The following is a 118,885-nucleotide window of genomic DNA, read 5'->3' as shown; positions in this document are numbered from 1 at the left end:
CTACCTGTGATTAGTGGGATCAGAATGCTCTCCCACCATGTTCACAGTGAATACATGTTTAACATATTGTTAAAAGTATTCACTCATCTGCCTTAAGGCAGGGTAGGGTTTAATATGACATTGGCCAACCTTTTCCAGCTATAACAGCTTCTGTTCTGGGAAGATTTTCCACAGGTTTTAGGAGTGTGTTAAATGGGAATGTTGACCTTCTTCTAGATGTGTATTTGTGAGGTCAGACACTGATGTTGGACGAGAAGGCCCGGCTCATAGACTCCGCTCTAATTGGTGTTTTATCAGGTTGAGGTGAAGACTCAGTGCAGGCCAGTCAAGTTTTTCCACACTAAACGTGCTTATTCACGTCTTTATGGTCCTTGCTTTGTGCACCGGTCATGTTGGAACAGGAAGGGGCCATCCCCAAACTGTTCCTACAAAGTTGGGAGAATTAAATAGCTTGGTATGCTGAAGCATTAAGAGTTCCTTTCACTGGAACTAAGGGGCCAAGCCCAACTCCTGAAAAACAACCCTACACCTAGAAACTTTACACTTGGCAACCGCCAAACCCTGATTCATCCGTCAGATTGTGAGACGGAGAAGGGTGATTCAGAGAATACATCTCCAGTCCTCTACAGTCCAGTCGTGGCGTGCTTTACACCACTGTAATATTGTGCTTAGTGATGTAGCCGCTCAATCATGGAAACCTATTCTGTGAAGCTCTCCAAGCACCGTTTGGAGCTCCTAAGAGCGACCCATTCTTTCACAAATGTTTATAGAGCCAGTCTTCATGCCCAGGTGCTTGATTTTATACACCTGAATCCTACAATTTGAATGGGTGACTGAATACTCTTGACAATATATTGCAGTCTGTTTGAATGACAGCACTGGAGGACCACAAGATGGATGTGTTCTTACTGAGGCCTGTTCAACACTGCAGTGCAGGCTGATTATCAGTAAATTAGGACTTCTTCTCCACTGACCGTAGGACGGTTTTCACTCATGCTCTTCCCATTGCGATCACATAATGAGCATAAACAGAGCAGGGAGTCAAAAATAATAGAGGCAGTTTTTGGTACACATTACTTACATCCCATTCAGCACCGTTGGTTTGTCAGTCCTTGCGACGCCCTATTAAGGTGCCAGCCTCATTAATCAGCCACATTTATGGGAGAAAGTGGAGCATCAGGACCAAGCGCCCTGCTCCCCCTCTCTTGACTCTTGCTGTGTAATTGCAGCCGTATCCATTCGGAAGACATCGAACACACGCTACGGCACAGAGGATCCAGTTTCTCGATTCAACATAACGAGAGTACCAGACACACAATGAAGCACAGCGGAGGCGGGTAAATTTTCAAAGATTTTTTTTTTTTGTTCAGTTTGGTTTCAAAATAAAGATCACACAATTGTTTAGAGACAATCTACAACAGGAGTTACAAAAAATAGTTGCCCAGGCAATAAGCATACACAGGTTCTGTTAACTATACACATATGGTTACAGGTGTGCTCGTAGTAAATATACACAAGGCTGCTCCAAATGTACACCGCGCTGTGGCGGGCGGCCTCTCTCTCACCCAAAAGGACATGGACAGTATGATACAGCACTTACAGCACTAGAGAAAATGCCAAAAAACACAAGAGTCTCCTCTGTACAATCCACGCGTTTACCCCTGAAAACAGTCATGGGTAACTGAGGAGTTTGGGGGGAGAAGGGGAAGGGGGGTTTAAATGAGTAAAAGTTATTTCCCCCACCCAGCCAGCGTACTCAAAACACATGACACATTTCATGGGGTAAAGCATTCCTATAAAAAGATCTTAAAAAAGGTCAAAAAGTCCCCCCCCCTCCCCACCAAAACAACAAACAAACAAAAAACATAAACCAGAAGACACCACTAATCTATCCGAACGTGTCCAATTGGGAGTCGGCGGGAGATCGACGTCTTTAAGTTAAGCAGTGACGAGATAAAGATAAAACCAAGCGTGGCGAATCTTTGTACAAGTACAACGCTGTATAGAAAGGGCTTTTCAAAACAAAATTTGATATTACAATTTACAATATACAACAACTCATATGTCACAACCAAGGAGGTGAGAATATACACTGAAATGCACAGTTTTTTTTTTCCTTTTTTTCGTCCCCCAGAGTGAGATTTTTTTTCTTTTTTTTCTTCTTCTCATACCAAAAAAGGGTGGTAAAGCACTTTTACATTACAAGGGTTTACAAATGTACAATTATACAGTCAGAAGTATGTGGTCACTACTAGGATACATTATAGATACAGATTCAACATCAAAAACCAGAAAAACTACAAAGTTTTATATATATATTTATATATATATGCAAAGGTCTACACCAAGTATACACGTTATATTTATAGAAGCAAGACCAGAAAACGAATCTCCCATGCTAAATGATCTGTCTGCTGGTTAGCTGATGGTGGCGCGCACGCATGTGTGTGTCTGTGTGTGTGTCTGTCTATGATTCGGGGGACGTCAGACAAATTAAATACTCGTTCCATCTCATAGTGGTAAATAGCTAGAATGAGAGGAGGAGGAGGGGGCTCTAGGATTGTGTATGCAGCAGTAGCAAAAAGTGAAAGATTTATTTATCTTTTGAGTTTATCAGAAGCAAAAAAGGGAAAAAGAAGAAGAAAAGGAGGAGTGGGGTGAGTAGAGTGGGTCTCACCTCTCCGTGTTCACCCCCACCCCCTCCTGCCACCGTCGCTGCCTTCCACTGCACCCAGTTTACAGACTGGAGTCCAGTGGGGGGAGGGGTGCCAAAAATCCAACCATAAAAAAAAGAAAAAAAAAACAAAACCCAACCCACCAACTAAGGCTGCCTGTAGCAACAGGCTCCTCCCGAAGGGTTGTCATGGAAACAGTGGTGGGAGGGGTACACGATGTCCTCTATGAGGATTCGGTGGGGTGAAGTGGGCATGATGCTTTCTGAAGGGTCAGACGAGGGAGTGGGTGGGGTAGACATGAAGGCATGAGGAAGGTGAGCTGAAGGGTGGGGAGGTGGTAGACATGATTTTGGGGTGGGGGAGGAGGAGGGGGAGGGGGTTCAGTTTACATGATGCCATTAGGAGGGCCGCAGAGAGGACCCAGGTCGACGCCGTTCTTCATGTAGTACTTCTCGAGCTTGGCGAGGATGTGTTTTCCATACGTGTACTTCCTCAGCGTGGAAATGTGAGGCCGGATCTGTGCACACACGCGCACACGCGCACACACACACACACACATTAGTCAAAAATTGATACAAATCTGCTCCCCTTACATGCATGCAGACCTCACATCAGTGACGAGGCTGACATTAACTGAGGTTGATAGATGCCATCTATCAACTGACTGAGCAAACATTACTAGAAGAGTTAATAAATAAAGGAATAAATAAAAGCTAGCTCTCTAAATTCGCCCTCTGATTTGCACTCACTTGACACTTTGTTAGACACATCTGTTCAAGTGCCAATCGCAAGGCTGAATAGATTTAGTCATGTAGACACAGCCAAGGCGAGCTGCTAAAGTTCAAAGTGAGCATCTAAATGGAGAATAAAAGTGATGTAAATGTTTGCTGGTGTTAGAAACTCATCTGCTGGCATCTCTAAAGTTTACAGAGAAAATATCCAGTGAGCAGCAGCTCTCTGCTGAAAGTGCCTTGTTGATGTCAGAGGTCAGAGGAGAATGGCCAGGCTGCTTTAAGCTGATAGGAAGGCAACAGTCACTCAAATAACCTCTTGTTACAACCAGGTATGCAGTAGAGCGCACTGTGTCAGTCCTGTCAAGTAAGAACAGGAAACTGAGGCTAGAGTTCGTACAAGCACATCAAAACTGGACAACAGAAGACTGGAAAAATGCCGCCTGGTCTGATGAGTCTCGATTTCATTCGGATGGTTGGGTCAGAATCTAGTGTAAACAACATGGAAGCACCAGCACTTGTTTATTCTACGCCACGAAGAATTAATGCAGCCCTGAAGGGGAAAAGGGGCCTAATATGGCACTCGTGAGATGTACCTAATGAAGTGTCCGGTGAGTGTACGCATTAATGCAAACTTCACTGAAATGTTCTTTCCCATTATGGATGGAGGTCAAGTTAACAGACATATTTGTACCTTAATAGCTTTAGAGGTAGTTGCTACTTGGACACAACAACAGAGTGCATTAGCTGGATGAGCTCTCATCAATCCAATCCGCCTGCACAGTTTTAGTGACGGCTGGTTTCATTATAGTTTTGTTCACATTAGTGATCCAATTTGCTTAAAAAAAAAATTCACACTGCTGAATTTAAGACTTTTTTTTTTTTAAGGATCCACTGAAAAGCTTCCCCAGGGTTTGACATCTCGAGCTGAAACAAATAGTCTCGGGTTTATAGGTTTTATAGCCGAGAACAGCTTCAATTTATTCACCTCTTATTCCTGTTCATGAGCTGAATTAAACCATCTTAAATCACTTTGAGCTTCGGGCTGTTTGGGGAATAAATGAATGTGCTGAACTTTACACCAACACCATAATAAAAATGACTATTTCCAACCTTTAAATCACAGATACTGCATTTGATTGCTCTAAAATTGAAATGTTCAATGATTATCCTTCAACTGTAACACAGACCATCGCTCTAAACGCCCGAAAACACCTCATCCAGAAAATGTCAAAGCTATACAACAACAACAACAACAACATGCACACGACTTCCCCATAAGTGACTGCAGTAAACATTGAACAAAAGAGGATTACAATCACATCTTTTATCCCAACATTTAGACGGGACACACGATGACCCCTCTGGCCCCTTTACCAACCTTATGCATTACGATTTTGCGCTGCGTTGGCTCGGCCACATCGATCATCTTCTGCACCACATAGTTGGCGTACTGGTCCTTCATCATGGTGTATAAGGCACTGTGGGGGCCCTCAGTCAGGCTGCACACTTCATCTATCAGTACGGCCCGTTCTGCCCGTGACGCATGGGTCACACACTTCTCAACCACATTGCTGGAGAAAGGAGGAGGAGGAAGGGGGGACAGTGTTAATAAAAGCCACAAGAATAGAGGAGTGAGAACACAAGCAAATGTTTTCCCACACCAACAAGCCTATCTCTGCATATGAAGTACCTGTAACCCAATTTGATCATTTCTGGCCTGAATTTTAAACAACAGCAGGTGACTTAAAGCTTAAAGAAGCTCCAAAATCACATTAGATCATCTACTCTGTAATGTGTGCCTATGGTGTAAATATAAAGGCTGTACCATGTTTGGTTCATGATCAAAGTGTCTGAGTAACAGATGTTATCATAAATATCGTAACATCCCCCAGGCACAGAAAAAGTTCCTTATCTGATTGCAGGTGTGAAGAAACCAAAGGAAAACCTCTCAAACAAAGATGGAGCTGACAACGTGCGCACGTGTGTGTGTGTGTGTGTGTGCGCGTGCGTGCGTTGGTGTTTACCTGGCAAACTTGTGCTGGCTGAGTCCCAGTACATTGCCTCTGATCTCAGCCACGATCTTACTCTTATCCTCGGCTCTGCCGTGCTCCAAAACGTGCTGGATCACGTAGTTGCCATATTGGTCCTAAATAAAACAAACCGCAGACACATTAACTAAAAACGTGAGAAGGACAGCTGGTGCCTCTGACGTCACATCAAACACAGCCAACTTCAGAAATCTGGAGGCTCCGAGAGGAGCTTTTTTTCCCCTCTTTGAGCAAACTTGAAGTGTCGTTATCCTGAAAAATATAAAGCTGCAGTCAAAGACTGACAGCGGTGAGTGCCTCACCTGCACTAGCTGCTCTGTGTGCTGATGGAGCTCCTCCAATATGGGCAGCGTCTGCTCGGGGAGGCAGTGTTCGAGAATGCGCTGGATCACTCGGCAGCCGTAAGGGTGAGTGGAGAGGGCGAAGACCTGAGAGACGCGTGTAGTTGCACATTTTTAGTCATTCCGCTCACAATCGCATATCAATTCAAGCTTAGTGAGGTGAGATGAACTCAAACTGTTTTCACTTATGGTGTACAAAGCGCCTGGAATTATCAGAGGCATACTTTCGCATACCCGGCCCACCCCTGCAGGGAAGGTGAAACACAGATTCCTGACATGCTTTCAGCTACACAAACAAATCTGAGCCACCGGGTACGAGACGTGCCGTTACACAACATGCAAATGCTCGAGAAGCAAAACACTCACACGGTGGTAACATTTACTGTCAGAGCGCCGAGTCGAGTCTCAAAACCGAGACCTTTCATGTGTAGACAACAAAAGGATGATGCACGAACACACACACAATCTTTATTTTAACACTTTATGCTAATGTAACATTTAGCTTGTAGGAAGGTAGAAGATGGCTGTCGCCACTGGGCTGAGGTTTCTGTTGCCAAGGCAACATACCCTGTCCCTGAGAAGAAAAAACAAAAAAAGGCCTGAGCATGTGTGTCTATGTGCTTTGGCGGTGACAATATGCTCGCTGCCTTCAGGCAGCAGCAGTGAGTGTGTGTGGATGTCAGCCATGCGCTGGCGTGCTACAGTGACTGAATGTGGAAATAATTTTTTGTGCAGACCGACCTGTCCCTTAAAGGCTTCGATGATGAAGTGCAGCGCGTGAGGCTGGACACATTCGATACACTTCTGCACCACATGGTTACCGTTCTGGTCCTTTACGCACTTCAGCACGTGGCCATCCAGCTCCCGCACCATCTCGCTCTGCAGAGACGAAGAAGAAGAAGAGAGGGATAGAGGGGAGGCGGAGTGAGGAGACGGACAGTAATTGTTTGTGAGAAATCAAATATTGCCTGATGGCATTTTTCAGCCTCTCCTTCATTTTTCATTGCGGCTCACAGCCAGACAAATAACACTGGGCTTTTAACAGATGCCCTGCAGGAATCTATTGGGGTCTATTAAGCAAAGATGGATAACTTACTTCCTCACATACACACAGAGAGACGCTATCCTAAAACACTGACTTCAAACTAAATTATTTCCTGTTGATATTTCTCTAGCTTTATCTGAATAGCACCAGTTTACATTTGCATATAAACTGTGGCGTCTTTAGCTTCATTCAACGCTGATGATAGAGTGCATACAAGGAGCCTGCTGTTTCACAAGGGAGCGCCAACATAAAAGCCCAGCGTACCTCTTCATCGATGCTGCATTCTGCTGTATAAATAGAAATGTGTTATCTATGAGCAATGTGCTCTCACTCACAGCTGAATTATCAGCACGTGGATAATAGATGTGCTAACAAATTGGGACACTAGGATATTTCCCCCTCCCCCCCCCTCTTCAGCAGAAATCCAAGCGCAGCAGAGTTGTGACAGGATAGATTTATTTAGGGTCATGTTTACACGCTCACAAGTGTACTTACAATAACCTGCTGATCCGAGGGGATGAACTCCAGAGCTTTCTGAATGACCCTGCAGCCGTACATCTGCAGGGCCAGAGACAGCACGTGACCTCGGATTCTCTCAGCGAGAGCCAGCTTCTGGTCCAGGCTGCCAAACTGAAACGCACAAACAAAATGAGCCTCTAATCCTTTTGACAATATGCAACACCACACATGTAAGCAAAATCAGACAGGCTACAAAAGCTATTAAAGCTAGGCGTGGTTCTGAAGAATAATCGACTGAGACTTTCCCATAAATTTAACGTTGGCGTTTCAAAGGCACACGCAGCACAGCATCAACTGCACACACACACCTCAAAGAACTTCTGGATGACGTAATTCCCAAAAACATCCACCATGAGCTGGTAGGCCGCCTGCAGGATCTCGCTGAAGACAAGCTGGCGCTCTGCTGAACTGGCTCGCTCCAATTTCAACTGGATAAACCTTTAAAAGAGAACGAGGATGAATAAAAGTATATCTTTTAAATTAAGTTCAACAAACATCTTTTGTTCTGTTCCCCCCCCCCTTTTTCTTTTTCCTGTCTGCAATGTATACAAGCCTCATGAGAAAATACAGACTCTTCTCATAAAATCAGCCAAGTGCATAAAGGGGATTTACAAAGTTTAGATGAAACTGGAGATGAAAACAAACACGTCAGAGCAATAAAGCGAGACAGATGTCCTGAGACAGAGAACTGAGAGAGAAGTGCTCCAGTTTCTTTAACCTGAGGGACAGTCGGAGTGGAGACGGTCCAAAGAGGGAGCTGAAGGAAGCGAGCAGCCTGTGAGGTGAAGAGATGGATGCCCGGCGAGGAGAGAGATAAAACAGACTGAGATGGTGGAAAGAAATTGTCTGGGACATGCAGATCGGGCATGTTGATATGTTCACAGATGACTTCGGCAGAAAAGTCTGCACATGTCTGGACTGCGTCACAGTGTCGGGCAGTGATGGTTCAGTGACAACACTTTTCTGTCAGTATCAATGTTTAATATAGAGGTTACTGCATGAAATTAAAGAGCTTAATCGCAAACCTGTCCAGATTTGCAAAGTTATTTCATTTCGCCTTGATTATTGTAATTCATGATTTCTTTGTATGAGCAAATCATCCCTGGATCGCCTACAAATGAATGCTACTATGAGATACAGTGGGGCAAAAAAGTATTTAGTCAGCCACCGATTGTGCAAGTTCCCCCACTTAAAATGATGACAGAGGTCAGTAATTTGCACCAGAGGTACACTTCAACTGTGAGAGACAGAATGTGAAAAAAAAATCCATGAATTCACATGGTAGGATTTGTAAAGAATTTATTCGTAAATCAGGGTGGAAAATAAGTATTTGGTCACCTCAAACAAGGAAAATCCCTGGCTCTCACAGACCTGTAACGTCTTCTGTAAGAAGCTTTTCTGTCCCCCACTCGTTGCCTGTATGAATGGCACCTGTTTGACCTCATCATCTGTATAAAAGACACCTGTCCACAGCCTCAACCAGTCAGACTCCAAACTCCGCCATGGCCAAGACCAAAGAGCTTTCGAAGGACACCAGGAAAAGAATTGTAGACTTGCACCAGACTGGGAAGAGTGAATCTACAATAGGCAAGCAGCTTGGTGTGAAAAAATCAACTGTGGGAGCAATCATCAGAAAATGGAAGACATACAAGACCACTGATAATCTCCCTCGATCTGGGGCTCCACGCAAGATCTCATCCCGTGGGGTCAAAATGATCATGAGAACGGTGAGCAAAGATCCCAGAACCACACGGGGGGACCTGGTGAATGACCTGCAGAGAGCTGGGACCAAAGTAACAAAGGTCACCATCAGTAACACACTACAACGGCAGGGAATCAAATCCCGCAGTGCCAGACGTGTTCTTCTGCTGAAGCCAGTGCATGTCCAGGCCCGTCTGAAGTTTGCCAGAGAGCACATGGATGATACAGCAGAGGATTGGGAGAATGTCATGTGGTCAGATGAAACCAAAGTAGAACTTTTTGGTATAAACTCAACTCGTCGTGTTTGGAGGAAGAAGAATACTGAGTTGCATCCCAAGAACACCATACCTACTGTGAAGCATGGGGGTGGAAACATCATGCTATGGGGCTGTTTTTCTGCCAAGGGGACAGGACGACTGATCCGTGTTAAGGACAGAATGAATGGGGCCAAGTATCGTGAGATTTTGAGCCAAAACCTCCTTCCATCAGTGAGAACTTTGAAGATGAAACGAGGCTGGGTCTTCCAACATGACAATGATCCAAAACACACCGCCCGGGCAACAAAGGAGTGGCTCCGTAAGAAGCATTTGAAAGTCCTGGAGTGGCCTAGCCAGTCTCCAGACCTCAACCCCATAGAAAATCTGTGGCGGGAGTTGAAAGTCCGTGTTGCTCGGCGACAGCCCCAAAACATCACTGCTCTTGAGAAGATCTGCATGGAGGAATGGGCCAAAATACCAGCTACTGTGTGTGCAAACCTGGTAAAGACCTATAGTAAACGTTTGACCTCTGTTATTGCCAACAAAGGTTATGTTACAAAGTATTGAGTTGTATTTTTGTTATTGACCAAATACTTATTTTCCACCCTGATTTACGAATAAATTCTTTACAAATCCTACCATGTGAATTCATGGATTTTTTTTTTTCCACATTCTGTCTCTCACAGTTGAAGTGTACCTCTGGTGCAAATTACTGACCTCTGTCATCATTTTAAGTGGGGGAACTTGCACAATCGGTGGCTGACTAAATACTTTTTTGCCCCACTGTATCTCACAGGGTCCTCTAAAAAGGCCCATGTTTTGTCTTCCTTACACTGGCTCCTCATAAAGTTTAGGGTTCAATTTAAAAATCTGGTGATCACTTCATAGCACAACACGTTCAAATGTCTCCATACATCAGTGAACCACTACAATCATGTTGGCTGTACATAGATCCAGTGACCTAAGTTGACACTGTTAATACCTTTACTTTAAAAGAAGCTTAGGATGCACCGTTTCAGACGTGGCTTTATTTATTTTAATCGATTTATACCATTTTAATTCTAATTACTCTGTATTGAAAAGCACTTTGTAAATTTTGCTCTTGAAAAGGACTCTTCAGTCACACATCAACTGTCAGTGATCAATATGTGAGAAATAAACCTGCCATGCAAGTACAATTATCGATGGGCACTGCTACAGCTCACCTGGCTGAGAAGGTGACCTCCCCCTGTGCTAAACCCACAACCTCGCCCCACTTCTCTCTCCACTCTTCATTGTCCTGTCTACTAGAAATTCTCTGTATAAGTTAATGTGTCTAAAGACAAATAGACTCAATCGCCTGATAAATTTGCAAGTTATTACTTGAAATTCAAGCACAAGCGATGATTTGGTGTGTTTAAACTGCTGGTAATACAAAATGAACAGTCTGGAGGCTTCAGAGTCTACAAACACCCACTGCGAACGATTAACTGCTAAAGCGGCTGGTATATTAATCGTACAGCACATCATTAGTCGCAGCCACAGACAGACTTTACTTGTTTCTACTTTTTCATTATAACTTAACTGGCACTAGTGGTACGCCTAAAAGTTGACGTTTCACAGTAACACACCCTGTCACATACTTGTCGTGCACAGTGTGGTATCCTATTAACCTGCAGTTATTGGGGCCTCCAACTGACTGCAATTACTCATGGGACAGACTTTCAGGGTACTTCAAAGGTGTTGTTTTATCCTGGAGGTAACTGCCCACACGTACCTGCTGCCGTGCTGATCCTGGCTGAACTCCATGATGTGGCCGGCGATGTCTCGGAGCTGCAGGTTGGGATAGCGGTTGTTCCTGAAGTCCTCGAGCAGGCGGCTCCGGCCTGATGGCATCACGTCCGACATGCCATAACGTAGCCGTGATGATGGGAAGAGCTGGCTGCTGGGGGAAAAGAGGGAGGAGCCAGAGCTGGCGGCGTTGCGGTACTTGGCCTCGGCTCCTGGAGCTGCGGAGATGAAACGCCCACTGCCATTGGTCAGGCCTCCTGAGGCGTCAGAGAGAAAGGGGACTGTCACAAAGTCAAATTAAGAGAATATGACACACAAATAAGTATCAATAGGTACTGCAACAGTAAAAGCAAGTTATACAATGAACATCATTCAGCCTGTCTGACACAGAATTAGCTGAAAATATATGGAATTAATCCTTAAAGTTGAGCAGTAGAGGATATTACTACTCAAAAACCCGTGTTCTTAGATAAACTCGTGTCTAGCTGAGCATGTCAGTGCACGCTTAAGTTTCCTTCCTTTGAAAAAAACAAAAAAGTCCTTTCTGATTGGTTGAATCTGTACAGAATGACAAATCTGATGCATGTGAATGAATATGCCACAGCTAGGTAATCCATCCGAGTCATAATGAAGCCTCGCCCTGGCTGTCAGTTTGTTTGATTATCATTTCATCAACACTGATTTGCATTAAAATTCACTCTGCCAACTGTCAATCACGCAAAACAAAACACTGCAACACAATTTATAATTAGTTCCTCAAAACATGGTGCCGTACAAATCTTTAGCTCCATTTGTTAGTTTGGAAAACTGAACGACAGCCGCTTCTCAATTAAGCCAGACACATCTTTTACTAGAATAAACTCTAAATGATGCATATTTGTTTACATTATTGTAAAGCTTTAAAAAAAAAAAAAGTTCTGGTAAGTTAAGTAAAGAAACCATCAACTGATAAAACATCATTATAAACCAGCAGCACTCCTAATTAACCCAACATCCAGAGAAAAGATGCTTACCAAGATTGAGGTTGGATGAGGAGCTGTGATTGGACAGGGAGGGTGGAGGTGTGAGGGAATGGGAAGGCCCCTGGTTGGGTAAAGGCATGCCCACAGGGCCAGGGGATGGACTGAAGCCCAGGGTGCCGTTGTAAAATCCTCCGTGACCAATCGGGGTGAGGCTGGAAGGTGTGCGTTTATACAAATCGCTGTTGCCTGTCAATGAGTCCCGTCTTGAGCCACTGCCACCACTCGAGTTGGCCACTAGAGGGAGACAAAGATATGAATTTAATCGGGTTATCTGTTTGTATTTATCAGTAACTGTTATTCAGTTTAACTACTCACAGCTACATTATACATTGGCAACAACGTTCCCTCTAATTTTTCATGTGTCTGAGCAAACACACAAACTCCCTGAGCGGTCCCTTGGACCACTGTGAGCAACAGCAGACGTGTGCACTGTGGTCACGCCAGCATCTAATCCATCCAAAGTTACATGGTTTATTAAAATAATCAAATTACAGCATTTACATTTATGTTAGATAGAGATGGGAATCACCATACATCCCACGATACGATATTATCACAATACTTAACGCACAATACGATATTATTGCAATTTTTAAAAATATTTTGCGATATTCAGATTCTGTACATAAAGGTAAACTTTATCAATATTCATTTTATCTAATATCAAAGTCTCACACTCAGTCTTTCTCTCATTTCAGTCAGTTTTATTGTTGACAAACTGAACGGTTTGTATTACAGTCTAGTCCAACTTAACTGAATGCAACCATCTGGTACAATTATAGCTATTCTGAACTATGAAATTTATAAAAACTATGCAGCCCATTCAGCAACTGAAGAATTTGAAAGTAAATTAAAACAAAATATAATTTTACATTAAATAAAAAAGTTTTAAACTTAACTAAAATAAAACATGTCTTAAATTAAAATAAGTAAACTGTCATGTTTATTGCTGCCAAAAAAAAGTTAAACACATTTGGACAGTGAAGGAATGTCAGGATTCTTGCTCAGAAAAAGGATCAACAAGCTCTGAAGTCAGAGCACAAAAACTTTTTTTGTAACAAAATATCGATTTCTGCTGTCCCTGTATTGATACATTATTAGCAAACAAAATATCACCATACTACACAGTATCGATTTTTTCCCCCACCCCTAAGGTTAGACTACTTTTAAATAACTGCTTTAGCCCACTTACAATGAAAATATAAAAAAATCTTGTTCATGACCTGTTAACTAGTCTTCCAATAGTGTTAACACATGTTAACACTATTGGAAGTAAAAATAACTTGAACTCCAGTTTTGAAAACCAAAACTTTCTCTCTCTCTCTTTTTTTTTTTTTTTTTTTTTTTTTTTAAATAAAGCTCTGACTTGTATTATGAGTATGAGCCTGCGGTCTGGGAGAGCGTCCTGTAACTCTCTGTCTGCAAAATACAGTCTATAATGACCAGTGTTGGGCAATTAATTATATAGTTACTTATTTAAAAAAGTAACTGAGTTACGCAAACAACAACGTTTTTTGCAGCTGTTTACCTAAAAATGCAGCCAAGGTGTTTTTTAAATAAACATTTCAAACTATTTAGGAGAACAATCAGGTGTTCTGCATCAAATTTGATGCCACACAAATTATTTGTGCCACTCCAAAAAATAATTTCTGTCCACTATAAAGGAGAACAACAGCCTGATACCTGCAGGCCTGACAACAGGAGATGTATCACTCCTGTAACACCTGTAACATTCAGCAGTCGCCTCATTGTTCTGACACACACAACAAAACTATTGACTACACTACACACTAACTACACAAGACAACACACTAACTTTAGACTCCAAACACGCTAAACGTCACAAATCTCTCACATCTCAAAACACCGCTGTCACTCCTAAAACTTCCCCCCTAAACAACTAAATGCCATGTTGCCATATTGTTTTTTGATTAATCGACATGCTACATTTTTCAACCAATAGGAAAGGGTGGGTTTTTTTGGTTTTGTTTTTGCTCACAGGCTTTCGAACATTTTCCTTATAAACACAGTTTTTACCATTTCTTCCCGCAGTAAATATAAACAACGATAGTATTCAGGAAGAAAACCAAACATTGCATATATTTTTATCATATTTCTGGTTTTACGTGGCCTATCAACATAATTTAAACACTGGTATAAAGTCCACTTTTTCCGTCAATTGTTCGTCTGTCCTGCTCACATCTCCAATGGTTGTACACGTTGTCATTAACGTGGCTTCACTCCACATCAGCCACGCTGCTTTGCTAGCTAAAACACCGGTGTCGGCACATAAGGACGCTGTCATAGCCTGTCAACGACGTTGATTAGCTGCGTATATATGAATGTGAATCGCATCATTGGCTGGACTATGGGATAAGGTGGCATCGTTCTAATCCCATACAGGAGCAGCCAGTCAATTACTGACTAACACTGCAAAACAGAATTGTTAAAAGTATTCATTTTAATTTCAATCCAGGTTAGATTTTTTTTCTATGCGCAACGCAGATTCTCTGTGCAATTGCGCACGCACGCAGCTTAGAGGGAACATTGATTGGCAAGTCACTTAGATTTATTTTAAAAGACCCAACGATATCTTTGGTTTAAAAGATAACCAAAGATATCGTGTGGAAAGAGTGCATTCCCACCTGCAGTGCCAAACCCTCCCAGCGTGGCCCCCAGAGTGGCACCGAGAGAGGATGAGGCTGGCTGGCTGAAGCCCAAGGAGGCAGACCCTGGTCCAGGCTGGGCAGAGCCTTGTGAGAACAGAGAGGAGCTCTGGGAAGAGGAGCTGAGGGACGAGGATCCGTAGAAGGAACTTCCTCCCAGAGCGCCACCGGGGCCACCCTGCTGCTGAGGCTGCTGGGATGTCATGGCACGGAAAGGACCGTTAGCCCCGCCACCAAGACCGCCATTGGCACCACCAGCAGAGGCTGCTGCAGCAGCAACTGGAGACGGGAAACAATCCAAGTCAATCATCTCATAAAGCAACAAAAAATTTATATTTTGTTAAGTAAACGCGTCGTTGAAGATAATCGTAAGATTGATTTCTTTTACTTCCCTAACAATGCTTTCAATCACCTCCATCAGTGACGTAAACCTTGGTTTTTAAAACTCAGTAACCCTCCCTCATGGGAACTCCTTGTGCAAATCTAAGTCCAGACTTGAAAGTACATAGTCACAATCCCATAATTGCGTGCTCTGGTTAGATGGGACATTTGGAACATGCTGTTAAAGGCCACAATCTGTAATCTGCTGTTTTGTGTGCATGACAGTCTCATTTATTGCAACAGAGGCAGGCCGGGCTTCTGACCACACGCTCCAAGTGAGCTGCCAGTTTACCTGCTTGTGCTGCAGAAGGCGATATGATGACGGAGGCGGGGGCCATGAGGCGGACGGGGCCACTCCTGGCTCCCGTGTTGACCACCAGGGCCCCTGTCTGATCATAGTAGGCTGCGGGCGCCAATACTGGATACCCTGAGAAAGAAGATTTTGACATGTGTCTTTCATGTAGATGACAGGCGGCAGTAACGCATAACTGAGCTGTTTATAGTTTTGCACTCACCGGGTACTCCTGCTGCTAACCCCTGCCCAAAGGCGAGGGCTGAGTTGACTGCTGCTGCTGCCACCAGCTGGTCATTCTGCTGACCCTGTTGCCCTTGGCTAGGGGTCAAAGGTCGCTGACTTCCTCCAGCACGCATCACCTTTAGAAAGTAAGAAAAGCAAAATTCTGAATTTGTTCCGTGTAGAATAAGAAACAAAGCTCAACAGCACAAATGGGAGAAGAACAAGTAGCAGTTCCCTGATTTGCTAATAATCATTTAATAATCAATGAAGAGGTCTTTGTCTAAATGCACTTTTTAACTGGCGTGAGAGACGAGCGCTCACAGAAATATTTTGAGCCGGTGGGAGCCCGTGTGTCAGTTTTTTGTCGGACAGCCAACTGACCTGCTGTTGGTTCTGCTGGCCCTGGCTTGCTGCTTGCTGATTGGCTGAACTGTTGGCTGCAGCAGCCTGCTGCTGGAAAAGGTTGGCTGGATAGACACCCCAGGGGGTCACACCGTAGTACTGGGGGGGCATCACTGCTGGACCTAGACACAAACAGATACACAAAGTAGCTTTGAGATATGGCAACAGTGTCCATATTTATGGATCAACATGGGAAAATTACATTTTTGTTTTGCATTTAACAGAAATCTAAATGGAGGTGACAGCGCGTCTAAAAAGAAGAACGTCTCACCGAGTGTAGCTGCTGCTGCTAGGCCCGCTGCGTATGGGTCTGTCCCTGGCGGCGCAGCACTGATGATGTAAGGATTGGGCACAAATGCTGGAGCCAGACCTGGAAAACACAAGGAGGGTAAAGGTGGACCAGGGCAAAAGGGCTTTACATAATACATGAAGGAAAATCACAGGACTTGTTGTGAAGCTATGGCATAACTACTTAAGAGACTCGCAAGGATGTCATATTTACTAATCAAATCTCAATCTTTAAGGCATTATTTTATTTTAAACTGAAAGACAAACAATAAAAGCAGCCAGCCTATACACCGAGCCAGGGGGTCAAGCTTTGCAAACATTAGTGGAAACCCTGTGCTACGAATACAAATATACCAGAAGAAGAAGCTGGCCAATCATCATGAAATGCACGTGACTGTTTGTTTTTGGGTAGTTTGGGAGCATCTGCAACACCAACACCATCAAAGATAATGCGTGCATGAAGCCATACAACCATCTGACATGCAGTTTAGACAGACACACTTACCAATGTGAGGCTGCTGTGCGGCTGCCAGTGCGTACTGCTGTTGCTGGGCTGCTGTTAACTGCTGCACTGCTAGGGCATTGTTTCTCTGAAACAGCTGCAAACAGCACGAAGAAAGGTGAACCATAGGTGAGCTGAGCGCTGTTGACGCACACTAAATAACTCCTCTGCCTGGTGATCTTACCTGCTGCTGGTTAGTGTAATCAAATAAGCCCACAGTGGGTGCAGAGTCCATGGGCATCTGAGAATTGTAGTCAAACTGAAGCGGCTCCATCACCGACTCCATGGGGTCCATGGTAACACCACCTTGTTCCACGCCAGAAAAGTCCTCAGGAGGTTTGGGACCTCCACCACCTCCCAGGGGTGTCAAACCCTCAGGCCCTACGCCCCCGGGACCGCCCAGCAGATCACCCTCTGGGCCGGGAGCCGGCATGTTGCCCGGGGGGCGACTGCATGGAGCAGAGGTTCGGTTAATATCTAAAGACTACCAATCATTTCTCTAAGGTGTGGGTGTGTGTCCTCTTGTGTCACGCAGATTCTTACCCAAACTCTTTGACGTCCACGTCGAGGCCGTTCTGTACAGGGAGCCCATTCGGGTTGATGACATCACTGATCACGTCAGATTCACCTTCCGTTAGCTCTTTTAGTTTCTCTCCCTCAAAGGTCGTCTTTGGCTTCTCCCTCTTTTCCTCCTCCACCTCTCCATCCCTCTGACCCTGTGTGATGGAGAGAAAATGATACAATGAGACCAGATGTACAGTGTTGCTCCTCTGCTGTACACACAGAGGAAGGCGCAGGAAGGACAAAGTGACACTGACAAAAACTACACGTTATCAGTGGGAGAAAATGACACAATGGGCGTGTGTGGCAGTTACAGTTAGCATGATCAAGGAAACAGAAGTGTTTGAGTAATGACACTTACATAGGGTCCTTTTCGAAGACAGGAATCCAGTTTGTCAGCCGGTGAGGAGGACAGAACGTACTCTACCATGCTAACCCCGAGCCCTCCACTCTCGGACCGTGGAGACATCACAGAGCCCACCCCGACTTCACCACCGCCATGGAAACCTTGCCCTGGCCGACGGGACACCATGATTGGCTGAGACACCGAGTGATCTGCCGTGAGAGGAACAGAGAACGACACGTTTACTCAGCAAACTGTGCAAGCAAAAAGTAGCAGCTTTCAAAACAGATTGCTTGAAGATTTTTCAATAGAAATGATCATCCGGAGCAGTAACAACATGTTCAGCTGTTACAGATGTGCTGGGCGGAATAACAAAGCTCCTGATGTATTGATAGCATTTCATAAGAAATTAGGATATCAGCAATATCAAATAATCTTAATCCACTTACACACAGCGCACAAAATCTGAGTAACTTAAACTCAACGTTGGGCCTGTGTAGGCACTATGGCTGATTTCAGTAACTTAATCAGTGCTGTTGGCAGCTTCTCACACACATACAGCAGAGCGCATGTAACCACATGCTGAAACAAGCACTGGCAAAGGGGAAGGTTCCAGTTTCATTACATACTGCACATCACTTTTATTTACCGTATTTTTCATTTTATTTATGTTCTGAGGAAGTTTTGGTGTTGCGAATAAATCTGATTCAGTCATTCCCACACGTGCACCAGAACTTTCCAAGACCTCTCTTAACATAAATGTACGGGGAAAATGTTCTGATGCTGTCACATCGGACATTACCGGCTCATCCAACAGCTACTAGCACCCTAAAACAAAGCCTGCATGACATCCATGCTGGATTGAGTAGATGTGTGAATAGCATGGCTAACAGTGAAGTACATTCACTGGTATAGCGTGCATAAATTCTGCCATGTGACATGTGAGAAAAATATCTGTAGAAATATTCCTGAGCTGATTCTACAGAAACTGAAGTGCATATGTGGAAAGGCTCAAAGTTTTAACTAATTTATCTCATTTCATTTACTCATCAGCTTTATCAAAAACATCAAATCAATGTGTTACAACTCAATTATTCATTGGATATTGTCTGAAAGCGTTTTCAGTTTTCACAGGACTCTACGCAGCCCTGTAAAAAGCTAAGCACACTATGATTAACAAGGTTGTAGCAGAAATCGCCCGAAGTCTCTCACACCGTTGTGGGAGGGGGGGGTTTCACCCACACTTCAGTTCATTGAGGTTTGTGGGCATTTGTTTGTACCGCTCTCCTGAGGTCCTGTCACAGCATTTCAATCAGGCTGAGGTCTGAACTTTGGGCCATTGCAACGCCTTCATTCCTTTCCCCCACCTCACTCATTCTGTTGTAGAGTTACCTTTGTAGTTGGGATTACTGTCCTGTTGTTGCATTTTGTTTTTGCTGAACAGGCACTGTGCATTACAGCCAAACATCTACACTTTGATCCAGAAGTCTTGTGGTTTGTTCAGATGCAAATTTGCAAAGCTTTAGAGAGACTTTCTCCTGGCAGCCCTTCCAAATCATGCCAAACTTTTTTTTTTACTTTCTTTGAGCATTGTTGTGGTGGTGGTGGTAAGTGGGGGTGGGGAATTTGCTAGGATTGTGCAAACACACACGTGAATCCTCCAGACAAGCAAACTGCCAAAACTTGTTACTGATCTGTTAAGTGCATTTGAATAGCAGCACCCAGCTGTTCCTGACACACTTAATTCTCATGGAAGGTCTGTTTAGTTGTTGTTTTTTCCACAAGACTGCAAAGAGTAATGTGAAAAGCATTTTTACATGACTGTAATTCATAAAAAATTAGAATACAAAAGGATTTTTTCCCGTTTTTTCATGAACCAGTGAGTATTTAACACTCTAGAAATGAGCTAACACGCGTCAGCATTTTTTCCTGGTCCAGACATGATGTACGAGCGGCGCCAGATGACTTGTAAAAAGCCGGAATATTTCTTTCGTCATCCCGTCTACAGAAATAACCACACTGTGTTAATTTGATACAACAAGAATCTCAGATCTCGACATGATCTGGGAGAACACAAGAGATCTCACTCTGACGTCAGCCTTTGAGTCTGGCGGGAAACTAAATATATATTTTACAAACACCTGACAGTGATTGTTTTGGTCGTTTTTGTGCTTAAGTGGGGGGAAAAAATGCATTCACTCCAACCTTCTCACTACAGCCATGGCACAAACAGATCCCAGGATGGCAAATACCTGAAGCCCCCCATGCACTGTCCCTCCACTGGTCCAGGAAGATCCCCTTTGGTCCATCCTTCCCAGAGTCATCTGTTTCCCAGAACTTCTTACCAGTTAGCAGCTGCTGCAGAGACACAAGACAATGAAGAAATGAAACAGGTGGCAAAAGAAATGATGAGGTTACACAGATATTGCTGGCAGATGGGAGAACAGGCAAACTAAAAATCAATCCATACAGAACAGGAAGTTTGTACAAGCAGAGCTCTGAGTAGATGGCAAAGACTACAAATGGGCGAACTTTTTTTCTTTTTGTTGTTGCTGCAAACAGTCTGTTCTTGTGTTTCCAGCAACATCTGTACTTCAACCCTTGACTGAACCCCCCCCCCCCCCCCCCCCCCCCCCCCCCCCCGAAAAAACAAACAAGAACAGGTCATTCTAACTGGATGAGTCAATCAAAAACATAAACTGCTTCTGCAGCAACAAAAACTAGCGTAGAGGAACAAACAGGAGCTCGGTGTTCCTGCTGGGAACAGCTTCATGCTTGGATTCAAAAGAAATTCTTGCACCTTATCAGCAGTTCAGTTGTTTATCTTCATCTCTCCTCGGTTTTTATTACACCCAGTGATAGTTTTCTTTTTTTCACAGTAAAAAAAACTTCTAAAACTAATCTGATGTGTATCTTCTGGCTAGAGGGGGCAAAAAAAATCCATTTATAGTTAAAAAACAAAGATTACAGAGTCATTTTTGTAAGCTTTTAATAGTCACTCTCACTACTGAACTATTACAGTGTATAGCAACAAAACGGTAATCAAGCAAGCCAAAACTAACTGCAGGCACTGGCCCAACATTAACAGACTTACTGAGAGCAAAATACAAAACAAATAACAGCCGGTCCAACGAGCTCGAATTAATAAGCATCTCTGCTCAATCTCTTCTCGGCTTTCAGAGCTTTTCAGTCTTGAAAAATACAACCCAACACCGCTTTTAGCTCATAAGCAACTGATCCATTTCTATTTTTTTTCCTCTTGGATTTCCTGCTATTCAAGTTTGACTCACTCCCGGTAATCCATCATGTTTCTATTCAGCCAAATGCCCAAGCTACAAAATACAGGGCAGGCGGGTTTAATGTCGCAGTGTTGATCCACGGCGTCTGCCCTCGTCAGAAGCACTCATTTTAACCTAAATTTAGAAGTGCAAACATGAGCAACCAGACTCAATGCTCCATTATTGGCTGAGGTCATCATCTTCTTCACAATAGGTGACCCTGATTCATCAACTCTTGTCTCACCTCTCCCATAGCGCGTCCCTCAAGAGCGAGAGCCTGGAAGTCATGGTTCAGTTCGTCCATGGAGCGCACCTGCAAACACAAAGCAAATGAGACTGTCCATTCAGCTAACACTTATCAAGGACTATCAGGACCATGTTAAGAAAATAGATATATATTAGTGATCATTTTGAGAAAACTGGAGATTAAATCTGTCATTTCAACTCAAAGAACTGCCACGGCTGCTAAACCCTCAACAAAACCCCATCGTGTAGATGAGTTAGTTACTTTAGAGTTTTAGTTACAAGGAAATTATTTCCCTTTTAGCACATATACTTATCACCACACCGTGTTTAAGGACCCTGAAGAGATGGTGCAGAGAGATGCATCGGGTGAAATGAAAAAACGCCCCGAAACTTTCACAAACGTGGAAGAGTTGGACGAATTTGTGGGGAAAAAGAAATAGCTGGCAATGGACAGATGCAAGGATACCGATGGTTACGCCACCGTGTAATAAAGATGATGTATGTTGCATCACAAGACAACATGACAGTTGATCAGGTTGTGTCACTAACTCATCTACACAAAGGCATTTTGTAGAGGTTATAGCAGCCGTGGCAGCTCTTTAACTTTGGCACTGTTACCAGGTCACTAACAAAAGTCTTTTGCTGACTGAAAATTTGATTCCTGTAATGTCTCTGCTGTATGTTGCCACTTGTGCAATATTAACACACACACACACACACACACACACACACACACACACACACACACCTGGCTGTCATGGATGTTGTCTCCAGTGGGCCAGCGATGTTTGCCGGGCTGTTCGCCATGCTGCCGCTGGAAGAAGTAGTCTACCATGGCATCGTCCTGGGAACGTCCAGCGCCCGCCACACCCTGAGAGACACAAGTACACACATGCACATTACCCTGGAATTACTGGTAACAGCAACCAGAACACAGTGCCTGAGAAAGACTGCAAACGCTATTCACCAGAGCTGAACATGCTGAAAATATACACCGAAACCAGAGTTCTTATTGTTTTGGGGGGGTTTCCTAATTAGTTATTTTATGTTTTATTTTGACTTTTTGTTTTTAATTTAGTTCAGTTTCACTTTTCAGAGTGAATTTACTTCTTTCAGTTTAGTTTTTATTAGTTTCAGTTTTGGTTTTAGTCTTTTTAATTATTACTGCATGGAGGGCATGTTTCAGAGGTAAAAAGAAAATCAGTATTACAATATAAACACATCTTTAAAAGCTGAAGTTTTTCCCAGTTTTTATCATCTTCTCTCAGGATGTGTCATTTGGATTTTTTCAGAAATCAGCAGCATCACTCAAACACAACAACAGGCTGAGGTATTTAAGGCCACATCCTCTCAGGTCCAAGTAAGAGGCAATACTTCTGTTTAACAGAAAAGCTTCCAGTCACTTCCTCCCTCCTTCACTTTGAGGGAAAACTCAAAATTCCCCCACAAGACACCACCGCAAAGAATCCACGGTTACCATGTACTGGAAACAGCTGGGCTTACTGTTTGCTGTACACGCAAAGCACAAGACAGCCAGTCAGACCAAATTGTTGCTTATCAGAAAACATTCTTCTCCCCCAAGGATTACTCATGAAAACACTAACCTTGTTATCATGAACTAACATTTTCTACCCCTTCAGACTACCTTGGGGCCTTAAAATGTTTCTTTTGCTGTGGAACAAATACAATTTACACAGTGCTGAAGACAGTATATCGTTCAGACCACGTTCACAGCAGCATCACCGTATTAACAGATTTGGGGGCCACATTTCAGACTACCAAACAACATTTCAGTTAAGCAGCAGAGGACACTACAGATGAGCTTCAGGAACATTTTTGGCTGTAAAACGAGTACAGCAGGAAATCCAGTAGCGAAGAGGACATAAGGATAGACGGTGTGTCCAAACCAAAGACATGTGACACTTTTTTTGCTTAGAATTGAGATCACGATTCTCTCACGATTTTCTTTTCCAGTATAAATATTTATTGTGCTTATTAACTGCACATCAACTTCGTAACAGTTGAGACTGAACATAAAAACAATAAACAAACATAAAAAAAACAAATGTCTCACATTTTGTCGTTGCCGCAAAATGTTGTACTGCTTGAAATTCCGTCTCCACCGTTGCTCGACACTGCGTGTATAGAGCAGGTAGTGCAACAATAGAAAAATAGTTGCGGGACGGCACTGTGTAGCGTTTGTCTAGGGTGTTGATCATTTTCCTAAATCCCTCGTTTTGCACAGTGTTGATGGGAGCCATATCTTTGGTCAGGTGATAAGTAATAGCCTCCGTAATTTCTTTGTGCCTGCGGGAGTTCAACGGGTATAGGGAAGCGCTGTATAAGGTTCCCCTAACCCTATGTTTGGGTGATTGACCGGGGCGGATTTTCTCCAGTCACTTTCTCGTCATCCCTGACGTGCTCTCCGTTGTTTTTTCCCTGCCAATTTTAGCAGCCAGCTTCTGTATCACGTGGTATAAGGCTCCGCCCTTGTCATTTGTTTAGCAGGAAGAGTGAGTGCTTGTTTTCATGCAGATTACGTCCCGGATCAAATTGCGGCACAATCGTCACTGTCTTTTTTTTTTTTTTTTTTTTTTTTTTTTAAATTGTTGTCATTTGGAAATGAGATCGCACATAAGTATGAATTGAGATCGCGATTTTCTAACGATTAATCGTGCAGCCCTACATTCTGGTATGTGTTTATCCAACACTTTGCATTTAATCATCACCTATTATTAATCTCAAGCTCTTTTCCACACTGTGTCTTTTACCCCGTCTTCCTCCCATCACCCCTAACCAATCACAGCAGATGGCCGCCCCTCCCCGAGCCTGCTTCTGCTGGAGGTTTCATCCTGTTAAAAAGGGAGGTTTTCCTTCCCACTCACGGCAAGTGCTTGCTCAAAGGAGGACCATCTCATTGTGGGGGGATTTTCTAATACTTTACAGTCTTTTACATCAACTACAAAGTCCCTTTAGGCGACTGTTGGGATTTGGCACTATATAAATAAAAGTTAATTAACCTTATTGTATACTGGCTAAAATTAGTAGCAAAGCAACAGACCATCAGACATACCAGAACTTCACTCAGCAAAACTGAAGTCTAAACATCTTGGATGGTCTGTACTGCACAAAAAAATCTAAATATTTGTCACATAACCCATAAAAAATGCTCAAAAAGGCTATAACAACACATACAATGTGAAGTCGCTCAGTCACTGGCTCAAAGTGGTGAATGATGTATAGGAGACTAAACTGAAAAGTTTCAGGAGGAGTTGATTGCCACTATAGAAGCATAGTATACCATCATGCATTGCACCGAAAGAAAAGGTAGTAGCGCATCACTTAAAACTCCCACAAGATGAAGCTACTTTCTGCTCCTTCTTTACTCACAAACAGATCACCACAGTGAGTAGCTCCAGGTTTGATTTGGCAGATTTTTAAGACGGACCTTCCTGACACAAACCAAAGAGATTTGGGATCATTTGCTACAAACTGCCGCAAAGTATATATATTCCTTAATTCAAGAATATATGTTTGGTTTATTATGTATTCATCACAGTAATTCAGCCCATGTTGGTTTGTTACATTTTACCCTCATTAATCTGCAAAATCCTCACATCCAAAAAGGTGACAAAAAGTTCAGTAATTTTTCTATATAAATACCTACAAAGAATCAATTATCACAGCAGCCACGAGTTTGGTTTTTTTTACAAAAATGAGCTGACAACACTGAATTGACTCTTCATGATATAAAACTGACTCCCTAGAAAGCCCAAACATGTGAATTGTATGTGTAACACAAAAAAACCAAAACAATAACCCATTAGAGGCAGCGCTCTAATGATTGTAGCCACCTTCATGCTACAACATGTCAGCTTCATTTCCAGAAAATAGCTCTGTTCATGGACACCCGATGTAGCAGAAATAACAACAATAATAACTTTTACGCAGTGGTTTAAAACAAACAACTGAGTCAGATGAAGATCAAGTTTATGCGCTTCAACCTTATAAGCGTGGTCACCTGTGGACTTAAAATAAGAGCGTGGAACAGTTAAAAGACCCTGATCAGATGGTCAGAGGCTAACTCCTAAAATAAGGTTTTCACTACATCTGAGCTTCAAAAGCCAGTGAAGGGTGTTACCGCTTCACTTGAAAACCATAATCCTTCCAAACTAGTGATCTAACAATGAGGAAGGTCCCCTTTGCTGCATTTATCAAGCATGATGCTAGCCGTTTAAGCAGAGCTCCTTTAACTACCATTGTTTATTCAGCTAATAACAGCCGAGGCAATACAAAAGCCTTAAAGCTAGTAAGATAAGACTGCAATTATTTGGTTCAATAGCTCTTGAGTCAAATGCACATGTTCCAGAAAGCTTGAAATGAGTGCCATCAAGCTTTAATGGCTGTGTTGCAATGTCTCATTTTCTGGTGCTCTAATCACGGTTTGTAACCAAGTACTGGAGATTAAGCAATATCATAAAAATACCCATATGACTGTAAAGTAAAACAGTGGGTGTAAGATCAGTGACCTTTACCCTCATTTGCCTAGACAGATGCACCCAGATATGACCAGTTAAAATTGCCTAACAGAGTTAGCTAGCTAGCCAAACACCAACCAGAATACATCATTTGAGAAATTCAGTGATAATGTCAAAGAGAAAAGGTGAAAAAAAACCCAAAAATGTAGACAATTCCTGGCTACATCTGACAGCTACACCTGCTAACACCTATTAATAAGTAACACTGAAGCTGCATGCCCACTTTTAATGATGCATAGCGACATGGCAACAAGAAACTGTTATGGAGGGCTGCAAAAATGTGCGATAGAAGCTCATTGGTGCGGTCCTCCACAACAGTCCCAGTTTCTCATCTGGCCACTTGGGAAAATTAATTGCCCATTCCCTGCTTTAGAGGGTTACCTAGACAACCAGAGCTTGGAATGCTGCAAACAACAAGCCATCACTTCACTGCAAAGTGCAATGAGTGAATGGTTTCCAGTGCATATAAATAGGAACTGAAAGATTACAAAACTGTGACAAACTAATCATTGGTTGTTTATGTGTTAGTCAGGCAGGAGCACCTTCTATTGGTAGATTATGAGGACAAGAACCTTCAAAACAAGGCAGACATGCTCAGATTAAGGTAGGTTAGTGTGGTCGGCCAATTTGCAGTAAAATATTGCATGATGAATACTGATAAGGGAAGGAATATATGACTTGCACCATTGTGAACAACACTATAACAGCTGCAGTATTAAAACAACAGGTACTACATTGTTAAGAATGAGACGTCTGTTAGCGCTTGTTGGTGCCCCCCCACCAAATTACAACAAACTGTGACACCAGATAAGCTGTTGACCAGTTGAGTCGTTGAGCTTTCAGTACTTTTGTAGCTTATACCCAAATATCTGCTGTTTACAGTTCAGTTTCCTGTCTTACACATGAGCCTCGTCTTACTGGACTGACCAGTTTTTAGTTGTTTTTGTTAAGTTAGTGCTGGGGTAAACTAAACAACTAAACATTTCCTGCTGTTAACAGCATCACACTTTAAAAGTTTCATTATTAAACCAGCAGGACACTTTTATCGTCTGCATGTCAGAGGAATTACAATGTGTTTATCACAGAGAGAGGCGAGCTATAATAGCCATCCAGGTAGACTGCTTTACCTTTTGTATGCGCTGTAGTAGAAAGTCATCACGCCAGTTTAATTCAATGGAAAAAGACATGAATGAATGAAAACAGCAAATGTATCAGAGAGGTGGTTTTTACCTGCTGGCTGGGGGGTGTGGCCTGAGGGGTCTGCCCAGTTGGAGGGGCATGTCCTCCGCTGCTCAGCACCACGGGCATGCTGGGAGAAGTACTTCTATGGTGGGGGCTGAATGAATCCTGCCAGAGCACTGCTTTCCTCTTCAACACACACACACTGCTCATTCCACCACAGCCTGTCCAGAGTGAGTGAAATGCATCAGTCACAGAAAACATAACAGTTCAACATAGTAAAAGTTTGGAGCACTCTGACCAATTTAACACCGAATCTTATGATGAACGGTGAAGATCCAACAGCCACGAAGTACAAGTGTCAAATTATGAATAAAAACGCTGCAGTCCAATAACCAACTTATAACAATAAAATAATTATTGAGATTTGATGTTTATTCATTTGTGGGCTGTAAATTAAAAGCTCATCTGCTCCTAAATGAGAAGAAAGGGAAAAAACACACTGCAACACAATGCAGCATAATTAATCAGCACAACAATGTAAAGCATGAATCCATGCATCTCTACAAAAACAACAACAAAAAAGCTGACTTTTGCCAGGGTGGATGTACTGCAGGGTTGTATAATACATGCTCAGACAACAAAACAACTCAGAATAATAAAGCTGATATCCCACTACATTATCTTCATGCCAAATTAGTTCACAGCGATTAAACTACTGTGAACAATGACCCCTACTCAGAAACGAGGTGGCTGGAAGCATATGAAGCAAAATGAACCAAATCATTTGTCTGTAATATTACGGTTCCCCCAGAGTTGTGGTCAAAGGTCAGGCTCAGTGCCACTATCTTGTAAACCAATTAATATAGATAACAAACTGCACTTTATATTCTGACTACACTCCAGTGTACTGTAGTACTTTCTTTATGTTATTTATTTTCTGTGCTTATTATTTTGTATTTTAATTTTGTTTTTACTTGTGTGAAGGGAACCTGCAAAGTCAGAATTTCATTGTTCAGTGTAACTACTTTGTTTTGCAGTATTAATGACAATAAACGTGTTGATTAAGGCACAAATGAGAAAACAAAGGAAATTGAGCCAAAATTCATTCCTTTTCCAGTAGGACAGCCCTCACACGTTTGACAACAAACCAGAGATGCAAAAATATTTAAACAAATATTGTTTACTTTCTGCACCGGGTGAAAGTTAACACTGTTTTATGCAACTGCAATACAATAACAAAAACTAGCTTCACGCAAGCTAAAAGCAAACTTTAAATTTTAAATCTATCAGTGTGCACAGGTTATATATTAGAATCACGATTCAAAAGCACTACAACGTACTTAAAAATAAAATTTTAACCTAACTAAAACAGTCAAACCTTCAAACCATCTTTGGACTTTATTCTTTGTGAAGAAAGGCCAAAGAATATCACACACAATGCTGCAATACTGCTTACCAGACTGTTGGTATAACACTCTTAGGACAAAATGGTGAACTGTTATTAAAGCTGCCTAACTGCTGAGGATCAGCACAAGAGCACTGGGATCAACAGATACAGAAGTAAACCAGAGAACATTTTACAAGCCAGCCCAGGGCAGCAGCTGATTTAACTGCCAACCTGCCTATCGGCAGCAGAATGTAAACTTTACTGCACCCTCTGTATCTGGCTGATGCAAACACGCTGCTATGAACTCTAGTGACAAAGGTTCACTTGGCAGGAATGTTGTGAAACTTCTACAAATTACTCACCCCTAAAAAGGTATTTAGACACACACACACAGTGACCTGCATATTCTGCAGAGTCACTGATGAGTTACTTCCTGTCTAGTTCAAGGTGTTTCACAGCAGTATGGCTTCCAAGGAGCCACACTTAAAGTCTTAAAGTTGTTTTTAACTGGTCTTTATCAAAGTTCTGCAGGTTGTCTTAAGTTTTCTTTGGACACTGGCTTTTTCACTCATTTTCTGTCCTTGCACCTGGCCATTTTCAGAGGAACACTGAAAATGGCCAGGTATCTTTTTTCTTTGTTCGTTAAGCCCCTTAACACTGACCTATGAATCATTCAAGCAGAAAAAAAAATACCTAACTCAAGGGATGAACCAGTGTTGTGTTTATGCATAACAGACAACTTATCAAAGAACCAACTTTAAATGCAACATTAGGCACTGTTACTAGCAGCCTGTGGCAAAACACATCTTTTGTTCACATTACTTGAATCTGTATTTTAATTTATTTATTTTTTTAAAAAGCTAAAGTTTGACAGACATACCACAGTTTGATAACAATAAAATTGTGTTTCTCTGATTCACAAAGAGCTAATACCTAAAAACTCTCCATAATGTGCAGTGTGTCGTTAAAAATTTGGAGGAACCTGGACAAAAGGAGGAAAAATTATGATCTATCCAGATCAACATGTGTCCGAAAGTCATGTTCTTAAGAAATGGAGCAACCTGAGAGATGCATCTGGACCTTGAGTTGATCCATCTACCGTTCACCAAATCTTCATCAGAAATGGTCTCAGTGGAAGGGTGCCAGTCAAGAAGCCCTTCTTAAAGAAGGGAAACATGGAGAAAAGGCTTAAGTGTATCAAATTACACAAGGACTGGACTGATGGAGAAATGAATCCAAATTTGAAATTTGTTCAAATCATCATCAGCATGTACGGAGGACATCAGGAGAGGGGTACAACAGTGATTGTCTACAGCCATCTGTATAGCACGGTGGAGGCTCTGTCATGGTTTGGGGTTGCATTTCAGCCAGTGTTGGGGACCTTTTTAAAATTGATGGAATTATTTATGCAGAAAAAAAGCATCAGATTTTGATTCACCATGCAAGGCATCTGATTGGCAGTGGCTTCATTTTTCTGCATGACAGTGATCCCAAACACAGTAACACACAACGGAGCACTATCAGTCATAGACTGACCTCCTTGGAACCCCGGGCAGTGTGGGATCAGCTTTACAGAAAATGGAACAAGGCAGCCAACATTCAAAGAAAAGCTTTGAATGTCATTCAAGAAGCATTCCTGAAGACTACGGCATACATTTCTCATTTTCCTAGTTAAGCATAAAGAAATAAGGAGGGGCTTAAAACTTTTGCACAGTACTGCACGTGCAGAACTGTTTGTTTACAGGCATGGCTATCAGCAGGTAAATCAGTCCTGCAATACATCCCCCATTTATGAATATCATAATGTTTAGTTTTTTGATGAAAATGTTAGCTGGTATCTAATCATTCAACAGTTTCCATGACAGTATAGATCAGATGTATTATAAAGTACAGAATTAATGGCCATAAAGTTTGATCCGAGGCTCTCTGTAACAATATCCCTCTTATTGTATTAGAATGCACAAGTCTTTGCTAGATTTACCTCTCAAACCTGCAGTGCATTTAGTGCATTGTGTAAAAGGAACAATTTAAAATAGTAACTATGCACAATGGTGTGAGAATTAGGGGATTTATTTAGCCATGTAACAGAGACAAAGATGTGGTGCTTATTTTTTTTAAGAAGTTGTTTTGTTAACCCAGGTAAAGAGTGAAGGGCAGATTATCTTTAAAATGTGCGGTGTGGACCTAAAGGCCAAACCTTTGGTGGTCAACAATTTTGCACAACAGCCCCTGATCTCCAGCAATGAGAGAAGGGTGTAATTTGTATTTGACTCTTACCTCTAATCTCTGTTAAAATGAGCAGCTTCCCATTAATGTCCCCACAGGCTAGGAAGAAATTACAAGCACTTCTTTTTACACTGAGCCATATACGGTAATTACCTTTGCAAGAGACTGGCAGACACTATGAATCAAACACATGCAAGGTACCAATGTCTGCTGTAACCACTGTGCAACACACCCCCTCTACAAAGACAAAACCACGAGCTGACCGGATGAAGACCCCCCTCCAATAATAAGATAAAAACAAATCGACCGACTGATCATCCCTCCTCCACTCTTGGAACGGCCACAAGGAAATGTTAGCTCTTTATCCCTCTGCTACTGCTCCGAAATCAGCCAGAGAAACACCCGGAAATCCAGCACAGTGCGGCCATTCCCCGCCGAGAAGCGCACACGGCTCGGTCTGCCACAAGTTTGATGCGAGGACCCGGAAACATGCGGCGGTGTTCACGGTCTAACTGGGTTAATCATTCAATACCGGGGGATCAATCCACCGCATACCGGGCACAGACAGGGGTGTGACAATACGAGAGGGGCAACATGCAAGCTAGCAAGGGGGGATAACGCTGGAGCAACATTTCTCTCCCGGCAGACATGACACATCAAAACGAAACCGAGTATGGGGATGCTTCGTGAAATAATTCACGGCAGCTACCTTTATGCATCCGCGTCCCGTCACGCCAGCCCCGGAGCTGCCGTGGGGGGGTTCACTGTGTGTCTACCAACAATAACACGGCCTCCCGACACAAGCTCAGCCCGGGCGAACCGGTGGACAAACGCGCAGTGTTTTTAACCGCTCCCCCGGCTCCCTACCACCGTAGTGTGGTTATTAATAAATAACCAGAGGACTACACCTGTCCGCCGAGCCTGCAGCACCACGGGTCCCGGTGACGCGGATGCTAACAAAGGCCCGAGAGCTGTCTGGAGCGGAAGACCGACACAACGGGAGGAAGGAGGCAGGCAGCAGAAAGGGAGGCAGCCGCTTCAGCCTCGCAAAATATTCTCGTTTAGCGCCCTCTCAGAGCCGCAGTAACGACAATACCCGCACCGAAGCGTGCATAAACACCCCCCTGAGCAACCGCGACCGCTAACGACTCGATACTCACCGGCGGAGAGGGTGGATGGTCGCGGATTTCAGCCCCAGTTTCTCTCTAACACCCCAGGCTTTCACTCCGACAACATGGCGGCTCGACGGAGGAGCAGGCAAGAGCGCTGCATGACGGGAAGGGATGAGAGAGAGCGTACGGTTCACTGCGCCAACCGGGAGGGGAGGGAAGGAGGGTCACACCGGACCGGTCCCTTTGTTATGCATGTTTGTAGTCTGCTTGCACTGCGGGGCGTGTTTATTATTGTTTTACCTGCACCTCATTCACCTGTCTGTTAGCTAAAGGCGAAAAAAGTAAATGCTTTAACAGACGGCAGCTTCTCTGTTCCTCTTGTATCTCAAATAGAATACGTCACTAATTAAATTTAATTAAATTATATTGCAATGTTACAATAAAAACTTTATATGTGTGTTTAAATTTAAAAAAGATGTAAACATTTTTCAATATATATTTATGGTGCTGTCTTCCGCTGCTACAGCCTTCCTTTACTGTGGGCTATACAATGCGCCGGGGTCTCCACGGTAACGGGGTGCACCACAAGGCCAGCCAGTGCGTGGCTCCCGGACGCTCCGTTACACCTCCGGAATGTGGGCAGACGGCGTGAAAAGGGGGCAGTGAGCGGCCCACATTACAAAAATAACCCAGTGGGCCTTTGGAAATGTGCCAGTGGCGACACCGTGACTGCAGACCGGAGAGAACGCATGGGTATGACGTCATGGGTACAGTAGATAATGGCTACCCTTATAGGAAAATGTATTGGGGATCATATGGGGCATTCGTAGGACTCATCCGGCCCAGTAATCCCGGATTAAATAGCCATAAGTATAATTAGCGCCACGTGTTATTTTTAGACGCACAAAGTTAAAATAAGATTACCCCCCTCTCTGTCATTTACAATGTTTGAAATAATACCTCTAAGCCTTTATCATACGAGTTCCACTCAGGAACATGGTCAAGTTGTTCTGTATTATCTTCTTTTTTAATATACTAAAAAGTAATCATGATAATTCAATCACAATATAGTAATACACACTTACAGACACAGCTGCTAATCTTTCTATGAAATTGCTGTTATTCTATTTTGAAATTCAACTTAATTACTTAAAATACACTAAACAGCCATTTTATTAGATATACTTAGCCACCACAAGGTTGAACCCTCTTTATGCCCACAGAGCTTTCTACATTTTTCTTGGTACGGTATACATTCAACCAGCTGCTGGAAACGTTCCTCAGAAATTTTGCTCCATATTGACATGGCAGCATTGTGTACTAGGAATCTCCTGTTCTACCACATCCCAAAGGTTCTCTTTTGGATTGAGATCTGGTGACACTGGAGGTCATTTGAGTACAATTAACTTACTGTCTTGATCAAAAAAAGTCTGAAATGATTTGAGTTTTGGACATGCCATCAGAAGATGGATACACTGTTATTATAAAGATCAGCAACAATACTTAGATAGGCTCTGGCATTTGAACAAAGTCCGTATTATGGGGCTCAAAGTGTGCCAAAAAATGTTCCCCACACCCTAACAGCCTGAACCGTCAACACACGGATGGGTCCATGCTTTCATGTTGCTTACACCAAATCATACCCCTACCATTCAAATGCTGCAGCAGAAATGGACCCATCAGACCAGACCATATTTTTCCAGTCTTCTGTTGTCCAGTTCTGGTGAACTCATGCAAATTGCACACAGGGTTTCCTGTTCTTAGCTGACAGGACCTGGTGTGGTCTTCTGCTTCTGTAGCCCATCTGCTTCAGAGATGCTCTTCTGCATACCTGTTGTAACGACTGTTTATTTGAGTTTCTGTAGCACTCTGGCCATTCTCCTCTGACAGTTGACATCAAGAGGGCATTTTCACTCAGAGAACTGCGGCTCACTGTGGATTTTCTCTTTTCCAGACCATTCTCTGTAAACCGTGGAGGTGGTGGTGGAGTGGATCAACAGTTTCTGAAATACTTCAACAACCATGCCTTGTTCAAAGTCACTAAAGTTATCTTTCTTCCCCATTCGTTTAAATATCAGCACTTAATCTTTAATCTATCTACATGCTTAAATTCTCTGGGTTGCTGCCATGTGATTGGGTGACTAGACTAGTATTCTGTTGTCCAGACATGTGATTAGATAACAAACTTTTGAAAAGGTGTACCTAATAAAGTATGAAGTAAAAAAAATCTAATACATGAAATGTGAGTAATACACATTTTTAGAGGTTTAAAAAATATATAAGTAATGAAAATTTACGGTGACTGTATTTTCAGATTTAACTGTCTGTTTAGAGTTCATGTTTTAAAAAAATGAAATTAAAGTGATTTTATTTTGAAATTCACACATCAGCTTCATTAATGGATCCCAGTTCAGCAGCGGAGGCATAAAATAAGTCAACTCACATGTACCGTTACTATTATAATGTCACACTCTTGTTTTGAGACAATGTTTTGACAGTCAAATCCTCGCTGCAGAACATCAGCCCAGCTGGGTGCATCATTTGGATAACGCTCCTAACTAATCCTCCAAACAATTCAGCGCCTTATAATCCCAATATTATTACAATGTAATCAAAGGATGGAAAGCACTCAATTTATTAAACCCTCTTGGGTGAGACAAATGAGTCTGCACACACACACACAAACACACACGCAGAGATAACAAGAGCCACATTTCATGTAGAAAGTGTAGTTTTATTATTTCAAACTTCTCCTTAACACCCGAGAAGGTTTTCACCTCATACCTGTCTCCCTCCTTCCCTTTTCCTTTCTCCAGTTACATCTACAAAAACTACTCATCACTGTGTATGGTACATTTTCCTCCTCAGTCGCCATGCTCTGGAAATCAGCGAATGAGCTGCAGGAGTGAGCTCGCGAGATGACGATGGTGGGGAATATTAGCTGCAGATGGGCTTAAAAGAAGGCAGCGTGAGGATGTAAGCAAAACGAGAGGACGAGGGAAACGGGTACTAAGAAAACAAGTCTGGACGTGTAACCCTCTCCTCCCACCGAGTCCCACCCACCTGCCCCCACCCCTTTTTGTTTGTTTTTTCTTTCCCTAAATGGAACCAACAATAACAATCATTGGCTGGTTATTTACATGCACAGTGTCCCCCCCCGTTACCACCCCATAGACACACTAATGCCTGATCCCAAAGCCATCTGCTGATCAACAGTGTCACATGTTACAATATGTTGAATAGATTTTCCTGACAATCACTTTTACTTGATTTCAGAAGCAAGCCAAACCTATAATTTAAAAAAGACAAGGCTGGTGATAAAACAAAAACAGCAACGAAATCAGCCTTTTGATAAATATTTTCCATGTTGTGAAAGCGCTCTTGTACAAAACTATTGGAAACCCCATCAGTCAGCCATGCTGTTGCACCGAATTGCACCCCTTTGTCACAACAAAGCTGGGCACTGTAGTTCATTTTAAACACGCACCTCTCCCTCACTGTATATACTGCCTGGACATAAAAATAGTTTCCAAAAACGTGCTCTTTATTGCTAAAGAAACTACAGCGTGCAGCTGTTGTAGGAAAGTACAGTAAAACAAATCAGTGCTGGGCGCTACAGGGAAGCTACTGAAAGATGGATGTTTTTTGGTCTTTTCATGTTTTGCCTTGTATTTACCGTAATAAACAAGTGAAATATCACCTGCCTTATCTTTTAAGGAATTTACGCTTTTCTGTGCATCCTGGGACCTCAGCAGTGGCTTCGGCTGGAAGGTGAAAGCAGGGAAGGAGGAAGGGGGAGATGGCTTTGGGAGCGGGAATTGTAATCGACTGCTCTACACATCACCACGTTCTAAAAACAACAACAGGTACGAGCCGTGCCTCTTTTTTATTAGGTGACCCCCCCCACCCCACCAACCCACCCCCCCACATCGACGAGCCCAACCCCACCCACCCCCCAAACAAAACAAAACAAAAAAACAAAAACAAAAACAAAAAAATCACAGGGGCACCAAGTGGTAAGAGTCCAGGGTGCAACTGCAAAGCACCAGCTAGTCCTGTGGAATTACACAATCACACACACACACAGACACACAGCAGTGGGAGTGTTGAGAGCTGGCAGTTTAGTGAACTGTCCCCTCGGTGAGGCCAGCTCTTGTTCTATGAATCTCTTCTCCCCTTGCCTTCCTCCCGCGTCGCCTTCCTCTCATCACGCCGCCCGGCATGCTGGTTCTTCCCTGAGCTCTGTACATTCTTTTCAGGGCCATATTTCACTTTCTCAGACACACACACAGACACACACACACACACGCCTCTCCGTCTGGGTGGGGTTAAGTCCATTTCTCAGGTAAACTGTGACAGAGTGAGTCCATCCACAGTGACACCATCAGGGTTTGGCCTGAAGGGGGTGCTACCAACAGTTAACCAGCCCTGCAGGGGTGCAGAGAGGATGACATAAGTTAAAGTTACAATATGCTGCACTTTGACATAACTGCATGAAAAAAGGCACTTCACTGATTTTACTCATGAAGTTGAACTTCATGTCATTAAACTGCTCTGCCAAAAAAAACAGTCCTGTAATTTTCAAAGGCAGGTTTTCATGCTTTAACGCAAAAACTGTTATGGTTATGAAATGTCTAACATTTTTTGAGATTGATACAAACGTATGGAGTTAAATTAGCCTCAAAAGGATTAAAAAATTAATACTTACAAGCATGTACAAGGATCCTAAAAAAATACTGATCATTCCTGCACAAATGTTTACATTCAAGGACACAAATCTGATCATTTTTACTTTCAAAAAGCTGCTACTTTCAGCTGCTCCCTTATTCACAAGGGGTCGCCACAGTGAGCAGCTCTGCATGTTTGATTTGGCAGATTTTAATTTTTTTTTGCACCAGATTAACACATTCACTTGGCAAGCGAAAGGTCACTGGTTCGCTTCCAGGTGGAGACACAAATCCCCTTTGGGTTTGTGTCAGGAAGGTCATCCGGTGTAAAACTCTACCAGCCTTGGCGAGTAGCCCAAAGAAGGCCTTCTTGACACAACCCCAATGGGACAGTATCCTCCCGGGATCAAACCGGGGATCTTTCCCTCAATAGGCGACAATGAAAACCTTCTTTTAGCTCACTTAAGAGCTTTGCCTGATACGGAGAGATCTCGTGATGTGTGCACTTGTTTTTTTGGAGCATTTTTCACATTTGCAGCTTTGAACGGTTTCTCGAGCTGCGTCAAGTGCTAGTGAAAAATTGGACACTGGAGGCCTGTAACTGAAGAAGGATTTTGTCTCATGCAGGTAGCTTGAGGGTTAAACCTGGGGTTTCAGTACCACGAAGATGTTTCTCTTCTTAGCGGCACTCCAGAGCAGGTTAAGTTCTAGATTAGAGATCAGAGGGTATGAAATCACCACCTATTGACCAATCAGGTCTCCAGCAAATTATATCATCATTCCCAGAAGGTCCCATGGACCTCTGTGCGTGGACGGCATGAAAGTTTTTTTAATAGTGTCTAAAGTCTTTGCATTTCCCTGATAATTAGCAATACATATAGATTCTTATATTATATTTTAAATATAGATTTTAATCACCATTTAATATCTCTGGAGTAGGTGACACTCGCAGGGATCATTTTCTGTGAAAGAAAACTCATATGATCCCATATGATTGCAGAGATACCCTGGGTATACTGAACTTGCTTTGTAGTCCAGGGCCCTGGCCTTCCCTTGGATTCTAAGAAAAACTAAAAAAAAAGTTTTTAAAGCTACAGGTCTGGATATATATGCAGTTGTAAAGGAGTTTTATATTTGTTCAAATTGCTTTGTATTTGTGTGTGGATTGGAGCATGCATTTTGTGAGTACCCAAAAGTACTCACAAAAACGTTGTACACATTTTCATCATCCCTTTGAGACTAACTTAACTCCATACAAATTAAGGACTAAAAAAAGATCCTCACTCAGCTTGACTGCACTACATTTATCCAACACCATTACACAATAGCAGTGCTACAATGCTGGAATAGCACTTGAAAGATTAACAATGAAAGCAACAAAAACAAAGATATTAAAATAGGAGACATTTGGAGAAGATGGCTGTAACTCACGTGTAAAGAGGCTGCAGCTGCAGATGAGAGGACTTCTGAGGAGGCTGGTAGCCATAAGAATCGAACCCACCAATGAAATCAACTTCATGAGGGGAGAAAGAACAAGAATGACATCATTCCACTTTCCCTTAAACTGTGTGTGTGTGTGTGTGCGCGGAGGGTTATATACAAGGTGTTGTATTTCAAGATAACTCTCTCACAGCATCAGATTGTATCATCTCATGCGTTTGGCATGCTTTTATAGACTGCAAACTGTGACATCAGAATGAGCAGAGATACAATACCAATACATCAACCTCCCTACTGCCTTTGTGTCACTGATACAACTGGTTGCCGACTGATTACTGGAGGCTACTGGCTGTCACTAAGTAAAAAAAACCTTGTGGTTGCTTTGGTTGCTAGCAGATTGCAGCAGTTTCCTGTAATTTGCCTGGAAGATGCCTACTTTTCAGTTTGCGTAATGCTTTATTCAACTTTAACTACACTCGAAGAGTAAATGGCGAGTATTTGCAGGCAAATTGCTTCAGCTAACTCTAGCAACCAACCAGTGACAGAATGCACACTTTTACATGTTTTCCCCACGTGACTGGTAGTTTCTAGATGAATTGTGTGACATTAGTGTATAACAGATATATTAATATGTGGTGAGTATATCAGCTGATTTAAAACAAGAAATGTGTCACCATTATATTAGGTAAAGTAACACATTTGTCTTGAATATATCACTCAAATCTTTTTTTCAAAAGGCAAAAACAAACAAAAAACAATAAAAATGCACAAGACTGCAGTTCCTTGAGTGGCCACTTGAGGCTCACTTCAAAAGTCAGTGTGTCCCCACAGACTCCAATAGAGATTGAAAATGTGACGTCATTCCAGTAAAACCGCAAAGGATTGTGGGTACGAGTGGCAAGTGGTACTAGCGCAGGCAGGCTTTCACATGAAAACAGTCACACAGCGATAAAAAGAAACAAAAAATGGCAAGAAGCTGTTGTATAATTAACTGCAATAGCTGATCGCATAACAGCCACAGGAAGCCAACGGGTAAAGAGATTGTTTTTATCGGATTACGTCGTGGAAGAGAAATTGTTCAAGCTGTGTTTCCGATTAAACAAAAGCTGACGGATGGCCTGGATTGCAGCCATTCGAAGACCAAATATAATGTCGCAGAACACTCCAGCTCACATGTTAGTGCTCCAAGCATTTCCACAAAGGTATGTCTTCTGTTGTAGTTATTACGTAATTTATCATAACATAATTGTTGATGTAGGTTACAAATAAGTCTTATATTGATTTGAATTGAATTCGTTGCGCTATGCTGCTTTGTTCACTGTGGCTTTGCGGGCTAATGTTTGTTGTGTTTTGTAGGAAAACCAGCCTACAAAATGCTGGAATGCGATCCAGACTGGGCACCCTCTATCAACCTGGGTCATACCGAGTTTAAAGCTGCTACCACAGCAAGATTTGATCGGTTAAGAGAGAGAGTGAACGTCCCGCATATATGTGCCCAAGTGTTGTATTGAAGCAATCAAGTGATGAATAACTGTTTTCCAGTATGTTGTTTTGCAATGTTTTTTTTTTTTTTTGCATTGTTGATTTGTTTTTTACCGACGCAACTAATAAAGCATAATGGAATACAATTTTGCCTCTTTCTTGTAAAATTCTATAATAGAATGAAACAATAATGCCAGTTATAAATAAAGACAATAAATTGAATGAATTACGAAACACTCATTTTATGTCTATTAGATCTGAAAATGTTGTGTAATACTACAACCTGAAACGACAAATAAACTGCGTTTGCCTGTAAAGGAGATAAAGGAAAAATATTAACAACAGCTGTGAAATGGAATAGTCCAAATCACCAAAGTAAACTGGACCTGGGTTTGTTGCAGGGATCTGAAGTTAATAAACATCTTGTGAGTGTATGCACTCATACTTAGGACCATATAATAATAAATATGTCAGTGATGAAAGTTGGGCAGCACGCTAACGTCCTTACGTCCACTCTGTATGCTCGTAGGGGTCTGACCCTTTCACTCCTTTGGTTTTTTCCTCGTCCTTTTTTTTTTTTTGCCTTTTCGTCAAGTTTGTCTTTGTACGGACCTGCCGTGTTCTCCGTCGTTTTGTACATAACTGTTTTTGGGGCAAAAAAATGCAAGTAGGGATTAAAACCGCAGAATTAATGATTATCGGTGCTGGAAATACTAGCGCTTGATGCAGTGTTTTGATTTTGTTGCCACGGGTACCCGCAAAGCAATACGCGAAAGTCACATGGTCTGTCAATCTCTATATTAAAAAACCTGAATTTTTGCAAAAAATAAACAAATCTATTACAAAATCTGATTTAGTCTCTATATTATAAAAACAAAAAAAACAACGTGGCGATGGAGCTAAAGCTAAAATTTAGACCGGCTGATGTCAAACACTCGCTATATCCATCTTTTATATACAGTCTATAGTCCATCTATTTTATGAGTGTGAGTGGTACCTTGTTTTAAAATAATACATAGCTGAGAAACCTGATTTTGGTTTTATGGATTTTAAACAAATCGTGTAGATGTTGCGTGTTACTGTTAGAACATCACTGACACTATGCCATGGCAGGCATATAATTGCAACACAGCATGCTATTAAGATGTTAGAGACACAGCACTCGCCCACTTCCTCTTACAGAAAATCAAACTTATAATATTGATATGGAACTTCATTTCTTCCACTGAGTGAGCGTAAAACACTCACAAGAGGCACATCACGGGAACAATCAGTCAGATACGCAGATGGCACACTCACGCCGACAGACAAGCACTAGCCAGCTGACAGACGGACACTCTCATGGTGGGAATGCATCCTAATACTCCCCACAGATGGAGGGCTCAGATCACCCAGAGGGAATCCTCTGCAGTGATATCGCTAAGCATGACTCACACAGGAGAAACCAATGAGACAACAGCACTCGCACTCAGAGTCATGGATCTCTCACATAAGAGCCCTCGAAAATAGTACGACAAGCACACCTAATCAACTGAACAAGGTGCTGGAAGAGCTTTTAGTGAGAAGAGAAAGATACTCACAGCTGTCCTCGTCATCCTGGAAGACTTTGCTTACGTAGCAGGCGTATACAAAGCCAAAGAGCTGTTGGAGAGGAGATGATCAGAAATAAATACAAGGGTTGTTCTGTTAGCTTAGTCACTGCTGACTTGTCCAATATTTCTCGGAAAATGTTTTAGCACAATATTGAGGGTCAGCAAAGTGATACAAAACCAAAAAATGAATGTACAAGAACGTGTGTGTGTGTGTAAGTGTGATTGTGTGTTTGATACATACAGCCAAGAGGATCTGAATGGCTGAGCTCAACACCTCGATGTACTGGTAGTCGAGCAGACACCCGGACACAGTGATGACATGGTGGTCATCGGGGGCCATGCGGGAGTCTAATACTGGTGTTACCAGGCAACCAGGACCGTGCTCCATCCACCACGAACGATGGAGGGATGTGTTGAATGTCATGAGAAAGTCTCTATCCTAAACACACGCATACAGTAGACACAGAGCTAATTGTCATTCTCTTACTGCATCTTAAAGCTTCTTTTAATTGTTAATAATACGGTGATGCTTTTCTTCTGTCTTCTGCCATATCTACACTGTTATGTTAAACACAACCGGTTATTAATGAGGTCAGTCTATGTAGAAGTAATACAGATCAAACTTGAGATTCTTTGCTTGGTTTTGCAAAAAGGGAAGACAATCAGAAAAAAGTTGGCTTAAAAGCAGAGGAGCAAGTGAATGAACACAGTGGCTGAACTGAGATGAATACGGATTATTTTAAACTTTAAATCACTCAAGGCTAATTTACTAGGATCGAAAAAGAAAAATACGGCTGTAAAAAGAAGAGCAGCAGCTCTGCCTTAATCGTTAAGTCTAAAAAATACTTCTGAAAATAGCGACATAGAGCCAGAGAACTGCTAATATTTGGTAGTTGATGCAAAGTAAAATGATCTATAAAAATGTACTTAAATATAACAACAAAACCATACAAGTCAGAACAGGGGTCACACACAAAACACAATTTACCTGAGAGAGGTTTCCAACCTCCAGGTAGAAACAAATAATGAAGGAGTTCCATCCCACCCAGACGACCAGCCATACTGCATACTGCCAAACAGAGAGACAGGTATCGGTGTTTGGGGACAGTAAGCTACACACACAGTTAGTGCAGGAACTGGGACTCCGGTGCAAGATGATGGATAGACACTACTCACAAAGATGAGGTATCTGAAGCGAAACTGCACAGTGCCAAACATGCCCAGGATGACGGCCATAATGTGCAGGAAGTTGGCCAGAATGGGAGCCCACTGGTAGCCCAGGAAATCAAACACCTGCCTCTGAAGGGCTGCCACCTAGGAAGGGGTGGGTCACACACACACAGACACACACACGTATATATGCATATTAGGAAAGAAACAAGCACACATGCAAATATAAAGGACAGAAAAACACAACACACACACACAAGTAGTGAAGGCTACACACACACATACAGTGACAGGGAGACACATACACAGGTCTGCCGCAGTTGTTTCCATGGTAACTGCCTGGAGCACCAGCCAGTCCAGTGACTGTAAAAAAAAAAAAAGAAAAAAAAAAGAGGAGCACCCCCAAAAAGCTCCGCCAAACTAATGAGAATCTATGGGCCAAATCCCTGTGCCGCACAACAACTCATCAGCCGGGCAAACAATAGCCTCAATAACTGCTCCTCACACTGCTGCTGTCCACGCCTGCATCACACTCACTGCGGGGAGATGTTACAGTCACTCTTATAACACAGTCATCACCCTTGAGAGTGTCAGTCCTGAGCTGTTTCAGAGGAAAACAAACATCCAACTTTCACTCTACAGTAGAGACCAGGTGGTGAGAAGAGCATTTTTGTTCTTTACATTCAGATGATTTTTTCTATATGGAGCTATCAATCCTCTCGTTATAAACATAGACGACCCTGACACTAAAGACCCCCCTACCCTGTACCCTTCTGCTTTATACACACACCCTAGCCTGTAATGTGGCATGGCACCCCAGCAGCTGCAGCTTAAAGCTTTTTCCTTGTGTGACTGCATGGAGAGGCCAGACAAACATGTCTGATTACAATGTGCGGGTCTGTAGCACGCTGCTCTAATTATATCTTCATGGTGAGTGAGTAGAAACACACACACACACACACTTACCAGCTGCAGTGAACATATCACCAGCAGCGTGCATCTCCCGTCGCACTTCCCCATTTTGGAGGGCTCAGGACGCGGCTTGGAGCCGCGGAGGCTCCGGGGAAAAGATGGGTCCCCGGTCAGATCCAGACTGCCTGGTCGCCTCAGCTCACAACATTCCCGGCTGAATAGACGTGCCTAGGGCCGCCGCCGCCTCCTCCAGCAGCGCTGGTCCGGCTCTTCCACTCACAGTGGATGACCCATCTTGGCCTCTGCTTTTTTTGTTTTTTGTAAATAACAGTCGCGGGTGGGTTTCAGGAAGGAGAGAGGTGAGGAGGAGGTGAAGAGGGTCCAGTTCACGCCTGCTGCGGTCTGACCGCCACAGAATCACCTCGGCCACACCTTCCGAAGAGGGGCTACACAAAGACACAAAGAGAGACGGAAAGCTGTCATAATCCGCTCCGGGCTACAGGCAGAAATGAGCATCATATGATACCGGATCACACGGGGGTGGTGGCGGTGAGGAGGAGGAGACCGACCCCGCAGTGGTGGTACTACAGCTAACGTTTGGCTACATACACTACGGACACAAAGCAGCCCGTTGTGACTCACGGTTTTCTAGGAGCGGAAGAGTATCGCCCCCCTCCCCACCTCCTCCTCTCCCAACCTCCGTCGTCTGGATCGTCTTCTCCTCGAGCTGCTCGCGGGGGAAGAAGTCAAGTTAGCGGGCGGTTTTTCTTACCGATACCGGGCTCCTTTGCTCCGTCTCGCAGCGCCTTTTGTCAACAATCGGTGCCGGGGCAGGAGCAGGAGGAGCCGGGGGGAGAAAGAGAGAGGGAGAATGAGAGAGTGAGAGAGAGAGATAGAGGGGGTGGAGGCTCTCAGTCACCGCGACCCCTCGAGGAGGAGCTGCATGGATTCTGCGGATCCGCGTGCGCGAGGGAGTCAGCGAGTGAGCGCGAGCGAGCAGCCCCGCGAGGCTTTTGAAAGGATCACAAAAGAAATGGGGGCCCGCGGTGGGTGAGGGGGTTCAGACTTGTGGAGGAGGAGGAATAAAATCGCCTCCTCCCTCCAGCACCACCATCCAGACCGAGGAGAGGGAGAGAGGGGAGGCTGGCCCCCGGAGGTGCTGCCCTTTTCCTCAGCTTGTGGTTATTCGGAGCGGAAATAAACACAATTAACAGCCTTGTTTAATCTTAGCTACTTACCACGAGCACAGCACAATACAGTGAGCTGCACACAAGCTATATCAGAAGAGGCAGATGATGAGGCGGCTATTGCAAAGGGCCACGCAGGAATCAATGAGCAAGACAAATGTTTTATTTGGACTTGTAATTCACCATGTTTTTGTGTCAAATCTTTGCAAATAAAGAATTCTGAGTTGTCCTGTTTTGATAAATTAAAGCACAGACTCCTTTGGGCTCTACTGAAGTAGATATGCAGTCAAATATAATCCTCATCTACAGTGCGGTACAAAAGTATTTGCCCCCCAGTCTTAACCACTTTTTAAGTGGTTCAGTTCAGTTCCACTAACCACACCCAGACCTGATTACTGCCAGACCTGATGAATCAAGAACTCACTTAAACAGAACCCGTTGGACAAAGTGAAGTAGACTAAAAGATCTAAAAATAAAAAAAACAAACAAAAAAACAACAACACAACATGCCATGATCTAAAGGAACTCAAGAACAGCCGAGAAACAAACTGACATCTATCAGTCCTGAAAGGGTTATAAAGCCATTTCTGAGACTTTGGGACTCCAGTGAACCACAGTAAGAGCCATTATCCACAAATGGAGAGAACCTGGAACATTGCAGAATCTTCCCAGGAGTGGTCCACCTGCCAAAGTTACTCCAAGAGCGCATCAACGACTCATCCAGGAGGTTACAAAAGAACCCAGAATAAAATCTGAACTGCAGGCCTCAGCTGTGTCACTTAAGGTCAGAGTTTGTGATTCAACAAGACTGGGCAGAAATGGTATCCATGGGAGAGTAAGAAGAAAGCCGCTGCTAACGACAAAGAACATGACAGCTTGTCTCACATCTGCCAAAAACATCGTGATGATCACCAGGACTTGTGGGAAAATATTCTGAAGACAAAAGTTGAACTTTTTGGAAGGTGTGAGTCCTGTTACATCTGGTGTAAAACTTACACAGCGGTCTGGTGCTTCAGGTTTTGGAGTGACTGAGTCAAAGTCTGGACTTAAATCAGATTGAAATGCTTTGGCATGATCTTAAACAGGCTTTTCATGTTCAAAAATCCTCCAGTGTGACTGAATTAAAGCAAATCTGCAAAGAAGAGTGGGCCAAAATTCCTCCACAGCAATGTGACAGACTCATTGCTAGTTATCACACACGGATGATTGCAGTTCTTACTGCCAAGGGTGGCACAACCAGTTATTAGGTTTAGGGAGCAATTCGTTTTTCACATAGAGCCTGGTAGAGCTGGATAATTCTTTTTTCCACTAATAAATTAAATCAATTTTTTAAAACTGCATTTTTTTATTCAGTCAGGTTATGTTTGTCAAATTGGCTTGATGATCTAAAACACGTAAGCTAAAACCTAAGAAATCAGGAACGAAGCACATACTTCTGTTGGGCCTTAGGGCAGCCCCTCACTTCATCCACTCTGTGAAATAAGCTTTTCAAGCCAATCTCTCTCTTTGAGACAACTTTCTTCTGATTGGCTGCCTCCTTCAAGCAGAAGCTTTTAGCAGCAGTTGGGTGGGGTTGATGTGTCTGTGATGACCATATAAGGGTGTCATCTTTCGTTGACGTCATAGAGATCCAAGAGTAGAAAAAAGTGCCGGACACAGAGTGTTTACATAAGATGACATCACTATTTCAAATTTTGGGCATGTTTAACTCACAAATTCACCCTTGTTACCAGAACCAGACCTAGGCATAAGCTGGCAGAGCAGCTGCTCTGAGCCCCCCCCCCCCCCCCCCCCCCCCAGGCCATCATGAATTACCATCTGGAAAGAGTCACACAGTGGGACACTATCAGTCATGGACTGGTCTCCCCAGAGCCCAGATCCTAACATTATTGAAACAATGTGGGATCTTCTTCACAGAGAACAGAACAAAAAGCAACCAACATCCAAAGAAGGGCCTTGAATGTTCATCAAGCCCAGAGAACTATTCCTAAAGACTACTTAAAGAAAGAAAGCTGCCTATGAGAGTTCAGGCTGTGCTGAAGAATAAAGGTGGTCATGCTAAATATTCAGTACTCTATTCAGATTCTTTGGAGTACCCCGAGTGAGACCGAATTGAAGTCATGCACTACAGACAGTTAGAAAATTAAATTCTTTTAAATAAATTATGCTGAGGTATTAATAGCTAAAATGCACTGTCTACAAGTAGTACTGGTCTTACTCATCTGTGAAAAAATGAGTTCATTTCAGGTCTTTGAAAACACACACACACAAATGCACATGCAGTTACACAATAGGGCTTTATAAAATATGTAAAGTACACTTTCTCTTAAGAATGGTAAAACCTTTATTAGGAAAACTGCAGCCAATAAGAAAATGCACAGGATAACATAAAAAACAAAGCTGTGTGGGGAGCTAGCAGCCAGTTTATGGTGTTTTCGAACTGCACGCATAATGAATCCCAAACAACCTGGAGTGGATTGTAAAACTGCACCATAAACCTCCAAACCACACATTTAACTTGTACCATTGTACCACTGCATAAATGATTTGTGAACCCTTTACTGAGATTTCTGCTCTGACGTCTTGTAAAATTATAGACAGTCACAACGGGACCAAACTAATAGCACATTTTTCATGTCTTTATGAAGCCCTGAGATAGACTGGCAACCTGAATACGCTGTTAAGAAAATGGATGGATGTCTTTATTAAACACATTAAGTTACAAGCTGTAAGTCCAAGCTGGAAAAAGTAAGTCAGCATCTATACCTCAATAACGATTTCTCCAAAAGATACTCCGAACGAGACAAGTTAACAAGATAGGATAACAGAGATATTTATCCCTTCAAATCCTTGTAAGATAAATGCATGCAAAGTCACAAAGTTAAATCGCAAGTTCCCTAAAAAACATTACAGAGACGAACAAAGCTGGAGACTACAAAACCAACATCCAAAGATGTTTCTGTTCATCAGTCCACAGTAAGACAAACTCTCTACAAACAGCTGAAATTCAGACCTGTTTCTATGCTAAAAGTGCAATCTTCACATTTAGTTTGGGGTTAGTTTTAGTCTTGTTTTCATTACAATAATAGGCATGATATTTGTCAGGGGAATATTTATTTAAGAAGTTCAGAATTGATATTAAAATATGAAACAGAACACTCTGTAAAGACAGTGGAGTCAGATTGATGTAAACATGGTAAGTGCCAATAAACACATCCACAAAATCCTCTTCAGAGAGATCATTTTGGTATCCATCAATAGGCTTTGTGCATAATTCTGGTTGGATATTTGACCAATCTTTTTAGCAGAATTGGCAAAGTTCATTTAGTTGGTTGGTTTCATGGATTGGACCCAACTTTTAAGATTAATTCACAAATTTTCATGGATTACTTTATGCATCCGAAAACCAGTTTTGATGTATTTGGGATCATTTTCCTGTTGCTACTTCCAAGTCTAAACTGTCTCCCTGTTGATTTGAGGTGAAGTTGAAGAATTTGCTGGGAGTCCTGTCACTGTGGCCAAAAAAGCTTAATTTTTGTCTCATATGATATGACCCATCAACCTTGTCTCCAGATGGCATTTGGTTTGTCCGCTTCTTTCTTTGTAAGCATGTTATTAGTCCATGTGATGGCAGTTTCCAGTTCTTTGCAGGCTCAAGTTTTTGTGGTTCCTGGGTTATTCCTGAACATCCTAACCAACTTCCTGTCACTGAGGGTGACAGTTTGGGCCTTGTCCAGACCTTCACAAAGTGGTAACACATCAGAATTACTTGTACTCACTGATTAACTTGGAACCTGCAGTTGTTTATAAATGGCTCCAAGAGACCATTCCAACCTGTGTAACTCGACAGTTCTCTTTCCTACATCTTCACTGACTTCCTTGGACTTTTCCGTTGTTCTGAATATTAGTCAGTCCAATGAGTGATGTCACACAAATCCTTTTTATGATGGCAAAGAGAAACTACCAGTTGTAGTCAAGCACGATCACTAACAAGTTGATAGAATTTGGCCTTGTCGCATTAAAAGACATTGCATAACCTTTAGCAGAGCTTATTAGAAGATTTGGGTGAGTATGTGTGGAGGAGTATGCATACTTTTGGCTCTGTGTGGATTAGAGAAAATAGCAATAGCAATATTATTTCACCCTGGAAAAAAGAAGTGTAAAATCCCAGAATTACCATATCATTTGTGCCCATGATGAGTGAATGTGAACTTCAGATCTGAACCTGAACTGCCCTCACTGAGAGCTGTGGCATGATTAGCAGAGGGTTGCTCACTGCTAATAATAGAAATCTCCGGGAATTGCAACAGTTTTGTTAGAGGAATGTCAATGTTCCCAGGTTACATAAGTTAAATAAGAAGGCATCTGATCGAGCTTACTGCTGCTGAAGAAAGTTTTCCCAAGAGACGTTATTCACTAACTTTTCTAGATCCTGATTGCTCACTCCCTGTTTATGGTATAAGTTTAACCTGATTGTGTTTATAGTGGTAATTAAATGAAGATTAGATCATTTTTCTGGTTAATCAGTTTAGAAATACTTGTAAAGGCTCCACAAACATGACAAAGCATTTCAGTCAGAAAATAATTTGACAGCTTTTCTTTTTTCAGAATATTGAAGTTTATTATAAAGCAGTACATCAGAATAAAAAAGAAGTCGCTGTGGAGGTTCTTGTGCCTGAGCCTAATAATCTTCAAACGCATCCTGAGGTTCTTTTGAAACAGGCTGAAATTACAGAGAGTCCTAGACCACTGTCGAACACCACCCATCCACGTCCAAGGCAGAACACACATACACACACACACACACACACACACACACACACACACACACACACACACACACACACACACACACACACACACACGGATGCACGCACACACACACACGCAGCCCCTACTGAATTTCTCCCATGTACAGACGTTTATCACTGGCACCAGACAGCACTGTGTAGAGAGACAAAGGAGAAAAAAAAAAGGATTCGACTTTGATTTTTGTTTAATGTTTCATAACAAAGCTTAAAGGAACCTAAGCGCCTAACTTAACATAACTCTGGCATACTGACATCCACCTATCCCAATGTGCCTTCAAGTTATCTTAATTAATTCTTGTGTTAATTAAAAAAGTGTTTTTTAGGCCTGAAATACACCTTAACCGATGCAGTTACTTCACTCACCTATAGGCTCCTCTGGGTGGAAGACTACTTCGTTGACCGAGCCTGCGTGGCCCGGCAGTTTGTACAGGATCCTGCGCGATGTGGTGTCCCAAATATACACAAACCTGTAAAACATGATGCAAAAAAAAAAAAAAGGTGTTTACATTTGAAATCGCCATATCGTTAAAAACTATATATGTCATACAGTCACTCACCACTTCATTAGGTACACCTGGTCATCTGCTCGTTAATATAAACACCTAATCTAATCTTATTTTTACTGGTAACAAGTCAGCTGGTTAAGAAATCACATTTTCATCACTGCATCTTTCTTAATTATGTCCTTTGCAGGATACAACGGGACAGAGGTTCCTTTCAGAAATACAGATTCGATGGTCCACTCAGAGTAAAGCAGCTAACCTGAAGGTGACTTGAGCCCTTTGTCCTTTGTGTTTGTGTGCGAGCTCATATTCATGTACAGTATAAGTCTGTGTGTTTGCTTCTCACCTGTCGGCCGAGCCTGCAGCTATCTTACTGCCATCAGTAGACCAGGAGCACCTCAGCAGGTTCTAGATGACAGGAAAAGATGAATTAGAAACAAAGCATTACATGTGTGAGCTGCTGAGGTGAAAGATGAAAACGCTTGCAGGACTCCAGCTGTTTGTCACTTCAATGAAGAGGGATATAACTTACCTTTTCAAAGTTGTGAACGTTGCCCTGGAAAATCTTCACACATCTTTCCTTGGGAGCAAATGGTCGAACATCCCAAATACGCACTACACAGAGACACAGATAGACTTCAAGAACAGGATTCACCCATACAGCCAACCACGTTTATGAGCCAAACATGTCTGATAGTACCTGTGTTATCCATGGAGTTTGAGAGAAGGTATGACCCCTCGGAGCTCAGGCTGAGCCCAGTCACTGAGTCACCGTGTCCGTGCATGTTGTAAATCAGCTTATTCTGCCTCAGATCCCACACCTGCAACAACACAATCAATAACTTTGGGCAGGGTTCCTGCAGAAAAGTCATGCAAAGTTATTCTCGAACATTTTATAAGAGGTGCAAAAGTAAAAAATGATTCACTGCTTTATGGTCTTTGCAGTACCTCAGGGAAACAGCGTCCCAACAGTGGCTAAACACAGAGTAGAAACAACTTTTTCACTTGTATTTAAATGAAAAATAACCAGCGCTGAGCTACACGTTAGCATCAAACCGCTCCAAACTAAGATAAAACCAAAAATATTCATGCAATCCGTTGTTCATGTTGCTCCAGAATTTAAGAGCCACAACCACTGGGAAATTATTAAAAAAAACAAATTATAGTTATTTGTCCTGGATACATTCTAAACTGTCCATGGACTACATGTAAAACCTTAGTTTCACATTTCAGCCTTGTGTTCTTGAACATGACTAGAGGCTCCCTCTCTTCCAAAACGACACAGTGCTCTCAGGAATAATTGAAAATAGTTATGTATGAAAACCTATTACAGCTTTATTTACCCGTCAAGCATGTAACACTTTGATAGGTGGCAACGATAAACAGCCCACTCTGGCAAGTTGTGCTGAGTCCATAGGTCCTGCTCGCTTCTGCTAATCAAATTCCATCTTTTTGCCTTCTTTGGCCACAGGCGTCCAAGATAATTATTTGAAATTAAAGCGGTGCCATGAAGTGAAAAATTGGCCATGCTGAGATTTAATTTCACTAATACACAATGTGTGCTGTGATAATAAAATCCACAGCATAAACAATCTTGTTTTTCAGGATACCCTCGAAAGAACATGGACAAGACGTTCCATCAGCAGTAACGTGTTTCCAGCGTCATTCTACCTTGATGTCATTGTCGATGCCTCCTGACAGGATCTGATCGCTGGTGTCGTTAAAAGTCACAGCCAGCACCTGGTAGGTGTTCTGGAAAGTGTGGATGGCTCCTTTTTTACGGATGTCCCAGAGCTACAGAGCAGACAGTGACATCAAACAGAAAGCACAATCAGACCTTCATGTTTAATTCTGTGGGCCAAAAATGTGGCATCCAGACCTAAAGATGTGGATAAAAAAATAAAGCTGGAAAACTCACCTTCACTGTCCCGTCGTCACTGCCGGTGCAGATGAGTTGGGGTCCACGGCGAGCTGGGTAGCATGTATTAACGAAAGAAGTGTGGCCCTTCAAGCGCTTGATCCTCTCGCCCGTTTCACTGTCCCAAACACCTACAGTTTTGTCTGTGCTGGCTGAGAACAGCATGCTGCAATTACATAGCAGGAAATAACAGTTAGTTAACCCTTTATAAAGAGCACAGGGTTATTAAGCCCTTAATAGGAAGTACTGATTGCATGTGTCCTTTGCTAAAGATCTACACCTACTTACCTGCCATCTGTGTTGTAGTGCAGCTCCATCACTGCTCCACTGTGTCCCTTCAGCGTGGCGTAATTTTCACAATCTCCATACACGTTCCAGAGCACTGCAGCAAAAAACCCCAAAACACCGGTACACACCAAGTTATTCACAGTGAAGAAGTTGTTGCCTCACTGCAGAGATTTATTGGGAGTTTAACTAACTTACATATGAGTCGGTCAAATCCTGAAGAGGCAAGGGTGGCTCCATTGGGGTGAAACTTGCAGCAGTACACCTCACCCTCGTGGCCAGACATTAGCATGATGGGAGCCTGGAGGCTGGAGGTCCGTGGGGGGCCCTATGGGAGACATATACGTGGTTAATACAGAGGTTGAGGTTAAAGAGGGAATTTCAGAAAAATGTACTAATGTGAGGCTATGACAAGAGGACCTTGCAGTACTGTCAGTGGCATGGGTTTTAACTTATATGGTAACACTTTAAACAATAACTAATACAATGTTTCCCCATTATCAATTCTTTCTTGATTCCTGATCAGTTTTCTTTGTGGGAACAAAAGCTGGGATCAAAGGCAGCTGTTGGTATAGAAACGTGTCCTGGCAGGTGACCTGGGAGGGTAGAACCATTGGACAAAGAACTGATCCATCTGGAGGCAGACGATTAAAGGTTTGAGTATCTTGTTTAAAAATATTCAGGTAACTTATCCAGTTTAATCATACTGGATATTTTTAGCTTGTATTTATAATTTATTATAAAATCAGATATGGACTGTGAAAGTGGGTCAAAGTGTTGTTTTGTTTTTTTATATAATAGTCTCAAAAACAAATGTCAAGGTCATATTTAATGAAATGCTGGTGTTTTAATGCGAATAAAGACAATCTGTAAAGATCATCTACCTCCATCTCAAGCATCCTCCTCTCTCACACCAACCCTCTGCATGACATCCTTCACTACATCAAAGGATCTTCTGTGAGGTCTTCCTCATTTCCTCCATCTTCAACATCCCATCCACTATCCCTCCTCTCCACATGTCCAAACCATCTCAGTCCTCTCTCTAACTGCTCAATCTGCAATGTCCCTCTGATGAAACTTTGCATGCATCTTTAGTATTGTCCATTCGGGTCCTTCCCAATGTAAATCTGAACGTTTTAAATTTGTCAGAGCCATGATACACCATCCAAACCATACATACAGCAGGTCTCATTACCATCTTCCCTTTCACTCCTGTAGCTGCTCTTCCACAATCCATGGACTGCATCCTGGCTGTACTCTCCTCTTCCCTTATCTAATGCCCCGTCCGTTGCTTTGGATGTTTGAACCCATTTATGTAAACTCATATACCCTCATATACCCTCCACCTCACCAGGCTCTCTTCCCCCTGCTCCCTCCTCTCACTACAGATCGGCTGCAGACATCATAGTCTACCAGCACTCTTGCCTGGCCTCATCTTTCAGCTTCTCCATCAAGACTGCAAACAAGAAAGGGGCACAGAGCCGAACCCTGACATAATCCTACCCCCACCTTGAATAGTCGAAATGTCAGAGTTAACAGCCAAAGGAATAAAAGACTTTAAGTATCTATTTGTTCTACACTGAGATACAAAGTAGGGGTTACCTGGGAGTAACTTCCTGAATTCAGAATAGAAATGGTGGTCAAGATAGTTGATAATGTATTTTACTTTCTTTATCACCCGAGTTTCTCAGTGTGAACACAAATCTCTTTGCTCGACCCCCGTTATTTTGGAGCTGGTATTATCAATGGTGCTGAGAGTTTCTATCCTTAAAAGATAAAACATTAAACCAGAACACCAAAAAAACATTTTTTGTGATCGCTTTAAAAACTCTTTTTAAACAACAATCGTTTACCCAAATCCAGATGGGTGTAGGAGACATTGTAAAAAGCATCAAAGTGAGAGCTAATGCTGTGCTAATTTTATTTTCATGTTTATCTGTCTCGCTGGCAGCCCAGATAATGAACCTAAAATCACCACAAAGGGAAAATGTGACCTTTTTTCCAGGATTTATATATAATTAATCACAAAGCGTATACAGTATAGTGTGGTTACTTGTTCTAAGTGTTTGAGTCTACTTCAGTAGCCACCCCTCCCGGTTGTAGTAACAGCTACCCTCCGTACCGTGGCCACGAGTTGCTGAGACTGCGCGGCCGCTATCAGCTCCGTCCGGGGCCGCTTCACGGCGGAAGGAACCACCGCCATGTCTGCCGCTCTCTTCATAGGCTCAATCATCTTTACAGGACAAAAATCCGCAAAAATTTAAAGCTTTAACGCTACAATTTACAAAAAATGAATGGACGTCTTTCATACGAGACGTCGGAGGAAGTAGCACCAACGTATCAACACAGAAGAAGTACTTCCTGTGAGCGCGAGGAATACTATTGGTCGAGGTTTGCAACAGCTAAGATGGTTGGCTGATTGTGAGCAGCAGATTAGCCGCTTCGCTTGTTGTTGAAACGTTTTGAACCGGATGTAAAATAACCACCGTATCAATCCGAAAGGTAACGCTGATATCATTTTAAAATTATTTTCTCTGAAATTATTGCTGCATGAGGTTATGTTTATTTTTTATTATAAACTAGAACGTTAAGCAGGCGCGGGCCCATTTTCTTGTTCATATTTTATTTATTCTATATCTGTTTATTCATTTATTATGGATCTTTAGTGTGGCTAACATTAGCCGAGGAGCTGCTGTTCCATTCAGCTTTTGTATTTGAGATAAAAAGTGAGTCTAATAGATTTTTATTGCTATCCAAGAGATCCAACACACAGCCGTGAAGCTCATAAAAATCAGTTTCGGGTACAAAAATATGACACGGCTGAATAGCAAGTCAGTATGCGAGTGGGGGTAAAATAATCATAATAAATTAAATCAATCTCTTTTTAGAAATAGCTTTTGTATACTGTTAGGATCAAATGAACTGCGTTGACATTTGACTTCAGTAAAAAAAAAAATGTCTTTGTTTTAGCATGAAATTTCATGACTTTTCCTAAAGTGACCCAAAATACACGAAAATGTTTAAAAATTCATAGTGTTTGTACAATGAGGCTGTTCTAGGTCGTATCTATTCAGATGGATTTTAGATCCACCGGTGTGGTTCAAATAACAGAAAATTTTGGTTTTAGGGAATTTTAAAATGGTACATTCCATGCATGGAATAATAAATTGGCATGGAAGTATTTATATATTGAGGTCATACAGAGGTCAGAGGGCGCCTTGGCACAGACACAAGATCTGAAATAGGATGCCATGATCATGGGGTAGTTAGAACCGTTGCCTTACACCAGGAAAGTTCCTGTTTCAGAACCTGTCAGTGGCCTTTAGGTGTGAAGTTTCCTCTAGGTACATGGGCTTCTGGCCACACTCCAAAGACATACATGCTATGTGATTCTAAATTGGCTGTGGATGTTAGGTGAATAAAGTGCTTAAAAATGCTGCATGCGTGTATAGTTCAAATGTGCTTGTAGTCTAAAGTGGTCATAAAGACTAGAAAACTGATGTATAAATTCAAAAACAATGCAAAAGTACCCGCCATGTAAGAATGTGACCTACAAATAAACAAATTAGAATTAGTTTATTCTGAGCAAACAGAGTTTAAACTCACTAAGATTAAAACAGAGATCATAAATGCACATGATCTGCCATTTCAGGGATTGTGGGAATCCAAGTGCAAGATTCAGTTATTGGTAACCGTGGCTGTTTTGAGACGATGTCCGACCGTGACCGCCGACCATCAGAGCCGGCTGGGCTGGATGGTTTGCCACCACTGTACAGCATTGCCAAAGGAGAGGTGGTTTCAGTGCAAACCTATGGAGCATTTGTTCGACTGCCGGGATACAGGAAGGAAGGTCAGTGAAAAGATTTGATTATTCAGATGAAAAATAAAGAAAAATAGGTTGAAGAAGAAAAAAAACAAAGTGTTGTTTTGTCTGGAGATCTCTTCCTGTTAAAGGGGAGTTCTTCCTTCCTACTGTTACCATGTGCTTGCTCATAGGGGACAGTCATATTATTGGAGTTTTTCCTTTAAAATTGCAGGTACCTTACAGTACAAAGTGTCTTGAGTCAAACAAAACACTTTATACTGTTATACTATACTTGTTGTTGTGAATTGGTACTATGTAAATAAACCTGAAAACAACAAAACCCTTCAAAAAGGACATACATGTAAGTATAGTAGGTAAGTCTGCCCTAATTATTGTAGCGTCTTTACTTTACAATGGGTGACTGTAGCTCACAGGTCATCTACTGATCGGAAGGTTGGTGGTTCGATCCCTGGCTCCTCCAGTCTGCATGCCAAGTATCCTTGGGCAAGATACTAACCCCAAGCTGCTCTCCGATGCATCCATTGGCATGTGAATGTTGTTATAAAAGCACTCAGTTTAGAGTCAGTGCTTGGGAGAATGGGTGTGATTGGCTGAATGTGGCATGTTGTATACAGCGCTTTGAGTACTCCTGGAGAGTAGAAAAGCGCTATATAAGAATCAGTCCATTTACCATTTACAATACAAAGTACCTTGAGGTGACTACTGGTGTGATTTGGTGCTATATAAATAAAATTGAATTGAATTGAATCAGTGTACTGTCTCACTGTGCGTAAGAAGACAAGGCTGAAAGACTTCAAAGACACAGGTCAAAGTAAGATATTTCACATTCTTGTTATGTTTTTAAAAAAATTCTTTTTGGCTTATTAGCACAATCATAGTTTCTTCTATTATAATTCATTTGTGTTATCTTCGTAGCAACAGAAATTGAAGATGTGTGTACAGACAGGAGGTGTGGGAGGATTGTTGGGCGGGGTTGAAGAAGTGGGACACGTTGATGAAGTGGGATGACTCGTATCTATATTTACACTTGGGTTACCTCTTTGATAATGAAGTATGATTTATTGTGGCTTGGCCTTGACCTACATGTCCAGTTAAACAGCAGCTGTTCATTTTCACCACCGGAGGGCAAACCGAACAACTTGTGCTCACACATTCATAACCTGTAGCCTAAAAAATTTTTTGGAGAGAACTTGTATGATTTATTTAAATTACAGTCCCGTTGAAGTGAGAGTCAGTTAAAGTGGTTTGAAGTAGATGTAATGATTAAGCCACAGTTATATGATTTAGTTGGTCAAATGTTATTGAAGCTTGATAACAGCCAGAAATAAGTTTGATTCTTAATTTAGTATTTGGGTTTTCACTTGTCATCCAACACGTATTCATGTGTCAACCTTTTCTGTAGGTCATGAATGCTCACCATGAAGTGCTGTACAAAAGTCTTGAGCCACTCCTTATTTCTTTATATTTTGCTAGGAAAGAGGAAAATGGGTGCAGTGATTTATTCAAACCTGTGCAAACATGAATGGAAATACAGAGTTTGTACAATTCTAATGAGCTCAAAAGTTAATATTTGTTATAACCACATTTATATTTCACAACATAGTCTTACCTCTGTTACCTAACTTTCTTGTAATTTCTTTAGGTAGTCTTCAGGAATAGTTCTCCAGGCTTTTTGAAGGACATTCAAAGCTCCTCTTTGGATGTTGGCTGCTGTTTGTTCCATTCTCTGTAAAGATGTTCCCACACTGTTTCAGTAATGCTGAAATCTGAGCTCATGGGAGGCTAATCCATGACTGGTATAATGGTGTTGCATTATAAGTTTTTCTATCTAGGTATGCTTTTGCTGCATTGGTATCATGTTTTACAGATGGCTGTAGACACTCTTGTATTTTCTCATGACCTCCTCTGTACATATTGACAACGATATGAACAAAATAATAATAATTTTGGATTCATAACTCAATAAGACCTGTTGCAACTGTTTTCAATCCACTTCTTGTGTAATGTGGCATTTGGCCTTCAGAAAGAGCTGAAGAACTGTTGCTCAAGACCGTTTTAAAAATTACGAAAGAAATTCTGGTTCCAAATATAAAGACATGAGGGTTTGCTTAAGACTTTTGAAAGTATTAAAGTATTTTAGGTGATATCTAAGTAAATGATATTTGTCCTTTGCTTTCACAGGTCTGGTACATGTGAGTGAGATGTCAGCTTCCCGGGTGGAGAACGCTTCAGAAATTGTGGATGTGGGAGAACATGTGTGGATTAAAGTCATAGGGAGAGAGGTAACAATATCACACGTGTTTTGGACAACATTCGTTAACTGAAGGTATTCTTCAACTCCAAACCCCAGAAAGGCTGCATTAAAAGCCCTCCTTTACCCTTAAACCTGAAAAGGTGTCAGAAACTGCCACTCCAGTGGGCTCAAACTCAACCTGGTTCTCATAAAGATAGTCACAGAAGTGCACACACAGAGCAGAAAGTTTACAGCTTCTTCCTCTGCTCATCAGATTCAGGGTGACAAGGTGAAGCTGTCTTTCTCCATGAAAGCTGTCAATCAGGGAACAGGGCGGGACTTGGACCCCAACAATGTTATGGCAGAGTAAGTGCTTACGGATTCATTGTGTGTGTTTGCATGTGTCTGCACAGGTGTGTGTGTGTGTTGTTAACATCCGTGTGTGTGTGTGTGTTTATAGGCAGGATTCAAGGCGGCGTAAGCAGTTTAGAGACCAAACCAGCAACAGGATCACGCTGGAGGCTGTGCTCAACACAACGTGTTCAAAGTGCGGCTGCAAGGGTGAGGTGACATCATGAGTCATGTGATGTGTCAAAGAGACTGTGCTTGTTTCACACAGATGGCTGATTTGTTTGAATTCACACTGCAGTTGTTAAATAAATCATTACTCTCTTCAGGTCACTTTACAAAGGACTGTTTCTCTGCTCCTGGCCTGCAGTACGCTCTCTTGCCTGAAGAGGACGATGAAGAGCCACAGCAGCAACCATCTACAGCCGCACAACATCAAGATTCAGACAAAAAGAAGAAAAAGAAGGTGACGATGTGACCTTTAAAGCCCTGCGCAGCTCTTGCTTCCTTTTCCGTTCTACCTTTCCTTTGCTGATTCTCTCTTTCTCTCTTTCATCTGATGCAACAACCCCCACATGTCTCTCTGCATGACATGCGGTTCTGACCACATTGGGAGTCTGTTGCCTGGAAAAATGATTTTGTGCTGATTTAAGAGGAACATACTTCAGTGTTTGGGTTTTGAGGTATTGAAACTGCTTTTTTGTGCAACTTCTTTGTTTTTAACGCCTATTCTCCAGGAAAAGAAAGCAAAGAAGAAGAGTAAGAAAAGGGAGAGGAAGGAGTCTGAGAGCGACAGCAGCAGCAGCAGCAGTGAATGTAAATCCAAGAGGAGGCGGCAAGAACACGAGCGTGACAGAGACGACAAGAAGAAGAAGAAACACAAAAAGCACAAATCGCACAAACACAGCTGAGACAAACACAGGGTGAACGTGGTTGGCAGCAGACTGAGAGAAAGACTTCCAGCTGTAATATCTAAACCTTCATTCACTGTCTGTCAAGTTCAAAACTTGAAGGGAAGCGCTGTAAATACAAACATGTGATAATCTCCACTTGTCCTGAAGTTACCCCTCCATAAAGGGAGGAGTCTGCCACATTGTGTAATCAGATAGGTGCAATCGATATGGCGGCAAGTGGCTATCCCTTTCCAAAACCCCGATATTGTTTACAGCTGTTTAGGATCTGGGAAATCCATTAAACACAATCGAGAGGGTAAAAAAAAGAGAAGGGAGACATACGCGCACGCACGCACATACACAAGAAATAGTTAAGACATAAACAGGAAGTGTAAGGCACCACAAATGAGCTTAAGAGTAGTGTAATAACATGATAGCCTGAGGTTGTCTGCTGGTTTTGTTTTGTTTTTGTTTTTTTGTCTTTTTGTGTGTGTTTGTGTGTCTCACCTCGAGGAGACGCTTTAAAGTACACCCAGCCGTCTTCCTGCATGTCCACTGTTTGCTCCATTAAAACTATTTTTATCTGTAAAGGTAACAAAATGTCTCATGATCTCTTTGTTCAAGGACCTTGAACTCCTAATGTTGCTGTCCTTGGAGGACCAAAACACATGTACACGCACACGCAGTGGAATTTTTCAAGCTCTGGTCCACCCATAACCAGTTAATGTTTTAAAGCCTGGACAGGCGCCCCTACACAGCATAGAGCCCAGGTTATGTCACCAACTTTTTGTTTTTTATCAGGGTTAGAGGCCCAACATCTTGTTTCTTCTTCTCTGCTGCTTTGACCCAATTTCAAGCTTCTGCTTGTGAGGCTGCGGAGAGAGATCGCTTCCAGCTGCGGTGGTTTGAAACGGCTCCAGTGCGATCCACCGTCAGCGGGTTTAGTTTATCGCTTAATCTCAAAAATGTTCTCTATTTCTTTTCCTTTCTCTGCTCTGACAGTTGTATGAGACACTCGGCATGACTGCACACCCAGAAGTGTTGCATTAATACACATACCTGGATTACAACTGCAGTAAACTGTGGATTCTGCATTCATTTACAATGAACTGCAGGCTTTAATTTTAACCTTGGGTTAATCTTATGTTGCTTTTTTTCTGTGCAGAGTGTTCCTGGAATAGGTGGCACATTATGTTTTAAGATGTTAAATGATTTGGAAAAAGATTGTTTAAAGGCAGCTAGAGGAAACTTTTTTTTATAAATAAAAACCTTGTGTTTTAGAGTTATTATCGCATTTTCATTAGTTCTTTTTCTTGATTTTCAATCCAGTGTAGTTCTGAAGTAATTAGCAGACACTTTGATGTCTGATCCTGATTGCACAGGGTATCTGTCGACGGCTGTTCCTCTTGGGAGTTCCCTCCCTGTTTTACAGCATGGAGTTGTTATCTGTAAATTTGTCTGCGAACACATTTGAGCTCCAGATGTCAGTTTTCAAGCTAGCCATGAAAAGATTTTCAAGCATGAGCCGTTATCGTTTGCTCAAATTGGAATTACAAGTGTGATCCAGGTACTGTATCAGCCTTGTGATGTTTCAAATCCACAAAGTACTGAGCACTATGACTGTATAGTTTATACAGTGTGCACATGCACTGTACATACCTATATATGATATATGTGTTTGGGTTAATATCATAAAATGAAAAACAGCCCCGTGAGTGAGCATAATAAAAAAGCTGTTCTGCAGAAATGTAGTAAAAATCCAAAGTTTGAAAATGTAAATGTATAGTTATTTATTTAAGGGCTCCAGCGTGATTACAGTTTTGCATGAGCTTTGCATAAAATCAACTGTGCTCTGTTCAGGAGCTGTGAAGCCACATCAACATGGTGTCATGGCGACGTGAAGAAAATTCAGACCAGGTTTAGCCTGCAAGAGGACCTCTCACACCTGTATGTTACTGGCTCAAACTATGTCACTTAGTGCTCAGAGCTGCCTTAATTCTTCTTGGCAGAGATTCAACAAGGTCCCGGAAACAGCTTTTCTGCTCATTTGCTTTGTTTGTGTTGCAAAACAAAGCAAAATTTTCAACACACTGCAGGTACAGTGCGCAAAAACAGCCGCATCCATAATCTCTACCCTTACTCCATTCATTCGTTCCTCAACCATTTGAGCTCCGGGTAACTTTAGGAGGCAGTCGCAGCAGGAGGTGGCCCGGGTTCCTCCTCCACCCTTTCACCCGTTCACCCTGCATTTAGGTGGCAGTGCGTCACTAGCACATGACACCAGTGTACCCCAGGAGGGAATGATATGAATTTAGACAGCACATGCACAGGCCTAATTCAAGTACAGGCCATAACATTATCCACACAAGTACGAAAACTTTCCTTTAACCTCACCAGGGCAAAGGCAAGATCCACAATCATCTGTGCACACACACAGGAGCTGTTATGAGGCTATAATTAACCTTCATGTGAGTCCCTCTAAAGCCCACTGTGATGGAAAATGTGGTCACACATCTTGAGTCTATAGTTGTGTTGGACTACTGAACTCTTCCACCCTCCTGTTTAAAAGTACAGCTCAGACTGGAACAATTTCACGCTCAATACGCCTCAAATTCAGCCCTGAATGCACGAGATCAACCTCGCAATCAGCCTCCCCGAATAAAGCTTTAAATTGATCATTTAAATCCCAGATCACTTTTTACTGAGCAACTTTTCTTGTACCTCTGGGCAACGGACCGTCATTAAAACAAAGAAAAACACATCCAGGGAGCATTTTTTTCCCTCCAGTCTGTCCATCAGTTTAGACACTTTTATTTGAAACGTTTCAGAACTCCACAGGAAAACTTTTCAATGTTGCCTGGAACATGTTGCCATGTTCCAGGCAACATGTTCTTCCAGGCCACATTCTTAAAAAAAGAAGAAATGCAGACCTGGAGTCTTACAGAGAAACAAACATCAAAAAAATGGATGGAATTTATTCAGTGTTTCTTACAGTAGAATGAACAACGTATAAAGGAGGTGGGGAGGAAGAAAAGGAGGCGGAGGTCACAGTCAATACTAAATTAATTAATACTAAATTAATACTAAAAGGGACAATGACGGGGGTCGATAGCAGCCATATGAGGAGGTGGGGTTGTTTTTCTTTTTGGCCTGTTTTGAAGAAGTGTTAAGGAGTCTGGGATGCGGGATTTTAGTTGATGTAGGTAGCTGCTGAAATGTTGTGGGATTTCTTTTTCTTTACTCTGCCTTCTCGTAGCGACGCTCGCAAACAACCTCTCCGAGTTTGAGTGTCTGTTTGAAGAGAGAAGAGAAGTTACATACACATACATACAGAAGTTACATTTGAATTATTCTTTTTTTTTTTGGGGGGGGGGGGGGGGGGGGTTACTGACCAGCAAGAGAACGTTGCCGTTGACTTCCCTGACCAGGCTGGTCTCCTTTTCGTCCCACCGCTGAATGTGCACCAGCTTCCCGTCCTCTATCTTGACAATAGACTGGCGGGGAGCAGAAACGAGAGTCAGACACACATCCAGCGAGCGAGTGAGGATCATTTAAATCAGTGGTTCAGCTTTCTGTTATTTTATCCGTGCGCTTCACCTTTGCGTAGACATCTTTATAGGCAACTACTGCACTTTTCCCATCTCATGGCAAGCTTGTAAAAAAATACCTAAAGTTACATATTAAAGAATGCAACGCAAAGGAACTGTGCAATCAGAGAGGACGACAACGACTTGTTGGGTAATTCATGTGCTCGTGCAACAGCCCACAGAGACATCAGTCTGAATGTGAGCTCGCAATAGCCACAGCTTCTTGCCATCACCAAACACTCTGCATATACATTTAGTTAAAGTGTATGCTCCTTGCTCCTTTCCCCCGTAACGTTCCCTTTAAACGCTACCGCGCACTCAACTTTATCTCTTTCCCAAAGCTTTATGTCATCCCATCACGACTGTTTCCACGGCGATCCATCAGCCTTATGCCATATTTCTGTATGGTTACTTCTCCAGTGTGCAGGGAGGTTCCAGCAGACTTCTGCTTACCTCATACGAAGCCTGCTTAAAACCTCTTTCATAAAAGTCTAAATGCAAGGTTTTGCATTGTACAAATTGGACCTTTGACCTCTCACCTTGACCTTCCTGTCATCAGCGGTTGTCTCGTCGAACTCCACTCCCAGCTTGAAGCTGAGCTCTGTGTTTTTCATGGTACTCTGGGTCTTCAGCGTCACCGTGTCACCGTCCACTGAGATGATGGTGGTGGGCTTGGTGAGGTTGGCCACTTTCCGTGTAGCAAAGCCCACGCCTGTGTAACAACACAAATTTAAAACAACCAGGTAAGTCAGGTGAGGTGTGCTGAGGGTGGATTATCCCCGTGGGAAATAAACAAGTCTAAAGGTGAGGCAGAGACTCAACCTGTTTCTCTGCCGCTGGCACTGATCCTCTCACATAGGGGCAAAGGTTGTACCAGTGTATCAAGCAGATGTTGAGATATTCTAGCGCGACTTAAAGGAAACGTCCTGGGAGTGTTTACAGATACCGAAAGGAATATGTTGTTGCACATCCAGAGCAAAAGCCATTGGTTTGCCCCCCGGCTGCCCTTCATCTGACATGCCCTCTAATCTCTCCTTTATCAGCCACTTAAGCGTGCTGCATGTTCTTCAAACGCTGCAGAGTCCCTCTGACCTGGGTGAGTGCCTGTTTGGGCATGTGTGTGTGTGCAAATTATTACCTGCTTTCCTGGTGTGCGTTTGTGTGTGTATGAGGGATTGAGTGAATTTGTTTCTCTGGGTAAACGTGATTCACACCATTTCCTTTACTGAAGGGAAAAAAATCTGTTTCTGTTTGAAGTTAACGACCCAATTCATTTACAGCAGCGACATTCCCATAGTACATGTATGTGTAGATGCCTCATCGATTAAAAGGACTGGGGTTACAGGTTAAAGGGCGTCTGCTTGTTACCGTGACCAGAGGAAATACGTCGATGGTGATATGGCTCTACACAGCTGTAAAACAAACTCCATCCACCTGCCTCCATCCCACGCTCCACAGCCATGTGTGTGAAAGGTGTTCCAGAGCCAAACTATATCTCCATGTTCCCGTCCCACAAGCTCCTCCTTCCAGCTTGATATTCAGCTCCTCCCATGACCTCACACAATGAACAGCTTTCAGCGAAGGTCACCCACATTATACTACACTGTGTGTGTCTGTGTGTGTGAATGCCATTCAGAGATTCCCACAGTGGGGCTGATTTTTTTTCTTCACTCAAAAAAGAAAAGGGGGGGGGGGAGGTCCTCCCTCCTTTCCAGCACTTGGCCCATGTGGTCAGCCATGATTCCTCTTTTTCCTCCCCCTGGTTCCCATCTTCTCCTGCTTTCTTTCTGTTCCCAACCTACGCCTCACTCCACCCTTTACTCTACAGCCTACTCCTTTATTTCTCCATTTGAAGCCTCCCTTATTTGCTCCCATGATTGATCATTCTTCCCACACCCTGTATCAACAAGCTACTTAAAACAGTTTACATATGAAACACACCTTATACCATTTAGCTCACCTCAAACCCGTCTCTACATGTGCTCGCTTGCAGCACTGGCACTACTGCTGCATCCTCTGCTGTTTCACGCGCATGCGCACACACTCCCCTGCGCAATGTGCACGCATTAAAAAAAACAGAAGAAGAAAGAAATAGAAATACACGGAACACTTACCCAGCTCTTTCATGTAATCATCAAATTTATCGCTCTCCTTGAGGAGCCATGTGCCAACGAAAGCATCGACCATGTCTGCAGCGGTGCGGAGGAATGAGGGCGAGAGAGAGAGAGACGGTGTGTGTGTGTGTGAGGGAGAGAGAGAGGCGGCAAAGCAGGGGAGCGTCAGAATGAGAGACGAGAGAAAGAGACAGGGGGAGTAATGTAAGCACCACCAGCTTTGCTGTGATCTTACTGGCTGAATGTACCGGCTGTTCGTGATGTCATCAGTCTGTGTCACCCGCAGACTGCCGGGCGGGGGATGGGGAGGAGAGGGGGGGGAGCAAAAAGAGAACATGTGATAGCCTTGGTTTTGTCAAAGTGATCGCCATGCAAATAAATTGTGTTTGAATTGCTTGAAAGGTTTGTTTGCATCTGCTTTCTGTGCGTATTATCAGCCTTAATAAAGAGAAGGATCAGAGAGGGCTTTAGTAGAGAAATCAAAGAAGAAAGGGCAGAGTGGAGAAGTTAATGGGGAGGAGGTGGAGGAGTACGAGGAGGTGAGCCTGAGGGAAAAGAGGCCCACCATTGAGTCTTTTTTTTTTTTTTTTTGCAGCTGTTGGTTGTAAATGTCTGTTTTCTCTGCCCTTCTTTTACTCCCCAGTTGTTCTCGTCATCTCTGGTCTCTCCACCTGGGGGCTTTCCATCCACCTGCACTGTGTGGTTTGCCGGTTATTTTGATGACCTAAATGTGGCTCACCAAAGTGTGAAAAGTGTAACCAAATGTGTATGTGTATTTGTGAGAGTGCTTGTAAACACAGATACAGGTCCGAGTATGCTGGCAGCCGTGTGTTGCAGTTATGACTGTGAAGATAAGAGTGCTGGTGTTTTACTATAGTGCTTGTTTTCTAGACACAAATACAAAACGTGTTCACCTCCAACCGGTCAGAGATTGCTGCCCCTTCCTGGTTCTGTTAAAAGATAGTTTTTCCTCCCCGCTGTTGACAAAGTGCTTGTTCATAGGGTTGTTTGATTACAGTTTCAAACGACTTGCAATACAAAGCGCCTTCAGGTGATTGTTGCTGTGATTTGTTGCTATTGAATTGATCTGTATTAACCCTAGAACACTATCGCTGGGTGATTTTCACCCGAGCAAATACATTTACATGATTTCTCTCTCCTGCAGCTGTTAGCGTGTCGAGCAGACTGTGCCTTCACCAGGGAAGTCTCAAATGTCCCAGGAATGAGTGGATCAAAGACCAGCCTTCCAGTGTCATTATTTATTCTTTTTTTTTTTTTTGTTAGGAATTTTCCTTTTGTTAAATTCCAGATTTTTCTGTAATTGGGAGCATTATTTTAGGGTCCCCCCCATGACACTTTTTTCATTTTGTTAGACGTGGCACAGGTGAAAGTAAAAGCAGACCACTCTGATTCAGATCCCTATCAGATCCCTGCTACAAAGTCCACGTAATATCTGGGTAGGCCTCTTGGAGGACAGAGCAGGTCCTTGTCTGCAGACTTCACAGCAAGTTAGTGGGTGCCATGAGTCATTTCTCTTTCAGCTCTACCAAGCTAAATGAGTATTTCTGGCTTTTGCAACAACACATCTGACAAAGTGGACTGCCTTAGTTTGCTGCATGTGCTAAAGGGAAACTTTGCAGAGTCCGGACAATCAGATCCAGATGTTATAGCATAATAACTGCATTGTAAGACTCAATAAATACACCTTGTTGTTATGTTTGGAGTCAGACATCTTCCTGGTGCAGAAATACTCCACCAAATGTGGAGTCCTTCCTGACAGAAAAGGTACCATCCATCCATCCATTTCTGAAACACTTTTGGGGAACACATTTGGGAGATTAAAAACAGGAACACAGAGGGCAAGACTTCACTGATGGAAGCACATTGTTCCTCGGTCTTTCCATTGCTCTCGTAGTTCCTGATCATACAGCAGAAACAAGCTAAATAGGAATAGAGCAGCATTTTAGGAAATATGCAGAGAGATCCAGGCAATAAAATATTAGCTTAGCACAGAACCTAGAGTAACTATTTAGACAAGGCATCTGTCCAAAGATAAGTTCAGACAGCTGCAGATGCCAAGCACAAGCAGTCATTCTAGTTATACTTTTACAAGTCCACTGGAGTCAGCTGCGTTTTTTCTCCTCCTTTTAAAAAAAAGATTACTCATGTGGTTTTTTTTATAGTACTCAGGTCTGTATTATTAAGCTTTTGAGTTACAGATGGTTGATGTTTCAGTTTTACTCAAAGAACGCAGTTTTTGGTAGATTAGTCTCATTTAATACCATTGTGAAGTATCTAGGCTAACCAAGCTAGCTAACTAGTGTTAGGCCGTGTCCCCACAGAAAGCAGGAAGAAGCATATTGCTTTGAAGCTGACAGTTGGTCCCTAGTGGATGTTCCAGGCCCCAGTTGCTGGCAACTCTCCTGGTGTTGTCCAAATATTGTCACAAAACACAAACCATACATCAAATAATTCCTTCAAAGCTAATTCTTTAGCGTCCTGTGGTCTACATGGATGCAAGCAGAGCCCCTGAGTAAGTCAGAGTCCTGTGAGCGGGCGTTCAGAAATCAAAGTCGTCATGTGGTTCATGTAGCTTTCAAATAGTTCCTGCAAAGGCTTAGCAGGCAGTTGAAATGTGTGGTGATAACATACAGACTTGTTTGTTTGTTTTTGTTTTTTTAACTTCCAACCTTTCAAAAATGTATCTCACACTTCTGTGCTGCTATATTTGTCAGCTAGCATATGTTGGAAACCTTCAGAAATATTGCGAGGCTTGTGATGAGCCACCATTGCTGCAACTGAAAATGGTCCATTGGAGAGATTGAAGACGGTGCAGCTCTTATCAATACCATCCTTCCAACGACTCTGGATGCTAGCTGCTTCCTGTGTGGATTCAGCTGTAGTCTTAGCTGACAACGCTCCTGGTATTGTCCAAGTACGCTCCTAAAATAAGGCCCTACTTTTATATATATTGTATTAGAGAGACTACTTTGAATGAGAGTGTTATAATTTTCTAATTCAACTCTTAGCATGAAAGCATTTCTCACCATTTCAAAAATCTTTTCAAACTAATTCTAACTTTAACACTAACATCCAGTCCTGAAAATGTCACTCTGAGATGTGTATACAGGTCAAGTGTAATTTCCTGCCTAAAACTTAAAAAAAATAAATAAATAATTCAAATCACTCCTCACAAGTACAGATGTAAAAAAAAAAAAAGACCCGTTTTTGTCCTCACTGTGACATAAGTCCCTATGGGTTGGTGTGCAGTCAGGTTCAAGTCCCCAAAGGGCATCATAAACTAGCCTCCATGCAGAAGCACAAATGTCCACTTATTATCTATCTGTCTCTCTCAGTGTGACGAAATTCTCCCCTATCTGCTAATGCATGGTCAGATCTGTGGACGTTGTGTAATAGCAAACATGCATTAAAATTACCACACTGTCAAACCACACACAGACACACACGGGCAGACAGAGTGGTCAACAAAAGTCAATAGTGAATACTTATTGAACCATGTTACACACTCTGTCCTACTGCCCTTGTCCTCCACCGGCCTCCCTTTGCTGGTGTCAAGTAGTGTGTCTAAACTGGCACATGTGTGCGCGCTGGAACGAATCAGTGGTGCGCACGGGTCTGACACTTGACATGAACAGGTGTGAGAAGGACACATGGAAAAAAGAGAGGAGGAGAGGACAGAGAGAGAGGAGGTGAAAGGTTAAAATCGTTTAGTTCCAGCTTTTCCTCTTACCCTCCTTTGCCTACATTGGATTTTATTATTTAAACAGTTACATAGGTGGTAACTGCGCAGATGAACATGTCACTCAAATATATGTTTATATGTATGCATATATGGCTTAAAATACAAAGACTATTTTATTTGTTTGTGGGGGGGGGGGGGGGGGGGGTTCTTCTGCCTATAAAGGCTAGAATCTAAAATTAAAAAAGAACACGTCAGTCCTGTTAATGTCTGTGGAAATATCTTTCCAAATGTGTGTGGGTGTGTGTTTGATCTTATGCAATCCTGTGATATAGTGCTCTGGGATGCCACTATGGTCATAACTCACATAGAGCTTTTTCTGGGAGTCTGAGGCATAAAATCCCCTCTTCATAAAGACTTACATATGTGTGCTGGAAACTTTAGCTGTGCTGGGTAAAACCATAAATTCAAGTGCAGTATAAACACTATTAAGCGTAAGTAAACAGAGATAGCATACCAACATTTGCACTAGCAGGTACATGAGCAGTGTCTTTATTTTAATCTTGGTTAATATAATTATCACCTCTAAGCTTCTTTTGGGTTCAGCCTGTTCAATCTGAATACAGAGCAAAATCAGTTTTCTAGGCTAGACTGCTGTTTGCATTGTCAACTGCAGATAAAACCCCTATAGCTATCTAGGAGAAGCCTGCACAGAGTGTTTGTCCTCAAAACACAGCACAAGCAGGGATGTGTGCTGGAGTGCATGTGTGAACATACATGTACGCTGACCTCACATAACTACAAGGCTAAAACCAATTTCACAAGCATAGAAGGGTGTTTTGGGGTTTTTGTATAGAACTTTATGCGAGTGTGGGTATAATACAACTAAATAAACATCTGGAAATTGCCACTCCCTTCTGTAGTGTGTTCATTCAATCATATATTGGCTTCTCTCTCGGCAAAGCTTATATAATTTTATTCACACTGATTTGTCTATGCGGCGCTCAGAATAGAAAATTACAGGGTGATTATGAACATCATAAATCAGCATGACTCAGATTGCAGAATGAGCGACAGACTTTTAAACGTGTTATTTATTGTGCACCCACCTTTCAGCATGGCATGTTTTATGAGATTCAAGAAGTTTGTCATTGTTCAATTTTTTCAACCAAGGTATGCAGAACTCTGAACATGCAAAACCTTTAAGCAGATGGACAGCAGCAGAAGACGGCACTGGGTATCACTCCAGTGAGCTAAGAACAGGAAACTGAGGCTGCAATTTATATGGGCTCACCAAAAGTAGACAACAGAAGATTGGAAAGACCTAGTGTGACGAGTCTTGATTTCTGCTGCAACAACAACATGAAAGCATGGATCCATCCTGCCTTGAATCAATGGTTCAGGCTGCTGATGGGGATATGATGGTATGGGGGATAATTTTGGGAACACTTTGGGCCACAGCGTACCTGATTATTGTTGCTCACCATTCCATCCCTTTATGATCAGACTGTACCTTTTAAAGTTTGATTGCAGGAGGATAACACACAATATAACAAAGCTCAAATTGTCTCAAAATGGTTTGCTGAAAACGACAACAAGTTCTATATACTCAAATAAGCTCCACATTGACCAGATCACAATCCAATAGAGCACCTTTGGGATGAGGCGGAACGGGAAATTCCATCTCGGATGTGCAGCCGACAAATCTGCAGCAGCTGTGTGATGCTATCATGTAAAAATGGACCAAAATCTCGGAGGATTTTCCAGCACCTGGTTGAATTGTTGAGACAACGCCGGTCTCTGCGATTCTTTTGGTCCTGGTAGAGATCACGCTGAGATGTTTCCATGTTTTACACAATCCTTTTATTACCCATTATTCTCACAGATGCATCTGGAGATCAGCACACTGCATTTCTATGCAGTCCTATGCTAAAGGCTGATCTAAAGAACTCCACACAACAGTTACAGTTATAACCTCTGGTCTCCTCCCCCCTACAGTAAACACCCGCACAATGGAAATACACTAGTACGGTGGCCAAGGGTGCTGACACCCTGACCCCCACCTCCTTTTAAGGTAGTGTCTGCTTGCCCTTTGTTTGCTCCTCAGCCTCAGTAACTCTTGCTTCATGCCCTGGGGGTGGGGGTTGATTGTCCTCCTGCCTGTACCTCAGTTCTTTGTTCCCATCCCAGGCCTTTTTTCTATTTTGTATCCTTACACCCATTACCACAATATTATAATGTTGCAAGCAATCACAACTATATTCTCTTTAACTTTGATGTACATTAAGGAATCTATTCTCAACAGAATCTACCATGAATGAAGGCAGTTCTGAAGGGAAAAGGGGTCCAACGCAGTGCTACAAAAGGGTACCTAATAAAGTGTCGATAGAAAGGGAGAGAGACAGACTGTAATGACCCGACTGTCACTTGTGGTTTGTTTGAGGCATGGAAATGTTCTATGTGGCATCACATGACTAGTCAGCCACGGACATGTGGCTTCATGTGACCATTCTGTGATCATTTCCAGTCTTTGGCAAAAGCCAGATGAATATGAACGTGGTAATGACGATTTTTTCTTTCGTTTTTGCACAGGACTTATTCTCCAGCTTTCAACTGGTAAATAGAATTTTGTGGGTCACCCCATACACTTATGACCTGGTGCCTGTGTAGCAGATTTCAAACGGTTGACTGCGTTGTGACGACAGACACAGACTGGCTGGAAACTGGATTTATTTCTAAAAGACAAAGTGCACCAGCAAAATCAGTGTCACACAGCAATAGCAGGCCTCTCCTCATCCCAGTGTGGAGTCCATGCAGCTCTGCTTACAATATATAAAAGAAAATACAATCTATCAAAACAACGGTGTAGTTTCTCTCAACAGCCACTTTAAAATCAAATGTTATAGTGGGGTAAAACACAGACAAATATGAAGCCACTAATAATAACTTGTAATATTTAAATCCCCACTAAGATGGATCAATTACACAATACATATTCAAACAACTTTAACTTTTCCCAACATGGCTGAAAATACTATTCAGTGTGCAGCCTCAGGTCATGAACTCATTATACACATAAAACAAAACCTATACATTTACACATACCAAAAAGACAAAGTGCAGCAGCAAAATCAGTGTCACACAGCAATAGCAGGCCTCTCCTCATCCCTGTTTAGCACAAGTAAGGAACACATAAACGGATGGTGTAACAGATAAAAGGCAGTTCCAATTACTATTTTCCTCGTTCAAAGCAATCAAAAACACTTTGGGAGCTTTTAGCCATAAGAACTAATACTTAGCAAAGAAAAATACATCAAATTTAAATGTATAATTTAGTACAAGGAGAGGAGCTACAGATAGTATGCCTCACCAGTGTGGAGACCATGCAGCTCTGGCTGGGAAACCCCACACATGCAACATGTTTACATGTGGCGTCACACTGATTAATGCCCCCACTTCAACAGTGACACATGGAACCTTAGTTTTACAAAAATTAAATTTACACAAAAAAAACAAAAACAAAACTATATACAATTTTGAGAATGTTCACACTCCGTATATTATATCTCAGCTACACCTGACTCTTGTAGTTTTGAGGAACTTTAGTAGCAGTGGTTAACATGGATGCATGTACACAAATGGCTCATCTGGAGTCCTGCTGTGGATGTCACTGTAGAAAATAAAGAATTTAACAGTATGTTGCTTCCTCCACCAACACTATTGACTCACTGCTCTTCCTGATTAGCTGAAGGCTGTTTTTTTTTTTTTAATGTTTCTATTTTCAAAGCTGTTACGCTTTTATATACATTTTTTTATTTGTGAACACAGTGGAGTACGTTTACTCTGATTCATCTGCACAAACACTGGTAGGGTTCAAAGTGGCCTGCGTGGCTTTATAGCTACTCCATTTTCAAAATAGGCCTAAACATGCTAATGGGTTGTTTTTCCTCCACTTCATAATTGTTCTGTTATGTTGATAATAAAAAAAAATAATGGAAAAACAACTGTTGTTGATTTGGTTCTATAATTTAATAATCGGCACAAAACATGTTGTTTCTGTAATGCAACTTTGCAGCTGCAGAGTAGTCACACATGGCAAAAAAAGATAATAGTAAGAAAATATTTACACATATAATACGGATAGGTTAGTATATACTTAACCTAAATATGATTATGGGGTTCATACATGAAAAATGGCTCCTTTGACAGTAACGTTTGCATATGCCTGGGTTAGTCAAAAGATGCCTGACTTTGACTGTGTCAGAGCTTTTAAATGTCATGGATGTTTGGATGAGTGGAGCCCAAACAGATGGCCTCCAGGGTGTGTGGTGCCTGTTATGACATGCGCAACAGCAGCTTCTTGTTAATGGTTACTAACCAGTAACACTAATAAAGTGCAACTCTTTTAGACACTGGGTTCAGAGAGTCCATGCAGAGAAGCATCCTGGCTAATTTAAAAGTAAGTTAAAAAGTTAAAGAAAGCATAATTAAAATAAGATTTCTTAAAGCGTGCCAACCCAAATGTTCGTCTCTGAAAGGCTTTTAGCTTATTAGAAAGCACCAGCACTGACATGATTTGTTTACCGTATCTGATACGCCTAAGCTCAAATTCCTAGATTTGCTCTGCATATCCTCCAGTGCCTACAACAAGCTTTAAAGAGGAAAAACAGACTGAGTCACTCAAGGACAGAGTGCTGAGTCAACCTGTCGTCTTCTTTGGAATTTGTATGTTTTGTAAAAAGCAGTCAGAGAGATACACAGCACCGCACCGCAGCATTTTACAGCTGATTCAGGTTTCTGTAGCTGGATGGCTCTTCCAAGGAATCGCTTAGCCCTTTTCAAGAAAACCACATGGAACCAAGTCCTCTCTGCAGGCAGGAAGATATAGTGAGTACAGGAGCCACATCTGCTGGTCAGAAACATGAAGTGCAATTATGTGAACACGTAAATCAAAAATTACCACCTCTGAGATATTTACCCTGATTTAAACTTGTTAAAATATTATCTGACCAAGGATTTGATCCAAAAGACTGAATCAGTGTGAATGTGATTGCATCAGTGGAAGTGTCGTGCTGCAAAACCTCATGAAGAAAGTGAAGCACTGGATATTCGTTTGCCTGTGACCCACATTTCTAACCAAGTTTCACGAAAATTAGCAACAAATGGCGGAGAAATTATCCACATTAACCCTCCAGGGTCAGCTCCAGGTACGGCTCTTCTGAGCTCCCTGCTGAAGTACTCTGAAGTTAAAGTGTATAAAATAACAATAAATATTAAAAAAGATGGTATTCCTCCTGATATAAAGGCAAAATAAATAATAAATATAGTCCTAGCAGTCATCTGAGCTTTTGTCCTCTCTTTGAGAAAACACACGTACTGTTACGTTTCAGTGGTGCGTCCAGGATCAGGAGCCGGAACAGAAGTTGATGCTTCCTGATCCAATATCAACGGTATCCTGGGAGACAGAGCTGTGTGTGGGGGGTGGGGGCAGCGTATCAAAAGATCAACTACAAACTGTGTGTTTCATTGTGTATGTGTGTTAAATTCCATCTGTGAAACTATGGTAACCCCCTTCAGACTGGCAGCTCCTCTCCCCCTCCGTCAGTGTGAATTGTCACCATATCTCTATTCCAGTCTTTGTGATATAAAAGGCTTTGTTTGGGGATTCATTTTTCTCCCTCATTCTGTGGCTGAAACATAAAGTGATTTCACAAGGACAGTAGCTGGCTTTAAGCACAGACGAGTCAGTTCATGTTCTCTCTTTTCTGAGAATTTTAAAGATGAATGGAGGACGAAACTGGCATAGACATTCAAGCATAGCTCCTCGATATAAAAAAACATGGCTCTTCTCTTACATGTTCACTGTTTTAAACCTCTAAGCCATGAAGTCATCATCTTCTAGGACTGACAATCCAAATATACAAAGAGTAAAGTAAGAAAACAAGGGCAAAAGAGAGCGCAATGGCATACAGTGAATGGCGCTGATGTGGATTTAAACCAGCAATAAGGCCCATGCTGTGTTTTTAACCACTAGATCAACCAAATCCTATCTATCCATCCATTTTCTTCCACTTATCCAGTTCAAGGTCATGGCTGAAGCTGGAGCCTATCCCAGCTGTCATAGGGCAAGAGGTGGTACATTCTGCACAGGTTGCCAATCTATCACAGGGTTAACGCAGAGATTCACACTCTGGCCAATTTAGAATCACCATTTAACCTTAATCAAATTAAACATGAAAGTCTCTGGACTGTGGGAAATATTGCGAAATAAATAAAATAGCGACAATCACTTACAGGTAGACTTTTTAAGAGAAAATATAGGCCTGAATCTAAGGTTAAAATATGAATCTGAAAAAAGATTAACTATTTTGTTGGCCTGTCAGAAATGTGTCTGGGTTTCAACCCTTGATGATCCCAAACTCACCCCTGAGGTTAGGTGCAAGTTGCTAAGGCGCGCACACACACACACACACACACACACACACACACACACACACACACACACACACACACACACACACACACACACACCCCAACCCACAAATACATGTGGAGGTTTATGTATATATTTGAGCCTGTGTGGATTAGAGAAATTCCAAAATAAATTCAAACCCGTGAACCCAATTCTTGCTTTACAAAGTCATCAAAGATGTATGCTGTAGAATCAGTCTACTCTGTTCAAAGAAATCAATAATACTCGGTGTCAAGTCTTGCAGACAAAACTGGATACTTCCGGTAAAAATGCTCAAAATAAAGCCACGCGCCCGCTACAATCGTTAGCCATCTCGAGCTATTAGTTTGTTTAAAGTATGTCAGTAGAGTAATTAATTGCCGTGATAAATATGTGTGGATTTTTTTTAAGTATCAAGTTCGGGAGACACACACATCTAGATGCAACACAATGTTCACTGATTCAAAGTATTTTATTTTGACGTCAAACTCGCTGAGCTTCCGGTGTTTTTCCCTCTCCATCCGTTCAACTTTACCTGTATCCATAGCAACCACAGTAGCTACAGGGCCCTCTCTCAGAGCATCCCGTTACTTTACGTGAAAGCTAAGAGGCAGTATGACAGCAGTAGCTCATGGAGGAAATATAACCGAGCAAGAAATAAGAGTCGCTGGTTTTGAATTTTTATCATTTGTGTTTTAATTTAATTCGCTGTGTTTTTTGTTTTGTTTTTTGTTAAATTATAATTAGTTATTGTTTCGAAAGACATGACTCCCTCACAGAAAGCACGGTATGGATGCGAAGGGGGGCGTAACGCTAAATTAAGATTGTCAGGTGAGTCTTTGGTCGGGCTGAATCGAGTTTACGTGCAGCTAAAATCATTTAAAACTGAGTGTCTCAGCTAAAATTTTGAACTACAAAAGTAGGTGGGAAACATTCGCTTTTAGCTACTAAAAAAATACAAATAATATTTAACTAAAATCTTAAAGACCCTTTTCATAGAAACCATTCTGACACGAGGTAAGCTTTAGAAAACGTTTTTATGTTAATTGTGATATTAATGGTCTCTGATATTCATATCCTCTTATATTTGGGGCTTAATTAATGAGATTAGTAACACTTGTGTTATAACGTCATGCTAAAATGGCTCTTTTGAAAAAGACTAGCCCGCAAAGGACATGAAAAATAGTTAACCTCACAATATATATGGCCTAACCTCAAAACACACACACACACACACTCACACACACACACACACACACACACACACACACACACACACACACACACACACAGAAAAAAGGCTGATTCAGTCTTCTTTGACTGGTCACAGCTGACTCTTTATGGGATGTTTGAGCTGAAGGACATGAGTGTTTCTCTGTGTCCACTCTGAAAAGCTTTTGTGTGTGAATGTGAGTGTGTGTGTTTGCTCACATTGGGGGGGGGGGGGGGGGGGGGTGCTCACGTTGAAGGTAAAGTCTTGTGTTTTTGTCCGTTGTTCTTTGTCTGGAAACAAAACATAAAACCCAAAGCCCTGCCGAGTGAATGGATAACATCTCTCTGTCTCACCGCAGTGCCAGAAAGTGAAATGTCAAAGATGCTGTGTGGGTCTCTAATGATTCATTAATCATGCAGATTTTGCTGAGCCCTAAATAGGTCACACAAGCTTTTGTTGGTGTGGGTGTGTGTATATCTGTAACGGCTTTTCATGACTTAAGGAAGCCTAAATAATTCAGCCGACGGGGCAAGGTGCTTGAGGAATCTCAAATGGCCTTTGGACTCTGTAGGATGGAAAACACTCAAATCTGATCAGCCGGATTTGCTTTCACACTCACACAGGCTCACAGGATGAGGAGCGGGTGTTGTGTTACTTATGAGTTTCTATTGTATACAAGTCTAGAAGAGATCTACAAGCCATGTCAACTTCACTCAGTGTTATAGCACACATTCATAAATCCAACTTGGTTTCCGTGTTTGTTCCTCTACCCCTCCCTTTGCTTCAGGTCCTTCTGTACCCTTGTCGAAACGTCCAGTTGGGGTCCCCCAGCCCTGGCCCATTCACCCTCATCCTGCAGAACATGCTCGCAGGTCCCACTTTCTTCCTCCACCTCCTCCTCTCCTCCCCCCATTCCACACCCGGCATGCAGAGGAGAGTGCTGAGCGGCCTCATCTGGTCACCATTGTCCGCCCATGTAGCCAAAGCACACTACGGAAGGTGAGCTAAATGTTGACTGTTTTTGGTAGCTCTTTAAAATAAGGCACAATCTTACTAGTGCCTCACAGACTACTTATGAGACATGTTATTACAACCATTTTTGGATTAAAACGATATCAAAAAATCCCCTGTGGTGACTTTAATGCTTTCTATTTGATAATAATGCAACACAATGATGGCTTGATTCATGGCAACTCTTCATCAGAAGTGCTCATACAGTCCACTGGAGATGTTTATCTAATGAAGAGAAGACCCAATAAGATAAAGTGTTAGTAGAAGAAAAGAAGGGACACTCTAAAAGTGATTCTTATTAATAGCTTAGAATCAACCTGATTTATTAACCACTTTAAAGACAGTATTGATGATTTATAAATCCCTTCTAAAAGTGATGATTTGATGTTTTCAATTTCTAAGAATATAATTTAGATGGGATGAATTTCCTAACCTAACAGTGATTTTTGTCTCTGGGCTTGCAAGGTAACAGTATTGTTGAACCGCAGGGGTGTGGTGTCCTTTGAGCAACTGCTGTTGGATATCTCAGAGGCACTGGGATTTCCTCGCTGGCACAGAGCCAGAGTCACACGTCTTTACACAACTCATGCACGAGAGGTGAGGCCCAACCATGACCAGATTAACTTGAAAAAGGAGCAGGCAAAAATGTGCAGAAGGCCCCTATAAACCTCCTGCACCCCACACATTCAGTATACAGTTCAATGTAGAGAGTTGTGGTCATTTACTCCAACCTCAATTCGGAAAAAGCTGGGAAACTGTGTAAAATGTGAATAAAAACAGAATGGAACGACTTGCATATTTTATAAACCGAACATTTATTTACAGTAGAGCATTGAAAATATATAAAATGTTTTAACTCAGAAAATGTACCATTTTTTAAGATCAAAGACATCCAACACTGATTTTTTTTTTTTGCCTTGCCTCTTGCACACAGATTTTTCCAGAATTTCTCTCTGAATTTTTTGACGATGTTATGCACTGTAGATGTTTGGATATTCAAAGTTTTTATATTTTTAGGCTAATTTTGACTATTTGATAATGATGTGTTTTTACATTGTTCTGAAATTCTTCTGTAATTTGTTAATACTTTTTGTTACAGATGGGTGAGCCTCTGCCCATCTTCACTTCTGAGAAACTCCGCCTCTCTACGATGCTCTTATTATACCCAATCATGTTACTGACCTGATCACAATTAACCTAAAGTTCTAAATTATTCCTCTGGCTGTTTCTTTTTAGTACCACTTAGTTTTCCAACTTTTGAGATGCGTTGCTGCTATCAAATTAAAAAAAGATCTGTTAATAAAATACCGTATAAGGCTCTGAGATTTGCAAATCATCTCATATGAATATTATTTATATTTGGCACATATTTCAGACTTTCAGACTGAGGGGAAAAATGTGCAACTATAAAACCCCATTTAGAACCTGTGCAAGGTGCACAGTTGTTGTTTTTCTCTTTTGTGTTCAAAATGTTTTGAATGCTCTGATTTGGACACAGAGAAAACATATTTGGACATAAAGCAGTATGGTGTGTATGTAAAAGTGACAAAGACTGGGACTAGGTGTTCCAGGTCTTCAAGACCGTGTTAGGCTTTGCTGAACTCCACAACTGACTGACAAATGAACCAATATAAACTTAGCTAAGAATAAAAGATATTCAATGTTTTCTTTTCACAATAAGTTGCACATTTTTCACAGGTTTAATCTGAGAAGCATCCCTCACAGTTTGCTCTGTACAATGTTGAGCAAAATAATGCACCTTGATAATATATTTGAGGAGAAGAATGGCTTTCTCAGACAAATAAATCATTGCACAAAATCTATTAACTTTGCTTTTATAATTAGCGAGAGCATTTTAATATAGGTTGCTACAGCCACATAATCACAGTACATGAAATTAAAAGAGGTGGAAAAGATCAAAAAGAAAAACATGATTTTATATTAAATATAAACATTTTAGCAGCACTGTGAAATTGATAGAATATTTGCTGCAGATCTGATGTCTGTGAGTGTGTTTTTTTCACCACTGTCTCTGTCTATCACAGGTTAAGGGTGTGTGTGATTTTTTCCGTGGGGAGGTCGCCTTCCTGGCTCTTGGTAAGGCTCGTCCTGAGTTGAGCAGTGTGCAGGAAGCTTTGGAGGAATTATTTCCAGAACATTCACATTACCGATCAAGTGCGCTGCGGGCCTGGGAGAAGAGACTAAGGCCACCACCAGATAAAGCAGCCAAGGCTGACAGTGGGTACAGCGAAGGGACCGACAGCAGTGGGACTAACCAAGAGACATGTCAAGACACAAATACACATGCCAAGCATTATACTAATACTCACACATCTCAACATACAGACACACATGAGGCAGACAAATATAATTCTGACACACAGAAGTTTCATAAAAAGAATTCATGCAGAAAATCTGTTCACCTTCCCAACCACCTGCAGAGGCTAAATGTGAGGGGAGGAATCAGAGTGCATCAGCCTTCTCTGATTGATCCTTTTAAACATGAAGAGGTTCCAAGAAATGCAGACATACCATCTCCTACACTTTGTGAAAACTGCTTAGTGAGAAGACTTAAACATCAGAGTCCACAACCGATCAGTGTGCTATCAGCGAGGGTCCCACTTCCTCCTGTGTCAAAGAGGCAAAAAGAGCAGGAGGCAAAAAAGCCGGATATTTATAACAACCCTTCATCTCCTCGACCAATCAGCAGAGATGAGGAGAAGAGCCATATTCAAATACGGCTTTTAAGTGCAGCTCCAGATATTGGTGAAGCTCTTAAAGAATCACAGAATAAAGAAACCTCTGACCCCCCCACCGATGGCAGAGACGTCACCCTGACAGACATCGAGCAATGCTACGAATTTGGACGTGTGGTTGGAGACGGGAACTTTGCGGTGGTGCGAGAGTGCCGCCGTCGTGACAATGGTCAAACCCTCGCCATCAAAATAGTAGAGCGGACCAAACTGATTGGTCGAGAGCACATGATGCAGAATGAGCTGAGTCTCCTGGGGAGTCTGCGTCACCCTCGCATAGTGAGGCTGTTCGCTCACCACCACACAAACACTCACTCCTATCTGGTGATGGAGCTGGTGAGTGGAGGGGATCTGTTTGAGGCCATCAGTGACCGGGGAAAGTTTTCAGAGGCAGAGGCAGGACTGATGGTGTCAGATGTGAGTGAAGCTCTGAATTATATCCACTGCAAGAGCATCGTCCACAGAGACCTCAAGCCAGAGAACCTCCTGGTGGGTTTCAGGGTAGATTAGTGAGAATGATTGTTGGGTTCTCAAGTTCTTGTGTGTAAAAAATGATAATCAAGCTTCTTTTTTTCATTTTAACATAATACTATTCAGGGTTTTCCCTGGCTTAAAAAGGGTCCTTTTGCAGGGTGACAACAAACATTAACACAATTGGACCCCCTGGCAAAAACACTTTGTTAACTTAGTTAACAGACGTCTGCCTTCTCATGTTATTTATGTTTCACAACTACACCAATGAGACACCCACGCCATAAAACCTAACATAAGTCAATATCAGTGGTTTAAAGCAGTGCATAGATGAGTTGGCAAGTGTGTGACACAATACATGCGTGCTAAAACAAAATGAAAATAACTCAAATGAAAGGATACTTCTGCAACAAAACACATGCATGCACACAGCAAAACATAACATCAAATAAAAGTACAAAGTATATTTTTGATGAAATAAAAACAGTTCGGTCGTAGTTTTGTCGCATGCCCATCATGTTAAGAAACATTTGTTAAACTAATACCTTTCTAGATTTGTGGTTAGAATACATTTTTTTTAAAACCCCCAAAGCAAATAGATACAGTTTAATAATAATGAATAAACAGAGATAAATATAAATTTAAAAAAAAAAACTGCTAAAAGCAGATGGTAGTTGAGATCCTTTATGTGTCTAGTAATCTTAAGTCTAGCAGATAAGACTGAGCCTAGAACTGAACTTTGAAGTACGCTACACAAACTGAGGTTAGAAGGAAAACTGCCACAAAATGACTTTAGATTATAGCAGCTATTCTTCAAATTTTTCTCCCACCAACACTCAAATTTGACACACTCTCTGACTTCATAAACCAAAACAGCCACATCAACACAACTGTGCTGTCAGATCATCATACAAGTATTATATATAATGTCTGTAGAGTAAGAAAGTGCAGTTATTTTTTAAACTCCAAGATGCACAAAAATGTCAACGGGATAAATATTTTGATGACCTCAAAGACTCAAAAAATTCAAACCCAACTTTGCCTCCATGGCTCACTCTGTCTGTGTTTTATTTCACCTACTCCCTTTCTCAGATAGAGCAAGTCGCTGCTGGCATCTGCAGGCTGAAGCTGGGAGACTTTGGTCTTGCCATGGTTGTAACTGAGCCAGTCTTCACCATATGTGGCACACCCACATATGTAGCCCCAGAGATCCTCTGTGAGACAGGTGAGGACTTTATGTGACTCCTTTGTCAGAATTTGGGTTGCGTTTTGTTATTCTGAAAAGTTGTACTTGTTTTTTGCCTGTCAGGTTATGGTGTAGCAGTGGATGTTTGGGCTCTGGGTGTGATTCTCTATATCCTGGTGTGTGGCTTCCCCCCATTTCGCAGTCGTGATCGTGACCAGGTAGAGCTGTTCCAGCTAATAAAGCAGGCACAGCTTAATTTTCCATCCCCCTACTGGGACCCCATATCAGAGGGTGAGTTAAGTATAAGTGTACAAGTAAAAGTAAAAGTACTCGTGTAAAAGTGTAAAAGCAAATATGTGTATATACACACATATTTACTGCGTGTTTTTTCTCTGTGTGCACTCGTGTGCAGAAGCGAGAGGCCTCATCCGAGCTCTCCTTCAGCCGGACCCCACCGTGAGGCTGACAGCAGAGCAAACCCTCCTGCATTCCTGGGTGAAAGCAATGGCTTCAACTTGCAAGCAGAGGGCGCTCACAGACAAAACTCCAAGAGACATAGAAGCCACTGAAGGAAACCCAGAAACAGTCCAGAAACCACCTAAAACAAACACAACAGAATCACTGACAGACAAAACAAGAAAATGCGCCATCAATGAGGAAAACGCACTGAAGGAGCCCAGCAGACAGGATGAGAGACAAACAGCAATGAGCAGTGGAAGAGGACAGGATAAGAACAAACCAGCAGAGCAACATCTAGTGGAGGCAAGCCACTTATCCCCACAGGACAGAGAGCACACACCCTCAGAGGCCTCGACTAGTCAACATAAACCAGAGGCTGCCTCTACAGATAGACGAGAAACACAGTGTCCAAGTCCAAAGCTGCTGAACTCTAAATTCAATCACCTTGATTCCCCCACAGCAGCTGAAACTGAACTTCTACCACAGATTAAGACACAAGCAAAACAGACCAGAATGCAGACACCTACAGGTTCTACACCTCCAACCAACCCATCCTCCACCGCTGCTTCCTCTCTGCATCAACAGAACTTAACTTCTGCACCGCAAAACCATAACAAACCAGACACACATGCCACCACCATCGCCCACCCTCCAACTCTGTCCTGATGTTACTGTCAATCTCCCATTTGTGTGATGAGATCAGGATCATTAATTTCATTGTTCCGGACAATACTGTTGATTTCTTGGCAGCTGAATCCTTCAATGGCCTGCAGATGAAGCGATTTTTACTCTCCTGGGGATGAATATGGTCGGATTAATGAGGCTGGATACATCTCATAAATTTATGTAATCCATTTATCCTGCAATCAGAAACTAATCACCGTGTTGTGTAATGACCGAGTAATGACCATGTCTGTGCAATACTGTGAGAGAAGGATGGAAAGGAAAATAGTGAAGTGCAGTTTCTGATTTTTTTTTACATGCTGGTGCATTAGAAATGCATTTTTTTAGTAAATTTTTGGTATTTTTTCTTTTTCTTCTGCAAATTATGGTTAACTTTGAGAGTAAAAGGTCATGTATGCCACTGGTTTTAGTAGTTATTTTTAGCTGTAAGCTGAAGCTGATCCAGCCTCCTTTTATACTCGATATACTTTTATACTAGATGTTCTTTCCTAGAAATCTGTCTTGGCATTATTTATCTAGCAACGTTAGTTTGTTATCTGCTCATGAAATAAAAATATACATACATTTATATATTATTTGTCCAAATAAATTCTGTTGGCAATACAGTGTGTTAGGTGTAACCAGCTTCTGTAAATTTGAGTTTATGTTACTGATCCTGTGTGATGACAGACAGCCATCTGTGGCAAATGGGTATGTGGTAAGCTCAAGTAGCTAGTAATGAAGATTGCCCAACACTGCGGACAGGGTGAGCACATAGGGCTACTGGGTAAAGTGTGTGTACATAACTGAGTGGGGCTGCAGGCCATTCCACACAGACCAAATAAGGCAGATCTGTGTGTCCAGTGGGAGTGGTTAGATCTGTCCCTCTTGACTGCAAACAGCTGACCTTCTGACATCCTGCCCACCCCACCCAAAGCAGCCAAAGCACAGGCATAACACCCCCATCCTTTATATATGAAACCCTCCCAGCCCTTGGTGCTCCTCAAACAAATATCTAGGACATGCAAACACTTATAAATGCTTATGGCCTCTTAGTGGTAGTTATTCGAGCACTACATGTTTAGGGCTGAATAATTTATGTATCGTTAATAAGCAACATCAGATGAACCCGGTTTGATAGATTGCAGCAGGGATATAAACATCGAGTCGGCGTACCAGAGTACCGGAAACGAGATGATTTTAGTCAAAAAGTTTTGATAAAAGTTATATTTATTTGTTTGTTACACAGCGGTCTTATTAGTAAATATGTTATCACGGTATTATAATATATACAGTTTAAATTATATAGCGCATGTGTGCTTTGGTGTAGTACCCTAATTTCGTCGCATATCAGGTTTTAGTCACCTTTCAAGCCCTGCCATACGCTGACCCACAGGTGCACACTACGCATGCGCCTTTAAAAACTCTTTAAATACCCCAAGTCATCTGCCACAACAAAACATTCCGCTGTCAGCCCATTCGCGGCTGTGCTATAGTAGTTACTGGCGCATAAGAGGCCCTGGCAGAGACAGACAAATATTTACTTTCATATCTGCGTCTCTGCTAGTAATCTCAATCGAGAACCTGTCTGAGTATTAACGAAATTGATCTGGAGTCGTAAAAGGCTGTGTGGGGTGAAGTCGGGGGGAGACGGACAGGAGAAAAAAACCCCCAAAAAAACAAAGATGGCTGTGTAGCTAGAGAGACAAGTCCCAACGGAACTGTCTCCAGCAGCAGCTTTAATCACCGACACGTCCCGTGAGTCCCGCGGACAGTCAGCCGGTACCGGAGCAGGGACGCAGGGAGCAGCCGAGCCGGGCCCGCTGGTGTTGTAAGCCGCTGTCATTGCGAGTAACGGCGTCGAGAGAGGGCACCAACAGCTGAGAGAGCCCGGGTTGTTTTTGTTCTGCCTGGGCAGAGGGAGAGGACTGCTGTGTTTTTGTCAACGTAGCTAGCCGCATAGTCTGCTAGCCTCACTGTAAGTCACCCCCTCCCCCCAAAAAAGTCGACATTTAATTTATCAGATAGTCGTGATTACATTGTGCACATGCTCTCGTTATTATTCATTAATTGGCGTGTTAAGATACAAGTTTGTGAATGTAGGGTCGCGTTAACAATAAGTTAGCCCGCATTCCTTCCTGACTGCCGAAGCGCTAGCATAGCTCACGTTAGCTTGCTGTCAGCTGACCGTTAGCTTGACAGGTGGTAAGCTAACCCCGAGCTAACCTACAGGTATTTCGGGCTCAGCCTGGTCGCGGCAGGTACGTAACAGGCTTTTCAAGAAAGCCACCGTCATGTCTTCACTGGAAGAGCGAGACGTAGGCGTTGCGGCCGCCCCTGGCTCCTCCTCGGCCGGCCTAGGGGTCGGGGCCGTGGGGGTAGCTGTGGAGGCTGTCGCTGGGGTCGCAGCCATGCAAGAGGAGGTCGCGATACGTCGAGAAGGGCCCGAGCCAGACCCAGACGAGCCACCCAAGAAGAGGGTGAAATTACCCGAGGGAGAGGCAGGGAAGCTGGAGGAGAGACTGTACTCAGTGCTGTGCTGCACCGTGTGCCTAGACTTGCCCAAGGCGTCTGTATATCAGGTAAACATGTTGTCAATCACAAATCTGGCCCCCTCCACCCACCCCACAACCCCAAACAAACATCAGCACACCAGCTCAACCTCATAATAGAAGTTGCCCATGTGTCCCCAACCCTCAATCCCCACTGTCAACCTGTTGAATGTGTTGGCCAGCTCCATTTATTTTTAGTGATACTGGATCCGACAAAGGCCCCAAGTGTCAACAGCAGATTGAGCCATAAGGCCAAGAGACCAGACCCAACCAGGCCAGGTGGTCAGCTGTACTGGCGCAAGTTTATAACATAATACTGTGAATTATCCTCAGAGAGAGAAAGAGAGAAACAGAAAAACTACATCCCCAACCCCTCATAAGACTCACAAAACCTAAATCGGAATAATCTTTTGTCCTTTCCTTGATCTTTACCCCAGCTTTCTACATAATGACCCCAAACTGCTCTTGTCAATGTCAAAGGAGCACATTTGCTAAGTCAATCATTGTCCAGGTAGTCATCTGCATTTACATGAATGCCTGACTACACAGTGTTAATCTTTAACATTTATTGGTAATATAAACACAACCCTATGTTCTTTCAATACATAATATTCTGCACATACATCCAGATATATTGTGTTAGGTTTGTTAAGCCCAGTTTCACACAGAAAATGACATCATTAATGTAAAAAAAAAAAAGTTTTCAGTATAGTTTCTTCTTTGAGTTATAATCTGTCAGATATTTCACAGAAAGAGGCAGACAGCCTGTTCAGCAGATATAGCCAATTCAGTATTACAACTTAACCAAAATTATAAATAACCAAACATTTAAGCAAACGTGTTGAATGGTTTTACACTAAATTATTTGTTGTAATATGAATATAAATTAAACTGGCCACTCTTTCATATTTATAAGTTGTTCCAGTTTATTATTTAAATAAACCCATGTAACATATGATCTGTTATTTCAATAATATTTGACACATTTAAGTCAATATTTATTCTCTAGGTTTCTTCCTGTTTAACAACATCCCTAGATAATTTATCGCTTTCCTCAGACCTTCTGATTGACCTGTCAGCATCCTGTTTTTGTCCTACTAGTGTACCAATGGACACCTGATGTGCGCTGGCTGTTTTATCCACCTTCTGGCTGATTCCCGTCTGAAGGAGGAACAGGCCACATGTCCCAACTGCAGGTAAACCAGCAAATAAAATGCCAGTGTATCCCGATTTTGGTGACCAGTAAGTTAAGATTAAGGGTGACATAAATTAAACGTGACATGTGAAAGAAACGCAAAGGGGTATGTAACGTCGCATTCGCAGGGAGATGATCAAACAAACATATAATATATATGAGGATCAAAAGAATTTGGATTTATAATATTTTAAAAAAGAAAACATATAGATGTTAATAATCGCTGTATGTGTGAAAATGTTCATACAAAGTTTAGTGCCACCTGTGTACCCAGCTATTATGGAGCTACAATCATTTTAGTGAGAAGAAGCTGCTGGAGTAGATCCAAATGTTTAGAAAACATGCTAAACAAAACTATAACCAGCGACATTTGCTGCTTAATATTATATATTTCATCCTTTGCTTGTTAGTACTGGGCCTCTTGTAAGAGAAACATTCTCACGGTTGAATTTTTAATTAGGTTTATTGAAGCATGTTTGTCTGACATCTGAATTTTTGCACAAACACAAAAACACCTTAATTAGTTTTACTCAGCCTTATAGTACGCTTGGCAACAAAAGACATAGTACTCAGTGGCTCTTGGCTTTACTTTGCGTCAGTATATTCTACATACCTCAAATCTTAAATATACCCCTGCCCTGAGGTGTGATTTATGCTTTTTCTCCCTGGTTGTGTAGGTGTGAGATCAGCAAGAACCTGTGCTGCAGGAACCTCGCGGTGGAGAAGGCTGTCAGTGAGCTGCCGACAGAATGTACCTTCTGCCTAAAACAGTTCCCCCGCTCCAGCTTAGAGAGACACCAGAAAGAGGAGTGCCAAGACAGGTACACACACACACACACACACACACTCACACACACACACACACACACACACACACACACACACACACACACACACACACACACACACACACACACACACACACACAAACACAATGACAGTTTTTCCAAGTTTTGCAGCACTTGTAGCCAGAGAAAGTGAGAAATGAGTTCCAGGCACTTTTCTTACAAAAGGCCCCAAAAGCATCAAATGAAGTGGGCTCAGGAGAGTAAACATACGGACATGTGACAGTAGCATGATAGTGTGTGTGTGTGTTGACGCGCTGCAGGATCACACGGGGTTAATGTGGTGAAGCAGCTACTCCAGAGGAGAAAAACCACTAACACGATTACAGACTGCACATTATCTTGTATGTGATACTCATGGCTCCTCATGAAGTCCTATGGGGTTGTTGCTATAGCGATAGGTGACCCTGCTTAGAATACTGGTATCTGTGCGAGTGTTGCTATGACTACTGCCGTTTCACCAGGTGTTATTTTTTTTTGTTTTTTTTCTTTCCCCTGGTTGGGTCACACAGAAAATGACGGCAGTCTCCCGCGAGGAGGCGCTGACGTTGGCTCGTACTCTCGGGGCCGTTTGCTCATTAAGATATGAGGTTTAATACGGCATAATTACAGTGCATGATTACAGGTGTTTTTGTTGGGAATCCTTTTTAAATGTCCGCGTAGGCCAAAACTTTCCAGTCAGAAGGTTGACTTATGTAAGCATGGCTTCAATTAGCCGTGCCTCGCTGCAGAGACTAACTAGTACCTTTCACATTACTAATAGCGCGCGTCAACATGTTCTCGCTGAAAAGCACCGCTATAAAGGATGTAGCTGATATGAATACATGCATTTATTCCTTGTGGTTGGGTCTCATCTTTAGTGCAGCATTAATTTTCTTTAGTTCCCAGCACACATTAATTAATACCTTTGGTGACTGTAACGTCCAATCACTACACGTGTCACGCATTTATCACAAAGGACCTGTGGAAAGGATGTCGTTTATGTACACCCACGCCTTTGCTTCCTTTGCGCTCAGCTCTTTCCCCACTATTATCTTGCCAGGGTGACACAGTGTAAGTACAAGAGGATCGGCTGCCCGTGGCAGGGTCCTTTTCATGAGCTACCAGCACACGAGAGTGAGTGCTCGCACCCCACGAAGACTGGAACAGAACTCATGGGAATACTGGGAGAGATGGACCAGAGCCACCGCAGAGACATGCAGCTGTACAACAGCATCTTCAGCCTGCTGTGTTACGAGAAGATTGGGTTTACAGGTAAACCCCCCCCCCCCCCCCCCCAAATAAATAAATAAATAAAAATAAAAAAGAGGATAAAATTGTTTAGTGATATCTGTGCCTGTAATTCAGTTTTTGTCCTCATCACAGCCTTTCTCCTCCTTTCTAATTCATGCTGCATTTGTGTATCCACCCAGAGGTGCAGTTCAGGCCGTACCGCACTGATGACTTCATCACTCGTCTGTACTATGAAACGCCGCGCTTCACTGTCCTCAACCAGACGTGGGTGCTGAAGGCCCGCGTGAACGACTCCGAGCGCAACCCCAACCTCTCCTGCAAGCGCACCCTCTCCTTCCAGCTCATCCTCAAGAGCAAGGTACACTCGCTACCCACTTACTTTATTTTTAGGTTTCTTCACGCTTGCTGGATTTCACTCTCCGCCTGATGTGGTTTGAATGGAGAGGTTTGGAGACACTTAAGGTCCTGGAACTGACTTTACAGACAGATAATCAACTCTGTTACCATGACTCTAACGGGACTCTTTTACCATTTGTGCAAGAGACAAATTTCAAACAGGTTTGGAAAGAAGAGAAGAAGAGCTTAAGGGGATATTTGGTTTATCATGGTAGATTAAAGTATTCTCAAGGTACTTCTGTTTGAACACAGACGTTACCATGTGCGCTTCACATTACTGAAACTCGTCAACCATTTTGGGCTATATAGAAAATTCAAATGGTTTCTGAAAGATGAGAGCCAAGAAAAGAGCGTTACGGGTTTAGGCGGATTGGTTGTACACACAATGATCTTGTTATTTAAAACTTTAAGGGAAGTCTACATTTATTTAGTTTTAAAAGACTTTTGGTTAGAAGAGACTAACCAAAAGGTTAGAAATAAGGCAGGTTAACAACCCCAAGACCCCTGTCTAAATGCACAGAGAAGCTGCGGTAACTTCAGTGTCAGCGGTCACTGGGATTGCATGTATACAGTCTCATAAAATAAGGCTTAAAAAATGGCTTTTTTTCTCCCCACACATGTGCACATTTTCACAGCATTATGGCTGCCTTTACAGTTACAGTGAGACATGCCTGAACAGACCAAGAGTGTTTTTCTGTGTCATTTTTTTATATTTTCTCTTTTTTGTGAAAAAAGCAGCAATATCTAAAATTACCACCAGTTATTGCATTATGAGGGCGAGGAATTCAGTTATGGAGAAGAAAATTCGAGGTAATAGAAGAGCCCATGGGCATTTCTGATGATAAATGTATATGTCAGCGATACTTTGAAGTTGCTTATTCTCGCCAACCGACTGTTGGCGAGAATAAGCAACTTTTCAGATGAGTTTTCACTGTAAAATTTGAGCTCACGAGCTGGAGCCGGCCCCCTGCTTTAACCTGGATGTGTCTCCACAGGTAAACTCGGTCCTGGAGTGCTCCTTCCTGCTATTGAAGGGCCCCTACGACGATGTGTGGATCAAGCCGGTTATCCACCACCACTCCTTCAGCAACGACACCAACGAGACCGACTACGTCCCGTTGCCCATCTCCGACTCGGTGGAGTGCAACAAACTGCTGGCCGCCAAAAACATCAACCTGCGCCTGTTCATCTTCCAAGTCCAAAAATAAAGAGGAGCGAGAGAAAGAGGAGGAAGATGGAGCAGGGGATGGGGTGGGGGTGAGGGGTCAGAGAGAGGATGTGATGATTAAAGAGAGACACCGCAGAACCATTGATACCTCTTAACACAAAAACAAATACATGAACACACATCTTCACACAGGGTACACGCTTCTACACACACACACACACACACACACACACACACACACACACACACACACACACACCACTAATTACACATACCTCCTTTTGCTTTTAAAAGATAGTGAGACCCCTTGCCCGGGAAAGCTGTGAGTTGCTATAGAGATGGGTGGGCATTGATATGAGATTGTGATGGCGGGGGTGGAGCCTGCGAAGGCACGGGTGGTAATGTCGGCAGCAGTGGAGGAGCGGGAGGGGGTGGGGGGAAATTCCCAAATGGTTGGTGTGTACCTGTGGTTTGTGAATGACCTTTCAGTTCCTGACACCCACAGCCAAAGGTAGCACACACACCAACCGAAACAGGTGTGGCTGTTGTGTGCGCGTGTGTGTGTGTGTGTGTGTGTGTGTGTGTGTGTGTGTGTGCCTGGGTGAGAGGGAAACAGAGTTGTGTGGCGGGGACCCCGGAGCGCAGCCGCAACTCTGCTCACCTGTTCAGGTGTCCCAAAGACGCGTGATAATGTGAAAACAGAGCGACCGACTCTGCTGAGCTGGAGCACGTGAAGGAGTGCGTGTGTTAATCTGTGTTGTCTTTTCTCCTCCCTCTACACACTGTACGCCTGGGTTTCCCCGTGAAGCTCATCATCCCACCTCCACCACCCCCCCGGTCTGCATTTCATCAAGAGGAGAGACGGCCTGGCTGCGTGCATGTGTTTTAGTTCTTCGACTTATTCCTGCAGCTGGGGGTTATATTTAACCTTCAACACTAATACCATTTTAATTTTCTCTTAACCCCGAGTATTTAAGTACCTCTGAATTTTTTCTTTCTTTAGTTGGGTTTTAGCTTGTGAACGGCCACCTGTGTAGTGCATACATGAGTGAGTGAGTGTAGACAGATCCAAACTGTGAGATTCTTTGCAAACGTGTCTCCAGGTGAGCAGTATAAGCTTAGAGGACATTGCTAGCAAGGCAGGACTACCACAAGACCTTCAACCCCCCCCCCCCCCCCCCCCCCCAAAAAAAAAGAAAAAAAGAAAAAAAAGAAAGTCTCCTAGGGGTTCACATTGTGTCAGTTCATTTTTGGTCAATTATCGTCTTTATTTGTTATTTGCATCTCTAAAATGAAATGTCATCTAGCAGATGGATTATCACAGGATCAGTGTAGTTCTCATTGCACATTTCTGGAGATTTTTTTGTGTTAAGTTAACTCGTTGTTTTTGTTATTTTTGTGTGTTTGTGTTATAAATCAGGTGAGCCTTTGCGTTTTAACTAGATCACACTGGGTTTAAATAAATTACCACAAACTGACTGACACATAGGAACTTCTAGGGACAGTGTATAAGTGTGTGCTGGGATTCAGCAGAAGCATGAGTGAGTTCCTGTTGTCTCTACACCCGATCCCCCCCTCGCACCCCAAATCTGTGCAGCAGGGTTAGCCTCAGAGAGTCTCAGGGAGATCAGGACTTCTTCATTCATCTGCTCAGAGATCAGCAGCCGTCTCAAGAGGCTTTTTCTGAAGGTCAGACTTCAGGTGGTGATGGATGGTGTGCGTATGTGTGCGTGTTTGTGTGTGTGGAGAGAGGTGGTGTTTTACCTAACAATGGTGACATATTAGTGTTAGACTTACTTGAAGGAAAACGAAGCAACGTTACTTAAGTAGATTCTACTGTAAAGCAGATAGATCTCTCTCCTCCTGACCTCTACTTCCTGTATTTCTGTGTTTTAATGCTTTGTCTCTATGCCAGTGGACTCACTCATCTCACTATGGCTGTACATGTGCCTTTTATTAAAGATCATGGAACCTGCTTCTGCGTGTCTGAATGTTGGGGGCAAAAAAATAGGCCCGGCTCGGCAAAGGCATCAGCCCGTATAAATTATGCATTCAGCACCGCAGAGATGAAAGCTAAATTTAATTTTAAGGCCCGGTGTGGATGATGGATATGTTTCATTGAATTTGAAAGGGGGGGGGGGGGGGATATGAATAACTTTGAGTACAAAATGGCTTGTTCAGCTCCTGAACAATAACACATTGGTAGTTATTGCCTGCATGAAAGTGGCTACATCACAGTGAGATGTCAGCTGTCTGAAGGCTTAAAAAGAGAGGAGTGCTGTGTGTCTGTGAAAACTAGTTTGATTTCTGGGCTGTAATTAGTTGGGTTCTGATTTGTTTATTTGACTTGATGCTGCAGGAAAAGCATGGGTGTAAAAATAATAAACGACAGCCGAATCCCATTTAGCTGCTTCACATTCAGGGCACTGCTGCTGTGCCACTGATTTACTGGGACACTTGAATAGAGTGGAGCGGCTCTTGCTGCGATTATTTACAAAGCTGAAATAAGTAGTTGTCTGTTTTATTACTTAATTAACAATCTGTTTTTGATAATTTTGCTGTTTTCCCACATTATGAAATGATAACATTTGTCTTCTGTGATTAAGGTAAAAAACACTATTCTCTTTTTTATTGCACAGGTTTCTAAGAGTAAGAGTCAGCTGTTGTAAGGCCTGAATAGACAGAATTTACTGTTGAAGATGTGTAATGAGGGTATTTAAACAGGAGGGGGCGCCAAAGTCTTATACTGGGAATCCTTCATTTGCTTAATAGGTGTGAAAAATGGTATAATTTGCGCCCTGTAAGCTGCTCTTCTGTTACTGCATGATCATTTTAGTCTCCTAGTAACACCAATGCCCTTTTGATCTAAAAGCCAATATCCTGATTGATCATACCAATCAATATGCTTTATGTAAATCCTTTACTTGCTTGCCATCAGTCTCTTATTTCTAAACTCTGGACTTTTCCACAGCGCACTGATCAAGACTGTTTATGTCTGGGTGTGTGGTACGTTTGGCTGTCCTCCTACACTGAGCTTTATTTCCTGGTGTCTCGTCTCATCTCAGCTCCATCTAATGCCATTAGCATGATCATCATCATCATCATCATCGAGTTCAGAGGAAACAGAGTCAGGATGATATAGAAATGTGACCTCATCAGTCCAGCCACAGCACTTTATTCTCTTCACACAGTGCATTTGCTTAAAACACAATATATATAATTTAATATCAATATAAAACTCCATTTGTGTATATAAATTATGCATTCAATACAGCAGCTCTTATATATATACTTTTAAGCTTTGGTACAGTGGAACATTTATCTCTGTGAGTGCATGTGTGCATACAGCATATCCAGGGGGCATTAGCAGGAAAGGGGAGCAGGAGGTTGTGTGAAAAAAGGTGTTTATGTGTTAACCATGTGTGCGTGCGAGCGAGTTCACGCATTGACTAATGTATCAGTGCTCAATCAGTACTGTGCACTCCAGGCAGGCGTGCTGAGGTTAGCGCAGGTAGAAGGTTGGCAGCCGCTGAGGTGGGAGGGCTGGGGCACCACGCAGCAGTAACCAGTCTCCCCACCTACCCCGGTCACAGCTTTACTTTGGGGAAACGACACCGGAACGCCTCCCTGCAGAGAGACAGGGAGAGAAAGAAGCAAAGTTGGTGCTGGGAACAGGTACAAGAAGCATTTAGTGAGAGGGTTTCTTCTCTGGGCTCAAGCAGCTTCAGACTGATGCCCAATGAGACCTTTCTGGTGTTTACCTGAATCATGCTACACTGATGGGAAGCAACCGGTGAGTAGGTGCCCAGTACAGCCTGGGGCTGGGTGTGGGAAGACTGCTGCACCCTCACAGCAGGGGCATAACCTCCTAGAGACACACACATATATAAAAAAGAACATTATTAATGATATGATACTGGGATTAATGAAAGAAATTAACCATATAAGACCATTATAAATATTTAAGAACACGTCAGAGGAGATGCAAGATCTGGTTTGAGGCTTCGATACTGCTTTAAGAAACCACAAAAATACACATAGAACATAATTAGTCTTGAATGTGTAGATCAGTGGTTCTCAGAATGTGGTCATTATAAAGAAATTAAGCTGATTGAATATGACTTTCATGGAAAACAAGAGTTTTATTATAGTGAGTGGAGCTATATCCTCTATTTGACACTCATTCATTATTCTGTTTTCTCTTTTTGAGAAGAGCAAATTAAAAATAATATCTAATTTGTTCCTCAGTTTTATCTGTGGTAAATTTGGTGGGATGCAGTTTATTCCACTTGGCGCTGCTTGGGAAATTACACTTGCATGTTCTCCATCCTTCACTCAGTCCGGCTGATGGAGTCATTTAAATTTCCTGCCAACTTTATACAATAATTTATTTCGTAAATTGCCGCAGATGACGGGACTGAATTGTCTTCTCGCTCTTTGTCACTGTGATGAATAGAAGCAGCAGGAAAAGAGACCGGTTCACTGTGAGACCCTCAGACTACATCTCTGACAGTGTAACGGCCCCCTCCTCTACTGCCACAGCCTGTTTTCTCTCTCTCTCTCTCTCTCTCACTCACACACTCACACAGGAAGAATGTACCTGTTGGCTGAACAGCTTGGCTGTGGACTTGCTGAGTGGGTGAGGCAGGCCTGCATCCATGCTGAGCTGAGGTAGGGTAATAATACACAGGCACCTATAGGACATTTATAAGAGTAGCGTTATTCAGTGTATGATTGTCTGTAATTATTCCTTTAAAATGTCCGTATTTAACTAAGAAGAGACCTGAGATATAAAGCGCTGGTGTATCCTTACCTGAGGTGAGGGCTGGCAGTAGTTGGCAGGGTTGGGAGGAGGGGGAGGAGGATGAAGGGGAGGCGCTGCATAGATGTAACCCTGACTGGAAGGGTAGAGGGGCGGGGCTTCACCCGCTGACTGACAGCTCACATGAGCAAACTGTGAGGAGAGCTCTTCAATCTGTAGGTCAAAAGAAAGGAGGTCAATGCGCACAATACTTCAAACGCACAGCAGTGGAGGTGCCGCGCTGCGATACATACTGTAGAGTATGGCTGTGGGGGGGTGACAGGTAACATCTGTGGAGCTGTGTAAGAGACAGACGAGTACTGAAGCACCTGAGAGAGACACACATATGGAGACAGAGATAAAGGCACAAACAGTGGCATGTGCTTGAGTGTCAGCTAGACCGTATCTTGCATGTAAAACACATCTTGCTGTGCGTGTGTGCATGTTTGTGTGTGTATGTGTGCTACCTGCTGCTGCGGCTGCTGAGGGGGGGAGCCCTGCAGCTGAGTCTGGCTCATGATTGGCTGTTGATTCTCTGGAGGGTTGTACACAACCGGGGTTCCATCAGGGTTGAGGAAAGGCTGCCCTGAGAGGTCAAAGGTTGGGTATGAAAACGTGCTCGTCTTCTTTAAAATAAGATCTGTGTGTGTGTGTGTGAGAGCCTGCGTTTGTGTCAATTACCAGTATGTGGGTTCACTAAAATGCTTCCCGGTGGGATCCCATTCTCAATAATGTAGCTGGGTGCTTGCTCCTCCATGATGGGAGGAGAAGAGTGAGGACAAGTGGATGGCAGTCTGTACAGAGAGATGGAGCCTGAGAACGTTCGAAAGAAGAGAGGAGGGAGTTTTATTATAACACCACTTAACAGATACCACATTTCCACACCCCACCTGTCTGTGCTACAGAGATAGCGCGCGGCCCCTCGGCGCAGTCTCAGTGACGTTTTGTTCTTCCTGAAGATGTGAAGAAGGCTGGAGGTGTTGTGTGAAAATTTACAGCTATGGTGTGCGAGCGCTCATGGACCGAGTTAAAAATGTTCACACCACAACTTCCACCGCTTTTCGCTAATTAGATGCAACCACTAATTTATAAACAGTGATTTTTCCCAAGTGCGTCGATGGCGTCGATGTCTGCGCATGCAAACGCGAGCGCTCAGGTGCGGATGAACCGACACGTCTCACCCTTTGATGAGTGAATTTACACCTTGAACGTGTGACACAGGAAGTGTCACAAAGTCATTAAATGTTACGCTGAGACAAAGTACAAAAAAAAAAAGAAAAAAAAAAGACCCACCTGCACCTCGTGCGTCCCAGACGTTGTTAGCAGGTTGGCGGGTCTTCTGGGGGGCACTTGTCCATTGGTAGGAGGAATCTGACTCTGTGCTGCTCCAAGGTCGGGGGTCGTTGCTATAGCGACAGTCAGTCTCTGTGCTGCTCTGCCTGCTGCTGCCTGTCCAGCTGGAGCCTGAGCTGTCACGGCTCCCCCTGTGAGGCACATCCAGAATTATCCTACCGTCTTATTACCGCATGAGAGGTGCACCATTAAAAAGCCACTGAAATTATCTCTAAAACCTTTCGTTTGTGCCAAGATTCCTAAACCCTGATTCCCACAAACTCATGAAAATAAAATCTGGGTCTTATTCCTGTTTCTGCTGAAAAGCTGTGTGCCAGCCAGGCTGACCAAATTAAGATGATAAATGACTGTGCATCTGTGCCGACGAAGCTCTACCTGAAGAGTCTCCTCCGGGCCTCTGCATCTGGATAGTACTCGTCCACATGCCTGCACACACACACACACACATACACACACAGACATATATAAATGTTCTCATCTAAATATAAAAGCTGAAAGGCTGAAATGGAAAAATTGCACTGCAGGCAAGGTTACCTGGTTTCTGCATGGGCGCTCTCTGGGGTGCAGAACGGCTGTAAAAGTATGGCAGAGAAATTAGTGAAAATCCTTTCTGTGCCCGTGCCGCTGTGTCGGTTTTGTCCTCCTTGCTCTCTTTCTCTCACCTCTTTGTTGAAAATGCGCTCCCGTGCTCTTTGGTACTCCTCCTCTCTCTCCTCCACCGACTTGCTTTGCCTCTCTTGGAAAGGGTGGAGACGTCTCTGCTGTGAGGAAGCAAAGAGAGGCCAGGTGAAATCATCAATGGGATCAAAGTCACTTAGGATGGAAATTTCCCAAATGAGCTGCAATATAGGAGGTCAGACAGACCTGGTCATCTGAGCTGTTGTCTCTCTTTAGGATGATTTTCCACTGCTGGATCTCCTCTGTCTTGTCCTTATGCACCTTGTCCACAAAACGCTCCTCGGGTCTTTGACAAAAGAAGTTAGGACTGCTGTTAAGTTTTCACTGAAAAGTAGCGCACTACAGGAGAAATGCACATTGTGCTTGCTTACATGCGTGTGCTGCTGGTCCGGTTGATGATGACAGATTTGCCTGTCTGGTCTACATTGTGCTCCATGCCAAAGTAGGCCGCCACCCGATGGACCAGCATGCGGTGGTAGGATGACATGTGAGGGAATTTTTTAAAGGGACTGAGAGAGGGGAAAAACAAAAGGAGAGATACGGGAATAAGAGAGGAAGAGGGAAAGCGAGTGGGAAGGTGAAAGTGAAAGAGAAAAGAATAGACTTTAACACTTCAGCACTATCATAACATATTCACTTAATCTTTAAAACGTGAGTTGTTTTTTTTTTTAAAGCTCAGTGAAGGTGTCCTTTCACAGACACACACACACACCTATTGCTGGTGATGAAGTCAATCATGTCCTGCTCCAGTTTAAGCAGCATCATGCGGTCCCTGGGGTTGCTGTTGAGGGTGTCGACAATAAACTGGTGCAGGTCTATGCCGGTGGAGTCGGTGTACTCCACACTGGACTCTGAGAGCGACACGGGCACAGGCAGGATGTGTTATAAGACAACAAACACAATCCGAAATTACACCGCAATATTAAACACCCCAGGAGAGCCACATGTAAATAGCGGCACAGAGTCCAATTTTATTACATTTTATTTGCTTCCTTCTTTTCTTTCTTTTATGAGATATTTCAGAAAACACACACATACCTTTGGACAGTGAAGGTTTCTTTGGATCTGTGCTGCTCTTCTCCTGCTCTTCCTCTTTACAGGAAGTTCTCCTGTTGTCATGGCAGCTCGATGAGATGTTTGCGTCTGGAGGTGCCTGAAAAAGAAAGAAAGAATAAGTTGAGTGTGGTGGTGATGGTGATGAGGAGAAGGTGGATTATTATGTGTGTACGTGTGTTACCTGGGTTTCTTCAAATGGTGGGCAGTCCTCACAGACAGCTTCAGCACGCACTAACTTTGGTCTAGCCTGAAACACACACACAGACACACACACACACAAGCAATATTATGAATTCATAGAGTCCAATGCAATCAATATTTTAGAAAGAATGAGTAATGTGAGGCAGAATTATTTTAGCTTACCTTGACTTTTTTCTTTGGTTGAACCTGGCTGCACTGTTTCTGCAAGTAAGGATACAATTTATTATAACAGCATGAACGGGCATCGGTGGAGGGAACGCATAATTTTCAGTGGATCCACGCTTAGTGTTGCTTACCTGCTGCTCGAGCTTCTTAAAGTCACTCTGACACTCCACGCCCTCCTTCTGATTGCACGGGGACAAGCGTGACGTAGGGGAGGGGCAGCTGACGACGTCACATGACGTGACAACGGAGGGCTTTAGGAGGACATCTGTACTTGCTACAACTGCTTCAGTCATCCTTCTAAAACAGAAAAAAAACAACAACTTCCACTCTGAGCCTGTTTACCAAGTGGGTGTCTGCATTTGTATATTTTACTGCTATTTAAAGATATTATGCCTGCATTTGCATGAGTCTCTGTTTGTGTGTCTGTGTGTGTGGGGGCACATTTTTCCTACCTATGTGGAGTTGTTTACTGTTGAGCCTCACAGGTGAATGATGAGGTCATATATCCCATGTTCCCACAGGGCAGCCAGAAACACAATTATCGTCTCCGCCTCTGCTCGCCTCCTCTACTGTTCTTCTCTCTCTCTGCCGGCACTTTACTGGAGAGGGGGAAATAGCCTGAAGAGTTCAAATAACACAGGAGGGGAGGAGAAAAAAAAACTGTTAGTGGTCATTTAACAGCAGAAACTGCACTACACAGTTTGACAAACACACTCGGAGCACAAAGCTGCTGGAAATGACATCAAGAAGATCAAGTAGCTGAGCTTGTGTGTCTCTGCTTCCAAAATGTTCTCCTGGCGTCACAGTTAATCACTGCCTAACACCAGCGAGCGTTTTACAGTAAACACGCTCGTGTATCGGTGACGGTAACGCACAGCCCAGTGCTCGGATGCTGCATTCGCTGTGTGTATTTACGTGTGTGCGCGTGTCTGCGTTCGAGCGTGTCCGCGAGCTTTTCTTAGAAGCAGCAGCTGTGGAGAGTATCACCCGATCCGGACCGCTCTGATATTCCTAGAATACCAAGCTGAGTCTCTGATCCCAGTGGTGAGAACATAGCTGAGACCAAAGAGATAGACAGACGGGCACGATGCAGTGGCATTCCTCCATCATTTCCCAACAGGGCCGAATTCTGCTGTAAGACACAGCTCAAGGGGACACTTACTCCTGTAACACCCGGGACAGAATAACGAGCTCAGAGGATGCAGAGTCCCACATCATGCTTATTTAACACCCGACTGGAGATGATGGCAGCCTTTTTTTGTTAAAAAGAAAAAAAGAAAAATCGTCTGTCAGTCCATGTGCAACCAAAGTGGTGTTTATGCTCCAGTGAAATGAAACACTGTACATGACAGCAAAAGAAAGGGAATTATTCTCAGTATGGCACACAGGAGACTAAACATGTGTGTGCTGGTCTAATGTTTTACGTACTACTTAAAGAAGGTGAATCATAATGTACTGATGTGTAGTATTGATTATAGTTCCAAACATACTGATATGACCATCTGCTGATATTAGTTTTGATGTCTTAACACAAAGCTGGAAAAAAGCTGCTTCTCTGTCTTGGCGTTGTGATCCTAAGAAAGAAGAAGCACTTCAGAGACACACACACTCTCAAACGGACATCATTTCGGAGACTTCCCAGCGTGATGTTGGCCAGTTGCTGCTGAACTGTCCTTCAGCCAAAACAGACCAGTTTCATGAGCGCTGCCTGAGGCCGACCCTGACCTTGCATCTCGGAGAGGGGAGGGGCGGCGAGCAGTAAACGACATACAATCAAAGACAAACTGAGTATTAAATGAGAGGGAGCAAGCTGCTGTTGAGCTGCGTTATACCTCAACCGTTGAGAGGAGAAAGACGGAGCGGGACTGGGGAAGGATATGCACTACAAGGAAAACAAGACAAATGGGAGGTACGGGAAGCAGGGGATGAAGAGAGATGAGGAAGCAGTCTGTGGAGACTTTAAAGGTGAAGAGGGGTGACGGGAGGCGATGGAGAGCGAGCAAGAAGAGTGAAGAATTAACGAGGGAGAGGCTCGCCGTGCAGTCTGTCTCCGGGCTTTTCAGCCGACGGCCGTGAAGAGGGGATTTGAGTGGAGCTACCAGGTTTTTTTGCGCTGAGCACTGCAGAAAGTGGCCGGCCGCCCGGGGAGAAGGTGTGACACGATCATTAGCGTGTGACGGATGGCAGCGGGAGGCAGGGAGCGCCAGTACCCGCTACATCATCATCCATCTGCTGCTCTCCCCGAAGCCTCCAACCTCGGAGCCACTTACTCACCAGGACACCTTTCTTCTCCAGCCAAAAGCTGCCTGGCTTATACACACTGAGACACAGGCGGACCAGGGGGAAAATGTCCAGAAACTACTTTAGATGGCCACTGTCAGCTAAAGCGGGTTATATTAAGTCCTCAAGCCTGCTGCAGCCATGTTTGTAATTAAGGCCAATGAAGAGAAAGAGAGAAAGAGAAAAGAAATCTGCCTTTGAATAGCAGGGCTATAATTACCATGCATTGTTTAACACAGAGATCCACATCATTGCTTGTGTGCTCTTTACACTTGTAGACATTTATCTTTACATTTTACCACCTCCGTGGAATTCATTCGCATCCCTCCATCTCAAGAAAACCTACAAAAACTAAAATAAAAAATAAAAATCCTCGCTGCCTCTGGCCACAGGAGCTGCTGCTGCTGTTTGTGTTTTGTCTCTAAAGGCTGCAGCTGAATCTAAAACAAGATTTCATATGTTTTCTCCCTCAGCCCGGGAGCTCATTAGGAAATGGCTCAGTGACAGACTGAAAATGAGAGAGCAAGTCTCTCTGGTGTTAAAACAATAACTGAGAAATTTCGAGGCAAACTCGCCGCTTTGTTCATCCATAATGTGTACAGCCTCTGCCCCCACAAGCTCCTAATTGGGCTGTTTTTGTTTCCCCTCTTGCATAATATAATGGTGCCTCTTTTTTTTGGTTTAGACATACAGTATATATTCATTCCATCTTGCTAGCAGGCTTTTACTTCATCTCCTTGCTGCTGCACCCTCCACTTTAAGACAGTGAGAGATGCATAGGAAACTAGGCTACACATGTGAGATTTAGGTTACAGCACCTGGGCGGCCACAGCAGTCTTATCACTTAAGTGTCTTGCGGGTACGACAGCTGCACTGGTCTGCAGCTGAAGTCGAAGGAAAGGCGAGGAAAACACCTACTGTGCATACATGCAGATACAAACAAACATACATGCAGCTCATCAGGGAGGAAAGGGCTGGCGATAGAGGGTTAAAACAAACACACACACATTTTTTTTTTAAAGTAGGCTGCAAGAAACAGGTGGCATCTTCATGCACAACTTCGAAGCATCCTGTTGACCCACATAGCGGGACGGGCCGGTGTTTGATAGGGCATGTGCGGTCTACTTTCGGGTTGCGGCTCTCTCTCTCTCTCTCTCGGTCCTGGAAGCTAGAAAGCCGGTGGGAGCGTGTGTCGCATTAAGCTGACACACCGGGGCTATTTTTACACCAGGGGCAGGGAGTGGACCTCCTGCTCCGGGACTTCACCGTGCTGTCAGCGTGAATCGGAAGGATGGCGGATGTAAAGCAGGAGGAATAATGTGGATGTTATAGAGGAGGGGCAACTTAAACTGACATTTGTACACTTAAAAACACACACGAGGAAATAAGAAATATTAATAAAGTGGCGGATATTCCTTTGTTAGAGCATAACGGACCTCTTTACTAAAGTAATAATACGCATATTGAGTTGACTATAAGAGGCTTTTATCGGCGGTTATCAATCCGCGGTGTCGCTAACATTTTCCCCTGTCGCTACAGGGGGAAATGCGGCTGATAGGTGCGCCCCGGGGCGCAGTTAGCTTGTCAGATTACCGGTGTTAGCCGCTGTCAAAAAGGAGAGCCAAATTACAAAACAATGTTCAACCTAAGTCGATGAGTCGGTGTGATTTTAAAAAAAAAAGAAGTAAGTGATACAAAGAGGAAACGGAGGTGACATAACAGCATCAAAAGAAAGAGGGGAGCGTCACTGTCTGCCGGCGGAGTGACCGTTAATCGAGCTAACCGCGGAGATGTACAATTGTTGCCGCGGTGACGGCGTCAGTTAGCTTACCGTGAGCAGGCTGTCTTCACTCCCTCCGCGGTGCTTCTGCCAGAGCAGCTTACAGACCGACGGTCCGCCGTACACCCTGCCTCTGCTGATTGTGAGCTCCGTTGCTCCTCCTCCGCCTTTTGCCTGTCTCTGTCGGAGCAGAGGAGCAGGGAGGGATGAAGGGAGGGAGGGAGAGAGAGAGAGAGAGAGGAGGAGGGCCGACAGCTCTGAACCCTGAGCCACGCGCCCACACACACGCGCAAGGAATGCACGAGAGCCGGCCCTCCAGCAGCCCACTCATCTCTATCTCGGTCCCTGCGTCTCCCTCGCTGCAGGAGCGGCTGTTTCTCTTTTCAACTCGGCTCAGCCTCCTTTACAACTACCGCAATAATCACTAACTACACTTGAATTCTCTTCTATCGGAGCTAAAAATATGCCTCATGTACCCTGTTACCTCATGTAGCCTACTTTAGTTGAGTATTAGCCAGCGTTTTGGGCCAAGCTGCTCCATCACAGCAAGGAAAAAAAGATATTGTGCTTTTCATATAATTTATTTATAGTTAAGATAACTTACTTCCATTAAAGCTCGTGTAGTCTTAATAATATTATGCTAACAGTACATTTCCAAATCATTTCTTTTTATTTTGCCAGGGAAATTGGAAACAGGTTCAGGAACTTACTGAAATATGCAAACATACATGTAAATACATTATATAAACCAAACAGAGTTTGTGCAGTCCTAACAAGCTTGAAATGCAATATTTGGTGTGACCATCTTTGCTTTTCAACACACGCTAAACTCACTTAAGCAGCTTTCTTGTAATTTCTTTAAGTAGTCATCAGGAATAGTTCTCCAGGCTTCTTAAAGGACATTCAAAGATCTTCTTTGGATGTTTGCTGCCTTTTGTTCTGTTCTCTATCAAGATGATCCCACACTGCAGGCACAGTCCAGTCCAATCCAGTCCAGGCACTGGATTTGATTTGTGATTTGTGACAAAGTACCTAAAGATTCAATTTAAATGTTGGTCTTTGCTAAGCTTTCTGTCATGTGTAAACACAACACCGCTTCTGATTCATGGTTCAGCATTAGGTAGCTTAATAAACAAGGAAAAAAATGTTTGAAAATGGTCAGGTAGAACCCCTGGACTCCGTTTGCGTAAAAAATCAGCAAATGTCCAATGAAAAACTCTGGGAGACCTTAAGAAATCCTGCAGAACTATTGCTCAAGACCAGTTAAAAAAATACAAGAAAGTCTGGCTTTTTGAAACCAAAATATAAAGAACATACAGTGCTGTAATTAAAATAAAGTAACTGCACTCCGCACGCTGTTACAGTTATGGGTGCTCGTATTAAATATCTATGTACATACACGACAACTCTAAAAACTCAGTTTTAGGCAGTTTTTTTCTGCTCTTGAATCTGTAGGGAAAAAAAGTATTTTTTAAAGAAAGGGGAAATTCATAGATGATCATTTAGACCCTCTGTTTGCAACTGACAGCCAATTGGAAGAAAGTTGGCCTGGGCGGACGGAAAATAGAGGTAAGACATCTTGGTTCATACAGAGGATTAACTGAGGCCCAGTATAAGATGAATAAGGACTACTATGAATAATGCAAAGCTACCATACTGGGGTCTACTGATACAAATGTGGGGCTGGAAATGAGCATAATGGGTCCAGTTTAAGAGAACATTTTAACTGCAGACTCTAAATACGTACTGGATATGCACTGAAAGGAAGTTCACACTGGCAAATGATTTCTTAATAAATGACCTAACATCTCCAAGCATTAGTACAGAACAGATTTGCATAGCAGATCTGGTAGCGTCTCATCTGTCACTTGGAGACTGGCGTTAATGTGAGGAATGGGGGGATCTGTTTTTAAATTTGAACTGTGTTAGTTGTGCTCTTTATTAAGAAGAAAGTATGAATGTCACTTTCACTTCAGCTTCCAATCTGTTTAGATTTTTTTTAGCAGTTACATTTAAATATAATTTCATTAATTACAAGCATTAAAACAATTGTGGTATATTATTCAGACTGTATGTTTTAGCTCCTGCAATAACGAGCGTTTACAGTATGTAGGGCAATTTAAATATTCTACACGTACGGTATATGGCCTATGAATTGTGCAGTTAATTAAAAATCTGCCACGGTACAATGTTAGACCATTCAAAACCGCATTTAATTACAGAGACAAGAGCTGCGTGTGCACGGCCTATTGTGTGAGAATAATTAGACAGCCTGTTATATCACACGTTGGTTAGTTTACCTTGATGAATAGCAAATAAATCGCTGCCTCCTTTTTGTTTTCTGTTCAGGAGCCGAAGACTGGAGTATCCTTTACCCAACCATGTCTGTTGGGACTAACCATTAGTGCTACTCATGGCATTTACTCAAGTAAAAATATCAAAAAGTGGGTTGTTACACGAGCTGGATGAAATCATATGTTTCCATTCATACAAAATCTTCATTTCATAAAACTAATGGTGTATTTAAAAAAAATGGTTATTACTTGAGTTTTACAGAGGAGAGCTACACTAACTAGCCACTTAATTAGCTAAACCTGTTAGACTGTTTGTTAACACAAAAAACTAATCACCCACTCACATCATAGAAACTCATAGTTTTCGAACTGGTCATCTACTGGGATTTTCTCACAAAACCATCTCTACAATGGTCTGAAAAAGGGAAAATATCCAGTGAACGGCAGTTCTCAGGGTGAACATGCCTTGTTGATATCAGAGGTCAGAGCTGCTTCAAGCTGATAGGAAGGCAACAAGAAGTCAAAATAACCCAAATAACCACTTGGTACAACCGAGGTATCCATCTGCAACATTAAGATGGTAGGGTCAGAATTGGCAGTAAGCACCATGAAAGCATTGATCCATCCATTTCCATCAATAGTTCAAGCTGCTGGCAATCATGTGGAGGATATTTTCTTGGCACACCTTGGACCCCTTGTGCCATCTGAGTGTAATTTAAATGCCACAGCCTACCTGAGTATTGTTGCAGACTTCGTCCATCCCTTTATGACCGCAGTGTACCCGTCATCTGATGGCCGCTTGCAGCAGGTTAACAAACCATGTCACAAAGCTCAGATCATCTCAAACTGTTTTTGTGAACCAGTGAGTTCATTGTACTCAAATGGCCTCCAGAGTCACCAGATCTCAATCTAATAGAGATTCTGCAGACACGTGACATTAACTTGTCTGACTGTTGCACTTTTAGACGTATAACAATCCTGACATGTCAAGTGAGTGAAAAACCTAATAAACATGATGTAGATGAGATAAACTATGGCAACTACAAGTAAACAAACATTTCACATTATTATTTATGCATTTAAAAGTTCACCTGTGTTTAGTGTAAGTGTTTTAAAACCACCTTTGCACTTTTCCCCAGGTATGTCTGTTTTGTCAACTGCAAATTACAATAAATTTGAATATAACATATCCAAATGAGCTGAACCTGCCGCTGAAAACCAACCCCTAGTTATATTTGTGTATTTATAATAAAATGGTTTGGCCATCACAGCAGATATGACCTTAGAGGCCTTAGCTGCAGGAGGCTTGTATACTTTATCAACATGTCAGTGTGTGCTAACCACAGAGGACCTTTCAGGCTGACTCATCTCCTTCTAAGGTTTCACCATAAGATACGCAAGTTAAAAGGTATCTTTTTACGTGGATGACATTGAGCTTTATATCACACCCAGGTCTGTTTTAGTGATACTGAGGTCATCTTTGCAAACATAATGAACTGGGGGAATGACCCCCGCCTGCTAGTTTCCCAGGACAAAAAAGAGTCCCTGAGTTCCCCTGTCAAACACCCTGTATTTTTTGTGCTGCGTGAACCGATTGATAGGTTGTAGAGCTCATGACTGAAAATTCATTAGGAAATTACAATCTGTAAACTCACAAAGGACTGAAATGAAAAGCTCTTCAAATTAGACTGAGGAGTTTTGGTCTTAAAGGTATTTTCCCACCTTATAAGATTGAAAATAACTACAGTACACCCCGTGATTCAGCATATTTAATCACCTTTAGCAGCGACAACTTGAAGTAATCATTTTCTGCATGGCTTGATGCATGCTCAATCATCCAGGAAAGGTTGATTCTGTTCATCTGGACGTAGCATTTTCAGTGCGAGAAACGTTTCGTCACTCACCCAAGTGACTTCTTCAGTCTGAGCTGACTGCAGGTTTCCCCAACCTTTAAACCAGTACATTGCACAATGACTGAAACTAGTGCCACTGAATGAACAATGGGCTGTGAAGTCAGTTCCTTGATCATTAATATGCAAATTCTCATGACCATTGATAAACAACTACTGATCAAAGCCCATGTTATCAATAGCTTCAGTTCATTGAGGTCTGTGTGCATTGATTTATCCACAGCTATCTTAAAATCCTGCCACATCATTTCATTTGAGCCACTGCAACCTCTTGATTCTTATCTTTTTCTGTCATTCTGTTGCAGATGAGTAGCCGTGCAGCTTGTGTGCAAAGATCATTGTTCTGTTGCGTTACTCACTTGGGGTCAAGCGTCAGCTGTCAAACAGATTCAAGCTGCCCAAGTGCAGTGGCTGCAAATCAAGCCCAAACAATCAGCCCTCCACCACCGTGCTAGCCTTAGACATGAAGTGTTTCTCCATTATGGCGAGACTTCTCCACTTCTCCATCCAAACAACATTGTTCCAGAGGTCTTGCGGTTTTTTCAGATGCAACTTTGCAAACCTAAGCTGTGCTACTACTTTCTTTTTTAGAGAGAAAATAATTTCTCCTGGCAACTCTCCAAGCCATACTGTACTGGCATGACCTTTAACATTTAACACGCTAACTAAGGCCTGTAAAGCACGAGATGTAGCTCTTGGGACTTTTTTGAGTCTGAGCTTGGGGGAATTTACGGGGATGTCCACTCCTGGGAAGAGTGTGGCAATGTGGTAACACACACCTGAATGCTCCAGACCAGCAAACTGCCACAACATGAGCTTTTATAGAGGCGCTCACACTCTCTGATGATCACTTAATCAAGTGGATTTAATTAGCAGCACCTGGCTGATAGTTCCCCTGCCTTCTTACGGAAGTATTTAATGTCTCACCGCAAAAAATCCTTCAAAATCTTTCTTTTAACATGAGTGTAGATGTGTTTTTGTTTGGGACTAGACTCAATAAGATAACCATCTGCACTAACACCCTGTTATAATGTGGTTGACCACCTCTTCTTGCTACTATAAATGTTTTGACCCTTGTGGTCTTGCTGATGCATTCTAGATTCTCGATGCATTCCTCATCATTAGAAATTATTCTGTGGTAATGGTGTTAACATACACAGCTCTACACTTCTCTATGGTCTCCCAGCAGTGAATATGAACTGAACTGGTGCATAGGGTCGATATCACTTATGAACCTTTTTTTCCTCCTTTGCCCTGCTGGAAGAGAAATGTGGACTTCCTGCACACTGGAATAACATGTTCATCTTCCTGCAGATGCAGACCTATGTGCACATCCATGCAGCTAATTTTAGAAAGAGATTCATCTTCCGGGGTTTTTTTTTGTTGTTGTTGTTGTTTTTTATGCATCTTATCTCACAGGCCCTGTTGAGAAAGCAATCAGGACCAAACACAGATCCGTGCGAAGATGGGATTATGGAGTCCTGAGTCTGCTCGTTCGCTTTCCATTAATTCTAGTCTCTTTCAGTTCAAAGTCATTCACAGACTCCATTATTCAAAGAGAAAATTACACAAGTAGATCCCTCGGTCCGATATGTGATAAATGTAGCTCGGAGGATAAAAAAAAATACTTCACGGCTTTGTTCTGAAATAGAAAATTACTGGTCTGAACTTTTTAAACGCATTATCTGAAGCCATCGCTGCTGAGCCGATCTCTATGTTCTTATTTGGGAGAGTCTCTGAGCTGAATTAAACAGCAAGTTCCCTCTTAACACATAATCACAGGTAAGGAGAGTATTCAGAACAAAGAGGAGGTTCCCACAAATGATGGCGCTGTTAATTAATAAGAATTAACTTTGATACTATTAATCCATCACTGGTGGGAAGAGAATTTAAGTGGAATTTTTATTCTTTTGATTTTTATTAATAATCAGAATAATGTGCCACTTCAAAAATATATATAACCATGCCCACCTCTAATTAACAAAAAGTAGTGTATTTACTTTGTTTGATGTCTAGATTCAGTATGGCCTCTGTGATGTTTTGCTTACAGTACAGATGATAGACTACACTTACTGAAGCACTGTGGGGGCAAAAGAGAAGTTTAGACTCACAGTTACAACCACAAGCTACAGAAATGACTGTGCAAGAGCCTCAGGATGTGCGTCATATGAAAGCTAGCAGGCATTCAAACACTCTTACACATCTATACAGGTCTGTCATATTTGCATGTCACTTTTATGACAGAGGGGATGACTTTACATTAGAATTTAACGTCAGTTTTTTTGTCCACTTCAATATTTCATCCACAGACAGCTGGTGTGTGTATCATCTAAAATTTGCTTTGTAAACAAGCCTGGCAGGCACGTGCACACACACACACATACACATATAGAGCCACACACCTGCTGCTTACTGGTATGTCTGGCAGTGTGGCTGGCATGTGCGCACACAGGACAGAGACTGAGCGGCGCTCGTTTCCCGTCGTGCATGCATGGAAATACCTCAGTTGTGTTTTGTTATATAAACTCATTAGAAAATGCACAGCTGACTGTGCGTGTCAGGCAGTGAGATCAGTTCCTGTGTTTTCACTGAGGTGAAAAAGTGTCATTAGGGCCTTACTGGAAACGGGGTAAGAGTGTGGGTGGCCCTGACCAGAGGGAGAGTGTGGAAGGCAGACACGTGAAGCAAGTTACTCATAATAACAATTCATCACATAAAAAATATATATAAATAAAATTAGATTAAAAAAAACATGCACCTTTACAGTGTGCCTTGTAAATTAACAGTGATTCCATAATTAAAGAGAAAATACCCCCGAAAATTAAGTTTACTTGAATACTTTGGTGTAAGTTGCCCAGATAGAAGATAAAGAGATGTCTCTTAACATAATGGAAACACACATCACTTGCCTTTACTCAAAGACATCTTTGAAGAGAGACACTGCTGTGGTTACTCAAAATAAAGCACAAAGAAAGTGTGCTGCGTGCAGTTTAATGTAGAAAACTGTTTTCTTTCTGCTGAACTACAGCTGCCAGCCAAGGAAGCGTGCAGCTAACTAACATTAGCGCTCAGCCGAGCAGGATGCCATTAATATGTACACCCTGATATGCTGTCACAAGCATGAGCCTCTCTAAGACGCTTTCATCTGCAGAGTGACGCGGTTGGGTGATGTTAGTCAGCCAGCAGATGTACCGCAATGACTGGAAATAAACAGAAGAAATTAGCTAGATTGTTTCAGTAGTCACATGCAGTGCATGCAGGCCCCTTAAAATCTGCTAAGTAACAAATTACATATTACACAAAGTCTTTTTATTTCATGGACCACATAAACCCCTACTTTGATCTGAAGTGGGCTGGATGAGTAAAAGTATTACCTCATACCCCACAAAAGTTTAAATCCACTTCTTCTTCTTTTTTAATTTTTAGCTTTTATTGTAACAGGATAGTGGAGAAAAGACAGAAAACCTGGGAGAAAGAGCAGGTGGAAGGCACCGTAAATGGCCTTTGCACAAGCTCTACGGTGTATGGGTCCCCTACTCAACCCAGAGAGTCAAACTGGAGTCCAGCTACACATTTAATAAATGTCTATTTATAAAACTGATGACAAGTCTCAGTTGGTCCAGTTGATAAAGAAACACTCCTGCAGTACATCAAAGAAATCCATCAACACAACTTGTTGTGCTTACACGTCAGGAAACAAGTAAATAAAATTACAGAAACTGTGCTAACGGATCATTTTCCGAACTTTGTCTAGTTATTAAAAAACGGTACATTCCTGTTAATTCACTAAAAGTGTCCAATTTTTTTGTTTTTTACTCAGTACACGCCGTGAAAACAGATAATTATATTGTGAATACAGCAAAAACAGGAAATGTTTTGCCTTTTGGGGGCAGATTTATTCAGATTCAGATAACTTTCATTGATGCACTGTGAACTGGGTTTTGGCATAAAAAAGATACAAAGAGAGCACAGTGACAAGACTACATGTAAGAAGTGGGAGTTCCCTTCTCCAGCAGCAAACTATAGGGAGGAGAATATTTAAATCAAACGCGCACACCAATTCAATTAACAAATATTTGTGACACGCAACTTACTGCTAACTGCAGGTAAAGGTATGCCTTATTTTTTGAGCTTGCTATTGAAATGAACCGACAGCACCCGTTTTCAGAAAACAGCGCAATCATCATCAAGGAAAGGTTGTGAGCACAACAACCAGTTTTTTTTAAAAAGTCATATTTTCTGTGACTGAATGGTTTGTATTACACTTTGGTGTTTGATGTTGGTTTTCATGATTCTTTTGTCAGCATGATGATTGTAAAACAATTAAAGCTCTGACATTTTTTGCTCTCCGTTCAAATTTTCATATTTTCCAAAGCCTTCTATCTGCTGTAAGGGACCAGATTTAAATCTTTGGTGGGCCGGCTCTGGTCCCCAGTCCATATGTTTGCCAGCCCTGCCACAGAACAGAAACTATATATATAAATAGAAAACCATCCTACATGTTGCAGGGTTGGTGTTTGAACTTTTCTTCCTAAATCTCAGCTTTTTGCCTATTGCACAATATACGTGTTAAGCAGTGAATTGTTGCTTTTACACTTCTGTTTTCGTACTGATTTCATGATTAATTTAAACAGTGTTAATTAGTGATTCTCAGAAGTGCTGTTAGGTAGATATCTGCAGGTTTAGACACAGCCAGTTTCCCATCTTAAAGCCTCACTGAGCTCTAACTTTATAAGAGTTCACATTTATTGCCCAGAAAGTCGAGCTCTTCTTGTTACCTAGTAAGCAGAGTATTATAAAGCTTTGGCTACTATAAATAGGAGGCCATGGCTTCTTCTTCTTTCTTTCTTTTTACCATTGTGTCACATGATAAGAGCGACCAGTGCTTATGAATGTACCCATGTAGATAAAGTCATATCCTTTGATTGTCAGTGTGCGTAAATGTCTGTGTGTGCATGTGTGTACAAGAGATCGAGTGACACCTCAACAAGTGAGCTCATAAATATTAATAGGGGCCTCATGAATATTCAGCTGGCAGCCTATGAATATTTAAACTATGATGGAGCATGTGGCCGTGCGACTAGACATCCACAGACAAGAAACAGAAAAATAGACCTCCTCTCCTTTTGCTTCCCAACCTCAGTGAGATGCGGCTTTTCTTTAAGGGCTCATTCATTCTAATCAAGACAACATAATTTTCATGATTTCGTTTTCATGTGAACTATGGCTCAGGGTAAGAGTAATGATCATCAGGATGCTTTGCAGCACACCACCAGCTCCTGTTTCCAAATGAGGCAAACCTGCTGAGTGGAGGCTTACCGATTCAAACCCTGCAAACTGTCCACATTATAAAGATGAGATAAAAATAAAGATACATTCTGCAGATTAATAATGATAGTATGCATTACAGCAAAATAAACTATATTTACTACATTTAGATTGAATAAATGTCTTCTTACCATGTACATATTCTGTGCTTTCTGTTTTTGCAGTATTTGAATAATCAGCACAATAATTGCAGTAAAAGTATTTTCCATGTTTGCGGAAAATTCAATCATGTTTTTGTAGCTTTTACATACACATAGACTGTATGCAAAGGATGGACATAGCCACCATGATGTCACACATTAGTTTAGAAAGTCCCTCAGTCCTGCCATCACACTGGTGGATCCGGCTGAGAAACTGAGAAACAATGCATACTTTTAAAGTGATGCATCAGTCACTGCGTAGATGAGCCTAAAGCAAATCCTGCTTTGTTGTCCCACTGGACACTAAAAATAAACATTATTATGTATGCAGTAAGACTTGAAACTGATGACTGGAGCACAAAAACTCCAAAGTGTTTGCTGAGAGCAAGAGTCAAGAGGGTCATTTGACCATAGTCTTTAACACAAACAGATCTCTTTGAAAGCAGAGAGCTCGTCCCTTGCTGGTCATCAGAATGAATGCAGTTCTGCACAGACTTCGCTTTTCATTCGTACACTCTATGAGCGATCACAAAGGTGTGGTTTTTGCAAAAAGAACTGCTATCTGCTTGTTAAGTCTGACATCATTAGCATTTCTAATGATAACTGTTCCTTCACTTCTCAAAAGTAACAAAAACTGAGGCAATGCTGAAAGTTAAAAATGGTCTACATTCTTTAAACTCCGGTAAAATGATCAGTCTGGCTATTTTAAAAAGGTTTAAACATCCAGGCATCTGTGAAAATGAGCATTTACAAGGTTTAGCTGAGTTCGATGTTAGCAGGAAGTTAGCTAGCTAGTTTCCATCTAAAGATGATAAACCATGTGCTGATTGCAGTATGTTTAAAAAACTAAAACGGACAGCTCTGCTATAACTTTGGATGTAAACAACTGTAAACAGTGTATGTAAACAATGTAAACAGTGATGTGTGGAGGGTTAGTTGACCTATAAAGATCTGCTAACTGCTGGCTAGCTACAGAGCTATTGTTAAGCTAATGTAAACGCCTTAGAAAGGGAAAATGTTGGACAAGGTTTAAATTGTTTAAGTACAAGTTTCTAGTTGAGGGTCACTGACGGGCAGACACAGACGCTGTCACATGAGGACATGTGAAGGACACTGAAAATGGAGATGCGATGATCCACCAAAACCACCAGGTTTGCCATTAGTTTGTTGCTTGCTATGATCTTAGACATAATGTCAACACTGAATTCTCAGTCATCCTGAGAGTGTTTCTCTTCTGACGTGTCCAAATATTTTGTGTCTGGGACACTGCGAGTTCTACTTATACCGTAAAAAAACATACAAAAAAACGTTGCTTAAAGACGTGCTGCACATAAACAGCGCTAATAGAGAAGACGGAGAGGCCGAGAATGGCCACTGATGCTCTTTGAGGTGTTGAGGTCAACACAGTAGACGCCTGGAAACAGGGATCCTATGTTATCACTTAATAAGCAGATAAGGACTCTCAGAATGTGTGTGCGATGTTGGAGAATAGGCAGAGTGTGGGTAGCAGCTTTCCTGAGAGCAGCAGTGAGTAATAGAAGACATTTGTCACAAGAAAATCAATTCAAGGTTCAGATCATCAGGCTGAGAATCTAAGACTTTTTTTAAACACTTAATTGAAGGTCGGATTTAGAGTTAAACTTAAATATAGGTTCAGTTTGTGGTTCTGAGGGTTTGAGATGTTATCTTGGTGGTTAAACCTTTTGATTAAGAGGTTTGTTAGGAGGTTTCAGAGAACGTCTACACATAACAAGCCTCAGTGTATGAGGTCTGTGTCAGAAAACTGTGTCAGAAAACAACCTCAGGCTAAAAACAAATCTGAGGCCTGCTCATCCAAACCAACTCAAACTTCAGTAGTGTACTCACTCAGGTACCTGGTAACACACCTGTCCAGTTCAAAGTGGACGGGATGAATGGCTGCTGAGATGGACAGACAGATCTCTTAAATTATGGATAAGACATCACATGAAACCTGGAAGTTTTTGTGTTGCAGAGAAAGTGACCCAACATAGCTGTGCATATGTAAACATTCTAACTATAACAACCAATGCATGCCTACATAGATCATTTTCTCATCTCAAATGGTAAAAAAAAAAAAAAAAAAAAAGTGACAAGAGGTCCTCTGAAAAGGTTGCATTTTTTTAAATAGCAAGACTCACTATTCTGCATCACAACAGGGTTCACATTAGTAACACAGATATGACTATTCTCATTGGTAGGACGCCTGACGTGCATCATAAGCGGAGACTGCAAATATATCCGAGCATATGGATTACAGGTTTGGAGGTTTCAGGGGTGCGATTCGCCGATTTCACAATGATCGAGTATTCTAATTAGAGATATCACATGCTGCTTTTTATCGCCCACACACAACAGAGAAGAAGAACATTAACCTTATTTAAAGGGGGCTCCTGTGTTCGCTCTGTTATGTAATATCCTCTGGTCTAAACTGTACCTATTTCTGAGGGTATTTGAGGTAAAAAAAAAAAAAAAAAAAAAAAAAGCAAACCCAAAAAAACACTAAAAAGTGCTGAAATCAATGCTGTAACACCTTTGGGTAAGTGGGTGATGAATTTAGATGCGGTGCGTCAGCAGTCAGAATTATAAAACTGTGAGCACGGCGAGGAACAATGAGGGTTCAAACGTGGGTTGGGCAGAGAGGGAGAGGAGAAGGAGCTCGGGAGAAGAATCCACCCGGCTGTTTTTTTTATTATTATTTTCTGATCAATGAGCGCGAGTCACTGTGGATCACCGCTTACACGGAAATCATCCAGGATGGGCTGAGCTCAGTGAACGAAGCTCAAACTTGCGTAAATGTGGCCACCTACACACGCACACCTTTACACACACACACGGACGCAAATGCGTATATATTGTATCATAAGACGATGTGTGAGGGTGAAGAAGGTGCACCTGTTAAGTGATAGACCTCAGCAGCACAATGGCTGTGTGGGTTTGCGGTCTATAACGGATGTTTGACAGGCTGATGAGCTATGGCACTCACACACACTCACACTGCTGCTTCCTCCACACATTCACCCCCTCCCCTCCTCTTCTGCCTGTCTTCTCATCTCTTCAGGCGGTGGGCGTAAACTCCCTCCTTTTTTCTTCCTAAATGCCGTCTTTCCATCGCCACTCTCGTTCCCTCCTCTGCTCCTCCGGTCCTTCCATACGCGTTGTTGTGTTTTCTTCTTCTTTCTTTCTTTTTCCTTCTTCTTCCGCCGAGTGCGAGTTTGACAGGCCTTCAGAGAGAGAAACACAGAGGGGAGAGGAATCAAACAATCCCCTCAATTAGACGGCCCACACAAACGTGCGTCTGAACTCTGTACCATCTTCATCAGCTGTCGCAGTTTTCATCTTTCAGTCGCAGACACCTTTGTTCCCGAGTTGAAAACACACTGTTCACAACAAAAGGCATAGGAAAAACCATTTAGCTTTGAAGAACAGGAAGCCGCGACGAGCTTTTAAGGTTTATTTGCATCTTAGAGGAGGGAGTCTCTTTCTCTCTCTCTCTCTCCCTGCTTCTCCTGCCTTAATTGACCCATCAGTTTGCTTGAAATTTGCTAAATTTACTCAAGCAGTGCGATGGCATTCACCATGCAGATGGATCTCTGCTGATTTTTGCCGCAAGATTTAATATAATCTGGCACATTTTGAAAAGGTTTGAAAGCAATTAAGCATGAGACGGCAGATATGTGGAGGGCGTGGGGTGGGGTGGGATGCACTTACAGTGCAATAATTATGATTATAAACAAAGGGGGAAAAACACAGTTGGATATCTGATGTGGACGAATAATGAGCGGGTGGATTTTACACAGGTCAGGGACGCAGAGGAACCACATCCGCTTTGGTCTCATGCCACTAAGCAGACTTTCAGCTGCTAACTGAGGCTTGATGACAAAACACAATGGATATACACTTAAATCACACACACACATGCACACACACACATGCTTTCTGCACGCATGCATGCAGACAGCACGAGACCGCAGGCTGCAAAAGAAGCGAAAGAGAAAGTAAAACACAGGAAGTGAGAAGCATGAAGTCCACGCAGAGAATCTCCGGACGTTCAGGGATGAGTCAATACTGTAGTAACACTGCGGCGCACTGCAGCATACCTGGAGGGGCTCAGACCTGTTGATGCAATCTGTGCTAGGACGTCTCCACTTTTCACTTTGCTGCCATCAGTCTCCTCGACTCTCGGCTGTCAACCTCTCTCCCACTCCCAACTTTTCCTCCCACGACTCCCACCTCCTCCCCTCCTCCGTCGCTCATGTGTTGCCGAGAAGAGAAGAAGAAAAAAAGTCCCTCACACGTCTCATTATGCTATTTTAGTCACGCTTTCTTTTGCACTTTGTATCTGGATTGTCTTGTACTTTTATTTAAATCCAAAGTTCACTGGATGTGAATGCAGATTTTACTTATTTGGCTTTTTTTTAAAAAGCTTCCTGAGGATAGAAACAAGCAAACAGGTTGACCTTTGGGAGATTTTCCTCAGATGCTACTGACAAACTTGCTTTCTGTCTCCATTTTTTTACGCATCTGTCTTCTTCCCTTCCACCTCCTCCTCCTCCCTTTCTTTGCCTCCCACCATGAGGCACCCAATCTATTCTCTCCCCTTTATGAACCATCTTCCTTCCTTCTAATTCTCTGAATTACTCCCTTTATCCATCTCTCTGTCTTCCACTTAACTCTCCTGCCTGCATTGCTGACCCGGGAGCCTCAGAGCCTGTTCTTTCAACCATGGCCATCATGACCATAAGCTGAGTCGCAAGGCTATTTATATTTGTTCCTAATGAGGTGAGATTTCTCTCCGCCATAGCAACGGTCTCTATGGATACCCTGCACTTGGATACCAGATCCCATCCTGTTTTAAATGTCTTATTATGGGCTGCACCCTCACCCACCCCCCTTCCTCTTGTGTGTCATAGCCTAATTAATTCTGAATTATTCGCCTTCGTGTCAACGCTGCAGAAAAATCGGCTCAAATTTGCCACCGAGCTGACAGCATCAGCACGAGTTTACATCAGTTCAGCCGGTCAGTTCAGTGCAATGGATCCGCACAAAAGCACAACCTGATGCACAGCTCACTTTTTCCAAATCATCAACTTCTGCAGAGGAGAGGAGAGACCTCTACAGGTGCTCTCATTATTTGAAACGCGCACACACATATTTTTCAGGAGTACCTGTCTGATGTGTGCACGAGTGTGAGACGCTGATGGGTGCGCCACTGATCAGGTCTGAGCCCGTGAGCCGGTGAGGAAGCGGTTGCAGTGCAAGACCCAGGCAGCTGAGCTCAGATCATTAGAGGAGCTCTCTGTGGAAGGGAGGGAGGGGGGGGGGGGTCACACAGGTGCTGAGTGAGAGCCGCCGTCTCATTTCCTGCCACAAAGTGAGACAGCCAATCAATAGGGCGACAGAGCAACTTCTGGAGAAAGCCACAGCGGTGAGAACACACACGCACGCAGACACACACACAAACACACAAACACACATACAAGCACAGACAGGGCAGAGTGTCTTTGTATTTACAGTAGCACTTGGAAATGTTCTCTGCCTTCTCCTGATGACAGACGCTCTGAGACAGCAGCATGCACATGTACTCACACACACACACACACACACACTGACAGGTGCTGCATTGTTATGGCATGTCCAACTCTGGCAGCTTGTTTTCCTCAGACCTCTCACCCTGTGTGATGACTCAGAGGCGGTGAGATGAAGGGAGAGGCAGGGACAGGGGGCTGGGGGAGGGAGGGTGAAGACAGGGTGGGGGGGGGCGTGGGTGGAGGTGGTTGGATGTGGGGGTTAAGTAAATCATATCATTAATGCTATGTTAAGAGATTGGTTTGACCTCTGCTTGGCTGTCTGCATATGCAAATGTGTGTGTATGCGTCTGGCCTTTGTCCCACAGAAGCAGGTGGTAGCAATGACGTCCGTCTTATTCCCAGCAGTGCGCGCGCGCGCGCGCACGCACACACACACACACACACACACACCTACTTTCTCTGTGCGCTCTCCGTTGGCAGTCCCACTAGATCCTATCATGCTTGAAATTCACTCATCATATCGGGTGGCCTCACTGTGCCGCTCGCTGACACAAATTGCGTGCACGCATGCAAACAGACAACCGACACACACACACACATATATACCGCATGCAGGAACACAGAACACGCTGGACTGACTTGATTATACAAGCAGAGCGGCTCAACCTGACAGAGGAACAGGCACCGAAAAGGAAACACGAAAAGAATATAAAAGGCTTATTTGCCCGTGTTGTATAAGCATGTTTCATCTTCCCACTCTCGCCTACCCTCACCCACACAGGTTAGATCCAATAGCTGGTGCCAGGCCTCTATCTTGCAACACAAACATCTCCATGTGAAGGAAATATTGCAGTGGAGTTCATCTTTTTTTTTTCATAATCTCTTCCCTCTACACCCACACATGCACATAGTGGAAGGGGGAGGGTGGTGAGAGGAAGATTGGGGAGGGGGGGGGGGTAAAAAAGGAGAGGTGGTAAAAGAAAATGAAAAGAGAAGAGGTGAGGGGGGAGGGATGATGGCGGTGGTGGTTGAGAGGAAGAGAAGTGCTCATGAGAGCCAGGAGGTAGTTGTTATAGTAACTGTGTCTCTATACCTGTCAATCAGAGCTATTTCAGGCATCTCGCTTCTATGGGAAAAAAAAAATATCGCACATAGCAGGGCCAGAGAGCTGCTTTAGTAGAGGCAAAATTATCAGGCAATGTACAGGCACTGATACTGGCAACTTGTGAGCTGACAGATAGCTGATCAAATTAACACCATAAATGAGATTTTAGCACTGTGCCTTTTCCTTTTAGAGCTTCTCGCACTCTCCTCAAAGAAAGTGAGCCGAAGGAGGAACGCTGAA

General features: G+C 42.7%; 8 protein-coding genes and 2 long non-coding RNA genes across 26 annotated transcripts; 4 read left to right on the top strand and 6 right to left on the bottom strand.

Annotated features, from left to right (window-relative positions):
* Positions 1-1,338: 1,338 nt before the first annotated feature.
* On the bottom strand, positions 1,339-31,913 carry pum1 (pumilio RNA-binding family member 1). 5 transcript variants are annotated; one of them, XM_085148611.1, is made up of 23 exons: positions 31,790-31,913; positions 27,065-27,237; positions 22,045-22,167; positions 21,295-21,363; positions 20,025-20,130; positions 17,791-17,984; positions 17,412-17,584; positions 17,053-17,317; positions 16,872-16,965; positions 16,350-16,448; positions 16,058-16,200; positions 15,675-15,813; positions 15,452-15,586; positions 14,758-15,057; positions 12,104-12,346; positions 11,077-11,371; positions 7,671-7,800; positions 7,339-7,473; positions 6,540-6,677; positions 5,760-5,885; positions 5,434-5,555; positions 4,788-4,980; positions 1,339-3,192 (listed from the first exon to the last, which is right to left on the bottom strand). In XM_085148611.1, the coding sequence occupies exons 2-23, from the start codon at positions 27,224-27,226 to the stop codon at positions 3,061-3,063; spliced, it is 3,516 nt and encodes a 1,171-aa protein (XP_085004737.1). In that variant the 5' UTR covers positions 27,227-27,237; positions 31,790-31,913; the 3' UTR covers positions 1,339-3,060. The 5 variants fall into 5 exon arrangements, with proteins under 5 accessions (XP_085004737.1, XP_085004739.1, XP_085004740.1 ...); XM_085148613.1 differs by having other exon boundaries at positions 11,077-11,347; XM_085148614.1 differs by having other exon boundaries at positions 11,077-11,344.
* A 127-nt stretch (positions 31,914-32,040) lies between these two features.
* On the top strand, positions 32,041-35,604 carry LOC146493350 (uncharacterized). Its single transcript, XR_014871943.1, has 2 exons — positions 32,041-32,494; positions 33,696-35,604. It is a non-coding gene; the product is annotated as an uncharacterized LOC146493350 (long non-coding RNA).
* A 91-nt stretch (positions 35,605-35,695) lies between these two features.
* On the bottom strand, positions 35,696-44,017 carry nkain1 (sodium/potassium transporting ATPase interacting 1). Of its 2 annotated transcripts, none has more exons than XM_085148712.1 (8): positions 43,777-44,017; positions 43,059-43,450; positions 42,099-42,236; positions 41,911-41,991; positions 41,164-41,361; positions 40,911-40,971; positions 37,840-37,921; positions 35,696-36,169 (listed from the first exon to the last, which is right to left on the bottom strand). In XM_085148712.1, the coding sequence occupies exons 2-8, from the start codon at positions 43,110-43,112 to the stop codon at positions 36,160-36,162; spliced, it is 624 nt and encodes a 207-aa protein (XP_085004838.1). In that variant the 5' UTR covers positions 43,113-43,450; positions 43,777-44,017; the 3' UTR covers positions 35,696-36,159. The 2 variants fall into 2 exon arrangements, with proteins under 2 accessions (XP_085004838.1, XP_085004839.1); XM_085148713.1 differs by having other exon boundaries at positions 43,647-43,779.
* Positions 44,018-48,785: 4,768 nt separating this feature from the next.
* On the bottom strand, positions 48,786-54,054 carry snrnp40 (small nuclear ribonucleoprotein 40 (U5)). Its single transcript, XM_085148708.1, has 10 exons — positions 53,831-54,054; positions 51,907-52,036; positions 51,712-51,805; positions 51,424-51,589; positions 51,177-51,299; positions 50,206-50,326; positions 50,038-50,120; positions 49,852-49,913; positions 49,366-49,469; positions 48,786-49,135 (listed from the first exon to the last, which is right to left on the bottom strand). The coding sequence occupies exons 1-10, from the start codon at positions 53,939-53,941 to the stop codon at positions 49,086-49,088; spliced, it is 1,044 nt and encodes a 347-aa protein (XP_085004834.1). The 5' UTR covers positions 53,942-54,054; the 3' UTR covers positions 48,786-49,085.
* A 44-nt stretch (positions 54,055-54,098) lies between these two features.
* Positions 54,099-60,613, top strand: zcchc17 (zinc finger, CCHC domain containing 17). Of its 2 annotated transcripts, none has more exons than XM_085148709.1 (7): positions 54,099-54,210; positions 55,361-55,558; positions 57,716-57,816; positions 58,042-58,133; positions 58,228-58,328; positions 58,445-58,581; positions 58,853-60,613. In XM_085148709.1, exons 2-7 carry the CDS (start codon positions 55,420-55,422, stop codon positions 59,024-59,026), a joined length of 744 nt encoding a protein of 247 aa, XP_085004835.1. In that variant the 5' UTR covers positions 54,099-54,210; positions 55,361-55,419; the 3' UTR covers positions 59,027-60,613. The 2 variants fall into 2 exon arrangements, with proteins under 2 accessions (XP_085004835.1, XP_085004836.1); XM_085148710.1 differs by lacking the exon at positions 54,099-54,210 and adding an exon at positions 54,354-54,434.
* A 1,355-nt stretch (positions 60,614-61,968) lies between these two features.
* On the bottom strand, positions 61,969-64,900 carry fabp3 (fatty acid binding protein 3, muscle and heart). The gene is made up of 4 exons (XM_085148711.1): positions 64,710-64,900; positions 63,135-63,307; positions 62,401-62,502; positions 61,969-62,299 (listed from the first exon to the last, which is right to left on the bottom strand). Exons 1-4 carry the CDS (start codon positions 64,780-64,782, stop codon positions 62,246-62,248), a joined length of 402 nt encoding a protein of 133 aa, XP_085004837.1. The 5' UTR covers positions 64,783-64,900; the 3' UTR covers positions 61,969-62,245.
* A 10,281-nt stretch (positions 64,901-75,181) lies between these two features.
* dclk3 (doublecortin-like kinase 3) lies at positions 75,182-84,286 on the top strand. Its single transcript, XM_085149785.1, has 7 exons — positions 75,182-75,691; positions 76,861-77,072; positions 77,550-77,681; positions 79,130-80,326; positions 81,401-81,533; positions 81,618-81,785; positions 81,907-84,286. The coding sequence occupies exons 1-7, from the start codon at positions 75,625-75,627 to the stop codon at positions 82,617-82,619; spliced, it is 2,622 nt and encodes an 873-aa protein (XP_085005911.1). The 5' UTR covers positions 75,182-75,624; the 3' UTR covers positions 82,620-84,286.
* On the top strand, positions 84,082-91,183 carry zftraf1 (zinc finger TRAF-type and ring finger containing 1). 2 transcript variants are annotated; one of them, XM_085149803.1, is made up of 7 exons: positions 84,082-84,594; positions 84,849-85,198; positions 86,270-86,364; positions 87,041-87,184; positions 88,251-88,462; positions 88,621-88,799; positions 89,833-91,183. In XM_085149803.1, the coding sequence occupies exons 2-7, from the start codon at positions 84,911-84,913 to the stop codon at positions 90,043-90,045; spliced, it is 1,131 nt and encodes a 376-aa protein (XP_085005929.1). In that variant the 5' UTR covers positions 84,082-84,594; positions 84,849-84,910; the 3' UTR covers positions 90,046-91,183. The 2 variants fall into 2 exon arrangements, with proteins under 2 accessions (XP_085005929.1, XP_085005928.1); XM_085149802.1 differs by having other exon boundaries at positions 84,082-85,198.
* Positions 91,184-93,139: 1,956 nt separating this feature from the next.
* On the bottom strand, positions 93,140-102,605 carry arpp21 (cAMP-regulated phosphoprotein, 21). Of its 10 annotated transcripts, none has more exons than XM_085149787.1 (19): positions 102,371-102,605; positions 98,712-98,877; positions 98,391-98,556; positions 98,257-98,295; positions 98,075-98,140; positions 97,876-97,990; positions 97,550-97,688; positions 97,209-97,346; positions 97,024-97,123; positions 96,694-96,917; positions 96,535-96,585; positions 96,100-96,290; positions 95,488-95,619; positions 95,274-95,392; positions 95,061-95,135; positions 94,819-94,980; positions 94,606-94,699; positions 93,767-93,873; positions 93,140-93,632 (listed from the first exon to the last, which is right to left on the bottom strand). In XM_085149787.1, exons 3-19 carry the CDS (start codon positions 98,550-98,552, stop codon positions 93,474-93,476), a joined length of 2,073 nt encoding a protein of 690 aa, XP_085005913.1. In that variant the 5' UTR covers positions 98,553-98,556; positions 98,712-98,877; positions 102,371-102,605; the 3' UTR covers positions 93,140-93,473. The 10 variants fall into 10 exon arrangements, with proteins under 10 accessions (XP_085005913.1, XP_085005914.1, XP_085005919.1 ...); XM_085149788.1 differs by lacking the exon at positions 102,371-102,605 and adding an exon at positions 102,133-102,364; XM_085149793.1 differs by lacking the exon at positions 102,371-102,605 and having other exon boundaries at positions 96,694-96,731; positions 96,822-96,920; positions 98,712-102,126.
* A 447-nt stretch (positions 102,606-103,052) lies between these two features.
* LOC146493342 (uncharacterized) lies at positions 103,053-117,718 on the bottom strand. The gene is made up of 2 exons (XR_014872141.1): positions 115,321-117,718; positions 103,053-115,233 (listed from the first exon to the last, which is right to left on the bottom strand). It is a non-coding gene; the product is annotated as an uncharacterized LOC146493342 (long non-coding RNA).
* Between the last annotated feature and the right edge of the window lie 1,167 nt (positions 117,719-118,885).

Source organism: Neolamprologus multifasciatus, chromosome 22 (assembly GCF_963576455.1).
Source record: "Neolamprologus multifasciatus chromosome 22, fNeoMul1.2, whole genome shotgun sequence".
NCBI lineage: Eukaryota > Metazoa > Chordata > Actinopteri > Cichliformes > Cichlidae > Neolamprologus > Neolamprologus multifasciatus.
Note: the sequence above shows the minus strand (reverse complement) of the source record. Positions and strands in the feature narration are given on the sequence as shown.

Coding starts and splice junctions, on each gene's coding strand:
- pum1 (XM_085148611.1), bottom strand. CDS start 27,226: ATGAGCAGTGTGTGTGTGTTGAAGAGGAAAGCAGTGCTCTGGCAGGAT. Junction 21,364..22,044: donor ACAACATCCATGACAGCCAG/GTGTGTGTGTGT, acceptor TTGTGTTTGCAG/GTGCGCTCCATGGACGAACT. Junction 7,474..7,670: donor TCATCCAGAAGTTCTTTGAG/GTGTGTGTGTGC, acceptor TGTGCGTTTCAG/TTTGGCAGCCTGGACCAGAA.
- snrnp40 (XM_085148708.1), bottom strand. CDS start 53,941: ATGATTGAGCCTATGAAGAGAGCGGCAGACATGGCGGTGGTTCCTTCC. Junction 51,300..51,423: donor GTGACGACGGGACAGTGAAG/GTGAGTTTTCCA, acceptor TCTGCTCTGTAG/CTCTGGGACATCCGTAAAAA. Junction 50,121..50,205: donor AAACTCCATGGATAACACAG/GTACTATCAGAC, acceptor GTCTCTGTGTAG/TGCGTATTTGGGATGTTCGA.
- zftraf1 (XM_085149803.1), top strand. CDS start 84,911: ATGTCTTCACTGGAAGAGCGAGACGTAGGCGTTGCGGCCGCCCCTGGC. Junction 85,199..86,269: donor CCAAGGCGTCTGTATATCAG/GTAAACATGTTG, acceptor TTGTCCTACTAG/TGTACCAATGGACACCTGAT. Junction 87,185..88,250: donor AAAGAGGAGTGCCAAGACAG/GTACACACACAC, acceptor TTATCTTGCCAG/GGTGACACAGTGTAAGTACA.
- nkain1 (XM_085148712.1), bottom strand. CDS start 43,112: ATGGGGAAGTGCGACGGGAGATGCACGCTGCTGGTGATATGTTCACTG. Junction 41,992..42,098: donor GCTTCAGATACCTCATCTTT/GTGAGTAGTGTC, acceptor TCTGTTTGGCAG/TATGCAGTATGGCTGGTCGT. Junction 37,922..40,910: donor CCAGGATGACGAGGACAGCT/GTGAGTATCTTT, acceptor CCCCTCATGAAG/TTGATTTCATTGGTGGGTTC.
- dclk3 (XM_085149785.1), top strand. CDS start 75,625: ATGACTCCCTCACAGAAAGCACGGTATGGATGCGAAGGGGGGCGTAAC. Junction 75,692..76,860: donor CGCTAAATTAAGATTGTCAG/GTGAGTCTTTGG, acceptor CCTTTGCTTCAG/GTCCTTCTGTACCCTTGTCG. Junction 77,682..79,129: donor ACACAACTCATGCACGAGAG/GTGAGGCCCAAC, acceptor TGTCTATCACAG/GTTAAGGGTGTGTGTGATTT.
- arpp21 (XM_085149787.1), bottom strand. CDS start 98,552: ATGACTGAAGCAGTTGTAGCAAGTACAGATGTCCTCCTAAAGCCCTCC. Junction 96,291..96,534: donor GCCCGGAGGAGACTCTTCAG/GTAGAGCTTCGT, acceptor TGTGCCTCACAG/GGGGAGCCGTGACAGCTCAG. Junction 93,874..94,605: donor CCAAGCTGTTCAGCCAACAG/GTACATTCTTCC, acceptor GTGTGTCTCTAG/GAGGTTATGCCCCTGCTGTG.
- fabp3 (XM_085148711.1), bottom strand. CDS start 64,782: ATGGTCGATGCTTTCGTTGGCACATGGCTCCTCAAGGAGAGCGATAAA. Junction 63,308..64,709: donor TGATTACATGAAAGAGCTGG/GTAAGTGTTCCG, acceptor GTTGTTACACAG/GCGTGGGCTTTGCTACACGG. Junction 62,300..62,400: donor ACGGCAACGTTCTCTTGCTG/GTCAGTAACCCC, acceptor CTCTTCAAACAG/ACACTCAAACTCGGAGAGGT.
- zcchc17 (XM_085148709.1), top strand. CDS start 55,420: ATGTCCGACCGTGACCGCCGACCATCAGAGCCGGCTGGGCTGGATGGT. Junction 55,559..57,715: donor GCCGGGATACAGGAAGGAAG/GTCAGTGAAAAG, acceptor TTGCTTTCACAG/GTCTGGTACATGTGAGTGAG. Junction 58,582..58,852: donor ACAAAAAGAAGAAAAAGAAG/GTGACGATGTGA, acceptor CCTATTCTCCAG/GAAAAGAAAGCAAAGAAGAA.